This window comes from Haliotis rubra, unplaced genomic scaffold (genome assembly GCF_003918875.1).
Source record: "Haliotis rubra isolate DU_JTF1 unplaced genomic scaffold, ASM391887v1 Scf1565, whole genome shotgun sequence".
In the NCBI taxonomy this organism is placed as follows: Eukaryota; Metazoa; Mollusca; class Gastropoda; order Lepetellida; family Haliotidae; genus Haliotis; species Haliotis rubra.
Genome location: NW_025765520.1, coordinates 1 through 144,179, shown reverse-complemented (window position 1 = coordinate 144,179; position 144,179 = coordinate 1). Strand labels below are relative to the sequence as shown.

General features: G+C 39.5%; 5 protein-coding genes, 2 long non-coding RNA genes and 1 pseudogene across 7 annotated transcripts; 3 read left to right on the top strand and 5 right to left on the bottom strand.

Moving 5' to 3' along the window:
* Positions 1-6,017: 6,017 nt before the first annotated feature.
* Positions 6,018-8,295, bottom strand: LOC124270998 (bile acid-CoA:amino acid N-acyltransferase-like; the record flags this gene model as incomplete). Its single annotated transcript, XM_046706064.1, has 4 exons — positions 8,025-8,295; positions 7,001-7,264; positions 6,529-6,698; positions 6,018-6,131 (listed from the first exon to the last, which is right to left on the bottom strand). Coding segments are annotated over exons 1-4 (819 nt in total), but the record flags the coding sequence as incomplete, so codon positions are not given.
* Positions 8,296-13,150: 4,855 nt separating this feature from the next.
* On the bottom strand, positions 13,151-19,031 carry LOC124270997 (annotated as a pseudogene).
* Positions 19,032-25,571: 6,540 nt separating this feature from the next.
* LOC124270995 (bile acid-CoA:amino acid N-acyltransferase-like) lies at positions 25,572-30,794 on the top strand. The gene is made up of 6 exons (XM_046706062.1): positions 25,572-25,665; positions 26,245-26,456; positions 27,160-27,423; positions 28,505-28,674; positions 29,170-29,283; positions 30,671-30,794. Exons 2-6 carry the CDS (start codon positions 26,246-26,248, stop codon positions 30,677-30,679), a joined length of 768 nt encoding a protein of 255 aa, XP_046562018.1. The 5' UTR covers positions 25,572-25,665; position 26,245; the 3' UTR covers positions 30,680-30,794.
* A 1,726-nt stretch (positions 30,795-32,520) lies between these two features.
* LOC124270996 (acyl-coenzyme A amino acid N-acyltransferase 2-like) lies at positions 32,521-42,146 on the top strand. The gene is made up of 6 exons (XM_046706063.1): positions 32,521-34,403; positions 34,739-35,002; positions 35,773-35,942; positions 36,178-36,299; positions 41,206-41,408; positions 41,741-42,146. The coding sequence occupies exons 1-6, from the start codon at positions 34,112-34,114 to the stop codon at positions 41,896-41,898; spliced, it is 1,209 nt and encodes a 402-aa protein (XP_046562019.1). The 5' UTR covers positions 32,521-34,111; the 3' UTR covers positions 41,899-42,146.
* A 10,209-nt stretch (positions 42,147-52,355) lies between these two features.
* On the top strand, positions 52,356-54,027 carry LOC124270994 (acyl-coenzyme A amino acid N-acyltransferase 2-like). The gene is made up of 3 exons (XM_046706061.1): positions 52,356-52,662; positions 53,522-53,691; positions 53,905-54,027. The coding sequence occupies exons 1-3, from the start codon at positions 52,356-52,358 to the stop codon at positions 54,025-54,027; spliced, it is 600 nt and encodes a 199-aa protein (XP_046562017.1).
* Positions 54,028-56,545: 2,518 nt separating this feature from the next.
* On the bottom strand, positions 56,546-140,946 carry LOC124271000. Its single transcript, XM_046706065.1, has 5 exons — positions 140,802-140,946; positions 140,204-140,452; positions 139,895-140,009; positions 139,147-139,278; positions 56,546-56,634 (listed from the first exon to the last, which is right to left on the bottom strand). Exons 1-5 carry the CDS (start codon positions 140,886-140,888, stop codon positions 56,597-56,599), a joined length of 621 nt encoding a protein of 206 aa, XP_046562021.1. The 5' UTR covers positions 140,889-140,946; the 3' UTR covers positions 56,546-56,596.
* LOC124271002 lies at positions 64,803-79,826 on the bottom strand. Its single transcript, XR_006896921.1, has 4 exons — positions 79,815-79,826; positions 79,125-79,126; positions 74,580-74,592; positions 64,803-64,879 (listed from the first exon to the last, which is right to left on the bottom strand). It is a non-coding gene; the product is annotated as an uncharacterized LOC124271002 (long non-coding RNA).
* Positions 117,922-119,144, bottom strand: LOC124271001. Its single transcript, XR_006896920.1, has 3 exons — positions 119,104-119,144; positions 118,405-118,467; positions 117,922-117,960 (listed from the first exon to the last, which is right to left on the bottom strand). It is a non-coding gene; the product is annotated as an uncharacterized LOC124271001 (long non-coding RNA).
* Positions 140,947-144,179: the final 3,233 nt, after the last annotated feature.

The window sequence follows — 144,179 nt, the reverse complement described above, 5'->3', positions numbered from 1 at the left end:
ACTAGTTCATCGCAAGTTCATAGTTCAACTAAGAGAAGGGTTATCGTTCAGCAAAACATGCCGACGTCGCCTTCAATACGGCGGAGCAGTGTTTCTGGCGATATCACACCATTCGCTAACATCGTATGTAAGATTACGAAACATCATGACAGGCGAATATTAAAATCTTCCACTATTCTTCGCTTCAGTTGCGTTTATAATAGTCAAGCAAATCATAATGGATATTGAAGTATCATTGTTAATTTAAATAGTTAGTAAGAGTCAAGCCAGCCTTAACTTTTCTCAAATGAAAAGCCCAGCTTCAGTTATCGTGAAAGAAATACACAGAATGGTGAACGTCGATATTCGACGTGATGTTGAATATGAATTTAGTGCTGTGGTATCTCATATCAGCAAGCACAGCTCGCATAATCTTCAAAGAGTCTCCATCGCCCGTCTTATCTTCGGTCATTAGCGCATCAGCAGATGTAGCGAATAGTGGTGTTCAAAGCCATGCGTTGTTTTCAAGTTTATCAACAAGTATCGTGTCGATGGTAAAGCCGGTTATCGCAGCCGTAAACCCGGCGGCAAGTTATAACAGACCGGCCCGAAACGACAAGGCCTGCCCTTAATCGGGTCACTCCAGTCGACGACGTTAGTCGAATGCAATATTGCGTTCGGTGAAATAAATATCGAGATCCGAGTCTTCCGCCATAGTTTGACCAATTATCAGTACTGAAATCAACTGAGCCGTATTGCTCGGCACACCGTAAGTTTTAAACCACGGGAACATTCATTAAAACTCGACACCACATTTGCAGCCTGTAGATTTCACCATATGGTCGTCGTTTTTGTGCCGTTTCAATTACGTTTTTTCGAGCGACAGCATCGTTGCGTTTACATTTTTAAAGCCAGTCACCTAATTCTTCACAGGCACCTTCGTGAGCCTGAACTTGCTGTTGTTCAGCACCCGCATTCAGTGGCGGCTGCTGAAAACTGAATCCCTCAGCGTCAAATCAATCGGCTGATTTGCGCCTGGCGTTTGGGAAAGGAAACCGTTGCCGCGACTTCGAAAGCGAATATTTGTGCTCAATACATACGGTGATTTAAAGTTCAACAATCGATCAAGGGTTTCAACTTCATGTCATCATAGGCACAAAACATGAAACCTGGTCACGGGGTAGCGTTCTTTCAACAGATATGGTGCCTGGATGGTAGAATTTCCCCGTGCGCGAAGTTCGCGCACCCGATAACAAAGCGATCTGCCTCAGAAAGGTGCGACGCGACGACACCTCTTACCACCAGGTGAAGGACACACCAGAAGCTCGTCAGAAGTGCAGGTGCACGATGGCAGCCAGAGAAGGACCAAATGTGAGCTGTTCAGCAACTTTTCTTTCATGCCAGAAGGTGGGTACTGCGGGCCCGTCATACCATCAGATTTTAGCCGAACTCCGAATCTCAAACAACCTGCGTTTACCGGTCAGTGTTTGTCGTAAAAACGACAGACGCCAGCGACACCGGGAATGTCGATATTTCGACTACATTCGAACACCGGGTCATATTTCATGGAAGTAAAGTTCATCTGACCAGCCTCGTTCTTCGATTCAGCGCATCTGAAAATGCCGCTGACGAAATCGCTTTCAATGAAGTATCGATGGGACAGCTTGTTCACGAGGTCGACCCCGCGCCAAAGGCACCAGAATTTCCCATGCCTTCCTTCTTTTGATATGATCATCAACAGCTGCCGACTTTGACTTCGGACGCACGGGTGAGCAGCCAGTATCACCAAACCGGGGATGGTTGAAAGCGCCAGCCAGCCTGCTCATTGTCAGAGCGAGACGTACCCAACATTGTTTAACGACGGATTATTTATTCACCGGTGCTTGACCGACGAATACGATTCAACTGACAGCCAGACATTAAACATAAGGCCATCATTATTCTCGTGTCTGGCTTTGCTTCGTAGCGCTATAATGCCGTTTTGGGGATTTTAACCAGAACGAAGCGTTCAATGACAGGTGTTATCATCGGCAACAATAAAGACTTTGCGAAAGCACCGGAGGCTGGTGCTTCATCAGCGTGCCTGGTGGTCGGCGTGGTTGGTGACCAAAGTGGTTACGGTCATCGGTCAGTCGCTATCATCGCGCGAATACTGATTGCGACATAACTTTCAACGCAAAATGGATCACCATGTCTTCGCATTTTGAACATACGCATTGCGGCGGGATAATATAGCTTAAAAACATCGAAATGATCTTTGTTTAATGTTACGGTGGACGTTAAATAGTACTGCCTCAGCCGGAATCGGCATATTTTCTGGTGAGGTGATTATATTTTCCGTGAAGAATCGTCAAAAGAAGCGGGTTTCACTGGTCAATGTGTGAGTCCGTTTTCGAAAACACCGTCGCAGATATTGCCGGATATGAGTGAAAGGAGTTAAGATACGTTGATCGGCAATATCCTCAAAGCCATATCGCGACGAAAACGTAATTGATATGAAATCGGCACCCATCGTCGATGAAAACAATAAACGAAACGAAGCGACGGCCACCAGAATATCGCTGCCTTACCTGTACAGCCGTTATCGAAAAATAAATTTACAGATCATCGTCGGTCAATATAAACAGCGTCAACGACCGAAAAAGTAGATCGTCATTACCGAACATAAATTGCCAGTAGATACGTTCCGGCATGATTCCCACCACCGCAACTTAAAATCGTTCATCATTTCTTTCATCAACCTGGGCGTCAGCAGATGGCGATTCGGTGGTTCACGGTGCCTTCGGTGTTGGCGATTTCGAATAAAACATGCTTCGTACTTTCCATGTCGAAATTGACTTCAGACCGAAATTGGTGGTTACGGTCCGTTCAACGTTTTCGTCGCTGGCATAGATACATTGCGCATCTTATTTCTGGTTTCTTTGTGGTTGACTTAACAAAACATGCCTTATTATTTAAGCGTCAGCTTGATGTTCAGATCGCATTTTTCGCGGGAAGTTAGTCTCGATGGTATCTTCAGCGTTCTTCCTTCCACTTCAAAGTTGGTGAGCATTTTATCAGCAGTGGTGACATTGTACAGGCCTGTCATCGCGCGGGGATATTTATCTCAATTCGTTACCAGGCTATCACGAAAGAGATTGAAAAGTTAGCTCAAATGTAAAATGGGGTCGGTAGTTCCTTACTTTCGTGGTAAACAGTTTTCAGCCTTTTTAGATCTCGTACCGAAAAGGACTTTTTACATTACGCCTGGAGGTACAGCCACGGTCTCCGTCGCCGTCAATTTAAACTGAATATCCAGCGACAAAGAACGATATTGGAACAAAATTGGTCGGTTAAATCGGGTTTCTTTGGAAAAATCAATAATTCAACGAAAATGAGGTAAAAAGATGACCGCCGCCACATTGAAATATTCACGGGTAATGATGTTATTACGAAGTTATTAAATTGGCAGCAATAATAACAGGTAAAGATATATGATAGTAAAGACGACTTCCACCGTTTCCAGTGTAATACAGAGATTTGTGTTCAAGCGACGCTAACAGTGTTGATAATAGCGCAATGGTTGGCCGTGCGGTTATCGTGATAAAGCGGTCTGATAAGTATCACCATATTAGAAATCATTACAGCATTTTCAGCGACATGGAATGTCAGAATAACAAATTGAATACATAAGTTGCAATCTACATCACTGATCATATGTAAAACAACTGACATTTAAAATATATGTCATTGATCAATCAAAACGATTATAATTGGCACAAATATAGTATTCTGTTCACGGAAAGAATTGTACCCATAAGTTCCCCATGAAGACAATTTCATGTAAAATTTATTGCATGCAATATTTGCCTTATAATAACGACAAAACACAAAGGGCACGGAATTAAATATATTGGCTATTGTTGAAAGTTATAAAACATTAAAAATAATGTTACATTTATCTCATCATACATATTACACAGTCCGAATTAGACAAAATGGTTTAAAGTACTTTCTTCACCCCTTTCAATACACCTGTCCACTTCTTTTCAAATCACATATGGAATAGTAAGGAGGACCAGATATATTCACCAATGCCTTCACCTGTTAAGAAAACAACATGGTTTGTGAGGTTGTGAATAGAGGGCATCATTGGTTTTGAATCAACATTGACCCACTGTGCTCTGTCTCTGGTCTAAAAACATTGTTTGGCAAGGTGAAAATGTCACACAGTTGTGTCCTTCTTCCTTTGGTCCATGTCGGTAGCAAAAGTACTGTAAGTGGCCATGGTCCCTAGTATGGTGATGTACTATCAGTTGCTGGCGATCATTAGCCCTTTTTTATTGTATTGCGCTTTATTGTCATATATGTTACTGAGTTAACGTGCTAGTTTTAAATCTCTAACTGTGTTACTGCCCTTAGGGGTGGGGGTTGGGGTGTCACACTTTATCATATATCTTACCTGTTATTAACATATGAACCTATTAAGCCATGATATTGCTGACATATTGCCGATGTGTGTGAATTCTCCATCGTAAGGGATAGATATTTCAATGTGAAAACAGTTAAGAATCTTTTTACCTCTGTTACTTTTCATTTAATTATTGATTTTTTTAAAGAAATTGATTTAATTGATGAATTTTGATTAATATGTTCTGTAGATAGCTGTATTTTACTGATTCGTAGTTTAGATTGGTAACTCAGACGGTTAGTGGCTGTACCCTCAAAGGGGGTACAAAGTATCATAAAAAATTACTGTCGTCCTTCGAGGATACGTAAGTCCCAAAACTTTTAAAGTAAACTTTAAACTTACCACATTTTTTAAAGTAGAATTTCTGTTATTTTACATTTAGGCTAACTTTTCCCACAATCGCCAGCTGCTGAAGGGGTGGTGTAAATCCAACAAGAAGACAAAGTCATCAATATCCCACGCAATGGCAAAATACTCTTCATGAATATGTCTACGAGTTACTATGTCAAATGTTTTGGCGTGTATATAACTAAGTGGAAGGAGAGTACTGAAAGGTATCAAAGTTCTGCTACAGAAAGGAGCACTACCACCAATTTCAGTCTAAGTCAAATTTGTTGCCATGAAAATGCAAAACATGTTTTATTCAGAAATCCTAAACTACCAAAAGGCGCCAGTAGACCACCAGATGTATCTATGTGCCAAGTTTGGTAAAGAAACATTGAACGGTTTTAGAGTTATGCTCCGGAAAAGAATACTACCACCAATTTCAGTCTAAGTCAAATTTGTTGCTATGGAAATGCAAAACATGTTTTATTCAGAAATCCTTAACTACCAAAAGGCACCAGTAGACCACCAGATGTATCTATGTGCCAAGTTTGGTGAAGAAATAGTGAACGGTTTTAGAGTTGCGGTGGATAACTAGGGTCCATGCAGGTAGCAAATCTACTGTAAGTCCCCATGGTCCCTGGTATGGTGATCTACTTTCAGTTGTTGGCTTGTTTTTATATTGTATTGTTGTCTATAGGGATATATTTTTGTGATAGCGAACTAGTTTTAAATTAAGAGCTGTGATATTCTAGTAGTTTAACCGTCCTTCGATGACATGTTTCTATTTTTTCAATTTATTGTTTTTCATATTGATATAAATTGTTTTGTTTCATATAATTGTTTTCGTCACGATATGGCTGAGATATTGCCGATGTGACGTTAAATCTTAACTCACTCACTCACTCACTCCAGCAATATCACGGCGGGTGACACCAGAAATGGACTTCACACAATGTGGGGAATTGAACCCCGCTCTTTGGCGTGACGAGCGACCGATTTAACCACAAGGCTATATCCCACCGCCCCACCAGAATATATGCCATTTGAACAAAGTAATGGGGTAATTGTAACAACATCCACCGTAGCATTGGCAAAGGTCTTCAAATGTTTTTTTTTTTTTTAAATATATTGCTCCCATATAATGCGTATGATATAAAATGCAGGCATATTAACTTGTTGGTGTAGTGTCCATTTTTGCATTGAGAGTTTATATGGGGATTTCGCAGTATAATTATTCGCACGATGTGTAAAGCACATTTACCTTGTTAGTGGCCATGCCAAGCAGCAAGGCGAGTTCCCCTCCCTTTGAGATACCAACCACACCGATACCACCTTGACGTACACTTGGATGAGAGGCAAACCAGTCAACAGCATCCTGAATAAAACCAAACAAACTTAGTTTTGTAAGTTACACTCCGAGGTGCGCTTTCACGAAAGTCTTGTGACGCTACGACCACCTGAGCGACGTCTTACACAATGTCATAACTATTTAGACCGTTTCACAAGGCCATTTTAGTTTAAAATCCCCCAAAATCAGCAGCATTGCAAAGGCTCACTTGCAACAGAGCAAAGGCTAGAGGACACAAAAGTCATGGTAATTAACATGTTTAATTTCACAACAATTAAACAAGTTGGAATCCTTCAGCGAACCAAAACAGTTAAATAAATAATCATATGTTAAACAATGTTTAAAGATTACGTCACTCTATTGTGAATTAGGCTGTAGCAAAAGCACTTTCAAATACATCCCAGTTTAGTGTGCAAGAACATACCAGTACGTAGTCAAAGTCAAAGTCAGCCAATGACGGTGGGAGATCGTCATATCCAAAGAAAGGAAGAGCATAGGAGGTGAAACCTCTGGACGCCAACAGGGCTGCACGGGACTCCTTCAGCCCTCCAGTGGAACCAAACATGTCTATTATCCCGGGAAACGGACCTTCGCCTCACATTTAAGAAACATTTCATTAGCAGCATTTTCGTCACGAAAACATTTGAATGTTTTAACGTGGTTGAAGAACGAAACAAGTGGATGGTTACAATTTTACACAGCTTTGCACCTTTATACATAAATATGATAGCCAGTTAATTCAGATATGAAATCGAAATAATATTATTCCCAATTGTGTAACGTCCTGTGTTTTACGACTTCAGCCTTGGTGAAAGAAAACAATTTCAAACACAGGTTGACAAGTTCAGGTTCAGGTAAATCTAACACTGATGAACCTTGACAGGCCTGGTACTTACCTTCTGGCATGAAGAGAGTTCCCCTTTTGGAACCTTCTCTCACGACAGTCCTTCTCACAGCATAGTGCTTGTACCATCGTTCTACCTCCTCTGTTGCTAGAACTACTGGTGTGGCCAGCTGCAGGTCTTCAAGGGGAATGTGGTCATCAATTACAGACAGTCTGAAGACCAGAGGTGTCGTCACGTCACTCTTTCTAAGAAACAGATCCTTTGATATCCCTGGAACAGGCTTCATACTCCAGAAGAGTCCCATGCTATCATGACCTGTATCAAAACCCATATCCCACCGTGTTACAGAGAACCTTTACAGTGTTCAGTGTTAAGGTTTCATGACAATGCCTATGATGGCAACCAGTTCAGGACAAACTTATGATGATTGTTGGTTTGTCTGTGCATATGTAGGCACAAATATTCCTTTCAAGTGCCAACAACTTTTGGTTTCACACCTTTCCAAACATAAGATATAAATCCAATGATTGATTTGAAACACTGAGTTCGAAAGTTTTTTCAGCGAGACGTCCTTACTAAGATACAGATCTTAGTGTCCTGTAGTTCCAAATACAAAGGTGCCTGTATTTACTTAAAAAATTCATTGACAACAGAAATCGTCGCTCTTACAGGACCTGTGTCATGTGTCATGCAAATGAAAAAAACATAATTGAAAATCTGTTGGGCAGATACGTTTTCGTAGGCAACAAAAAACATTTGACCACCAAATAGTCAAAACGAAGAGGGAATCTACAAACGCAAATGGGATTGTGAATTGTGGAGTTTTTCTTTGTAGATGATTTCCAAAATGAACTAAAACACATCCCGAGGTAGGCTTGCCCGAAACAATACAATAGTTGGTTTCAGACACTGATAGATAATTCAAACTATATATGGAAGACTCGAGATATTCTCGATATTTATTTCTGAACCTGGGTAAATAACACATTCATTCTTTGTCAGTATTTAAGATGTTAATTAGGAGCAAAATTCCAAAAACCTATGTTTATGTTGGGTGAGTCTGTTATTCTCTCACCTTTGTATGTTCCCCCCGTTGAAGCATGCTCAGCTATATCGACAAGTCCTTGTTGGTCAGCTTGAAAATGACCGCATGAGCTGAACACTGCCTTTCCCTCTTCCACCCATGCCTGTACAGTCACTCGCTGTAGTGGCCGAAGATCGTTGACTTTGATGGAGACTCTTTCATCAAAAAGTGCCACAAGGGGATTAACACTGAAATATGCCTTACTTGAGTAAGGATGACCTCGGATGCTGATGTATCTCATAAGTGCCCTAGCATAATTCATTCCCCGTAATTCAAACATCACGTCCGAATAGTGTTGTTCTGAAGAAATTCTGTGTAACTGCTCACGAATGTATAAACTGGAGCTTTTTCATTTGAAAAAAAAGTTAAAATGCAAGCTGACTCTTATAATAACTATAATTAACAATATTTTTCAATGGCACTCCATTTATGATTTATGTTCTTGACAACATCTGTAATTATAAACACCATGTAATGGTCCTATAAAATAAAGCAGAAAAAGTGGAAACACAAGACGGGGTTTTGCCAATATTCATACAAAATGAATACCAATCATGAATGTTTCATGTCTGCATACATTGAAAGAAATATGTGCGGGTAGAATATAGTGTGGCCTAATATCACCCAAAATGTGGGGAAAACGCAAAAACTCCACCATGTGGGAGCGACGCGGCCAAACACGTCAGCATGACATGAACGTGCACCATATATAGTTAGACTATGAACACGATGGTTGTTCATTCGTCTGTCATCACAATTGTACAGCAAGAGGAAAAGGAAAACATGCCCCAAAGACAATAACTCACTGCAACAACGCCATCGGATGACTGCAGAGTGGAGACGCGGCTTCAACTTTCGAAATGATTTTCCGCGTATTGCTAAGCACCATTAGAAGACCGTTATCAGAAGCTTTGGTCAACACGGGACATGCCCAGATGCGGTCGACCACATGTCACAACTGCAGGGCAGGGCCCCGTTTCACAAAGCTCTCGTAAGCCTAAGATCTCGTAACTTTTCTCGTAGCAGTCGTACCTCCTATACAGTAGCATATGAGGTACGAATGCTACGAGAAAAGTTCTTAGACTTACGAGAGCTTTGTGAAACGAGGCCCTGAACAGGTACATACGGCCTCGTCACTTACGTGATAGACTCACCACTGCCACCTCTACAGCGACAGCAATACAAGCCGCAAGTACACGCCGTCCGAGATGACCAATTCGAGGCATCAGTCTGACCGATTAGCATCGTCAGTAACGTCAATGGTGTCCAGGACACAGAGTATGGCCTCAGCAGCGATGGAGACGTGTTTGTTTTATGGGATAATCACGATTTTTGCTACCCTGTATGTGTGTAAGTATGCGTGCCTGCGTGTACGTATATGTGTAACTTAAGATAGTTTTGTACATTTGCAGCGTTCGAAATACCTGCCTTCCTGGACGGGTTATTTTCAACACGGCCTGCCAGATTCTCAAATTCACCTGGCCGACGGTCGAGTTAAAATCTAGACATCTATAAAGATATTTTGTGAGCATGCAAGATTTGGTCAGGGCTGGCAAGTTTTACATCTACCCAGCCATGTGGTCTGGCTGAAATTACTGGGAGTTTCATACCCTGACATTTGTTACTCTTTTCCAGCAACATATTTACAACGGCATTATAAAGAAAAATTGAAGTGAAGATATAAGCCTAAGCGGAGTCGATATAACGTTAAATTTGCGGTTATACAACACCCGGTATACGTCCCCAATTCGTCAAACACAGTTCAGTTATCCCCATTGTGATTCAACACTTTTTATGCTGATTTTTCGTGAAAGAAATTCATTATTTAAACCAGGTCAAAGTTCCTCTAGGTCAAGATACGATGACATATGTCATATCACTCTGTTCCGTAAATCACAAATAAAACTCGTCTCTGCACACTTGGATTTATTGTTTTCTTCGGTACGGGTACATATATGACAGTTTCAAACCTACAAACTCCGATGAACCAATGGTTAACGTGAAATTGTGTGGCTTTCACGCTTCGAAGGAACACACAGACGGCCATAACATTACGCAACTGAACTGGTCTAAGGGAGTTACCTCATTACGCTACCTGTTTCACACTCCTTGAACTTACACCATCGCCAGAAAGTGTAGTTCCCTTTTCACACTTTAACACGTTTATTTTGTGCACACTGACTAAATCTGACAATGATGAATAAATCGTAATGTTATAGCTAAAATGGACGGAATTATCATGAAACCGCCTTCTAGTTATCAGAAATGAGCGGGCCGCAGCAATGATAATGGGCCAAAGACGGGCCATTAACGCAAATGACGTCCCAGCAGGTGACGTCACACTCCACTATGACGTCATAAATCTTGTTTCATGATCTAACAGTGATGGGTCAACAGCCCGTTGCGAGTTGTTTGAAGAAAAATTACAATTAAATTTATGATACTCTTTTTTCTTCTTAACACACATTCCATCCATTTTAGCGGGATAGGGGAGTTAATTGACCTGAAATACAATAGTGTAGGGATACATTCAAAGGTTTTGGTGAATCGGTTTTCAAATTGCGACCGTATATATGCTGATTATACGGTCGGAAATTCATACCATTGACCAATCAGAACTCGTGTTACATACTAAGTTTAATTAGATTTGTTATTTATGTCGGCAGGGCGTGGTTTGTTTCAGGTGGAGGTATGAGCGATTTTTACTGTGGCCATTTGCACACGTTTGTTTAAATGATGATTCTGTGTAAAAGTGCAGTTTAATTTTTGCTCATCGTTTTCATTATGTATTCGTTTCCGAAGCAAATATTTGATATTCAAACCGCGAACAGCTGCTATACTGCTGATGCGGCTTAAAGCTACATTTTCTCACTCACTTTAGTCATTCAATTGTCCTCCTGAGAGGGTACGTAAGTCCCAAAACTTTCAAAATGTCTTCACTTTCTATTGTATAAATTGTTTTCGTCACGATATGGCTGAGATCTTGCCGATGTGACGTTGAATATTAACTCACTCACTCACTTTACTCATTTACTTACTACTATCGAAAAGTGAGCAATGGTTCATGACGAAACCATTCCACATGTGTCATAGATGAGCCAAGGGTGTTGGGCAGAATCTAAATGGCAGTATTGATTTTGTTGATGGTTCTGAATTGCTGAGTGTCAACCAAACGAACTGTCAATCAAACAGAGTGAGAGAAAGTTTTGAATGAGAGACAAGTTATACTTCCGGATTAAACATTTCCCAGCGTTCTGGAACGTGAACAAGTTCTTCCAAACTGTTTATGTTTGGATTATAATATGTATCAGAATATTTATCCACCATGCACACAATATACCATTCGCTAAAATAACTTCGAGCCAAGTTCACTTGTATTAATTTTTCATTAACTTTCGGTTAGAATTTTGAAGTTGGTTAAATTGGGTTTTTCATGCCAATTCGTCGTTTAGTGCAGATCACATCTGCTAGCCTTGTCGAGTCTAGGCTCACCAATATAAGACTCCCAATTTCAAAGAGCTTACGGTTGTTATGAAAATATTACATTCATATGCAAACGACGACGCATTACGCACATTATGTATTTTTGTGTACTTATCAGTCAGGTATTCCGACTGTATGGTCGACCGCGAGCAGGACTGTGCCGCTCGGTGGAAACCACCAATATTATGTTTGTTTTGTAAGAGCTGGACAGCCGCTCACCTGTTTTTTGTACGAGCTGGAATCCCCGCTCACCTGTGTTTTGTGTACACCTGACCAATCTTGACAATTCGATTCATGTATTACCTTGACGTTCCTGTGTAACTAATCTAATGCAATTACGATCATTTGACTTATGATCAATGCCTTTACCAAATGTTTGTCAACACGTCAATGTCCAATGTATTTTACTGTATACTTGTACATCCAATATTGTCAACGCTTTTAAGGACAAAAGCTCCACGACGTTCAGGGGTGTTGTCATAGAGTAAACCATGTCAATAGGTTTCTGTAAAACTTCATATATTCAAACAACATAATTGTTTCAATAAATATCCAAAGTGCACCGAAATTCGAGGCAAGGCGAGGAGAAGGGCCCAGATCATCGACAGAAGCGGACGGATTGCGCGGCTGGTCGGGGCGTCGGCCAAGGCCGTCTCCTCACCATCGACTACATCGACGATGAAGAATCGCCGACCGACTTCTGAATGTGTGTGACAGTGACAGAGCGGGTCTCCATATCGGGAACATTGGCCACGAGGTCCCAATGTGCGTTCTGTCACGTGATTTCCATCTTATGTACCATTTCTACCATTATTCCCCAACCATAATAAACATGGCTGCTGCTGTCTTCAACACTACCGCTGACTTTTGTCTTCCATCTCTTGTCCACCATCCTGAACTACCATCCGAGAGTACCCCCAACGAACGCTCTTGGACACTGATAATAGATATACTGTACTAAACGACGTGTATATGCTGAAAGAAATGTTCTGAAGGGTTTTTCTTAAAAGGCACTTGAAAATCAATATGTCAAGGGCTTTAGCTTCCCAATGCCTTTGAACGATAAAGGTCACCTCGAAGGCGTCAGTAACACGGGTACAAGGAAGCCCTGGGCATCTGGCATTCAATCCATCGTACCCTGACGCGGAATATCGATGACGAAGAAAAACTGTATGGTGAAGTGGGATGTGTCATTTCATACTCCTAAAGAGGTTGTGGAGTTTATTAATGCCCACTACCTATGCACGTACACTTATACACGAGAATTGTTTTTATAATTTGGTTTACGGGTCAAAAGGAGTCATTTGGGTGTTTCTGTGTGAAGGCTACATACTGAAATAGAATGTGTAAACCATAGTGACCCTTTTCTGAAAAAGACTACCAAATACTATATATAGTCTGTATATTCTTTACAATTTTATTCAAGGAGGTGCTAAAATATTACAACGAATAACAGTGAGTAATGTCTTCTTTGAATGGATTTATCCGTAAGGCGTGCTGGAATAGACAGATACACAACCTAGATGTTTACACCACAGCGGAACCGAATTATTATCTTCCTGTTCTGGAGCTGGTTCTCCATCCCTCATGAGAGTAAACCAGTTATGTTGTGTTCGACAGTAGGGTGTGTGGAACTAATGTGGCAGATGTTTGTGGAGGAAGTGGATAATTCTTTTCCAAGCGTCCTCCTCGGCTGCAGCATGAGGTACAGGATGACCTCCCATCAGCAGTTTCAAGTCTATTTAGGGAAACACGTACTGGGTGAATTAGGGTACTGAGTCAAGAATGTGTCAACACAATTAGCTGAAATAATGTTTTCATCTTAGTATATTCATCTGACTGAAATCTTTCATACTGTTTGAAAGACATACCGACATGAAACGTTCACGCATATCATTGTATAAGTTATCAATACAGTTTCATGTCGTCATCTTAGTGTACACCAAACTGTAAAACATTGCCTTTATGTCATATGCTGTGTATTCATGTACGAAGTTAATACGATATGCCTGCACAAACTACTGTTGCTATTGGCGGCGGTCACTTAATCAACATTTTCATAACATCTCCCATTGATGAGTCTGTGCTTTCTGCATATTAGTCGCATATTAAAGATAGCGTCTCAATGTTTAAACGACCATTCTCTCATTATTAGATACGTTATATATGGATTAACACTATGATTTTATGGATGTATAGTGACGATAATCGATGAAACTTGTTTTCTCTTGATTGGGTGTTTAACACCGCACTCAGTGATATGTAAGCTATATTATAACGGACTAACAATACCAGACAGTCTGGACCATACCATCCATTGATTGACGTCATCATAATCGATCTGTTCAACTGGAATACAATGGCATGCACACCAGCACTGTCAGTATGTCCGACCATCTAATCAGTAACTCCCGTGAAGATCCGGGTTAGAATTGGTCTTCAGCAACCCGTGCTTGTCGTTAGAGCGACAAACGGATCGGATGATTAGACTCGCTGACATGGTTGACACACGTCATTGTATCCGATCTGTGTAGATCGATGCTCATAATGTTGATCTCTAGATTGTCTGGTCCAGTCTCGATTATTTACAGACCGCTGCCATAAAGCTGGAATATTGCTGAGTGCGGCGATAAACAACAAACCAACCAACCAATCACTAACACTGGTTCCTAAGACCAATTCTAACCTCTGTGTTTACCTTTACATCATGTTTGCCTGATTACTCACCAAACAGCGGGTGGTACAGTGTTTTGTACATAGGCATATATGGAGGATCGATGCGATGACCTGCTCCAGGATAGGAGAGAAGTTCAATGTTCTTTCTCTTCTCTTCAGGACAGGTCTCAATGAAACGTTTAGCTTCATCGGATGGCAACACTGCATCATCTTGAGCAAGAATGTATAAGATGTGGGCGTTATTCTTCCAAGCCTGAAGGGGAAACGTTAGGTTTCATTGTTCATTGTTATTTTGCTAAAATGTACTGGAAACCATTCATACGCCGGTACTGCGACATTACATTTCGACAACGATTTAGTTGTGTCCCGAGTATAACAGTGAGGCAGTTGGGAAATGAGTGAGTGAGTGAGCGAGTGAATATCTAACGTCGCATCAACACCCATATCGTGATGAAAACAATTTATACATTAAACATAAATAAATTTAGACCATAAAACTGTCATCAAAGGGCTGTAAAACTAACTAACAGAGAATCACTGAGTTGTTTACAAAGATATCATAGAGTATATCTCTATAGAAAACAATACACTAAAACGGGCTACAGATCGCCAGCAACTGAAGATAGATCACCATACCAGGGACCTGAACTCTAAAGAGGTCCTGCTCATGGAAGGGACAAAATCTTTTCCATTGGTGTCATTCAATAACATAACATAACATATCCTTTTTCTCCAAATCAGCATGGTTTGATAGCTGACTTATAGGGGACATAATAACCAGAGAATATGGACACGTGAAAACAAACTCACCGGAATGACTTCAGCGCCATAGCAGGCACCGCCTCTTGCAATGACACCTTCATCGGTGTTATTCATTTTACTGAAGTCCCACCTAACGAAAATGACATTGCAGTATTATATAGTCAATTTTTATCCGTTGGTTATTCGTAATAATTATGACCAGTGCGTTCAAACCCATTTATTGTCGTAGCATCGATTATCAAGACGTCTGATGCACAATTGTGCAGAATTAGATTGAGTGAGCCTGTTTAGTTTAACGCAAATCTAGCAATATTCCAGTAAGATCACGACACGGACACAAGAAATGGGCTTCGCACATTGTTCCCATGTGGTGAATCGAACCTTCCTCTGCGTGACGAGCGAACGCTTTAACCACTAGGCTACCCCACCCCCCTGTTGAATTAGAACACATAGCATTTGATGCATCTTTATTCATGAAAGAATTCTGTAATCGTGGTTATGTTTATGATCAGAGAGATAGTAGGATGCGTTTAAGCTGATGTTGGAATGTCCCCTACATTCAACTTACATAGTGTTGTTCATAGTGTTCAGAAATAGTCTTCAAAAGTGTGTTCTAGTGTTAAGAAATAGTTTTCAAAACTGTGATAGTCTGCCATCACACAAACCCAGTGAACATGGATTTGGTCAAACTGATCCATACCTACAAACATACGTCTTATCATGCAAGACAAATGAAAGACGTATTTTGGTGCGTGCGTGCGTGTGCGCGTGCGTGTGTGTGTATCAGTGTTCATACTCTAAATTGTCCACAATGAAGTATTCTATAACAAATCCAATACCACTGTCGAGACTGTTCTATGCAATAGAGTGTTGTGTGGCAATGTCATTTGCGGTACTTGTATTTCATTGTTTCTGCTAAGGGCAGGTTGTGCTGGTTTCAATTTTGACACTTTGAGACCAGTCTGGTCTGGATATTTCTAGGCCTGTTACGGAACATTCCAGTGTAGTCACCCAGAGTGTTAGGGAAGCTTTTGTTGCATAGAAGTGAGTGAGCTTTAATATTTAACGTCACGTCGTCATTTCATCCATATCGTGACGAGAACATTTTTGACGTTGGAATGGAATACGTGTATATTGTAAAACCTGCCGTCAAAGGACATGAAAACAACTAGATTATCACTTGAATTAAATCTAGCATGTTAAGTTAAAACTAAAAGCACAATTTGGACATTACATAATATAAAAAGCAGGCTATAGATCTCAAACCACTCAAGGTATATCACCATACTAGGGTCGTACTTTTGCTAAAGGGATCCCAGATTTACCTCATTCTTCGAAGTTTGCATCACACGTCACAAGAACGGCGGCAGGTGCGTGAAGATAATTTTTTTCCGCTGGCTACTTAGCACAGGCCTGTTTTGGAAGTTTGAATATCATCTTGTAATTGTACTGCCATTGAATTTATACTGCCACTGCAAATCCGTTGTATTAAATTGCATACATGTATAAACTTAGTTAATTTCGGAATATAGCTTCTTTATATCACATTTATTTTTTGGGTTTTGTGAGTTTCACACCAAATTCTTTTACGGTTTTGATTTCCAGTTAACCAGTTGGTTGAAGCTGGAAATCAACAAGTAAGTCTTGGCCCTACAGCTGTTACCGACTTACCGCAGGAGAAACACTCACCCCGTCCCTTTCCAATACACCTGTCCCGACTTCTTCAGATCATCAAGTGTGTAAAACGGGAGGCCACAGATATTCACCAGAGCCTTGACCTAATGACGTTATAAGACATTACCTTTCAGGTTTACAGATACTGAAGATAAACGTGCAAACATACAGTGAATGCTATGGTTACACAATGCCATTTAGAAATTGGTCAAATGTAACATATGGTATATTGAATGCTGAATACTGTTTGGATATTCAGGAAGAAAGAGACGACGTGCTACTCTTGAGAGAGCGAGGTTGAAAGGCTGAACCAGTTACAGAATCATGTGAAAATTAAACATTTTTCAACTGTGAATTGTATCGAAATATTATATTTGTCACTTTCATAATGCTTCCTGTGTTTAAACGATCAGGAATGTGTCCCCTTATTTATGACGTGTATGCACTTCCGAAAATTATTCACAGTTTGGTCACTTTTTAAACATTTATACAAAAAATTAAGTCTTTGTTAAGCCATGTTCACCTTATTTGTTGCCATGCCAAGCGAGAAGACTATTTCACCTCCCTTTGAGGATCCGACTACACCAATACCTCCACCCTTTACATAGGGATGAGAAGCAAACCAATCAACAGCCCCCTAAATATGTGTATAAACAAATATTACAGTTAGGTATTTCAAATCGTCTCTTATTGTCATAAACCATTATTACTGAATTCGTGTTCTGAAGTTATCGACAAAAGTATTGAAAATGTAACTTTTACTTTAGAAAACAGTAACTTGCATGACAAGCTCTGTTGTCAGTTCTGTCGTTCGAGCCTGGGTGCACTGTAAACAGAGTTAAGAGAATAAGCTTTACCAGTACTTGCAGTAACAGAAACAACTTCAGCCAAACCATCCTTCAGGCCAGCACACAGAGAAAGTAAATTCTAAATGTTAGCTGGTAGCTGTTGTAAATGTGAACAAACAGTACACTAGATTGGCTTATTGACTTGGAGAATATGATTATTTATGGTTGGAAAACTTACAACTATGTAGTCAAGGTCAAGGTCACCTATTGCGGTTGGGAGATCTTCATATCTAAAGTAACTGAGAGCAAAGCAAGCAAAGCCTTTAGATGCTAACAGGGCAGCACGGTATTCCACCAGTCCTCCAAGAGAACCAGACATATCAATCACTCCAGGAAAAGGTCCTTTATCTGTAAACAGTAGGTTTTGCTTAGATTGTAAAGTATCTAGAAGTCAGGGAAATGCTGTCACAAAACATAATGATCCGGGCAAGCTAATTGCTTGCATGCATACATTAATTGGTTACACCTCTGACTAGGGTTGTATGTAGTAGGTTGGGGAGTAGCTAGGACTTTGAGAGGTCTGTCCAATTTGCCCTTGCACACATGTTGAAGGTACAACAAAACAGATATTATAAGACCCGTGAACAACGTATTTATCTTACCGAACACCTCAATTGTAATTTTGAATTGTTTGAAGCACGGGTAACGGATCATAGTATGGAGTACAAGACGACAAGAAAAACAATTTTAGAGATATCTCCCGTCCATCGATTTGCATTCGCAAGACATCGGTAATTTCCCTACATCATGCTCGATTCAGTTGTTATTCGAGATAAAGAATTATTACTACGAAGTACCAAATGAGTTCGGCATTCCCAGCGGGGTACGTAGAAAAAGTTACTCGCTTGTAAGCGGGGTACATTGAAAATAATAGAAGAGTGCTCAGCCAATCAGAAAACGACACTAGGAAGGATATGTCTGTTTGTAGGTTTCTGCTTTGTTTGAGTAATATGGATGCATACCAGGAGGCAAAAAGAGTTCCTCTCAGGGGACCATCACGCACGACAATCCTTCGCACGGTAGGATGTTTGTACCAGCGTTCCAGTTCGCCTGTGGCCATCTTCACTGTCGTGGTCAGTTGGAGGTCATCAAAGGGAATGTGGTCATCTATGACGGACACTGTGAAGTCAAGAGGTCTCATCACATCTTTCTTCATAATACGTGTCTTCGTGGATTCCCCTGGAACTGGCTTCAGACTCCAGAATAGACCCATGTTTTCGACACCTAACAATAAATGAATATACGAATGAATACAATTAATATGAACGAAAGCAACAAATGCAAGCCTATCATCGATCATCTCAGTCTAAAATGAAATGTCATGAGGTGTTCACATTTACTCACCTGTATATGTCCCGCCAAATGAAACATGTTGTGAAACATCAACGCGTCCCTTCTGGTCTGCTAGAAAATGAGCATTCGATCGGAACTCAGTGTCTCCTTGCTTCAACAATGCCTGCACTGTCACTCTCTGTACTGGACGAAGACCAGTGACTGTGATGGAGACTATCTCGTCAACCAAAGCCTTTTTCGGGTTGATATTGAGGTTAATCATTCTGCAATAAGTATGTTCCGTCCTATATATACGTCTTGGCAAACCTATGACCATTCAAAACTGATGTGATATAACGGCTCGTACAGCATGTTCTCCTGTTTTTCTTGGTAAACAATTGATCTAAGTATAACAGTGGTGGCTATCTTTTGTGCATTTGTCAAGATCCACATGTAATGAAAACCACTTGTCTCATATACTTTCTAACATGATTCGAGTGAGTGAGTGAGTGAATTAAGTTTTACGCCGCACTCAGCAATATTCCAGCTATATGGCGGCGGTATGTAAATAATCGAGTCTGGACCAGACAATCCAGTGATCAACAGCATGAGCATCGATCTGCGTTATTGGGAACCGATGACATGTGTCACCCAAGTCAGCGAGCCTGACCACCCGATCCCGTCAGTCGCCCCGATGGCCGAAAGCAAGGAACACACACAACTGCTTTCAGAAAATGGACAAATGTGAAATGTGTCATATCTGGGATTACACTTTGTTATGTGAGCACAGAATCTAGCATTGTGAGAGAGTGGTTCAAATCACATGTGAGTTACTTTCATCAATGCGTTATCCTGTCCAGTGAATATTATAGCTTATGACGTTTAACTTACCTCACGAAAACCTTTTGTGTTGAAAGTGGCACCAGGAACTGCTTCCTCATTTTACATACTAAGGTTTGGATTCCAAACTGTTAAAAACAATGAGGATTGTATTCTATTGTGAAAACGGAATTTTCGAATACGTATGTTCCATAAAAATAGTATTATTATATGCAATGACTGTTAATCCAGAGTCTGTCAGGACCATGTGTCGTTACCTTTTCAGGTGATAATATAGTGCAGTTTATGGTATGTTTGGCTCAAAGAGTGGTGTACCACTGTGCCATGACCTGCATGTAGCAAAATGAACGTACGTCATCGCTGAATAAAGCCGCTTATTTACAACAGACCCTATATACAAGACGCAAAGGCACGTAGTCTGCTAAATAATGCATCCACAAGAATATAGACTCGTGAAGATCTGGGTTAGAATTGATCTTCAGCAACCCATGCTTGTCGTAAGAGGCGACTAACGGGATCGGGTGGTCAGGATCACTGACTTGGTTGACATATGTCATCGTATCTTGATCTAGAGGAACTTTGACCTGGTTTAAATAATGAATTTCTTTCACGAAAAACACAGCGTAAAAAGAGTTGAATTGGAATGGGGATAACTGTACTGTGTTTGACGAATTGGGGACGTATACCGGTGGTTATATAGCCTCAAATTTAACGTTATTTCGGCTTACACGTTAAATTTTGCGGCTAAATAACCACCGGTATACGTCCCCAATTCGTCAAACACAGTACAGTATCCCCTAAACATACATGTACAAAAATCGATTGATACGTCAGCAATATATATTTACTTAGTTGGAAAGATCATTTAATTTAATGAGTATCTGTTAGTTAAAAGTCGTTACTTAATGTAACATACCTTTATATTTTTAAAATATTTTTAAACATGTTATATTTTATATTGTTGTATTATATTACTAACTAAAATGTTTTTGTAACATTGGTTGGTTTACCCCCTTGATGGAAACTGAACATTGTCATCGGCTTGATAGGGTTATGTTATCTGTTTTGCTCTGAATATTCATGTAATCCTTATCAACGTCCAATTTGTTCTCGTCGCAATATGGCTGACATATTGACTCTAAGTAAGTATTTCACTGATGAAATAATGACTGCACAATTTTTCTTTTGACAATATCTCAAGTTGCATGTTCGTGTTGATCCGCCTCGTGAGCGATATACGTCAGTTAACAGGTTCTAAATTCGAGTATCAAGGAAGGAATTAAAGGAACAAATAATGAATGACGCAGAAACAATAGCATGTCACTAATTTTATATCAGATTTGACAACCAAAGTAGTAAAGGACACAGCATGACACAATATTACGATTTATACAATTGTTAAGGAACCTCTTACTGCTAGACGAGTGTTATTTCATCGTGAAACAAATATTTCCCTGAGGTTCATCGCCAAATGTATATTTCAGCCCGAAATCACTCAACAAAGGTCATCAGACAAGTAAAAAGTCAACATCTCAATTCTAATGCTGAAGCCAACAAGTCAGGTCCAAAGTCATTGTTTAAACATTCGTTCAGTATATTGGGTAAACACTCGGAATCGCCACTTCCGAAATCTGATGACAATGAAGCAGCAGCACAGACATTTTCGGATTATTTTTACATAATAATCCAATACAATCATGATAATGACAAGGTTTCGTCTTCTGTGGTTTCAGATGAAGTTGATGTCCCTCAAAAAATGTTGGATGACACTCCTCCTGAAAGGTCACCTTTCCCGCTATAACCTCTACGTGGTGTTCCAATCAGTCTACAGAGCAACCTGCGGAAGATCCTAAATGACCCGCGCTGTGGTTTTGACACAGGACAAGTAGCCATGCTCACATTACTAGACCTAAACAGTGCCTTCGACACGATCACCAGAGGCTCCTCAAAAGACTTGACATAGAACTTGGAATCAGGGATTCAGCTTTATCCTGGCTGGCATCTTATCTACATGACAGGACCCAGGTTTGAGGTGCGTCCAGTTCCTCAGGGATCCGTTCTTGGTCCGATCCCGTTCACCCTCTACACTGTCCATCTTGGCTCTGTTGTAGCAGATCACAACCTTGACCACTTTTAGGCAGGTGACACGCGGCTGTGGAGATATTTAAACGAAATTCAGAGTCAGCGGGAGCGTCTCTCCATCTAACATCAGAATACTTCCAGAAGATACCAAATGCCTTGAAAATAAATGAAGAGAAAACAGAATACATTCTATTGGGACAGACTGGAAAACGCAAGTAATGTGATATTTCGAGGGTGTCTGTCTGTGGAGCAACCATTCCATTTTCTTCCACTGCCAAGGAACTGGGTGTTGTCATCGATTAAGATATCAGTGTAACAGAACACGCTAAGTATGTTGCTAAAACTTGCTACTTCAATCTGAGTGAGTGAGTGAGTTAATATTTAACGTCACATCGGCAATATTTCAGCCATATCGTGACGTGAACATTTTACCTCAATCTGCGCAATATCAGCAAGGCCTGACTATTCCTTCCCAAAGATATCTCCAAAACGTTCTGCCTCAGTCTAGTCACATCTCTTATGGATTATTGTCTTTTGACCGGATCTCCATCCTGTGTCACTGATCAACTCCAACGCATACAGAACTTAAATGCTCGCATTACCGCCCAGAAAACAACACATCAACACCAACCCGTGACACACAGAATCTCCTCATACCAGTGCATGACCCAACATTGCTCCAGTCTACCTGTCAGATCTACTTTATGCTTTATCTATCAGCAAAAACAATGTCTGCTCATTTCTAACAGTGATACTGTAAAGAAGTGAGTTTTGATTAAATCAAGTGTATCATTTTTTTATTTCCCCAACGTACATGTTACATATCTAATTGTCAATAACATTATCAGTGCCAACGGTCGACAAAATTATGTTGTTTTAATAAGATGTCGTAAGGGACATTCACATTCAGATTTTACCTATTTTACTCCTTTATGTGTATTCCTTGTCGGTGCCAGTGTACCACGAAACTACATTGACACGTGAAATAATATTTTGCAGTACCGACACTCATCTGTGAACAGAACAGTACTCCATTGCCTGTATCGCCAGTTTTGGTGTTGTAGGGCAAACTGTAGACGTTCACGCCGATGACGAGGGGTGAGGATAGGTCCACGATAAGGTCTACGGCAATGGAGGTTCCCTCTGTTAAGACGTCGGCGTACTGTATCAGTACTGATTCATCTTCCGTGTGTTCCCACTGTCTGGCGCGCTGTTCCGGATGCCTGCATGAAGGGATTCTGTACATGTTGCGCACAACATGGCGGTGTTATCGTCTTGGTCTGCCAGTGCGGAGGCGATCATTTGTGGTGTTGGTGGCCCGGAAACGTTGCTGAAGCCGGTCGATGGTCCAAAGGTTGACCTGGAAGTGATTGGCAACGCCTTGTGCAGTGTGGCCAGCTTCAAGTCTTCCTAGCGCCAGGTTCCTCTGAGCTGTCGTGAGTCGCGGCATTCTGCTGACGTTGTAATGTAAATGTTTCAACCAGGTTTAGGGGTGCATTTTATATGGCTGGTCCTTGAGAACAGCACGTGCAGCATGAGTTGCATGAAAAACATGGAGAACACCGTACCATCACCGAGATCAGGTTGCGTTTTTTAGATCATTTCCTGGGTTCTATTCTGAGTTTGGGAAGGAATGTCTTTGCTCAGGTAAAGTTGGAGATGTTGTCAAAAATATACAAGCAAAACATTAAATGAGTTTACAGTTATCCGTTTCTGCGAAGGAAAATTCCAAACTGACGTTTCTTTTGCTGCTTAGTATATTTCAAATTGTTTTGAGATCTTCCATTAAAGAATTGTTCTTTATGTGCATATGTTGAAATTCATAGTTACTGTTCTCGCCGCGAATAGCTGGGAATTGCTGATTCATTCATATTTTTATTATGTTCATTGCTTAGTTTGTATTTCAAAGCAATTCATCATTGACAGGTGTTACCTCACTTGGCTGTGAAAGTGTTACCCTCAAGCTCATTACATTTGTAATGGGAGGTCATCCTGAAGCTCATGCTGCAACATAGGAGAAGGACAAGGCTTCTCCACTTCCTTCGCAAACAAATGGGTAGAAAGCTTCGACATCTGCCATTTTGGTATCAATAGTAACAATATCACAATCATCTCTTGCAATACAAAATCACATCTCGGAAATGACTTGTTGCATTAGTGATCACGATTGTCGAAGTATGGACAAAAATCGGGTTTTCTCCAACTAAAATGACACGATGGTTGGATTGATGGATACGTGTACATCAGTCATAAATAATAGGGTTTCTATGAATAGCAAAACATGTAGTATACTAAAACATCGCATTCACCGATAGGCTTGGCTTCATAGTCAATGGTGTTATGAGTATAAATATATTACTGTAGCCAGCCCTGCCACACATTTTCGGGATCACATATCAATGCCACAGATCCATCACAAAGGTGGAATATTCCTTAATGCCGCGATAACCGACAAACATTATAACAATATGATAACTACTGCTATCTATTTTTAGGAGCCAGATTGATGGCATAAAGCTGCAAATATCCACTTAGTCATGTTTTAAACATACACCATCTGTCACAATCTCAAATACGTTTCGATATAAAGCTATTATTCATCTCCGTTTATTGACCACACAACATATGCCAACAGGCAAGTGGACAAAAGCTGTAATTCGACTCGTCGTCTCTCTCTCTGCATGACCACTAAAAACAGGCATGACCCAATGTGAGTAATGAGCTTCTAATATTCCGTAGCCATCAGACCCTTACTATGTTGGTTAGTCTGAATAAACAAAGGAGACGAAGTTCCTTCCAATAAAGACATTTCTGCCTGTAGCTCAACTCATGCAGGATTCCAACATTGTGATTCCCTGTAAAATAGTGATGTTTACCAGGTGTTTCTCAAAATTTGATCGTATCCTGCCCCACCCATGGCTTTCATGACAAACACTTTGAAATGTCAAATGTTCACCTAAAAATACATGGGGATATATGCTCTGCAAAAAAAGACAAGAAACGCAAAAGTGATTTTTAAATAAATACTTCACATAAATTGTCAGCAAATCATAATTAATTGTATACATTTACCACCAATCAGTCGCTCTGACCGAGGATCATCATGAAACAATCGAATGTCAAGGTGAAGGTCATAAGTTCTCAGTATCTGTATGGCCACATCAGATTACGAATTATGGCCTGGGCAATGTTCACCCACTCTTCCTGCAGTGTTTGCCGCCAACTGTTGGAGGTTTTGTGGCTGTTGCTGACGTAATCGAAGACGTTGATCAAGAGCATAAAGTTCGATGGAGCCTAGGTCTGGAGACCTTGGGGCAATGGTAGTATTAAGATGTTGTGGTTCATTAAAAAGGCCGTTCTAAGTCTTGCCGTTTGAGGTTGGGCTTTGTCGTTTGTTCGTTCGTTCGTGAGTGAGTTAATATGTAGCGTCACATTGGTAATATTTCAGCCATTTTGTCGTGTTGGAAATGACCCCTCCAACTGGTCGTACCGGACGCCTTGAGGGTTTCCCATTGTCTGGGCTGAAATCCATTGCAATCCTAGTACTGCTACATATTGCTATAACTATAGAGGTAACTGTGGCGACAATTACTATGAATCTGTCCTACACGTGATGGACCGGATCTGGGTAGGTCACGTTTATCTGGGTAGATCTGCGTCTGATGACTATATGTCAGTAAAACTACATCAGATAGTCAAAATTGTTCTGCTTATTTTTTTTTGCGTCTCATTTTTCAGAGTATATGGATATCATTGATGTATTTAGAAGTGAGAACGTGGTTCAGGGACTACACATGTTACCCATTAAGTAGCGCAATTCAGCAACAGCTGATACCATTACAGTAGCTATTATGGAAATCGATGTGACACATTGACAGGTTTCTTCACAACACGGTGTCATGGAAGTGTGTCTGATATGAATTACCAGCACATATCAGTGGGACAGTGTTTGTTGAGATCCAGCTTCAGGTTCATCAGCTGCAAACATATCCAATGTATGTATTGTTTGTATGTTAGTGGTTCATTTACGTATTAGTTGTAAATGAAAAATAATATTATGTCTCTCCACTAATACCGTAAAGAGGACTTATTGGGAAAACTGTTAAGTGATGGAAGATTAGAGCCTTAGTTGTGGAAGGTGTATTTAGTATGTGATCTATCTACATGGTTAACTGAGATAATGAGATCTCCGTTTAAGTTCACTTATGATGCGGCACAATGAAATGAACATGAATGAGCAAGTTAAGTTAACCGAATTCAATCAGTGTAATATATTTCATGTTTCTGCTGGATACTGTAATACAAGTAACCATTGATCACGTAGCAGAGCATTGCTTTCCTTGAAAGCAACACCAATCCACCAAAGACTCGGTGAGGAGCATTCTCCTTGATACAGCCGCTTTAGCTATAACCATTGTACTGTCGTCGACATTCTGACGATTACAATCAGTTGAAGATTATTGACGTGTGAGTATAGCTAAGCACAAAAGGCTTAAAGGGTTCTTTAAATTTGAAATTAGTGACATTTTGTTGGACATATTACGGGACACATCACCTGCAACCTTATTTTCCAGCATGGTGTGTCTTAGCATCAGTCCAAAGGTGGCACTGGTTGACGAGAGGATCTCCATCACAGTCAGCAAGCTTCGTCCACTACAGCGAGTGACCATACAGGTATGGGTAGAAGAAGGAAAGGCAGTGTTCAGCTCCTGCGGCCATTTCCGTGCAGACCAACAAGGACAGGTTGATATTGATCAACATGCTTCTCTGGGGGGAACTTACAGAGGTAGGTAAGAGGCGACTAACGGGCTCAGGTGGTCAGACTCGCTGAATTGGTTGACCCATGTCATTGTATCCCAATTTCGTAGATAGCATGCAGTTGATCATTGGATTGTCTTGTCCAGACTCACAGACCGATGTCACATAGCTGGATATTGTGAAGTGCAGCGTTAAACAACAAACATGATCATGTTTCTTGTTCGTGCCCCGGTGATTGAATCAACGACTGTAAATAACTAAAAAAGTCCAGGTCTTTATCAAAACTGGATGTTTCACTTTCGCTTACAATTATCAGAAATAACTATTTATACAGAGTGCCACATATCCCAACCATACATATGAAATCCTTATTGTAAACCTGTAAAGCTAAGGATGTCTGGAATAGTACATAATTCAGTGACGTATACAAGGAGACAAAGAACATTCAGAGTGGTCACTCAAGATTCCAGCGTCTCTTGTGATTGGAAGGATGTTCAAATGCCATTATTTACAGGACACTGACGAAATTTGAAGGTATCTGACCAAACAACAAACTGGCATTGCTTCCACCAAAATCAAGCAAGAAGAACAAAATCACATCTTAGCTGAACTCTAACAATGTTGACAATGCGGTGGTTTGTCTTGCTCAGGCAATATCAGGTTATCAAAATGAAGCTGCAACATTTTAAAACTATGAAGTCATCTTTGTCCTTTTCCCTCTTTCCATACAGGTGTTGACGGCATGGGTCTTTTCTGGAGTCTAAAGCCTGTTCCAGGTATATCTAAAGATCCACTTCTCAGAAAGGTAGATGTTACAACACCTCTGGTTTTCAGACTGTCAGTCATAGATGGCCACATTCTTCGGAAAGACCTCCAGTTGCCCACGACAGTAGTGCTTGTAACAGACACTTTGCAACGCTGGTACAAACACAGTTCTGTAAGGAGGATTGAAGTGCGTGATGGCTCCATCAGAGGGACGTTCTTCTTGCCTGTTGGTAAGACCCATTCGTTCGAACAGTTACGGTATATTTTCGGTCAACAGAAAACTTTAATTGATATCTGACTGAAAGAAACTTCAATATAAACATTTTAGATACTTTGATACCAAGTGGATCAGTAAAAAATATTTTCTGAGATGATGCAAAGTAGTAAAGAAGAGTGAGTGAGTGAATATTGCTTACACAGCATCATCAGTTTGCAACTATTCGCGACGGGAACCAGTAACTATAAATTCCAACATGTGAACATAAAGCACAGTACTAAAATGATTGATCCTGAGGACAATTTAAAATATCAGTCATATTAGTGGGGCGGTTAAGGCCAGGATTTTGTCAAAATTGTGCCAAAAAGCACCAAACCTAGCACACTGATACATCGAACAATTCCAAACATTTCTGTATATATACCTCAGCAATGCCCCCTGGTGGCAGAAAATCCAAGATGGCCGCCAATTTGACTGTAATCTATCACAAATAAGCCAACAAAACTGACAATTGTGCTAAAAGCATATCAATTTAAAAAGACCAAATTCGTTAAAGAATGATAGTATCTTTTGGCTATGGACTTGTAAAAAGGTTCATTTTAGTTTTAAGTCACAGTGGATGTATTTCAGCCATATCGTAACTATGAAAGCTCTATACTCATAAAACTATACTTAAAGATATAAATATCTGTCATCAAAGGACAGTAAAACAACTACAATATAATAGATACAGATTTAGAAATAGCATGTAACTTTACAATAATATCACAATTGAAGACATTACAATTTAAAATAAAGATGAAGTTTGGCAACCATGGTCAATGACCATAGAAGGGACCATGGGCATTTACAGTACACACCACCCCTGTGCTGTCACCTGTACACAGATTAAACCTTCATTTCAAATAACAAATATATAGTAGATATAAACACCTTGAACGATATGGACCTACGTACTCTCTCAGGGTGGCAATACTTTTACGGTACCTCAACGCAGAGTTTGTCAATACACGAATATATAAATACATTCTGAGAACGTAAGTTAATTGCAACTGCTAGCACGGCACAAACTGCTTGTCATTAAATGTTTACAGGTGAAGGGCGATTCCCAGGAGTGCTTGACATGTTCGGTTCAGCGGGAGGTCTGACAGAGTTCCGTGCTGCCTTGTTGGCCTCCAAAGGCTTTGCTTGCTTTGCTCTTGCCTACTTAAGATATGATGACCTACCAAGTTCAATGGCTGACATTGATTTTGATTACTTTCTTGTAAGTTGTTTTACATTAACTATGCATAATAAATGTACCATGAAAGCCAACCCTACCGCCAAATGTCTTATTTATATAGTATGTTCATGGTTTTCAAAATTGTCTATTTCTAAACTCTTAAGGTTCTAAATTAACAAACTGAAACCCTGAAATGTTGAGCTTATTATCGTCGGTCATTAGTCTGAATGGCTTGCCAAATGTCGATTTTGATATCACACGTATATTTTTGCATATCCAGCGAAAAGATGTTGTTGCTTTATCCAGGAACATATTCTGTCTGTAATTTTCCACCAAGAAACTTGAATGATCGTCTGAGTAATTAAACACCATGACGGTTCGCTCGTCACGCCGAAACACGTTTTCGATTCTCTACATTCAGATACAGTATGTAAAGAACGTTTCCAGTGTCCCCATCCGGCGTAGACCACACTCACTGATTCATTAGACATATAAAGTGAAGGAAGATACATTGATGAAATAACATGTTGTGTTCAGGATGCTGTAGACTGGCTGGTGTCTCATCCCAGTGTCTTACCTGGAGGTATTGGAGTGGTCGGTACGTCCAAGGGAGGTGAACTGGCCTTCCTGCTTGGCATGTCAACTAATCAGGTGAGCGGGATTTTACAATCTACAAATGATTTATCAACTAACAGCGCATCGAGGTTTTAGGTAGGAAATATTTAAAGGGTATTTTCCATATTTATATACTAGGCGAGTTCTCTGACGGTTTCATGTGCGCATTCATGTCAATTATTCCAACTATAACAGGGGCATGGACAAACAATTAGTGTATCCAAACATTGTTAACTTACTGTCCATTCATGCAACTATGATTCTGCCTACCTCCAAAGTTGAGGGAGTTTTTGCAGTGATGGTTCATTCAAAATTGCAACAGACCTCTAATGGTTAGCATTAAAGCATATTCAGCTTCGGGTACTGACTTGTCAAAGTTGTTGAAGCTGTGTTTAGTGAAATTGTTAACAAATGTGATAACTTGTGTAAATCGCGGGTTAGGCGGCTGTCTTTTTGCGCTGGCGGCTTTGCCTGACTCTGAGAGTGTGGGTTCGAATTCCGGATGGGACTCCACCCAACAAAAGTACTACAATCTGTAATTTACTATGAAAGTGGTATCCCAAATATAACATATGTTATAAATGTGATACCAGATCAGTTTCTAAAAAACGTTGGGTTTTTTCAAATTATAATGTTAAATTAAAATGAGAGAAACATTATAAATGAACTTGAGAATTAAAACTAGACGACAGTGTTTGACTTCATGTATGTTTTGTTATTTTTGCATTTCCTTTTAGATTATGAAGTGTCCCTATTTACGAAATTACCCTGCCCTTTCTACTTGTAAATCCTAGGGGGAACACTAAGATTTCACCATGTTGGCAATAGGTGAAGGCTCTGGTGAATATTGGTGGTGCTCCGGCATATGGACTTGATGATCTCAAAAAGTGTGGACAACCATTTTGGAAAGGGTTCAAGTGAATATTTACATGTGCTGTTTTCTTATATTCAACGCTGCACTCGTCAAAAATTCGCCTACATTATATAATTGTGGAATTAGATAATCAAAGTCACTGAACCTAACCAACCAATCTGTTTAGTCGCCTCTTCGACGAGCATGCAGATGAGCTGTTTATTTCTCTACTCTATACATATATCTAAATTTATCAGAATACCCAGGTTTAAAGCTACATATTTTTGTACAGCCGCCAAATAATAAACTTGAGGTACATGTACCTCATTTTATATTTCATTACAGGGCAAGCACACATTAACCACGCTATGTTATTATCCTTAAATAACTGTCAGATTTTTCAGAAGCTCGAAATTAAAATATGCAGATTGTGCAGATTCATGTGACATGTACAAACGCCTTTCATTATGATCACTGAGTATTCGCTTCTTGAATTTCAATATGTTTGATGTATCTTGCAATGAACGCGTTAGTACAATTTACTGATTATCTGATTTCAATATTTTTCAGAATGAATGAAAGTAAACTTATACATACAGATGAAGGTGTTTATCTCAAAGACGCTGCTTGCTACGACACTGAAATCATTCCGGTTAGTAGATTTAGTTGCAGTAATTTACACGTTGTTGTGACATTTCCGGGATAGCACTTCAATTTGCGAAATGGCTCATGGTAGTGTTGCACTGAACATGTTGTAGTGTTGTCTATATGTAATCTGCAGGATCTGTATTGAAAACATGGATTGTGTTATTTTTGAATATCTTTTGTTCTGACTTTATCCTGACATCCTTTGCAAGACTCCGTGGGTTCAATAGTCTTTGGTGCCTGGCATCATGATTTCTTTCCATTGCCCCTTGCAGGCCTGGAAAAACAATGCCAAGATCTTATACTTGTGTGGCGAAGATGATGGCGTATGGAGAACTGACTTTGCTAACACGTTTATTGAGACATGTCCTGAAGAGAAGAGGAAGAACATTGAGCTCATCATATATCCTGGAACAGGACATCTCATCGAACCGCCATATATGCCCGTATCAAGGGCAATGTTCCATAAAGTGCTTGGTGAGCATTTACTTCAAGCCGTCTTAAATTATTCGACACGCCTATGTACACTTTATTTTAATGATTTACAATAAGGGAAGCATTCCTGTAGACTGGAAACTGGTTAGTGTATACCAGCAGCCAGAGTGAGTGAGTGAGTTAATATTTATGGCCACATCGGCAATATTTCAGCCATATCGTGACGGGACAATATATCATTATATTATACACCAATATAATTAAAAGTCTGTTCTCGAAGAAAGATAAAACCACTAGTATATACAAATATTAAATTAAAACTGGATGCTATCATAAAACAATATTATTGAATAGAACAATACAACATAAAAATAGGCTATAGGTTGCCAACAGCAGAAGGTAGATCGCCATGCCATGAACACATATGCTACTATTAAAATTCAGAGAAAGAAAAATACTTTCAATGAAAAGGGATTTAGGTACCATCTCAGGGGGACAAACAGCAGCCAGAAAACCGATGTTTTAAATAATGAAAAGAATGAGTCCATGGTATGTTTGCTATACGTATATACATATAGACGTGTACTGTGCGACAGTGTTATGTCAGACTGTTCGATTTACACTGAAACATCGGCCAGTTTCTGCTTATGTATCTCTAAGGGGGTTTCGTTGAAGTAGGTTTGCACACCTGACCACGTAGTTTATGAACTAGAGGAGGACAGAACATCCCGATTAACATACCAATACGCTGCTAAGATTGTTTCACTTCACCAGATGTGTGACCTGTGCGCTGTGAATTAGACCACGTGTCAAGACATAGCAATCCATTCACATTTCTGTTCCACTGTGGCACGACTGAATATCAGTAGCACTAGTTTTGTAGAGAGGTTATTGACTGATTAAAGTGTCATTACACATTTCCATGAGTTTCACTGGGATGTAAAAAAGAGACATAAACTGTTTAACCAGGAAAGAACTAAATCTAATGGCACAATTTGAAACCCTGACCGACATGACACAGATATCGCAATTACGAAATATTATTAGTGCAATGAAAATGCGTGTTAATGTCTCAGCAGTGCCCCATCGGTAAAACATACCAATACTAGTACTTAGTGTACAATCTAATTTTCAGTTTTAGTTTCTGGTAACATTTTTAATGTGTTCTTCATGGAGAAACTTGTACATGTTTGACTCAACAGGCGTGGCCCTTGTGATGGGAGGACAACCTGAAGCTCATGCAGCAGCCCAGGAGGATGCCTGGAAGAGACTTCTCCACTTCCTCCACACACATCTGCCAAAGGAGCATCACAGATTAAGTCGTTTATAGCTTAAATAAACTGCTCTTCAGTCTTAAATGTTTCAGTCCAGCCAGTTTCTCAATAAATGACATTATATAAATGACAATAATTATGAAATATTTACCAATCTGAATTAAGCATCCGCAACGTCAATGTGTAAAGATGAAATACTGTTATGTTGATGTTTTACATGCACTGACAAAATACCTTTTTGAGGTTTGAAAATTAAAACGAATGACGGAATCAAACCTAGACCTTTACAATGACGGATGAATGCTTTAAACCCAAGGTTACCAACAACACCCCATTTAAAGGCAAACACTTTTAAACAGATATCCCATGCTACACGTGAAAGAGCGTTTAACAACTATATCTGAACAGTGATTCAGCAAAAGACAAACAATTTACTGAATAGAACAATGAAACGTACTTAGCTGTTGATTTTGCTTTTCTGAAACCGAACTCGACAGCTCTATTTTTATATACCAGGTTATATTCATTCTACCATGACATAATTAGAACAGAAACACGAACTCTTGCGCAATTGGTTAGAGATATGTCTACAGTCACATATGATATTTTTCACAGCTTCTCAGGTACAATAAAACATAGTGTAATGGGGTCTAAAGGAGCGTCAAGCAGGTCTTTCTGCAACGATTTCCAGGGGTTATTTTAAGCTTACCATCGCACTCAGCAGTATTTATATGACTTCGATATGTAAATGATCCTGCCTTGACAAGACAATCCATAATTGACATTTTGATCGATCTATCGAACTGGGATATGATGGCATGGGTCAACAAATTCAGCAAACCTAACCACCCGATTTTGTTAGTCGCCTCCTACGACAAAAATGGGTCGCTGAATTCTAATCAGGATCTCTAACGGTCTTCAAACAAATAAAATAGAGACGTTAAGGTCAGGGATACAAGATTCAAGTGAAGCTTTTGATATGGTATGGTGTCGAGAATATCCCCAATTTTCACCTCTACCACTCGTGTTTGCGGACTATTTGTTCAGGTAAACATGTAACATACCTGTGTGTGTTTGTGACGGGTGCTGCCATGGAGAATGTTACGCTACGTTTCGTAAACACCTCGTATCATCAATTATTCATTATTATTCATGAACATTTGTTGGTGGTAGTGTTGGAATCCTATTATGGTATATGCTTTTGTGACACATGATAACAAAAGGGATTGAATGGAAGTTGCTATGTTGCATATTTGTTACGATTATGGCAATGTTTTTGTAACATATAATTCTACATGTTCCATAGTCTGGTTCCATGATGAGCAAAAGTAATAATACAAAATATTCGTTTTGAAAAAACAATTATCTCCTGCTTTACTTCTATGATATTTGTCATATTTCCGGGAATGGAATGCACATTGGTATATGATATATATATATTTTCACAATTACAGATGGTTGTCAAGAGCATAAATGGATTAATGGAATGTGATCATAAAACAAACCAGTTTTAATAAAAATGATTTAGGTTTATAGCCAGCTTGCATTTGATTTTTTGCGGATGTAAAATCTCCAGTTCATAAATTTATGAGCAATTTCATAGCCTTCCTACCGTACATAGTGAACGATCTTTGCATACTCTTAATTTGCCGACGTTATGTTTACATTGTTGGGAAGGTATCATACTAGGGCAGTTGTGCGTTTTATCAGCACACAGGGCCACCCATTTTCAACTAAGACATATTTCCGTATTAATCCCCGTGTGGCACTTGTTGATGAAAGAGTCTCCATCAAAGTCAATGATCTTCGTCCACTACAGCGAGTGACTGTACGGACATGCGTGGAAGAAGGAAAGGCTGTCTTCTGCTCATGTGGCCATTTTCAAGCTGACCAACAGGGACAAGTCGATATAGCTGAGCATGCTTCAACTGGGGGAACATACAAGGTAAGTGAAAAACAGATATACATGACTCGAGCTTTGCTGAGACACTTGTAATGGTTGGCCAGTGTCTCAAACCGACTGTTGTATTGTCATGTGAGAGTGTCTCATGATATTTTTCTGTTCATTTTAGTACTTGTCCTCAAAGAATTATTTTTATTTTAAGGTATCTTTACTTTTCTTTTTGTCATGTCACCAATTAGTTTGATACCTGGAAGAAAATGATTTGAGCCTATACATACCCAGCCAATTCGACAAACGCCATCAGTTTGCCATGTGCATCATGACAAAGCCTTAACACAATGAACGTACTCCGTAACGATGGTGCATGTGGGTTTTATACAGGCCATGATAGCATGGGACTCTTCTGGAGTATGAAGCCTGTTCCAGGGATTTCAAAGGATCTACTTCTTAGAAAGGGAGATGTGACGACACCTCTTGTCTTCAGACTGTCTGTAATTGATGGCCACATTCCCCTTGAAGACCCGCAGCTGGCCACACCAGTAGTTCTAGCAACAGAGGAGCTAGAACGATGGTACAAACACGAAGCTGTGAGAAGGACAGTCGTGCGAGAAGGTTCCCTAAGGGGAACTCTCTTCTTGCCTGAAGGTAACTACCATGCCTGCCCAGGTTCGGCAGTGTTAGATTTACCTCAACGTATCAAGAAACCCGTGTTTGAAGTTTCTGCTTGAGTTTAAAGGTGCAATATATCTTGCAGCAAGGCTGAAATTATTTCAAACACGATCTGTCAGCAGGGTTTTCGGCAGAATATACACATGGAGTAACAAGATAAAGTTTGGCTGAATGATAATTACATAAATAACTAATATTAAATGTGTGACTTCTATTTAAGAGAATCTAAACACAATTGGCTAATTTTCATCTCATATCACGTTCTGGTGTGTGGTCCTGTGCATAGAGCTCAGGTCACAAATCAATTGGGCGACGTTGGACGCGAAGAGTTCTTGGATGGGTGACCGTGTTTGGCAGATTGACTTTTGAGAGTTTCTAGGATTTCAGTCCTGACCCACAACGAAGCACATGTGATACATGTGGTCTCACCTTAGGCAAGAGAGCTTGTTCAAACTTGCCTCTGTTCACCCAGCAGAAAATGGTTACCCGGTGGTATAAGTCATGACACTATAGTGAGTGATTGAGGGAACTAAAATTTGAAGTCATATCAGCAGTTTTTAAGCCATATCGTGACTAAATGAGGTTATAAATCTATAGTAGTACAGCGCGGCATTTCGAAGATATCTTCGCGGTTCAAAGCAGCTTAACATTGAAAAATCCCACTTGTTTCATTCTTCAAAGACATTTAAACATTCAAATGTTTTCATGACGAAACTGCTCATAATGAATTGTTTCTTGAATATAAGGGGAAGGTCCGTTTCCCGGGATAATAGACATGTTTGGTTCCACTGGAGGGCTGACGGAGTTCCGTGCAGCTTTGTTGGCGTCCAGAGGTTTCGCTTCCTATGCTCTTCCTTTCTTTGGACATGACGATCTCCCACCGTCATTGGCTGACTTTGACTTTGACTACGTACTGGTATGTTCTTGCACTCTCAGCTAAGATGCATTTGAAAGTACCTGCAGCCTAAAAGCTTCATAGTGAGTGATTTTTATCTGTTTAATCTTTTGTTTCAACGTTTGATTACTACTTTAACGGTTATGATAACTGTTTCAATAATCATCTCATGGCTTTCAAACCCTCAATACAAGCGTGAAATATGCCGATGAGGGATTCCAGCTGTCACATTTGTGTTCATTTGTCTTTCATTCAGGGTGCTGTAGACTGGTTTGCCTGTCATCCAAGTGTACGGCAAGGAGGGATCGGTGTAGTTGGTACCTCTAAGGGAGGTGAACTCGCCTTGCTGCTTGGCATGGCCACAAATAAGGTGAATGTGTCAGGTCCAGACTCGATTATTTACAGCCCACCGTCATATTTCTAGAAGGTTGCTGAGTGCAACGTTACACAACACACAAACACACTTGCCTTTGTTAATCATTTAATAACACAATTGCGTCTTTGGATATTTCCAAAGATTCATACAATTTGACGAAACAACATTAAGAGTGGCAATCCAAAGCAAACTGTGAGTTCTTTATTTGCCACAAGGGACACAACAAATAGGTGAAATTACTTTGGGTAATTCTCCGAAACATATCTCTGACCATTAATATAAAAGGCAAAAGCATGATTAAATTGATCGAGTTTAACCATAATTACAAGCAGTTGTCACTAAGGTGACATAATCCCCCCGCCGCAAATTATCACACTAAAAGTAATGAAAGTGAAGGTCGTAGTTCAAGATAGTTTATGTTAAATTTCAACAAAAAACATAACCAGTCAACCTCTCTTGATATCTTGCTCTATACCTGTTCAAACACACACATATTTTCAAGACTCGCTTTGACCTCGACATGAATGTCATGGTGAAATATGCCGAAAATAGTAATAAAGAAATTGCTTATCAAAAAACATTCAAGAGAAGTCTTGAAAGTCAAAAAAGAAAATCCAGTGAACCGTTCTAGAGATATCTTGCTGAAAATCTCAACATGCTGAAATCTTCAAAATGTCGCACCTTGCCTATATGATGTCAAATATTATGAATATCGAGTGAACAGTTCTTGAGATATCTCGCTGGCAAGGGTAAAACGTTAAAGTCCCCTTGTGACCTTGAAATGAAGGTCAGGGACCTTTCTCATATTGTGATGAACCTAGGTACCAAGTATGATATTCCAATTCGTACGTACGTACGTATGTACATATGGACGGACGGAGCCTATGACTATATCCCCCGCTTCGCGCTAAACGCGCGGCGGGGGACAACAATCGAAGTGTACCATTCAACCAGTCTGAGCATCATATTTCTTGTGAGACCTTGAAGAGGAAATATTTGTTAGTTCACCTGACATTCAGCATCTCACGCGATAGGAATCTTGTCGAAGCATCGGTGCTAGCTTGCACGGTGCTATCTTGCTAGCTACGCACTTATCGGTCAACTTGTGAGGAAGCATCGGTAAAGTGAAAGATCTTCCAAGACCTGAACAACTGAGGAAGATCCGTAACCAAGATGACAGAGCCATCTGCTTTTTATGATCAGGGAGAAGTCAGATATGTGTAGTACTCTTTCTGAGATCAAATTGTGAAAGGGAGAGGCAACGATGTGACATTCACCTTGTCGTAGAGTGTTACCATATCTGCTTGACGTTGCAAACACTTCAGTGATTTATCCCAAAGCACCTGTTTAACCAGTCATTAACGCACTTAATTCAGAACATCCCATGTCATAGTGTTCCCTTAATAGGTGAAGGCTTTGGTGAACATAACTGGTCCTCCCTTCTGTTCATTTGTTGATCTGAAGAAAAGTGGACAGGTATATTGGAAAGGAGTGAAGTAAGTACTTGACACCATTTGTCAAATCCGGACTGTGTAATCTGTATGACAAGTATAGGTGTAATGATTACACAATGCCAGTGGTCAAGTGTAACACATGTTACAGATTCAAGTACTTTTGTTGGTATGAGTCCCACCCGGGATTCGAACGCACACCCTCAGAGTCAGGCACCTAATCACCTAACCCAAAAAATGTTATATATGTACTATTTTTTTATTCTTGCCTTAAAATTAATACTACGTCACATATGTTCTATTCCGTGCTTTTGAGTTTGTTTGTGTTTTATTGTTGTTGTTGTTATTGTTGTTGCTGTTGTTGTTAGTATAACGCATGTATTACATGCAACGGATGGGAAATGATACTGTTTGTATGGGAACTCATATATTACATATTTCCGTTCTTTCAATAAATCTAAAAACGCGTGTTCTTGGTCAATCGGACCACCGATGAATATTTTTGTAATTATATTGACTCATTGGTGACTTATATTATAAATATAAGTGTTGTTAAACAGGATCAGTGACAAACTCATTAAGCCCGAGAGCCACCTCACTACTCAACACCTGGAACCCCTCGCTGATTGCCCACTCGCTGTGCCGAGACTAATTAGTGCTAATCACACCTGATTTCCCTGGCAGGTTTCGGGGATGACAGGAAACTGTCTAGTCGTACAAACAAGTCCTGATTGTTTAATTGTGTCGTAAAGATATATGTTGAAAGAAAGCAGGTGTGAATACATATCGTGTATTGCAAAGTTTTATGTAATTTTATTGCAAGTTTCTCTTGTAGACCTTTGGCGGCTTGTACATTTATATTTTATCACAATATGCATGTATTCTTTGTATGTAAGAGATGAGACACACATAAACAAATTCTCTCTCTCATATCATTGTGTGAGGTTTAATTTTACAAAACATCTATGACAATGACATACTGTAAAGAAGAATTTACTTACATACTTTATAATCTTCGACGAAAATAGCGTTTTGCCGATACATTTCTAGTGTATACGAATTATTTTAATGAAAGTACTATTACGCTAGTCTGTGACTAACATAGAGCACATTCATAGCTTGGCACTTTGTTTCATCTAGATTTAATGCAGAAAACATACGTGACCATACAAACATACATATAAAAAATGTATACTACATATTCCTTGCATAGACATAAAACAAAGAGTCACGTGATAGGGCGTCATCAAATTTCCCGAATAGAACGTTCGGTATCTCAACTGTTCAATATAGTGGCTGGTCATATGTTATCTGTGACCAATCGTATCATGAGATACCTGTCACAGAGGAAAGGACAGGTGATGGGGCGTGGGCGAAATTTCTGAAGAGCACGTTTGGTCACTCAACAGCTTGGATAGAGATTGATTATTGGCTATATCGTTGACCAGTCGATATGCTGGGTTTCGGCTTTATCAACTCAAGCTATCATGTAACAGTTTGTGTATTGTAAACATACACACTGGTAACGATGTATGAAATATACACATAAGACAAATAGGAGTAGATAGACACTTTGGCGAGTTTATTTGTCCTCATTTTAGTGTTTTTCGATAAGTAAAACAAAGCGATTGAAATCCAACCATTGAGTAGAGATAGTATTTATTTTCATATACATTTTACGCACACAACTAGTACATAAAACATAATGGTTTGCTGTACATGTAAATATAATCTTCACCTTGATACGAATGAATATCCAAACTAAAGTACACGTATTACAGAATTCACGAAATGACACTATACTGAATTATTATAGTGTATAAACTTGCAGTTGAACCCCCCCCCCAATATTATTTATGAAGGTGGGCGTGCCTATATTTATACTGAATGCAAACGAGGTTCATAAGATTACAGATGTGCATGCATGCATAAACATTACAGAGAGGGGCGTGACTCCATAAAGCAAGTTGTCCAATGATATAACAGCGCATCTGTTTATTTTACACTTGTCACGGGACAAACCTTTCAACAAGGACGTAACTACATATGCATTCTACCGGAGGCTGTTATTTCAAGGTCGAAAGAGGTGTTCAATTATCTCATTACTGTAATCTGATTGAATGATTATACGCATGTGTATCGATACCGTAACTGATATACTATCCAGCTTTTATTGACGATGGATCAATAGAGACTGAGTTCATTGATACACGTGATAATTACACCGGATTTGATAATTACAGAGATCAAATACAAATGTTTTACACAATGCTCATGTAAATTGCATAGAAAACTGACAATTCAAATCAACATGAAACTTTCAACAGCTTGAACAAAAATGCTTGAAATACCTTTGTATGGTTTACATGTAATAACTTATGATATTACTTCTGTCTATGTGTGAGAATTTTTGAATTACCAACTTACTGTGTTTTGTAACAAACGTAGTAAAAGATTTCATTGTTGTAATAACACTGACATGTATATATATTCGATGCAAAGGCGCGACTTATCACTTTATATTCGATTAGGTAACATTATCAACTTTAGATTATGGAAAATAACTAGTTACAATTCAGTAAGCTTCAAATTAGTAAGTTAAATTATGTCTAATCTATTCGAGCTTGGATGTATAATTATTTGTGTTTATACATTATGTTTCATTATATGAAACATGACAACGTAATAATACCTAAAAAGTAAATTCAAACTATTCTATTGTGTTTGAATTCTTTGTATGTCCTTGAAATTTCGTATATTGTTTCCTATTTATTAGGAAGTTGAAGAAAATATAATCTTCAGTAACCTCTAAACCATTACATCTAATTCAATCAATGTGCATACGAAGTATTTTAGTATCCATTCCCAATGAAGAGTACCAGACACTTACCTCTGTAAAAACATCATAATCCCCTTTCTCGCCGACATGTGTTCATTTGCCAAACGCTGTACAAGCCTATGATAATGATTAGCAATTGCTATCAAAACACTTTAAATACTTCTTCTGATTGACACTAAAGGTAGCATCTCTCGTAAGAAAAGCTAATATTTGCTCAGTACTACTAAATTGGTTGAAATAATAGGTACAGTGCGATTTTTAAAAGTACAACACACATGTGCGTCTCTCGCTGAATAAGAGGTGCTTTCTGTTGACGAATATATGTGGCTCTCGCTGTGAGAAACTGCCAATTACCTGCCCCATAAACACGTCACTCGCTGTGAGGAGCTGATTAATTTGCCCCATATATGCGTCTCTCGGCCTTAATGGTAACAGTACCAAGAGCCACAGCATAAAGACGTTGGCCTTTAATGTAATCCCATGAGTGAAAATATCATGCACTTGTTATACTTGAATTATTTTTGTCAAAAGGAGATAAAGCTCTTCTGAGTTAAGCAAATCTGTTTGATGAACAAACTTTGCTGTCCTTAGCATCATGACCCAAATGTATCTTTTCAGGCATGGAAGAACAATGCCAAGATCCTGTATTTGTGTGGCGATGATGATGGCGTGTGGATGGATACATACGCTGAAAACGTTCATGGAGACCTGTCCTGAAGAGAAACGGAAGAACGTTGAACTTATCATCTATTCAGGAGCAGGTCACCTTATCGAACCACCATACATGCCCTTGTGTAGAGCAAGTTACCATAACAAGCTAGGTGAGCAATTGTAATATGAACTCATTGGACCAACTGTTACACATTTACCTTTGAATGTAATTCAGGGACTTTCGTGGGTTTTCTAACATCAATGCTCAGTTGTTATTTGTTGTTGTGGGATCCGTTACGCTTTCCATAACCATGATAATTCTCTCTTTGGAATTCCAAAAACAATATGATCACGTGTGTGTTTGTTCGTTTGTTTGCTTAACTCAGGAATCAGCAACATTATGACGTCAATGCTATTTTATAAAGAAGAAGTAGTGTTTTGGCTAAGTGTAGATAATTTGGACAGAGTTGGCTTACCCTGTGGCTGTATATGTCCCTGACAGGCATGACGTTGGTGATGGGAGGACAACTGGAAGGTCATGCTGTAGCCCAAAGAAGACGCCTGGAAGAGACTGCTCCAATTCTTCCAGAAACATCTGTAGTAGACACCAAGACAGATAAGCTACTGACATACAGGGATCATGCCTACTGCATGTTCTGAATTCGTTCTTATACAGTTAGCAGAACGATGTGCCATCTCCAAATATATATAGTACCAAATGTTGTGCTGATGAAAGGGGATAATTCTGCCATGCCTGGGCTCATCGGTTTAGTTTCTTCAAACAGCATACATGTACGTCATAGACACCTCAGATTGTTGTTCTGTATGTCGGGAATAACTTGTATCCTTCGTACAATATTATCGGACGAGTCCATACTTATACTAATGATTGTATGTCATTATGTCAATAAATATACCACAGTCTCATGGGCATTATGTTCAATATTCCTGTGGAAAATATGACATATCATATTGTTTTAAATATTTCACTGCCATGGCCGATGATGGATACATGGCACATGTGATGCTGCAAAAAGTAATTATTTACTATAAATGTCTAGAACTCTCATAGTCAGTTCCATTTTATGCACAATGAGCTTTATTTTGAATACGACGATTCATTGAAACCTTGAAATATAAATCTAAGAATAGAGGACGACTTTTTAACTTGTATTCAAATTATTTGGAAAACTTTTAAATGCCTACCCTAGACGAACCTCGAAGTTTTTAATGTGTTGTCAATTTCCAAATTCAAAAAATTACCCTTTAATCTCTAGATCTTTAAGTTAATATATATGTGCACGAATTCAGTATGAAACCAGCAAACAACGAAACTGTTATCATACAATCAACATTCGTATTATAGAATACGTTAGGTTTTCAAATTAATACAAATTACTGGACAGAAAAAAACAGTAGCTGTACATAATAGCGCGGAGGTTCAGTTTTCACTGGAGCACAATTACAATAGCAGTATTAAATGTAATAATACTGGTAACAGCAGTGACGTCTATGGTAATAATATTCACCAAGCTGAAAATCACATCACAGACATGCCTTATTGCATTGCCGATCCCCATTCTCAAAAGATGGTAGAATTTGTCCCATGCAAAAATGACATGATTTAGATGTAAAACGTATAAGCCAATCATACAGAATATTGCTGTGAGCATGATACTTATTGGCAAAATATGTGGTATAATGGAACGACATCGGATCCACCGATGCATCATCGACAATGTAGTCGTGGGTGAAATTAGAGTAGTTTTTCCACTATAATATATAATAATTAGATCACGGTTACAATAAACCCGCCCTACCATACTTGTTCAGTGTCACATACGAATGCAATAATTGTAAAACAGGTAAAATATTGCTTTACATACATCATATGTCACAACCTCAAACACGTATTAAACAAAAAGCTGTAGTTTACCTCCGTTTATTAAACATCCACCATATGCTACAACGTCAAACACATATTTAACAAAAAGCTATAGTTCACTGTCGTTTATTAAACATACACCACATGTCAACCAACTTCGCCTCGTCGTCTCAAATTAGCTGTACGCCATCTGGTCCTCTGTCTATCTGACAAAAGAAAACAGTCCTGCCGCAAGGTGAGTTGGTCATGAATCCCAAATATTCCGCAGCCAACCCCACATAACGATTGTTAATATGAATATACACAGAGGTGGAAATATTACGACGAGACATTTCTGCAAACAGAGTTCATTGTACGATTTCAACAATGTCATGAGCGTGTGTTTATGATTCACTATGGAATAACGATGTTACCCTGTATCACCCTTGATATATGTTACCCTTGATCCATGTTACTCTTGGGCATACCCTGCGCTTCCGTGATATCATTTGCATGAAGAGGCGTTCACGTGCTACAAATGCTGACCAAATACTGCTTTGTACTTTGAAATTAGAAAAATACGACTCAAACGAAACTTGGTTTTTAGTATGACGAGTGAACGCTTTAACCATTAGACTACCCCCCACCGTATCCCTGAAAAAACAAACATCTAAAACTGATATTTCTGCACATTTATGTAAAACGATTTGACATAAATAGAACTATACTGAAAGGCAAAAGAAACGTTATATTGGAGATGACATATAAGCATCAATGGAGTATTTGAACCTATGTTTTTTTTAAAACATACACAGGAAGTCAAGTTTGAGGAAACCATGAATCGTGCTCAGATAGCCTGTTTTGCGCAATAAAGTATAGTTTGAGATAGAGTTTAGAAATGGGTTTGTTTGTGGAAAGGGAAGAGTTCGCACAAAGACAACATTGAAATTGAGATGCACATGCATCATGCATGCATTAAGGCATAAATTGCCGGCTTAAATTGGCAATCGTTCACTTGTTTTCTGAACACAGCAGCTATGACTAGGTTAGAGAGAGGTGTTGATGAACAATATGACGGTCCTGACGACGTATTGTTAGACGGGGTCGACCACAACGTGGACGGCCATCAGTGCTGTTGGTGGCGTATCGCTGTCTAAGACGTTCTATCGTCCGTACGCTGCAGTTGAAGCCATTAGCAATTACTCGAGCACATTGACCAGCGTCTAGACGTCCAATGGCATATTGTCGTTGACTTCTCGCTACATTCACAACCAAGGTGATTCAAGCAGGCAACTGTTGTGATGTCTGAAAGTAATTGTACGTGCTTTCCAGTGATATCGTTCTGAAAGGATTCTATTTCCATACGGATAGTGAAAAATTCCCTGTTATTTGATAGTTCGTGTGTAACCTGGTTGTCCCAGAATCCTTCTACTCTTTTCTCTTGATACATTTGATGGAGCTGGGGGGACAGTGTATCAGTCCATATCTGAGCATCTACAAGATTCGGTAATACTGATCTGCAGTTCCACTCTCCGACCGAACTCTGACTTTGCTTCATCTTTTTGAACACTAAAGTGTCATCCCACGAGCGGCTCTTAGCTGGTAGTCTACATAAATTTACCTAGTATGACGGCTTTTGTTAAGGGTATACCCAATTGAGCTATTATCGCCACAATGTCACAGCAACAAGTGTAGAAGTGAGCACAGCTCACATACCCCCGCTTCCCACTTTGGGACAAGGAAATGACTTATATTGATATATATAATGAGACAAGGATCAGCAGCTCACAAGATTTCTCCTTGACTCTACTAAACTTTATATACATGTTAGATAATAGTTTTGCCATGTACTGATTGCAGTACTAATTTACGGAAACATTATTTTTTTTGTGTTTTCCGTGGAAACCTGAAATACAACTGAACTTGACTGTCTCATGTTGCACACAATAAAGTGGACGTTGGTGAAGATTGCTACTGACTCTCATGTTGCACACAATGAAGTTGACATAGATGAAGAATGCCACTGACTTATGTTGCACACAATAAAGTGGACGTTGGTGAAGTATGTTACTGACTCTCATGTTGCACACATTTAAAATTTAAAATAGCAAAAGGCACATCAATGGGTAATGATTAACATGTGTGTGAAGTTTGGTGAACCTCGTATGTAAATTTTAAGAGATATGCTCCGGATAAAACCATCAAATATAATTGGCACTAAGTCGTGTTTCCATGGAAACAGCAAAATAACAAACTTCTGAAAAAACTTTAAAATAGCAAAAGGCACATCAATGGGTAATGATTACCATGTGTGTGAAGTTTGGTGAACCTCGTATGTAAATTTTAAAAGATATGCTCCGGACAAAACCATCAAATACAATTGGCACTAAGTCGTGTTTCCATGGAAACAGCAAAAAAAACTTCTGAAAAAAATTAAAATAGCAAAAGGCACATCAATGGGTAATGATTAACATGTGTGTGAAGTTTGGTGAACCTAGCATGCAACGGTTAAGAGATATGCTCCGGACAAAACCATCAAACACATTTGGCACTAAGTCGTGTTTCCATGGAAACAGCAAAATAACAAACTTCTGAAAAAACTTTAAAATAGCCAAAGGCACATCAATGGGTAATGATTAACATGTGTGTGAAGTTTGGTGAACCTAGCATGTAAACTTTAAGAGATATGCTCCGGACAAAGTTGCGGGACGGACGGACAGAATGAACGCTATATACCCCCGTTACTTCGTGATGGGGGTATAATTATAGTGTCTTTATTAAAGACACTATTCAGGTTATGCCGTAGGCGACGTAGCTTTTATTGTGGGAAGACGTAGTACCGATGCTCCTTTTGGATCCCCCATAGATACTATGAAATCGTGCTAGACCTTTCTGCGACTAGGTGTGAGGGAGGACTTATCTATGTTCAACTGTCAACCTAATCTATGTAGAGTATGTATCACAATCTCGCGTCCTCACCAGGGGCTGCTAGTAAAATTTAATCTAACACCATGCTCAGTCACTGGTAGAATGACCCGTGAAGAATATTGATCTTCAGTAACGCATGCTTGTCGTAAGAGGCGACGAACGGGATCGCTGACTTGCATTGGTTGACACATATCACAGGTTGCCAATTGTGCAGATCGATGCTCATGCTGTTGATCACTGGATTGTCTGGTCCAGAATCGATTATTTACAGGCCGTCGCCATATAGCTGGCGTAAAACTAACCTCACTCACTCACTGATAGAACAAAGTCGCTGGTTTGAAACTCCTTCCATGCCTCTCGCCGAGCCGTCAATGAAGCGGCCTTAACATCCACACAACTGTGCAGACTGTAAACGTCATCCATGCTTCTGACATTATCTAGTCGGCTGATGCTGAATTACTTGTTGCTGAGAATTGTCTTTGCCAAAGGTCCCCCGGTAGCCAGTGAACCCCGAATTGTTTGCTCTGCCGCCTTGGGAACCGTGAACGCTACGTCCACGTAAACGCGTAAAGATACAGGTGATAACGTTACTGCAGTCTGCATGCTGTCTATAACTGATTGGTTGTATGATGTAGAGTTATCTTGCAATGAGCGAAATATTCTAGCAGTGTCATGGTCAAAATTGTTTTTAACGAAAACGTTTCCCTGTTCTTCTGTTTCCGCCTGTAATACAGCACTTAGTTCTCCTGATACTTCACTCCGGGAGGTGCTCTGGACGCCGTCAAATGACCACAGTACTTTCAAAGCAGTCTCACAATAACGTGCATATCTATTGATTAGAGAAACATTATGTTGTAGTTCAAGCCGATTTGTTTTAGTCTCAGGGACTATCGCAACCTGGCAACTTGTGTTTGCTGTAAGCGTCTCTGACTTGATGATATCTACCTTGTAGCTCGAAGCTGGTACCACAATCATTAGCCTCGGTGGTACTAGCTGTAAGACCGAGTGGAGCTCCCTGGCTCCTATCAGCTGCACTAGCTGTGTCTGCCACCTTGTGTGTCATTCGGTATATCAATGTCACTTAGTTTGCCTTCAATGTTGTCTTTAAACCAGGTAAAACAAACCGAAAGTCTCTTAAACTCTTCCAAGAGTAGCTGAGAATCTTCTGACATGTCCTGACTTTAGACATATGACTGAGTTTTCTTAAATCGGCTAGTTTTTCCTTAAGATTAAACGCTGTGTTCCGCCAGCGAGAGTACACCTGGCAAGGATGATAACTTTTGTAGTAACCGTTACTTCCAGTATTACAAACTGAGTTACTTCCCGTGATTGGAATTGTGACTACAGTTTATGATAGCATGCTAGTTTTACTTTAATATCCGTGATATACTAGTGACTTTACTGTTCTTCGCTAACGGACTTTTCATTTCTAATCGTTCCCGTCACGATATGGCTGAAATGTTGCCGATGTGACAATAAATATTAATTCGCTCATTCACTCTGATGTGTTGTATAGCACTTTACCTGTTGAACCTGTCCATCTGCGCTTGTTGTCGGACACATCACACACCAGCCAGTTGTTTTCGGATTGCCTCGCTCCGTGAGGCACACGGGTCCCTTTGTCCAGGCAGTAGGGACCCTGGTGTGGAATAGCAAGCTTCAATGACTCTCCGTTTTACTCAAATCCAGAAATACCTACAACTGGCTTTGCACAATTGATTGACTGTGGTTAAATGTTTCTTTTTATTGTTTTAACTTTTCCTACATTAAATATCCATTAGTTTACATGTTTCTTGACTATGTATTAAATTCTAATTCATGTATTATACCTTTACTGTCCTTCCCGGCCACCTTCAGCTTGGATACGAGTACTGTAAACACCACCACGCCCACACTGTCACCATAGTGATGCTGACCACAGTTGCCATGTGAACTGTTGATACAACGCTTTCTTGCCCTGGTTCTGTAGCCTGAAAGCCGACATTGGTGACGTAGTGATTCCATTTATATTAAGTATAACCAGTGTCTTCGGTGTACAAACTACTACCCCTAGTTCCACTGGTAGAGGGGAAGGTTGTGTCATTTGATTTAGATGGCATCGTAGTAATATTGCTATTTTAATTTAGAGCTAAATTTGCCTACAATTGCCAGCAGTTGTAGGGATGGTGTAAATCCAGTTAGGGTCCATGCAGGTATCGTCTTCTATAGTTAAGCTGTTTTAGATTGAATTATTAGTTTTAAATTTATATCTATGATAGTGTAGTTGTTTTACTGTCCTTAATTGTCAGGTGTTTATGATTCACTTTTAATTACTTCAAATCTATAATTTAATTTAGTCACGATATGGCTGAATATTAACGATGTGACTTAAAATCTTAACTCACCCACTCACTCCATACTTTTGGAATGTTAAGTAATAAACGACTGTAATCAAGTATAGTACCCTTTATATTGAAGGATATTTTTAGGTTTATGAATGGAATTAAGCTGTTTTCATCACATACATCTTGTCCATAAACAATACCTTTATTAAACCAGTTTTGATAATATAGTTTGGTCCTTAGGCCACTCTTGTCTTGAGGTGAGGAATTTGGAGTTACCACTTGCTGTTGATCTGTTGTGCTGCTTCCGTTAACGCATACCACTGTCAGGCGGTCTGTTTACCTGTCCATCGAATTATTTTACCAGTATGCAAACTTGTCACTATATCCTCTTCTTCATCAATGATTAACAAGTCAACATGTCTTAACTGCTTGATTACACTAAGTGCAGATGGGTGAGGTTCGGTACCGGACGTAGGGTCTCTAAAACTAGTCTATGTGTTGTATCGTGTAATATAACACTCACCTTGCTTGTTTTACTTGACCTATTACGGTAGTAGGCGCAAAGGCTCCAAGATGTCATCTTCAAACGATACATGTACACAGCTTGTATCGTTTAGAACAGTATGAAAGAAACTACCGCTTTTTTCATGACTTAACTTCATAACATTAATTACAGGGGCAGACACTATTGACAAAGAGGGTGTGCAATAAATAATGTAATGATTATGAAAAGTAATTTAAATATGCTAACGTTTTTAAAAAATATATATACTATCGCAAAACAGAAACGCATAGGCCAGAAATCTGTTGCGAAAATGTTGTATTTTCAAACATGTATAACTCGTCAACAAATAGATATTAGTGCATGAATTTTTACATCAGTTTACAAGAAGCCAATGTCTATACAACCAAGTGGATAATTTTAGATAATGGAGACGTTGAGCGCAATGGTGACAACGTAGCACGGTCCCGACGTCGGGTCTCTCTCAACCTGTTGCGTACAGTTTGACCGGATATGCTCCGAATTCCAGGCACCCTGGCTGCTGTGCTCTGACCCGTGGCAGTACGATCACGCTGATGTAACGATCTTGAGCTGTAGTGGTGACTCGAGGTCTGCCTGTACGGGGACGGCCATTTGTTATACCTGTTTGGTTGTAACGAGCTGCAAGCCGTGATATCGTGCTCAGACTAACATTCAGACGCCTGCCCACAGAAGATTGTTAATCTCCAGCGTGGATTCTTTCAATGGTGATGTTCCGTGTCGCTCCTTCAAAACAAACGCCGATTTCCGAAAGTAATCTGGATTTTTATAGCCAGACAGTGCATGCTCTTTGCTGCACAATTTCAACTGGAAGGTGATTTTTGTTGTGTTGTGGCGATGCGTTTTTAATCCTTGTAAGAAATCTCATCAAATAAACATTTTCAGGTAAAGGCGATTTTTTACTTGTGCAATTGTGTAAAATCATGTTATCAACACTTTTGTTACATATTTTGACGATTGTTTGAACACAATAGGTAATTAATAGATTTTTAAAAATACAAAACACCTATGCGTTTCCTTTTGGGGATAATAAACTTTGTGGTCTCGTAGATATAAGAGGGTTGGTTGATTGGTTAGTTGGTTGGGTGGGTAGTTGTTGTTTAACACCGCACTCAGCAGTATTCCAGCTGCATGGGGGCGGTCTGTAGATAATCGAATTTGGACCAGACAATCCAGTGATCAACAGCATGCGCATCGATCTACGCAGCTGGGATGCGATGGCATGTGTGGACACAACAAAGAAACCACCTCAGATGCTTGATGGGCATTTAGAAATCACCTTATTATAACAGAACAATATACCACATTTATGATAACACATATATAGTTTGCATTCGTTTCATTTTAGTCGTGAAGTGTTTATGATAAAATGCGTCTGTCAAATGTGTCCTGCCTCTTAAGGTAAATAATCGGCATGCTGGAAAACTCACATCAATAACTGAATAAAATGAAACCGTCTTTCGGTTGAAAATGACTGGCCCTGTTTTTGGAAGCCAGACTGCCTCTTTTGGCATGCCATGAACTTAAATGTATGTATGTGCGTGCGTGAACACAAGGTAAGCCCGGTGAATCCCATTTAGAACAATGGCCTATTGATTTCACTTTTTCGAAAGCGAACATGACACCTCAGAACCGCAATTTTGAATATACATGTATACCAGGTTATATTCATTCTACCTTGACATAATTACAACAGAAACGCGAACTTTCACGAAATGGTTAGAGATATGTCTACAGTCACATGTGATTTTATGGCAACTTCTGAGGTACAATAAAACATAGTGTATGTCGATCAAAAAGAGCATCGAATAAGTCTTTCTTCAACGATTTCCAACGATAAGGCCCGTCCGACCGCTCGAGACGGGATAGACTTCTGACGGACGGTCTAAAATAACAGCAAGCCAGCCCGATGGTCTGGTAAAACTTTTAGATAATCCATACATCTGAATAAATTCAACAGCTCTTGGTGTCTGGTCTGGTTTAATTCCATTTGGGCTGGTAACATTTTGAAGTTCCCAGCCCTGCTGGGTTTCTAGCTTATTTCATACACTGTCTTAAGACAAAAATGGGTTGCTGAGGATCAATATATGTTATGATTATGGCAAAGTTTTTTTTTGTAGCATATATCGCTGCGTGTTTAAACGTCTGGTTCCATGATGAGCAGAATGTAATAATACAAAATATTGATTTTGAAAACCGTTTATCTCCTGCTTTACTTCTATGGTAATTGTCATATTTAAAAGTTCCGGGCATGGAATGCAAATCGGTGTATGAAATATATATATTTTTTCACAAATCCAGATGGTTGTCAAGAGCACAAAAGCATAAATGGAATGTGATCGAAAAAAAGAAACAGTTCAATAAAAATAATTTAGGTTTAAAGCCAGCTTGCATTTGATATTTTTTTCGGATGTGAAAGTTCCAGTTCATAAATTTGTGTTCCTCGTGTACATAGTGGACGATCTTTGCATACTCTTAATTTGCCGACGTGATGTTTGGATTGTGTTTGGATTATACTAGGACAAATGTGCAATTTATCAGCACCCAGGGCCACCCAAATTCAACTAAGACTTATTTCAGTATTAATCCCCGTGTGGCACTTGTTGACGAAAGAGTCTCCCTCAAAGTCACTTATCTTCGTCCACTACAGCGAGTGACGGTGCAGGCATAGGTGGAGGAAGGAAAGGCCGTGTTCAGCTCATGTGGCCATTTTCAAGCTGAACAACAGGGACAAGTCGATATAGCTGAGCATGCTTCAACTGGGGGAACATGCAAGGGTAAGTGAAAAACAGATTTACATGACTCGAGCTTTGCTGAGACACTTGTGAGGTGAGGTGAGGTGAGGTGAGGTGAAATTGGGTAGAACGTCGTGCTTGAGAATATTTCGCTCATATGACGACGTGCATACGTGTGTATGTGTGTGTGCGGCTGCTTGTACTAGCCCAGACTGAAGCTGGTTTTATAGTGCTAGCCCACTGAGATACCATGCCGCAATGAAGCATGAATATCCCACTCAGACACATTATACTGACTCCGAGCCGACCAGTCCTTTGTACCCATTAATGCCGTGCGCCAGGCAGGGACCAACAAGTACCATATTTTAACGTCTTTTGGTATGACGCAGTCGGGGATCGAACCCGTGACCTTCCGCTCTCCGGACGGATGCTCTAACCACTACACCAAGGAGGCGGTCGCTGAGACACTTGTAATGATTGGCCCGTACGCGTGTCTCAAACTGACTGTTGTATTGTCATCCAAGAGTGTCTCTGGATATTTTTCAGTTCATTTTAGAATTTGTCCTCAAAGAATTATCTTTATTTAAATGTATCTTTAATTTCCATTTCGTCATGCCACCAATTAGTTTGATACCTGGAAGAAAATGATTTGAGCCTATACATACCCAGCCAATTCGACAAACGCCATCAGTTTGCCATGTGCATCATGACAAAGCCTTACCACAATGAACGTACTCCGTAACGATGGTGCATTTGGGTTTTATACAGGCCATGATAGCATGGGACTCTTCCGGAGTATGAAGCCTGTTCCAGGGATTTCAAAGGATCCACTTCTTAGAAAGGGAGATGTGACGACACCTCTTGTCTTCAGACTGTCTGTAATTGATGGCCACATTCCCCTTGAAGACCTGCAGCTGGCCACACCAGTAGTCTTAGCAACAGAGGAGCTAGAACGATGGTACAAAGACGAATCTGTGAGAAGGACTGTCGTGCGAGAAGGTTCCCTAAGGGGAACTCTCTTCTTGCCTGAAGGTAACTACCATGCCTGCCCAGGTTCAGCAGTATTACATTTACCTGCACGTGTCAAGAAACCAGTGTTTGAAGTTTCTGCTTGCGTTTAAAGGTGCAATATATCTTGCAGCAAGGCTGGAATTACTTCAAACACGATCTGTCAGCAGGGTTTTCGGCAGAATATACACATGAAGTAACACGTTAAAGATTGGCTGAATGATAATTACATAGATAACTAATATTGAACGTAAGGCTTCTATTGAAGAGCACCTAAATACAGAAGATCACAAAACTGGCTATTTTTTCTATTTCCATCTAATATCATGTTATTGTAAGAAATCGTTTGTACGTAAAATGCTCATCAATGCAAACTTGATCTCGTCATTATATGGCTGAAATAGTGCCGATGTGATGTGACGTTAATACAACTCAGCTAAACTTATGTTATGGTGTAGGGTCCTGTGCATAAAGCTGAGTTCACAAATCAGCTAAGCAACGAGTCCTGGGATGGGTGATCGTATTTAGCAGATTGACTCCTGAGAGTTTCTAGGACTTCAGTCCCGCCCCACAAAGAAGCGTATGTGATACATGTCGTCTCATCTTAGTCAGTTTGTTCACAACTGCCTATGCTCATCCAGCAAAAAATGGTTACCAAGTGGGATAACTCATGTGACTGTAGTGAGTGAGTGAGTGAGTTAAGATGTCAAGTCACATCAGCAATATTTGAGCCATATTGTGACTAAATGAAATTATAAATCTATAGTAGTGCATGTGACTATAACCTTCTAGTGCGCCATATGCAGCTTGGGTTATCCAGGGTAATAGTGAATTGTGACTTGTATGCGATTAAATCAATGTATAATTGTTTCTTGAACGTAAGGAGAAGGTCCGTTTCCCGGGATAATAGACATGTTTGGTTCCACTGGAGGGCTGACGGAGTTCCGTGCAGCTTTGTTAGCGTCCAGAGGTTTCATTTCCTATGCTCTTCCTTTCTTTGGGTATGACGATCTCCCACCGACATTGGCTGACTTTGACTTTGATTACATTCTGGTATGTTCTTGCACGCTCAACTGGGATGTATTTGAAAGTGCCTGCAGCCTAAATTCATGATGATCTTTGTTTCAAGGTTTGCTTACAATTTTAGAGGATATGATACCTGTTTCAATAAATCATCTCATGGCTTTCAAACCCTCAATACAAACCTGAAATATGCCGGTGCGGTATTTCAAATGACAAATTTGTGTTTCTTTGTCTTTCATTCAGGGTGCTGTAGACTGGTTTGCCTCTCATCCAAGTGTACGGCAAGGAGGGATCGGTGTAGTTGGTACCTCTCAGGGAGGTGACCTTTCAACCAGTCTGAACACCATACTTCTAATAAGACATTGAAGAGGGAATATTTCTTAGTTCCTCTGACATTCAGCATCTCACACGATAGGAATATCTCGTCAAATAATCTCCAGGGTACACGTTCCAATAAATCTCTACTGTACCCTGGATGCATCTACGGCTCGAGCCGATAATTTTATTACCTCCCTTGGTTGGGTTGAGCGTACCCATTCACAAGTCACTTTCGCTTAATAAATTATGTAACGATTAAACTTGGCAACACAATAATATATTGTTGCAGAGGTACTCTGAAAGAGGTAGAAGGAGTTCTTGCATATATTTTTTTTAAGACATCAGACCTGTCAATTTGTCTGTATGTCCCTTCCCCCAACCCAAACACACACACACACACACACACACACACACACACACACACACACTAATCTGAGTCGCACTGCGAACAAACAAGATATTGGAAACCGTGAAAACTTTCTATCACAAGTCAAACAACACATCAAAGATATCGACATGCAACAGTGGCGCACTAATATTGCTGAAAATTCAAGACTAAGTTCACACGTCATGTTCAAGTCATTATTAAATGTGGAATCTTTTCTCATCAATATACAGGAGAAAGTTTAATAGTAGAAGTAGGACGTAGAACTGGTATTGATATTGAATGTAGATTCTCTACTGTTCATGTCATGGAGGGGCGGTGGGGTAGCCTAGTGGTTAAAGCGTTGGCTCGTCACGCAGAAGACACGGGTTCGATTCCCCACATGGGCACAATGTGTTAAGCCCATTTCTGGTGTCTCCCGCCGTGATATTGCTGGAATATTGCTAAAAGCGGCGTAAAACCAAACTCAGTCAGTCATGTTATGGATTAGATTATAGTGAAAATGAAGTTCACCTTTTATTGGTAGGTACAGCATTTACTAATTTACAGAAAAGGTAAATCGAATGTACATCCACCACAGGAATCTTTTACGAACTTAATGAACACAAATTGTCAATCTCTGGTTTAAATCATGCAAATGTATTCATATTGTACATTAAACACACTAAACAGAAAGCGAAAGTTTCTCAAAGTACCCACAGTTAAGTTCAAAGAGCCTCGGATACAGACGTTGCCATATAAAGACGCTAAACATGTTCAGATCCCAAATACCATCCAGTCCTAAGCAAGCCTAGATTCTAACTATACTGGACAAATAAGTAAGGGGTATTAGTATTTTTATGATTGATATTTTATCGGTGTGTCAATGAGTAAATAGATCATTATTCATAATTTCAAAATGTAAAGATATCCCTAACTATTTTTGTCCAGTATATGATAGCGGATCGTTTTCCGGAACATTTGAATGAAGACTTCCTTGACCTTCTTCTTATGGTTTGACCCTCGAATAAGATTACAAATTCAAAATACAAGGTCCAGATAAGAGCACAATCGGTTTATTTGAAACTAGAAACAAATACGACAGAGTGCTGGTAACAGTACATATAAGCCATTGATTTGTAAAGTGTACATCAGTGAGAGGACGGATTTCAATACTGAGCGCAAGGTATATGTCACAAACAGGAGCGAACAGGTTATTATACTGGTGCATAATATTGGAGCATATGTCATTCTTCAATAAATATCTGACCTGCTACTGTCAATTCGATTGCTGAAAAGCACAATATTAAAGCTATTCTTCGCAGTGAGAATTAATGTCTTCATATTACAATAATTCGGCTCTTTGATATAATGGTACGTGCAATTTTAGCTGCAGTTGACATAGTCCTCACGGCGAGCCTAGTGGTTAAAGCGTTGGCTCGTCACGCCGAAGACCCGGGTTCGAATCCCCACATAGGTACATTGTGTGAAGCCCATTTCTGGTGTCCCCCGCCATGATGTTGCTGGAATATTGCTAAAAGCGGCGTAAAACCAATCTCAGTCAGTCAGTAAAAGAATCCCCAGTGTGGTGATGGTGTTACAAAGTTGATGTCCCAATTATTCTTTAGAAATGGTGTCAGTGAATAAAGTTCCGCGGGATTAGAGTCCATTTGGTGAAAAGGGCAAAACAGGTGTGAAAACTGATATGAAGTGGATCCTCAAAAAATCAGTGTTGACACCAGGTGTTTGCGAAAAGGCTAAGCATGTCCTGCCCTAAAACAAAACAAATGAAAGTACAACACAGCCAAAGATCTGCTACTTACATAATGTGTCAGGGGATGGTTTTAGAAAATGTTGTACTCAATTATTCAAAGGTGCTATGCGTCATTTTTACCCGACAAAGTGTTTGGAGAATATAGGACCTAAGAATACTTTCGTATTTCGTAGATATGAATAATGATGATATTTGTCTCTAAGCACATTGACAGAAGTTGCAAAATTTCACTGGTTTCAGTCCTGAATGAATTGCACACTGATTCGTATATTATAACAAGACCATTCCGCTTAACGTTAAGATTTAAAGGTATATCTTGAAAGGTTCTACTTCTGCTTAAGCATATTTGTTGACTATCCGTGAATTAATCTACGTTTTTTATATTTCTGATTTATTGATGCAGCCAAAGATATCCAACCAAGGAAAGACATTTCTACTTGGTAGTGTGCCGGCTGCAGAGCAGTATGATGTGGTCATTCCTATGTGAACACTTTCCGCATTTCATTGTTCTTCTTTCCTGTAACAGAAATGACATTTAACAAACATGTGTTATTTCAGCCGTCCCTGTCAGTACAATTTCATATTCACAAAGCAGGAATTTGGCACTGTAGCGCCTGATTATCTCATCAGATATACATGATTTTCTGCTTTAACGGTAAAAAGGGATGTGACGAAATACAAGTTGGGAAGGTCAGGATTCAAAAACGTCATGTGTTAAATTCACACACATATTACCTACATTACATTCACACGAACATCTGGTTTTTTTTGTTTTATTGTGTGTGTAAGAATTAGCATGGTGGTCATTTGACTGCAGACTGTGGTCGGAATCCTGTGAGTACATCAGAGTTTTGGTATCACCAAATTGGTTTCAGATTTATATCCCTAATAGTTTCAAATCTAAAACTTCACAACTGATGGCCCGAAATATAAAGGGAGCGACACGATCACATCAGCAGGCAACGTTACACTAGTGAGGAGTTCACAAGCCGAATATCCCACGTGAATGACTTTTGATATTTATTTGTTTATAATGAGTGAGTTATTATTTAACGTCACATCGGTAAGATTGCAGCCATATCGTGACAAGACCATATTTGACATTGAAATGGAATATATGTATATTATAAAAACCTGTCGACGAAGGACAGTAAAACAACTAGAATATCACAATTGCAATTAAAACTAGCGTGGAAAGTTAAAACTAATAGCACTATTGGGACAATACAATATAAAAACAGGCTATAGATCGCCAACAACAGAAGGTAGATCACCATACTAGGGACCATGGGGACTTACAGTACCTTTGCGACCTGCATGGACCCTAGCTGGATTTACACCATCCCTTCAGCTGCTGGCGATTGTAAGAAATGATAGCCAAAATTAAAATAACAAGAATACTACGTTTAAAAATAATGGTAAGTTTAAATTTTGGGTCTTACATTACCTCTCAGGAGGACAATAATTTTACAATACTTCAACCCCCCTTGAGGGTACAGCAACTAACAATCCGAGTTATGAATTTAAACTTCCAATCATACAATATTTATCTATTTACAAATCAGTTAACAAATCTAATTCTTTTAAAAATGCAATAATTAAATGAGAACATATATTACTAAAAAGATCCTTCATGGTTCGTGATTTGAAATAGATATCCCTTGTGACATTCTCTTCCCACGGAGGTTACTCCTGTCATATCCTACGTGACCTCTGTTCTAATACTGCCCTTTCATGGTGTGAGCGTTCAAGACTCGTGATTGGAGGCAATCAGATTTAGTTGTGCAATCAGCGACGTTGTTTCAAAAGTGATCATACGCAAGGCCTCGGTAATTTCCGTATGCTTCGAGAAAACTAAACCTCTTCCCCTGCGCGATGCGCAAACGTTTCTTCTAGACAGAACTCAGTCATGTTATGGCAGATCAGTGGCGTCTCCATCGCCCTCGTTGACAACTGACAAGCTAGCCATTAAATGTCTTGTGTGTAACATCAACACAAGTCCCCGGCAGATGGGGGAAATTTGTGGCCCCACATTTGTTTGTGTTAGTCAAGTTGAATCTAAGTCGATTTAACACGTGTTCAGATTGGATAGAAAGAAGGGAGATCATTCGTGTAGCGATCTTTTGCCGCTAGGGGATTTTACGAGAACGGGAAATATGGCCGTATTAGAACAGAGGTTCGTAGGAAGGTATGACAAGTAACCTTTGTGGGGAGAGAATGCCCTTGTGATGGAATATTCAACACAGTCAAGCAAGACATGCCTATTTGTTTATAAACAATGTCAACCTCTCAGTCAAGAAACACGAGAATCCATTTCAGTCGATCATGGCGTTCAATTACCCGCTCTTTTACTCCGTTTGCAAGCACAGAATGTCGCAAGCACGATGATGATGAGGAGGAGAGCGACACCCCCGACAGACGCCGCTACAGATATAAGATGAAGCCGTCTATTCTCACTCTGGCATCTCGACTCTGAAACATACATTGTTACACATTCTACGATGACAGTCACACACAGCCACTAAAGTCACACGTTGAACACGCACAATATTTTCTTTTGTCGGTTCAAACAACATAGGCAAATGCGGACTACAAACTACAACAATGCAGATCAAACATCTGACAAACACACACAAAACATAACACCAAACTTAAAAGTACCAACCTTAACAACAAGCATTAATAGCTTTTAAAACATTTTTAGGAACAGTCAACCATACCATAAAGAAAGCCAATCGACCATTTGTCAAGGATTATTTTTACATTCAAGTCATTTCGAAGGCTTTCAAAAGTTTTATGGAAGACACGTGAAGGCCATATCGACGCTTCAGTGATAAACTTCAGGTCCTATGCAAGTTCTCAACTACTAACATTGACTTTGTCGTGTTTTTCAGATGGTAAATTGGCTTACTTTTCAATGTGCTTTTGTGAGTGGACACTGATGAGGACATAATGTACCTGCCTTTTCAAGAACACCTGTATCACAGTCATTCAACAAATATTTACATCATAGACAATTCGTTTGATTATGGAAAGGGTATTTCTACTGTAATTATTATATCTGAAGATAATGTTTTATTTGATGGGTTTTATTTTGTTTTGTTTTGTTTATGGAATATGCCCTTCCAAAGGGATTTTGATATCGACCTTACATAAAGTGACTCAGTTTACATTTGATGTGTGGAACAGCTTTTTACCTGTTGAACTTGTCCATGTGCGCTGGTTGTCAGACACGTCACACACCAGGCAGTTGTTTCCAGATTGTTTCGCTCCGTGAGGCACACAGGTCCCTTTGTCCAGGCAGTAGGGACCCTAGTGTGGAACAGGAAGCTACATGACTCTCTAGTGTACTTAAATCCAGTAATAACTATATCATTCTTTGCACAACTGGAGTACAATGTTAACTTTAGTTAAATGGTGTTGTTTGTTTTGTTTGTTTGTTGTTGTTGTTGTTTTGTTTTGTTTTGATTTTGTTTTGTTTTGTTTTGTTTTTGGCGGGGTTATATTATAATTTCCCTATATTAAGGATCCAAGAAGTTGTTTGTTTGCCGACTCATCTATATTGATTTTTAAATAATGTTTATATACCTTCACTGTCCAGTTGAACTTTGCTTCCCGGCCGTCATCAGCTCGGATACACGTACTGTTAAATACAACCAGGCCCACACTGTTACCATAGTTATCGGCACTGTTCGCCATTGATACCCGGTAGGCACGCACATGGTCCATGTCCTCACTCCCGGTGCTGTCGCTGGTAACGATTTTGCACTGAGCATGGCTGATGCTGACCACGGTTGCCATGTGAACTGCTGATACAACATATTCTTGCCCTGATTCTGTGTCCTGAAAGCCGACATTGGTGGCAAAATGTTTCCATTTGTTTTAAGTGCTAAACACTGTTTTTGGGGTAAAAATTATGTACGGCTAACTTGCTTCAGTGGTAGAGAGGTTAGCTGTGTCATTTGATTTCGTTATGGTCACCGATCACGCAAGGGCGGGCTCATCATGCCATATATATTCACTAGGGATGCCTGTTTGGGAGTGATAAATGGCAGTTGCAAGCAAGGAATACAACATTATAATGTTGAAAATGAAAGTTTAAGGACGTTTTTCAAATAATAGGTTTAAAGAATTAAACATATTTCTTACCAAACTTTTCTCGCAATCGACGCTCTCGAAACACAGATTAAATAAAAGCAAAGATATTTTTTTCAATGTGAATGTTTATTAATATTAAGGACCAGTGTCTTCAGTGTACAAACCACTATCCCTAGTTTCAGTGGTAGAGAGGACGGTTGTGTGATTAGATTTAGACGGCATACAGACTATTGATGTCACAACGGTCACGCCATGCCATATTCGCTGCGGATGCCGGGGCCAATAAATAACAGTTGCAAGCACGAAATATAAACATGAACTTATATTTGCAGAATTGAAAACTAAGTTGAACGAGGTTTCAGAAGTAATAGAGCTATAAATTACAGAATGAAACATATTTCCAAAACCCTTACCGCGCAGGGGAATATGTTAACTGGAAATTACCGACCTCCAAACACAGATGAAATAAAAGCAAAGAGATATGTTTTAAAATAGGGGTGTATCGGCAGCTCTTGGAGCAGCCTAAAGAAGATAAAAAAACGTAAGCACATATTTACCCTCATCTGTTCAACCAAGCAAGTTGATACACCGTCGACAAACGTCTCGCCTCTCACGGACACAACGTCACATGCATCACGTGACACGTCACATGTGACAACAGTTTCTGCTTCAGATAGTAGCGGGGGTGTTGTAAGGTCAACAGAACAGTCCGAGCCGCCATAGTTGGATTGGCATACACATCCACCTGTTAAAATTGTAAGGGACGTAACATGACAGATGCTCAAACCCATGTATTTCAGAATAAGAATATGTCGTAGTAAACATGTTTCTCGGGAAGGGGATGGTTGTTTATGGTTTACTTTTGGGTATTAGTTTTGGTTTCTTAGATTTATTCATTTTCAAAATTGGTTAACTGATTGAATGATATCGTATTATCTCTGGTGTAAATCAAAGTATTTTTGCAATCTTTCAAAATGAATTATACATTTTCATATCAAAAGAGTGTTTTCTAGAGGTGGGGATATAATTGGATGTTCAATTATTGATTTTGTTAAGGCTACACCGTCGAATTCAAAACAATAGTCCAAACATTTCTTTATGTGGAAATCTGGAAGATAGATTTGTTTATCCCCCAAATATGTTGTTTACAATTCAAGGTGTATTACCATTTGAACATGTTCCTTTGCCGCTGCAGTCGTTCAGACAAGCCTCAGCCACAACAATATCATAGACTGACATGTTTGTTGTCCAATTTTTTACCTGGAGTTCAGGATCAACCAGCACCTCGTGCAGACACTTGTCTCTCACCGTGTCGACAGAGAAACGAAAAAAATCCGTGGTTCCTGTCAACTTCGAAATAAACTCAAACATGATATCACTGTTAATCTGTTAATATTTATATCTGGCGGTAATCACCCAAAATGCTTTCATATTCATACAAACAGATAATATGTTGATCTTCGTAAGTGTCAATGATTTGATTTATTCTAGAAGTACAGCAATGTCTACTGTTAGGTTCAATGCCTGAATGTGTATATGTACTGGCAATACACGAATGTCAACTTCTTTGTGCAATGGAAGAGTGTAAATATTTATGTCCTATACCTGAATGTCCAGGATGCAGTTGTCAACGCTTCCGCTTATCCCAACGCCAGTTACGTTCTTGCACACTTGTACTGTTCGCGATTCCTGGAACTGGTTCTCACAGAATGACCTAGCTTTTACCTCTGTCCATCCATTTGTCCACGCATTCACAGCTTGCTAGGTAAAAAATATAGTTGCACGATTTGGCAAAACAATCCAAAATTGGTTTCCGGTATCTTTTGGTCTTCCAATTTGCATCGTTTTATTTATCTTTTTAACCTCCAAGTGAAGTCAGTGTAACATTACAAACTGATCTATTTGCATATGATGTTCTTGCGAATAAAACTGTAACATGCAGCGTTGTACATAAGATGTTTCTGTTTGAGCAATAACAATAATGTGACATTATTCTCGAAAGTAAATGGGTGTTTAGCATAAGGTCTAGATCAGCAAACGCAGTCATACAAGGAAAACCAAAGATATCATGGCAACAAACGAATATGGCCTGCTATGACATCTTCGAAAATAGAGTGACCACTTCTTCAGGTATGGATTTCGTACCCGACGTAATCTCCTTGGTGATTCCGAACGGACACCTGCGGATCTTCTCCTTCGCCTTTCGGTAATTGTGCACGGAATCGGGAAGACGTCTGTGAAGCCCGGGAGGGTTTTGCACACCTTATGAATGGCTGCAGTGCAATTTACTGCCTCAGTGTGTGTTGTGGATGCAGGAACCGGGGAACAGGAACAATAGAAGTTTGTCCGGGGCCACGCTGGCAGTGACGCATGAATGTCCGGATCAAACAGGTCCCTATCAACCCTATAGGATAAAATGTACATGAACGTTGCAACAAATCTAAGCCCGATCAAATGAATACATCTGGTGAAATTTGTAGCCGTGTCATCACATTAATAAAAAAAACTCAAATGTGTATTACTGTTTGGTTAATTATTAATTACAATGTGTGCCATCGTCTCTTGACGGCGTTGTGTGATGCTCATGATGTTAACTTTTGTTTCTTCTTACAGGGGGCGGTGGGGTAGCCTAGTAGTTAAAGCGTTGGCTCGTCACGCCGAAGACCCGGGTCCGAATCCCCACATGGGTACAATGTGTGAAGCCCATTTCTGGTGTCCCCCCGCCGTGATGTTGCTGGAGTATTGCTAAATGCGGCGTAAAACCAAACTCAGTCAGTCAGTCAGTCTTCTTATAGATGCAGGGATTACAGTTGTAATAAACCCAACATACAAGTTTGATCTGATAAAAGACTAACCTCCATGAATTCGAAAATGTAAGAAGACTCTGCCCGTGGTTGTATGTAGTTTCGCAACCCCTCGTTGCCGTTTTATCTGTAGAGTAGGTACCATTCCTGAGGACAAAGTCGTCGCTGCAGTTTCCTGTCAGTGTCCCACACAGACCACGGCATTGATTCTCGTCCTGGACTGACGGGTAGATGTAAACATTGAGGAAGGTCATGTCGAAATTAATGTCAACCTTCCCTCCAGTCGGCAGATACACCTGTGGAAAAGTAAGTTAGTGGCGTCACCACAATTTCACGGTGATTTATATATGTATGCACGTTATATATGTATGCATGGTCCTAGGACCAGTCCTGTGCACATTGTACATAACAGAGCTCGGAAGCGTAATTGATGAGCACCGTATGAATCGTCATCACTATGCAGATAATGCACAGGTTTACAGATGCTTCACTCCTGACAAGGACCAAACAGATATTTCCTCGAGAGACATGTCCGAATGTTGTGTCAGTATCAAATTCTGGTTGCTAGTAAATAAACTATAATTGAATAGCAGCAAGACCGAATCTATTCTCCTGGGTCCAGTGAAACGGAGGGATCTGTGTAGTATTGATTCCTTCGAGGTCGACAACTCACATATTCCTTTCGCAGATCAAGTCAGAGATTTTGGTGTAATCCTAGACTCATATTTGTCACTAGACAATCATGTCTCTAATCCAGTTAAGACCTGCTTCATCTCACTCCGGAACATTGGCAATATCCGTCAATACCTGACAACTGAAACAGCAACAACTCTATCCCTTGTCATGAGCAGAATTGACTATTGCAACTGTCTATTGGCCAGTGCAACCAAGCCTCAGATACGAAAGCTACAAAGAGTCCAGAATGTAGCAGCCCGCATTGTGACAAGATCCAGGAAGAATGATCATATCACTCCTTTTCTATACTTTCTACACTGGTTGTTCTGTGGATTTCAGAATTGAGTTTAAAGTTCTCTGCTTTTGTCTTCCGCTGTCTGTCTGGCACTGCCCCTACACATGTATCCAGTCTTCCTTCTCTGTACAAGCCTTCTCGTTTGCTCCGTTCACAAGATAACAGTCTTCATATTGTCCCTAAAACTAGAACAGTGCAGTATGGAAACAGATCCTTTGCCTATGCAGCACCAGTGGCCTGGAACAAACTTCCACAGAATCTCAGGGTCTGTACTGACTTTGTCACTTTCAAATCCCGGTTAAAAAACACATTTGTTCAGGACAGCCTTTTCAACTATAACTGTGTAATTTGTTACATTCTATCTGCGCTTTGAGCATGGACTGCATGCATACCAGCGCATTACAAATGTGTAATGATGATGATAATGACGTTAACTTTAGGGTTTTATAGTTTTATTTTTGAGTTGACACATTCAGGTGGACGATTGAGACACCAACTGTCTCCGTGCCCCCATGCGGCAAATCACCTTTGGAAGAGTAAGATGTTTGTTAAAATATTCGGTTTTGGTTTGTTTTTTAAGTTGTTTTTTGCGGATATTGTTATAGTTGAATGTTTAATAGTTTCGTATTTCAAAACTACTACATATGAACTACTGGAACAGTTAAGATGCCTTAGTGACACTGACGGATACGTCGATTAATATTGATGAAAAGAAAATAATATTGCAACCGAAATGGCCTTCGACTGAGACTTTGTGACCTGAGGTGTAACATTGTAAGTATACAATAAATAAGAACACACATTACCACATAGCTTTTGTCCTGTTTCTTGACCTGAAGTACATCTCCGTTGTCTTCACACAGGGTGTATTCTATTGTCCAGATACTGGACTGTCCCGCGCACCTGTTTATCTCAAACACTGTCCTGCCAGCTCGTATAGCAACGCCACAATTACACCACGCATTGTTAATCCCGCAATCCGCTGTCTTTATTTGAACCTATAATGATACCATCAATACAGTCTAATGCGTACATCATTCCTTAAAATGAGGTTTCATGGGTAGGTACTATACAGAATAGACACTCTGCATAGCCATTAGCCATGTCTGCTTAAACATTTCAAATGGAAGAGAACAGATTATTATACGTATCATACACCTATCAATGACGTATGTAGGAGACATTGTGCATGCGCAGTAGGGCCAGCCAGTGACAATCATATTACAGGGAGTGGAAAAGACAGACTCGCCTGACACCCCCCGTTGGACTGATATGGCTTGTAAAGAGGACGATCCATATCAATTCGGTTGGTAAAACACTGGAGTCACGTCCCTTGACGTGTCGTCCGTTGGTCTGCTTGACTACCTTTCCCGAGACAACGTCTTTCATGCAGGGTGAAATCTATTTCATATTCTTGCAAATAAACGCACTTTAATATTGACTTTAAAAGATAATATGATAAATGTATATTTTGTGAAAATATATAAATAGCACAGTCACCAACAGCAGAAGTAATGGTATAAATCCAACTAGCGTCCATGCAGGTAGCAAACGTACTGTAAGACCCGATGGTCCTTATTATAGTGATCGACCTTCAGTTGTTGACGATTTGTAGCTTGTTCTATATCTTGTATTGTCCATGGTGTAAGATTTACATGCTGGTTTTATATCTGTATCTGTGAATTTCTGGGGGTTTTTTATGTAAGCCTTCGACATGTTTTTATATTCTCGATTTATGTGTCATGAATGTATAATTTGTTTTAATGATTATGTGGCTTAAATAATGCCGATGTTACTAGAAATCGTAGCTCACTAACTACCTCATATTTGCTATATTATTATTATAGGTTATTCATATAGCGCACATATCTAGGCAACTAGTGCATGATCAGGGAGCTGGTATTTTTTCCCCACGATCAATGGATGTCAATCTCAACGGCACATCGTATTATGAATCTCAACTCCCTGGTACACCTACTTGGGTTGTCAGTCCAGATTTGAAGAGGTCATCATACGACGATGTCGTATTGGCCACACAAGATATGCACATGAACATTTGATTAAAGGTGAAGATCCTCCGTTTTGCATCCCTTGTGATGAAAGAGTCACAGTCAAGCATGTCCTGCTTGACTGTGTTGTATATTCCATCACAAGGGATATCTATTTCAAATCACGAACCATGAAGGATCTTTTTAATAATAAAAGTTCTCATTTGATTATTGCATTTTTAAAGGAATTAGATTTGTTAACTGATTTGTAAATAGATATATAGTTTATGATTGGAGGTTTTAAATTAATAACTCAGATTGTTAGTGGCTGTATCCTCAAGGGGGGGTTAACGTACTGTAAAAATATTGTCCTCCTGATAGGGTACGTAAGTCCCAAAACATTCAAAGTAAATTTAAACATACCATTATTTATAACCGCAGAATATGTGTTATTTTAATTTATGGCTAAATTGTCTGAGCTTGCTAACGGCTGAGGGGGATGATATAAATCCCGCTAGGGCCCATGCAGGAAGCAAATGCACTGTAAGTCCCCATGGTCCCTAGTATGGTGATCTACCTTCAGTTGTTAGCGATCTATAGCCCATTTTTAGATTGTGTTGTCCCCTATGGTTAAAATGTTTTAGATTCAATTACTAGTTTTACATATATATATATCTGTGATACTCTAGTTGCTTTACTGTCCTTCGATGACAGGTTTTATAATATATACATATTCCATTACAATGTAAAATGTTCTCGTCACGATATGGCTGAAATATTGCCGATGTGACGTTAAATATTAACTCACTCACTCACCCTAGTTGTTGGCAGTCTGTCGCTTGTTTTTTATGTTGTATTATATATATAGTTAAAATATTTTAGATTTAAAAACTAGTTTTATGTTTATGTCTGTGATAATCTAGTTGTTTTACTGTCCTTCGCTGACAGGATTTTATAATTTACATTTAATTGTTAATATATCTTAACTTGATTTAGTCACGATATGGCTGAAATATTGCCGATGTGACTTAACATTTTAACTCACTCACTCACTCAACTCCCTGGGGCGTATACAACTCTTGTAGTCACTAGGCGCGCACAGTTATTGTGACTTTCTCATCACTGCTGGGTGGACTGGAACACATAGTCACAGTACTTTGTTCAAGTTCACTTCACGCTGCTGTACCTGCAACTATGTGTTTACACGTATTTATGTGGCCACCATCTGGTCATACACCCACGGATTCGTGGGCTCTGTTAAGTGCAAAGGGTTGTGTACTGTACACTAGGGGTTGTGACAACACTGAAAGAGTCTGCACACAAAGTTGACTCCAAGGCTTTACACCCGGTCACAGGTGGGATCGAATCCCGACACCTCAACCTCGGTGGATCACAAGCCTTGCGCCTTAGCCAGCTCACCGACCGCGCCTATATCAACCATCGACCCCGTTATCGGCGTGATATTGTAGTCTCGGGTTGATCTTGATATCGAATATGATACTAAACAGTGGCACATAATAACCGTTAAATACCACAAACATATCCCTTAATCTAATCACTTTTGTATGATATAAATCTTTGTCTGTTGCAGTACAAATGTTACATTCCTAAACCAAACGGCAGTGTTTTGGAAATTGTAAGATCAACAGAAAAAAAGCAATCTCATGACATCAACACGAAATTAGTTCTCATTCACTCTCATTCCTGCCTGATGTAAACATTATCTAAGATTTGAGTAGATGTGCACACAGGAAGGATGGCATTAACTTTCCAATCGCCGATTTGGAAATCCACCCCCTGGTGATTTAACAACTTTACAGGTTCAGTCGGGCATACTCTTCTTACATGTACCAAGAGGGCGTCACACGACATTAAAAGTTTATCAAGTTTACAACATTGAAGGTCTTTGCAAAGCTTTCAGAACATTTTTTGGCTGACATGTGGAGGAAGAATGATATGTCTCCTATCTCTCCTTGTCAGATATGTTACCGTGTTTTACATGTGAAACGCTGATTATCTTTTACATGTGCTTATGAACGGTGCTACCGTTATGGCGAGTTACACAGACCTGGTATCATCACTATTTGATAGTGATTGAAAGACACATGTTCAGGATATAGTAGAAACTATACAGTCAATCCTGATTTTGTCAGAGATTTTGTTTGGAAGCTGAAAGAGTTTTGCCGCTTTTATTTGCCTCTGTTACCTATAATAGAGGTAATAATACAGCAAACGTAATATTTCCTGGATAACTATCAGTGTCATTAATTACTTCTACATACCTCAATTGGAAAGGTCTCGTGTTTATACATGGTGAAGGTACCTTCGTATTGATGTTCGTATCTCCTGAAAAGTAACAGTAAGCAAGATGACAGTCAATTCTTCAAAGCTATGAGCCTAATGTCCAATATCAAATCAACATACCATCTTTGTTCGGTGTCTGCGCGATGTTCCCAAGATAGTTCAAATATAGTCGCTCCAATACCTCTATCACTTAAAGGATTCACAAATGGAAACATTGTTGTATATGGAAAAATCACACTGCCGATTCAAACAGATATATTTTAGTGAAATACGTTTATAAAGAAGACGTGTACAGTAAGCTGGTTTCTTCTCATACAATGATTCTTTCGATGAGGAAAACAGCTGTCTTCTATGTCTGTTAAGATTTTCACTCATAAAACCAAATTCAAGCAATGGCAGAGTCTGGGTCAGGGTCAGGGAACGCTGTCTCCACGGTATGATAGAAATTGAAATTGTGAATGAATTCGATGAAAGATCAGGTCGACACAATAAGATGTTACAAATGCTAGCAGTTTGCCTATGGTGCACTATCATGCAACAATCGCAAGATATGTCACCAGTGTGGCGATGATGATGACGGTACTGAGAACAAATGGACTAAAACTCCAACATTGTGAAAACTTACTCTAGGGAAGTCCTGTCAAAAAGTCAACAAACGGATTCCCCAATTATACTTGAAGGAACGATTACCTTCCTGGAAGCAAGGCGTATAGTCATTGCAAATACCACTCAAACAACAGCATTGTCGACAGCTGTGCCAAGCACACCTTAAAAAATTACTTGGGTGTGGGCAGATAACTATGTTCAGTTCATCTTCACAAGATGATCGTGCATTAATATCACCAAATGCATCAACGTCAACTTCATTAGTGGCTTCGACTTCCATCCCCTTTTGTGAAAAGGACCAACAAAAAAGTTCATTGAGCAAAATATTACAGTCGTATGCCAAAGGCTTATGTGATGCCATACAAATAATCTTCCTCATGTCCGCAACAAAAGTACGTCGCCACGAAATATTTCTTTTTCACAAAATCAATGGAATTGCAAAGGTCTCAGGACATCTTTACATTCCTCAAGCATTGTTTCTTCAGCAAGATAATCTTCAAGCCCTTTATGACCAGCTTCGAAGCCCTGAATTTTGTAAAGGTTAACTGGCCTTTATATGACATACTGTGTGCCGACAGAAAAAACTTTGTATTGATGTTCCTGATGATATAACAGGTCTATTTTCCTGATAAACTGAACAACATAGCTGACAAGTGTATCCCTAAGTCCTCTGCAATTACACACATTCCCAAACCATGGTCCAACAATGACTGCAAAGAAGCTAGGAAGGTGAGGGAAAAGGCTTTACACTATTTCCGCCGCCACCTTATGGTCCACAATTTGGATACATTCAAGATTTTAAATGCTAAATCATGGTGTACCTTTGAACAAAGCAAACGCGAATCGAATATATTATATATCCAAAATCAATTCACGAACGCCGATGCCAAAGGTATTGAATAAAAAAAAAGAACCCCTTTTATTCAACCCCTTGTTACATCTCACCTCTTAAACCTTTCATTTCTGCTGCTAATATTGAGCTGGAAATTATATATCCTTCATGCACGTTATCATCACCTTGGCAATTAGTAATACTACAGGTCAACCTAACATTGACCACTTTTAAGAATTCGGAAACAATCAGTTACCGTATAAAGAAAAAGAAATTATATAATGCATACAAATCTACAAATTAATTTATTTGTCCCATTGAGAGGTTATGTGGATCAAAACACTTTCAAAGTAAATTTAGGTCTACACAGCTTCGTGGTATATTTGCTATTTTAAGTATGAAGAAAGCAAATGTATTGTAAGTCTCCATGGCTCTCGGTAGGGTGTCCTGTAGTTGACGATCTATACTCCGTTTATGTATCGTATCTTTTTTAAGTTAAACGTTTGTTTTAAAGCTCCAAGAGTGATACTTTTTAATAGTTATTTTACCGTCATTCGTCGACAGGTTTCTATTATCCAACCTATTGTATCACGAATGTATGTCTTGTTTCAGTGGCGGTATGGCTGAAATTTTGCTAAAAATGTTCTGACTAACAATTATTACATACTCACTCCTGCTGTATAATTTAGTCGAAATGCATATAAAGAACGGTTATGACAAACTAAATTTAGTGAACCCTTTGAGCTCGTTATAGCTATAGTTTACTGTATGAGGTTACAGTAATTCCTGTGGGAAACTGGCTTTTATTGAGGGTCTCAACATCGATTGAATATAGATTCATTACAATATGCATATGTACATTTTCCGTGTAGTCGTGTGAGTACTTTTTTTTCACACTCGATTGGTATCTTTTCATTACTAATACTATTGACGTGACACACTGAACTATGAATAGACCCATTAGACAGATTTACCTTCCATCAAATGTCAGCATGTGTGGATCACTGGTAGCGTGACAGGACTTCCCATCAATCAGCTCTGTGTTCTTTATCAGCAGAACCTGAACATTTACACGTTGCAAAATGAAACGGATATACAATTATGTATAATATTGTTAGTATATTTTTACGAATCCTTAGACAGTGGAGCTGTCATAGCATGTTTGTGAAACCCAAATTTCAACGTTTGTTTTTAAGCTTAATTTTGTGTTAATTCCAAGTACTGTAGCTCTTCAAATGACAGCCTTTTGTATACTGTAACAGCTACTACTATAACTACGACAACAACCACTACTATTGCTACTGCTGCCGCCGCTAATACTACAACTATACACCGCAGCAAAATAAAACGTCAGTAAGAATTTAAACTTAGATAGGCACTGTAATCAAATCATTACAAAAATGGACATAATAAGCGGTTCAAAAAACATTTTTGTGTACAATATCTTGACACATCAATGAATAACTCAAGACATTACGTGAACGTTTGCATTTCATTTAGACTCTTGACTTCAGTATCTAGTGTAACCACCACTAGCGGCAATAACTGAGGTACAGCGTCTATGCATGGAGTGCACCAATCGATTGCTGAAGGCTATTGACACCTGGAGCCACACTCTGAGAAAGGCCTGGCGCAATAATTCGGCTGTGTTCGGCCTTGGTATGACATTATTCAGCCTAATCTGAATTTCATCCCAAAGATGTCCAATTGGGTTTGAATCAGGACTAAGGGCTGGCCACTGCATAATGTTGACACCGTTCTATTGCAAGAAGTCCCGTGTAGCTCTGGCAGTATGGGCCCGGGCGTTATCATGCTGGAAAATGTTGTTCCGGTGACGTGGAAATGTGGTATGACGTGGAGTCTAACAGCTTGGTCGATGCAGCGATAATGTGATAATTTACATCATACATGCGTTATATTTTACCGTTATGACGCCGATAGTGTAGTTCCTCCAAAACGTGTTGTCAGCTAGATCGTCAGGGATCACCAGCTTCAGTTTCATGACAGTATTTGATGATCCAATGATTTCAGAAACTTGACCAAACACCCTGATTGTGGCAGCTTCATCCCATTCAGTATCCTTAAAAACTGTTCCACAAGTAGAGCGTGCCAATCTAGCCTCTTGGCAATCAGCGGTGGTCTCTGAAATGTGGAAACTAAATTTATATATATCAACATAGAAATTTCTACAACTTATCTGACCCAAACATTACCATGAGCATCATCGATTCAGGTAATTGTGTTGCAATCTGCCAAGTCTGCCTTTGAGTTGCAAAAGGATTTACACTGCACCCTGGTTTTAATGTTCCTGGCTATAAAGGCACCCTGGATATAATGTCATGTTTTTACCTGAACCGATTTCCTGCCTACATAATACCCTGGATGTAATGCCATTTGCCAATGTTTTTTGGAACAAAAAGTCATAATGTCATAATGTCAATTACACTGGTTGCATGTAGTATACATACCTTAATTGGTTACCTGACATGACTCAAATTAATTGACGAAACTGATTGATGCTTTAAGTAGTCTTGTAAATAGCACACGTGACAATACACTTCCTCCCACCTACAAGAAGAAGTCACCTGCAGCCTCTAGACGCTTGGATTATAATGTTATAATTATAATGCCACCCTGGATATAATGCCATATTTTCTCCTGGACAAACGGTGGCATTATAACCAGGGTATACTGTACCTTCTTACCAGAAATCACCACGGCCTTTCATGGTTGATGCGTGGGCTATTGGACGTGAGTGAGTGAGTGAGTTACAATGCATCGTCACATCGGCAATATTACAGCCATATCGTGACGAGAACAATAAATTGTTATACATAGTAATTTATGGTAAATTATAAAAACCTGCCAATGAAGGACAGTAAAATAAATAGATTATCACAGATATGAATTTAAAACTAGTAACTAAATCTAAAAGAGTTTAACTATAGATGGCAATACAATATAAAAACAGGCTATAAGATTGCCAACACCTGAAGGAAGATCGCTATACTAAGGACTTTGGGGACTCACAGTATATTTGCTTCCTGCAATTGAGACAAATCTAGCCATTTATTAAAATCACACATATTCTACGATTTAAAAAGTGGAGGTTTTTAATATAATTTGAATGTTTTGGGACTTACGTACCCTCTCAGGAGGACAATAAGTTTACAGTACTTTTACCTCTTTTGAGGATACAGCCACTAAAAACCGTTACTTAATTACACTTCCAATCATAAAATATTTATCTATTTACAAATCATTCAACAAATCGATTTCTCTTTAAAATGTTAGAACTAAATAAGAAATGATATTATTAAAGTGATTGATTGAGTGAGTTTAGTTTGACGCCACACTCAGCACTATTCCAACTATATGGTGGTGGTTTGTAAATAATCGAGTCTTGATCAGACAATCCAGTGATCAACAGCATGAGCATCGATCGGCACAATTGGGAACCGATGACATGTGTCAACCAAGTCAGCGAGCCTGACCACCTGATTCCGTTAGTCGCCTCTTACGACAAGCATGGGTAACTGAAGGCACATTCTAACCCGGACCTTCACGGATCTGATATTATTAAAAGATCCTTCATAGTTCGTGATTTGAAATAGTTATCCCTTGTAATGTAATATTCAACGCAGTCAAGGAAGACATGCTTGACCGTAATTCTTTCATCACAAGGGATGAAAAACGGAGGATCGTCACCTTTCAATAGGTATTCATGAGTATAATTTGTGTGGCCAATACGACATCGTCGCATGATGACCACTTAAAATCTGGACTGACAACCCAAGTAGGTGTAACCAAAATAGAGTATTATTTCATGTACTTTATTGATACCTACTTGAGTGTCCCACTTCTGCATCAGATCACGGATATAAGATATACTGGTTACTTTATAATCAGAGTATTGAATAAGAAGTGGTGTCACAGATTTGTTGAGTGCTGCCTTGGCAGCAAGATCGGCTATTGTGTTACCAGAAATGCCACCGTGGCTGGGTAACGAACAGAGGACGATGTCGTATTGGTCAGTAGCAAGATCATTATATATTTTAACAATCTTAATCCCACTGGTTTCCATCGCCTTTATGTCCATAGGTACATACCGAGTTCAACTGACTCTATGTGGAGTTCACATCCAAGGGATCCAGCCCCACATCCAAATGGTACCGTCAACTTCAGGGTAATGTCAGCAAACTCTCCTTCTGAAAGCTTGAGTGTTCTGTTAGATATCTGCAGGCGACAGTAAACAAACATTTCAAATCTCAATGAAATTCCATTTCAGAAATGATTTGTAGCTCGATCTCACGGTTCAGTGAATATATGTAGAACGACGTAATGGACTGATGCTTGCCCAATGCAAAGAACTTTTTTTCAGAATTGAATTACAACACTAAATTCTCACCAAAGAAAAATACTGCCAGAACAGGAAAAGTGGCATAGAAAAGACAACAATGAAGTAAAGATTAAGACATTAATTATCAGTTGGCTTAAATATCACGAAAAGAAGGTAGAAGACATATTTATATGTCCGTTGATGCTGCATTGAAATACATTTGAGCTCGTGTATTATTATTATGCCAGAAAGACAGTTTCAAAGGATAATTTCAACGAGACTGTTGACCTTAATCCCAATGAACTTCGAGTCTGACAAGACTGGAAGACTGGCTGCTGAGTCTTTTCTTACGCTGGCTCTCACTGAACACCGCAGCTGAAGATTAAAAAAAGCCAAGAGATGTAAAAATGTAATGTAAAGGTGTGTATAATTCCCTTTCTGTGGACAAAACATGTAAGTTGCCTGTGTAGTTAATCTTAAAGGCAGACAATTCACAGTTAAATTAATGGCACAACTAGCACCTGTCCAAATCGGCTGTTTTTGAAGTGACAAAATCAGTTCAGCCTCTTTGCCTTACTTTCTTTTACTATTGAGGACTTCCGCCACTGAATCAGTTTTTAATGATAATGATGGCATTAAGACTAAAATGTATGTACCTCGAATCCAACATGAACTATGCTTTCATTGATCAGTTTAGCTTCTGTCAAAGTATGCGTTTCTATAACATTTCCACCGCCCCACTTCACGGGTTCTTCACTGAGGACAAGCTCTCCATTAACGACCCAGTTAGTTGTGTAGAAGACGTCATCTGTGTGTTTGCTGAACTCACACCGGAACTCCAACTTGCTTTTATCCGTATAATTACGGAGTGTGATAGTAACGTTTGGTTTCACGTTAAATGTTGGAGCTGTAACAATCAGAGTACATACATCCGTTACGTTGTGTAATGCATCCTCAATTTTGTTTTTGTATGGGTGTTTATCCTTGCCATAGATTCAAAGTCAGTCATATTGGCCTGGCAGGGTGCGTTGGCCCAAATATGTCTGGAACGTCCATTGCCAAAGACGCTTGGATAGATCCAGTATGACTGCCCGAGGACCACTAACAGGACCAGTATTACTCACTGTGGATAAATAACAGTAAAATGTGTCTGACTCGGGACAAATAACAACGCAAATAAGTATTAAAGGTCCCAAAGTTTGATCCACTCCACCCTCGTTCCTAATATGAAAAGATCATACAAGGAACGTGAGATTTATTATTTTGGAAAATATTTGAATTCAATACAATGTATATCAATACCAGTTATGCGTTCCTTTTGGAGGAGAATATATTTAATTGATAATTAGCTGTCATGAATGTCAGACGTAATTACTTACGACTGCCTGGTTTACCTGCAATGAACGGAACAACTGGTAAATAAATAATATTTTCACACTGCTCTAGTTTATAAAGTTTTAAACACAGCTTAGAGGTTACTAATTCTCTTTCAGCTAAACATCATCGTGTGTGTATCTCAAGTGGAAACTCATCACAAACGAATGATAAATATACTACTAAACAGCTGAGGATCATCCGCTTTCTTCATCTGCATTGCTATGGACTATTAACTATAATGATATGGAAGAAACGGATAATAGTGAACTTCTATTAGTTATATATCATCTAGGTTCGTAAGACAGACATAGACTGAATTGAATAGTTCTTAAGACAAAACACATTATTAATGCGTGGTGATACTTGGTTGTATTTAAATAATACCTTATTTTGAATGCTAATGAAAGGTTTTAGACAAAACAGTAACTGTCTATATTACTTCAAAGTTTGAAACCCTATGAATGCTCATTGAGAATGTAATCTTACCAAAACAATATGCACTTGAGGATATTGTTTTCATCAAATAGAATATTTCCTTCGTGCCACACATTTTGGTTTCTATGCTGAACTCTTTGTAACAGGTGTTGCTGTGAGACTGAATGCACATGGTGGATGTGTTACCGATCTTTTCTGAAATATGAACATAAATGGGTTGTCTAATTAAATGCACTGAAAAATGATCTCAAATAGAAAGCCTTTTCAAAAAGTGTTACAAAATGAGTATTGCAATTTCTTCACTGAGATAAACTGGTTTGTTGTATTTGTACTGTGATGTATGGCAGATACCAGATATGAACACCGTTCAGTTTTCATTAAGACTATCAAAAGGGACGAAGTTGAAATTAATTAAATAAATAAATTAATGGGTGGTCACTAGTGAAGAGAAATGAAAATATGTAGGTTCATGCATGCGTGGAAATTCACTGACTTAATTTTCTATCGCATATCTAGCAAAGCATTTACTTATCTAGAAAGGCCATCGTGTAAGGAGCTCGAGAATGTACCTCAGATATGAGCATTAAATGTGTGATTAAGATCATCTAATGGGGCGAAGTGAAAATTACGCTGCGGATATGATAAATTACATGGTCGCCTCCTGTGATAGATAAGACTTTCCAAGTTTGGACATTGTACTCAAGTATAAACTCTTTCTAGAATCATAAGGCAAATTACGATTATATGATAAGCATGCATTTCTGAATACTCATGTACCTACTTGACAACGATACAAGAATCTGTATTGAAATGCCGCATCACCAGAATAAAGAAGTTGTTCATCCATGTCGTTATCTGACAACTCTTTTGTCGCCAATATGTCAAATTTGGAAATTTCGTCCACATGTAATAAAGAAGATTTTAAGAGCCTTATAAAAGACCCAGCACGTTCAATCACCTCTTTGGCACTAGTCTAATCACGGTCTGTGAATCTTGGTTGAAAGAGCATCTTTGTTGTGACCCAAGGCGTTGTGAAATGCAAATACCAATGGCTGAATCTGTTGTAATAGTTTTGAAAGACAAAACTATTGTCTCAAGTTAATAGTGCTGAAACCTATGGTCATATGACGCTGGTCGTACGCGGTATGGTCCCGTGCCGAACAAGCGCGGTCATTTTCAAGATTTTAACATGCATTGGTCAAGAAATCACATACATACCGAACACAATATCAATATTTCGTTACATGCTTCAGACTATTCTGTACCGTCCTGTTGAACAAAGGACGATATGCAAAACTCTCAGTTTTTAACACGCCATTTGATGCAATCGGATGAAGTTTTGTGATAATGAGAGGGGCTGAAAGGTTTAACTTCTTAAAGTGTCTTAAGTCCATATTTTGTCTTAACATTTAATATTTAGACTTAAGACTAAATTGTGTCCTAGATCGGGATCATGAAGCTCGGTCTTTGAGAAAATCTAAAGTCTAAGACCAAATTTCATCTTAAGTCCTAAGACTGCCCCCAAGTTGACTTTAGATAAAATATTTGCATAGTGGTGGTACGGCCGCAATTCTGCTGAGAGGTTTATTTATGCTTAATTAAGCTCCCCTGAATTTTTTAAAAAGGGGGGTGTGGTTTGGCCGTGGAGCATCGGTGGTTAACAGAAAAATATTTATTATTATTTTGTATTTATGTATTTTATTTTTTTTTTAATTAATTAATTAGTAATGAGGAGGTTTGAACTGATCATCTAGAAAGTGGGTATAGCCACAGGAATCCTGCACCCTACCCCATCATACCGAGAAAGTCTTCTTCCACTGCTGTGGAAATCTTGTCACGTTGTCACGCTCACAAAATCTGAAAATGTCACACTTTGGAATGTCTGTCACGCTTTGGAATGCGGGTCGGCTAAAATTGAACTGGGTCATCAGCTCACCGGCTGTGACCTTTGATGGCGTCAAAATAGTTCTATTAAAAGGGTGAATAATACATCCATAGGGAGGGTCTAAACTATCTAGGTAACAAAGGTCTTCTTGGTTTGCGAGGTTCACATTCCATTATTGCGTATTTAGTGTTTTCAATACCGAAGCGACAGGCGTCTGTAATGCACTCACTGCAGACTTCACAGTGTGGTTCTGTGTGTTAGAGTTCGAATCACGCTGGCTGACAAAAGTTTAACAAAAATGTTTTAGTAATACGAATTGATATCGAGGAAACAATTCAATCTTAATCTTTTATGACGTCTTTGTTCTTGGAAAGGAAGGCTTGAATGAATTGTTGTTTCCCCATTTCCGTGCACTTTTTTTCTCTTCTTCGCTGATGCCCATGGCTTTACAAGTCTTGGTTCGAATCTCTTCTTTCATCTTGTGGTATTTGGGGACTTCCGACATCACCAAACGAAACTCTTCTTCGAAGATCTTGCTATCGGAGATTGCTGTCGAGATATGATCCTCGATCATATTCAATTTTCATTTGGCCAGAACGTGAATGCTATCGTGTTTCAACGCTTTATGTTGCAATCGGCGTGAAATAAATGTAAGTGTTATTCCCACTAATCCGAGCATGATCAGGGTGGTGGTGATCGTGGGCAATAAGCCAACCCCAGCCGCACCGAGCCCCATGCCGGCTGTTAAAAGAGCTGTGTCCACACCTTCGATAGAATTGACGGCTCTGTGGTATTTTTGGGCAATGCGATCCGCATATCCTGGGTTTTTTTCGAGATGTCTTTTGATCTCACTAATTTGATGCAAACCAAAACCGTCCTCAGTTTCTATGGTTTGTCAACTTTGCCCATGGCTGGATACAAACCCATCATGACTATAATATAGGTTAGGAGATAACCTTCAATTGGTTATCCGACAATCTTTGATCAACATATTTGAGGCTTATTAGGTTTAGATTGTCGTATAAATAGATATACCTTAGTGAAATGGTAGACTTTCCTTGTGGATTTGTACAGGTGTTTACACCTGGTTGTACATAAATACGTTGATGTTTATCATTATCACTCCAACGCACAGTTAACCATGCCTTTGGGACTTCATAATTATCATGATTATCCCCCGCAACGCGTTTTGCGGTGGTGTACTGATGCCTTTTGGTAGTGTTGGATTTCTGAATCAAATATCTTTGCATTTCCATGCCAACAAGTTTGACTTAGACTCAAACTGGTGGTAGTGCTCCTTTCTTTTAAAACCTTTCAATACTCTCCTTCCACTTTTCTATATACACACCAAAACATTTGACATAATCACAACTCGTAGACATATTCATGAAGAGTATTTTGCCATTGCGGGGGATATTGATGACTTTGTCTTCTTGGGGTTTTTTGAAAATGGAAAAAAATAATAACCATTTATATTTGTTTTCCAGACGGGTGATTAACTTATTGCTTGTTTGGTCTGGTAATGTCGTTACGTACGTCATCTTTTTATATAGGATTTAAAACCCCGAGTAGAGCCTCATTATTTCTGATTTCGGTTACCAAATCCTCATCATCCATGACAATATAAGGATAGGTAAAATAATATTGATTATCCAGTTCAATTTGAGTATCATTTCTTGTCGTTTGTACACATTATTTTGTAAGTGCAATATGTATGAGGCATTTTCCGTACCAGGTGGATTGAATACTTGTTTTCCCCAAGTTAATTGTGACCCCCTCGAGACTCACGAAAGCATTCACGTCTTTCTGTATGTAAATCGCGCAAAAAGGTGATGTTGATGTTTTCGAGGCCAACAGAGTTTTATCCCCATTATGATTTCAACATCTTGGTCTGGCGATGCCTCCCTAGTAAGACTTCGATATAAAGAGTCAAATTGATTGGAGTTGCTTATAAGACGTCTGACGCTATTTTGAATTCAAGCACCAATTGTAAACTCGTATTTGGGTTATCCAGTCGACTCACTAGCAAAAGATCTGCTTTTCTAGGGATGAGGCTCACGAGCACACTTCTTCTTTGAGATCGGACGTACGCCGCGATTAGAATTCCATTATAGAGGACTTTCATCAAATAATTATCCTTAGACCCTGCAAACACATAGGGGTAAACGACGGTGATATTTTGGGTGAGATCAATGCCCATTGGTTATCATCGGTAAGGTTGGACTGGTACAACGTGTTTTTTATGAGACCTCTGAACTTGACATTGTCTAAATCGACCAGACTGCCACCAAATGCTTGGACCACCACCCATTTATTATTGTTGTTGCGGACGAGATTGTACAGGATGATTTTTACGAGTCCTCCGGTCTCGACATCGTATAAATCTCCCAGGTTTCCACCACCACTGGTGGAGGTCACTTCTGCTCGTCTGTACACATTGTTTCTTAATTCTAAGGCGTATAATTTGCCTTTGACACCGGATTTGTTAAACCCTCGCGTGTCGCGAGATCGGAGATCGCTATGGTAGTGAATTTTCTTGGGCATTGAGTTCCGGGACCAGAAGCACTTGTCATTGTTTGATGTGCAGCGCTTAGATATCCTATATACACCAATTTATATTATATATCTAAAACGGATACTTTGAGTTTCTGGATCATGCCCCACGATAACTTTTTGTATTGTAAGAATGGAAACGATCCGTTGCACTTTTCGTATTTCACTGCCACAGCTCTTAACAGTGTCGGAGGGCGTTCACCTTGAATATTATCGGTCGTGCTGATCTGATCAAGAGGAATGAACAGCTCATGATAAGGAACGATGTCCGGTAATTTCGCCCCCACTGGTTAGGGGTCGTATTTTGCTCGACGTCAACCTGAGTGTTTTCACCAAGGGCTTACCGAATATTATGAGATCTTTCCCAGAGGTTAATATCAGTGTTCCATCTGTCTCGTTTAGTTTGAGACTGGCTCTGATGGCTATAAAAAATTCGTCGTTGAGCATACAAATTTTATAATAACCATCGGATATAGTGTGGCAGCTTCCACCGATGAATAGCCTTTTGTTGTTTGTATATTTACTGATATTCATCCATCATGGGTAATACATGATGTCACAGACAGCGGCTTGGAGTGCCCCCGATGTATTATTGAATGCATGAAGCAGTTGAACGAATTCACCATTCGTGATTCCCGAGAGCGTAACGAACATGTTGACTGTATAAAGTTCCTTCATTATATTTTCAATATGTACACACCGTGAGTACTTTATCCTAAAAGTAATAACGTAAGTGCTGCTGATCTCACACATATGAAAACTGCTGTGGATGCGGACGGCTCCCACTTTCGACCTCAGTTTATCGGTGTATTAAACATTATAAGTTTCCTGTAACAAATGTGAAAATGGTACATGCTTGGTTTCCAAACCCTATGTAATTCTGCCAAAATCAATCCAATTTTGACTGTGGAGCACGACAACTGGATCTGGGGTGACCTTGACCGACTCTCGTCACGATGAATTAAGTCACTTCATTTTTTCGTTTCACGTCTACTACCAGATCAGGCACATCATGAAAGAAATCAGCGCACCGCTTCCGCAGGACAAGGCATGGGACTCGACGAACAATCCATACGACCAGCGTGCTTTTGAACGTATTTGCGATTAATTTCAAATAAATCTGAACATGGATTGGCATTTGCGAGGTGTGAATCACGGTTTGGGTAGTCCAATCACATCACAATATGCCCATTGTAGAAGCGAGCAAACTACAGAAAGAAGGGTGTGGAAAGACATACGTAAAATCTTATGTTTGTGAAGACGTATTTGTCACGACGAATGAGTGGAGGGAAGTAGTATGATACTGGGGCTCCGGCCGCAATTGCCTTGGAAGGTTTATTAGATTGTAAGTCCAGCCCAGCAGCTTATCAAACAATTGGTGGATGCGTAGCCGTAATATTGAGCGACGATGTTATGGATGGGATCTGTCATAAATTCCTTGAAGTAGGCTAAGGAGTAGGTCGAGTCCGGGGCGGTGCGTTCTCAGGTCTCCAGGCTATAATTGACTAAAGTATCACTGACATGTTGTAGCCGTTCTGTACCCACCAGACCTAAACTATTGTACAGGGCGCTGAATTTCCCTCGACTTATTACTCGGCGTAGGGCTGAGTAAATATCGAGCCTATCGACGTCCACCCCGACACGCCTCGATCAATCTCCACATGATATATAGATATACGAAATATACAAATGTTTAATAAGGTGGTAATACCGTGTCTCGGGGAACAATTTTTAAATTTCTCTCAGAAGAATCCTCTCGGCGGTCCGTCTTTTTAAGAAGTACAAAGATGTCCACTCAGTCGATATAGTACATTTTTATAGACCATATGGGGTCTGTGCCACGTCTTGTGCTGCCTCCTCAAGTTCACCGGGCTGATACAAATGCCTCACGCTGATCCGACTTGATCGTGTTTTTCCAAGTTTATTACCCTTGAACGATGGTGGTGCAGCCAATTCAGCCGTGGCGGATTTCATTTTAATGACTTCAACGGGTCTCTTGTCGAGGAGTCTGGTAACTTCGTTGTTGATGGCCACCACCACTCGAGGCAAGTGTTCAACCCATTCCGTTGGAAGTACTGGTGACCGAACAAACGCTCGGCCACGGTGCGGTTGAACCTCTCGACGATGGCTTGGCTACGGTGAGCTCCAGCCACGCCTCGTCAAACTTGGACGTCGTGCTTGGCCAGCAGGTGTGACACGGCTCCCATAAGCTCGCGTCCGTGATTGTAATTCGGCAAGCCAGGTCAAGCGACTACGTTTTTAGGTCGTTCCAGTGCCTTGGCCACTTGGTTCGAATCTTTGGTCGTCAAGGGCTCGGCCTCCTTGTAGCGACTTGCGACATCGACGACGGTCAGAGCATACTTGTAGGTTTTGCATCTGCATCTCATCACACGCTGTCGTGTGGGAGAAACAGGAGGTCGGCTTGATGGATTCGATTGGGGTTTGAGACATCAAATTTTCGTCAGGGGATGAATTTGGGCTCTGGCAGGTAGATTTGCCAGAGAGCTTGTTTTTCAAGCCAAGCTTTGGCTTGTCTTCAGAGACTATCGGGGCTTTGGCGAGTTTCGGGATGGCGGCCGCACCTTTCCAGTACCCGCGAGGGCTGTAATAAAAAAAAATCCATGATTTTATGTACTTATTTTTTTTACCCTAATATTACAGTGCCTGTACACATAAGTCGTCACTCCATTACGAGCAATCCAGCGTTTCGTATGCAGGGGTGACAAGGATGTTTTATTCAGGGTGATCCCGTAGATTTTATGTTGGTGACTTCTGAGCATATTCATCTGGTGTTTGAACGTGTGTTTATGGCAGAAAGCCTGTTTAAAGAGGGTGTGTTGGACTTGCCGTTGCACGACGTAAATTTTCACCCCTTTAACCTTTCGGATTTCCCCATCATCAGCTTTCAGGATGGAATACATTTTAGGTCTTAACCCGACGTATTCCGCAATGGGTCTACCTGTGCATTCATCCTTCTTTTTGCCTAGGACTTTTTTATTGCATGTACTGTGTAGGGCGTTGTCTGATGGATAATCGCTCGTATCATACAAATCAATATTTTTTGCCATGTCCTCGTACACGTCCTGGGTACGAATTTTTAAGAGCAATGAGTCGGTGTCGTAATACAACAACGATCGCCATATTGCGTCTTAAGTTTATGATAATAAAAGTCATACATAAGGTACTTAGACCGATCGAGGATGCTCATCCCCACGTAGACTGGGCGATTGAGCCTGATGTGGCTTTTTCATATGTAGAGCCGCCAAGTTGTTATCAAATAGCTTGTTTCAGTTGAAGGCCAGGCTGGCTATGAGTTTTCCCAGTTTTTCTTCTTCATTGGATCGCACTAATTTCACATGGATGCGCTTTCTCAAGTTTTCCATCGTTTTGCTATACACCGAATTATTCATCAATTTATAGAGATTTTTCTCAAAGTCACTCATGGCTTGTTTTCTCAGCTCGGTATTCAATCGAATGTAGGGTTCCATCCACGGAGTTTGATAAAATTTGAGCACCCGGTGTATTTTTTTCAGCTTCATGCCCAGCGACACGTAAAGTTGCACATTCCTATAATGCACGATGTACTTGGTTTTATTCATCAAGTTGGGCATGAGTTTTTCTACCTGAGCTGGTTTCGTCGTGCGCAACAAGTGTCTTTTGTGGATCGATTTTGAGCTTTAGGTTGCACACGTTGTGAACGGCACCTTGGTACCGACCCGTGATGTGGCAATGATCTCTCACAGAATCCCTGTTCATAGGTTGGTTGCACACGTGGCGATGCGTCGACGTTTTGTGCCTGATTTTGTCGTCCTCCATCATACGCATGGGTATAATGTTGGCTAGCTTGTCCCTGATTTTTTTCTCGTCGTGTTGTGAGGACGTAAGAATCGTTTCAGCTGTGTTGGGACCTCGGTAGATCACGGGAGCCTCCGTTTGTCTGTCGCATTGGACGACCACATACCCAAACCCGCAAGCTTGGTGTTCCTGCATTTTGTATGTGAAACTTTGTTCGGTCGTGTCGGGCAAGACGTGTTCGATCTGTTTGGTGAGGGCTTTGAAGTCGGCGTACATCATGCAAGGCATGGGCATTTGTTTTTTTATAATGGTTAAATTGGATCGTCGATCCTGATCGCGGTCCATCCCACTCCTAGGCAGTCTTGCTTATGGGCTTCCAGCAGGTCAGCTCATGTCCAGCCATGCAGACAGTGTTTGTAGAAATTCAACAGTCAGCTTTTAATCGATGTGTAGTGATACTTGCCCTCTTTTTTGACGAGAAATAAATTGATCTTGGGTATGTTTTCTGGATTGGAGCTTAATCTGTGCACGATCGTACCCTTATCGTGTTCAAAGATGTTGATGGCTAAATGGCTTTGTTTTTCCACTTGAGCGATTTGGGGGATGGGTGTGGGTGCGTCTATACCTTCGAAGTTAAGCCCATCGTCTGTGGAATAGGTGGAAGGTCTATTCGCCACTTAGAATCAGCGGGGAATAAGGCGGATTTCAGCGCCCATCTTAAGCAGTTATCGTCATTGTGTTTAACATTGATGATGGCTTGTTTTTTCTTGTAATACGGAGGCAAATCTAGGTGCAATCCACCTTTACACGTCCTGTAGTTCGCGATATCCAGGTAGATGGTATCGATGGTGTCCACCACCCATCTGGAGCCTCTATGGGTAAATTTTTCCTACGATTCTTGTATTTGTTGCAATGAGGTATCGAGGGTCGAAGGGATCGAGTCAGATTGAAGTACGACTGCTGTTTGCTGAGCGACATTTTAAGGGTGAGCTGGTATTTGATACTTTTTAAATCGTCTAGCTCTTCGTTAATTTTGCTGGCGATCAGAGTGAGTGAGTGAGTTTAGTTTTACGCCGCACTCATCAATATTCCAGCAATATGGCGGTGGTCTGTAAATAATCCAGTCTGGACCAGACAATCCAGTGATCAACAGTATGACAATCGATCTGCCCAATTGGGAACTGATGACATGTGTCAACCAAGTCAGCGAGGCTGACCACCCGATCCTGTTACTCACCTCTGACGACAAGCATAGTCGCCTTTTGTGGCAAGCATGGGTTCCTGAAGACCTATTCTACCCTGCATCTTCACGGGTCGCTGGTGATCAGAGGTTTAATATCGTTGACATCGATATTAGACTGGACGGTCATTCACCACCCTCTTAAATATTTCCCCACCGCATGATCCGTCGGTTCAAATTGTAATTTGATCCGCTCGGTGTCTTCCAGGAGTTTGATCAGCTCGGCTTTCTTCAGTCTGGAATAACCTATCAACCCCCCTTCTTTAGCTCGGCTCTTTGACTGTGGGAGGTTTCTGAACATCGAGTAATTTCAATAGCTGGTTTTTCTTCAATCGGGAGTAACCGACCACGCCATGTTCTTTGGCCATCGCTTTCTATGCTCGAAGTGTAAACATTGTCACTATATCAATGTGTGAACAAAAATGAATAATTATATTCAGATGCGAAGTGAAATCTCTAATAGACCGACTTGCTATAACCACATGTGAAATCATATCTCTAATTGATTGAATTTGGGCAGATAACTCCGTCAGCCTTCTCTTTGACGAGTTTTAAAATGAAGAGCACATAAAATCCTTTTTTTAAGTTTTTTATTCTGAGTAGTCGGTTGTGTTCGTTGAGATAATCTCTTTTCGTCTGGCTTCGTATCTCACGTACAGTTTATCGATTTCTTCAGCAGGCATTTTTTTAATTTTGCAGGGAGTCCCCACCGAAGTATTGTTTGGCTTTGCCACCGACCGCCAGCGCCACCGGTCTCTCCCGCTTGTCGTCTTTTTTATTATTATCCATCATTTGCTCGAGCAATTCGTTGCACTCCATCTTATAATATAGCAAGCTATTTTTAAATCTAATAAAATAAAATCCAACGCACGCGAAACACAGCGATAGAAAAGTCAAGTGACACGCCACGAAAAGTTCACGCCACATTCTTAAGCTATGCTAAGGTATGCTAAAATTTTCTTTAATTTGCTTAAATTATCCTAGAATTTTGCTTAAGCTGGCAGATTTTATAAGCTAAGGGTTTTTTCACACGGTCGCGTACTTGTTTGCTCGGAATCAAATCGTTTTCCCGCAAGTATTCCTCTAACGAATCCATGTCCAGTGAAATAAGACGACCAATCGGGTTTGCTGCCTTAAGTCTTTGAGCAACGAGTTAATTTTTGCGTCAGTACCCAAACGCTGTGTTTCGTGTGCCGGCCCGAGAAGGCCAGGTACGATAGCATGTCTCGTTTTTTAACAATTTCCTTGTTGTTGCTGCAGTCGTCTGGGACGAACAGCATCGACTCCCCTTTAAATTTATCATGTACAACTCCAGTCCTGCAGACGCGTTCCTGGATCCACTTTGTGCACGTCCGGGTCCGTCATTACCCACACTCTCTCGCTGTACGTCTTGTTCACCTGCAAAGTCGGACAGAGAATGACGATGAGGTCGAACGCATCCTGATAGTATCCTTCCTGCACATCCCATCTGGCCGCACACGATGGCGCAATACGGATCACGAGGCAGGTCGATATCGATCTTAATAGATGGCTTGCACGAATCTTCCATTGTCTATATTCAGCTGCGCATCCATAATCACGTACAAATATAAATTTAATTTACCCGCTGTTTGAGTTTTTTTGCTGATTTGAATCATAACCCCCTCGCTGCCATTGTCGATGCGACATCTGCTCCCGTGCAGCCGATCGTCGTCCGTGGATCGCATGTCCAGTTACAGCGCGTACTTGGTCGTTAGGTATTGCCCTAGCGTCACATAGGTGAGACTGAGATCCTTCATGATCGCGGTTGATTTCCGGTGAGCGCTTGACCGCTGGTAATTTTTGAATTTCATCCCACTGTTGGTAGGCTTGCATGCCTTGGCTAAATAGTTGATTTGGCATGCCCTCGATGGTCACTTCTACTTTGATCATCTCGGGGTTCAAATATATTTCGTTAATTCTTTCAAACGGTGAAAATTCTTCCACCATCAGGATCAAAATGCCTTCATCGATCGAGCGGGTAAGTTCAGATTGATATTCCACAGCTTATCGCTTTTATTCGCGACAATCTTCCAATGCCGCAGTACGCGATTGTACAGGATGGCTACCATTCCCGAATACTAGTTGCGAATGTGTCGAGCCAATTCCGGATTCGTGACCTTGTCGAACTCCAGCGAAATATTGTGGTATAACTGCCCTCGCTGTTCTCTACAAAAACAACCTGTCTATAATCCTTAATCATCAGTTCGTATTCCAGCCTATCGCCCAGAGCGGCTAGATAAAAGGACATGTGACACATTTTGATAGCGTTCGATGGCACCCGGCGGACCGACCGTTCTGGCAATAGCATCCTCGATGTTGGCCATGAATTGTTTCTGCACGTTGTAAGCCGTCCCTTTACCCATGATGCTCGAACGGGTTTTCGCCTGTGCACCCAGCAGTGCCCACACGTACGTTCGAATCGAATCGTTTAGTCTGACAACACCAGGACGAGTAAACCCTTTTGACGTCCCCAACATATATAGTTTCCAATCGTCTACAGCGTATCGAGGCTGCTCCACCTTTTGAATGGTGAATGCAACACCGCCTTTAAAATTCAGTCAACCATCACTGACTTATTTCAAAGATCGTGCTCCACTGTACGGAATGCCCAAACCGTGGTTCGTAGCCGGTCTACGGCAACCCGTTTTCGGATTGAGTTCAAATTCACCACATATCCATTCGTACGCACGTCGATCGTATGGATTGTTTACTGCATTCCACGCCTTGTCCTGTGGAATCGGGGCACTCATTTATTTGAGGATGCGCCTGATTTGTTAGTACATGTGAAAAAGGATCACAGACTGACTCAGTGGACCGCGATGAGTGTTGTTCAAGGTCACGCCACACCCCGTCGTTGCACACCACATGGCGATATTGAATTGATTCTGCCAGAATTGCATCGGGTTGTTAAACCAAGCGTGTACTGTTTTCACATTTGTGACCGAAAGCCTATATTTTTCAAATACATCAATAAATCGAGCTCGAAAGTGGGAACAATCTGCATCCACCACAATACTCGACTGCGTGAGATCGGTTGCACTTAAATAATCGCTTTTAGAATAAATCACTCCTGGTGTATACTTATTAAATTATTAGACATATTAAATTATTATAATACATATACATATTTTTCAATATGTAAGTGACCCTCCCGGGAATCACGAATGCTGAATCTATTCAACTGCTGCACACGATCGATAATATGTCAGGACGACTCTAAGTCGCTCTCTGCGATCTCACCTATTACCCGCAATGGTCGAATATCACAAAAGATATAGGGAAAAACAGGCTATTCGTCGTTGGAAATTGCCATGATTTGTCTGACGGTTATTACAGCGTTTGTATGCTGAACGGTGAAATTTTCAAACCCATTGGAGCCCATCTCAAACTCAACGAGTCAAATGGCACGCTGACGTTGATGGCGGGGGAAAAACCCTTCCGACTTGGTAGGCCTTGGCGAGAACTCTCGTTTTTGACCTTGCAGCATAAAAGGTTAACGCAGGGCATAATCACGGAATTAAAAGTATCAGTTTTAGATATAAAATATAAGCCCGTACATATAGGATACCTCAGCGTCACGCTGCACGTAAAACAATGACTCAAGCTTCTGGAACAGCCATGTGACTGACAAAATGCACCAATATAGCGATCTCCGACCTCGGGGATACGCGCGGATTCGACGAGCCCGGAATCGACGGTAAACTGTAAACGGCAACTGAAAACAACATTTATAAACGAATCGAATTGCCGAATTGCCCAAACCGTGGTTAGTACCCGGTCTACGGCAATCCGTTTTTAGGATTGAGTTCGAATTCACCACAAATCCCTTCGTACGCACGTCGATCGTATGGATTGTTTACTGCATTCCACGCCTTGTCCTGCGGAATCGGGGGGACTGATTTCTTTGAGGATGCGCCTGATTTAGTAGTACATGTGAGAAAACAAAGACCACTATCTGACGAAACTCGTGAATAACGGAACGCTGCACGTGGCTTACGTCCCGACGCAAAGACACACCATGATCATCATCGCATTGTCGCGTAAAATAGCACTCATGCTATCGAGTAAACCCAGGACGCAAGACGTTAGTTTGCAGATGGTGTCGGAATTCGACGGTGTGGTCAACATGCTGGAAGATCTTGCGGCGAATTTCACGCTGGTCATCCAAGATTACCTCAGCGCGCAACGTCGAAATCGTAATGGCATCAAACGCCGGTGGACCTGACAACAACAATACCACGTTTGCTCCGTTTACATACATCTCATGGGTTTGAAGTGCACATATGAGAAATTATCCGAAAACCAATTAAAACTATTTAGTAACATATCTACCATGAACCACCAACCAAGTGTCACACTCAGCGAATTGCACACCACGTTCGTAATAGAAGTCTATCTCGCAGACGCTCGTAGGAGGTCAGAACGACAACTTTTGGATGGGTTGACAATACACTGGTCGGACAGACACAATAACTAACGTTGTCGTATCGTCATAAGACCGGAATCGGCACCCTTAGTAAGCGTTGATGGGGTGCGTGCTATAGAAAAAAATTCGATTAGTGTCTCGACAATTTAAGTGTACGATAATCTAAACCTGGACAACATTGGATAGCTATTTGCATGTAGCTATAACATAATGTTTGAGGGTTTGGGAAGAAAGCCTGAGTATTATCGAGGCACATTCCACACATTTCCACAAAGGAATGATGATTCTTTCCAACACAATCCACAGATACTTCAAAGTAAAAACAGTAAAACCTGTGGACTGTATGCTTTGTGTTCTGTGATGATGAAAGCCAGAGGATATTCACTGAAATTCTTAATCATTCTACTTTCAACCCAAGGTGAAACGATATGCTAGTGTATAGATATGTGTTTTCATTATGTGTCACTTATAGTTAACGTGGTCCTCTTCCTTAAGAGTTTCACTGGAAACAGTGTTATATCTGAATAAAATGCATATTATTGTTCAGCAAAGAAAGTGTCTTTGTTGTTTGTCAATCAGAGTTTCTACCATTTGAATTGGAAATGGTACTGGTAGAATCTCCGAAATGAGGTGTTTTGTTAAGTCAACAAAATGGCAGATTTGGGGACTATTTACCCTGTTATACAACAGCAAAGATTACCGCGTCTCTCTAACAGGTGGTTGTACCTCAGTCGCTCCTTGTCCAAACCCCCACCTAATGACAAGGGTTGTGTGAAAGAATGGGTGAAAAAACCTTTAAAATCCTTAGGGGATGCCCTCACGAAACTGGCCGGGAAAGGCCTGGTTGCCCTTCCTGGTATCCTCGTTAGCATCGTTTCCGGGTTGTTAGGAAAATGGTCATGTGGCGTTCTTCATTGCCGTGGCCAGTCTATTGTATGTTGCTGCTAAAGATTTTTAACCCTACAAGACACAATCCGCGATTCCACTGACCACGAGCACTGTTTTACGATCGATGTGACGCGGATTTTCAACCACCCAAACCGTACTTAGGGATATAATCCCCGGAAATTCTCCATCAGCCATGTTTCTGTTATATTAGATATATAAAACTATACTTTCAATATAAACGATGTCGTCGGCAAACGGACAAAAACTAAACCCTTTCCGAAGACTGAGGGAACCCTTGGGGGTCAAAGCCATTCGTCATTCCTTGATGATCACAAATAATCCGGGTATGATGGATGAAAACCAAACGCTGTTGGTTCAATTTCCTAATCTGATCGTGAATGACGTCGTCGTCCCCAGGCCACGCTCACCCGTGTGAGTGTGTGTGCGCTTGAGTATGAAAGGAAATGGAGATTACCTTGGGCCCAGCACCCGACAATTCTGCACAAGTACAGTAACAAGAATACGTGTCGAGTCGCCACGTCTGTATTAGTCTCTTCGGCAAAAATGACCTGTTAAAAAGACTGGATCGACTGTGCTTTGGATACAACAACTTAGAGCTTTAGATTTTCAGATCAGTTTGGATTCCCGAAGATGATAAATGAGAACTCGAGACGAACATCGTTCAAGCCATCATCAAGAAAACCACTATTAAAATCAGTGGGAACAAGGTTTTGACCATTGACGACAGTGATGTGTTTTTCAGTTACACAGACCACTCGAGAACCATGAGCGAACGGAAAAAGATGAAATATCAAGGCATTTGTCCAGGAAAAACTTGTGCAACAACAGGGTTGCGTGTGGGATATGCTTTTATGCAAGCCACTATACCGAAGGGGCATAAGGATATAGCCAATGCATTTGGGAGCCGATTTTGCATTCTGCTCGACTTCGAGTCACTCGAGGGTCACATGCCATTTTACCAAGCCACGCTGGGCGATAGGTTGGAATACGAACTAACTTTTAACGACTGTAGAAAAGTCATTTATTCGTCAGAAATCGGTAGCTATACCATCAACAACATTTTGTTTGAGTTTGACATGGTGACAGATACAACACTGGCCAGACAAATTTGCAACCAGTATTTGGATATCCATCTTGTACGATCAAGTTCTGCGCCATCGTAAAATTGTCAGGGATAAAAGCAATGCGTTTGAACATCAATCTGAACGTGCCAGCTCGATCAATCCTTCCGTTGGAAGAATTTATACCGTTTCAAAGAGAAAACGAAATGTACTGGAACCCTGAGATAACCAAAGTGGTAGTGATCATTGAGGGCGTGCCTCATACCTTCGCTGAAGGTATGAGGGCCTACCAACAGCGTGGCGCAAAAATAATTACCGGCGATAAAGCGCCCACCAGAAATCAATGTGGTTGTCAAAGATCTCGGTCTCACCGACCTGAAGGTAGAGGATTATTTGATGGACAAATGACTTCTGTGGTTGGATATGTGATCTACAGATGATGATCAACTTCACGGCAGTGGGCGGCGCATCGAAAACGTGAGAGCGGGGATTACGATCCAAATCGCCAAGAAGTCTCAAACCGACGATAATTTAAACTTCTATCTGTACGTGATTATGGATGCCCAACTAAATGTACAAGACGGACGATTCGTTCAAGCCATCTATTGAGCTCTCTCTGGAGCCGCATTGCACTATCATCTGCAGTCAAACGGGTTGCAGAAAAAATGTTTTTGTATTGGGTATTCTACAAGGGTATTATCAAGACGTTTTCGATCAAATCGTTATTCTTTGTCCTACGTTTCGCGTCGATAAAACGTACACGGAGAGATCCTAGGTGATGAACGACCCCGAGATACATAAAATCGATCCGGGAGTCCGTTTGTAGGACTGGTTAAAGGCCTTTCATGACAAGTTTATCCTAGACGATTGCAGCTCGAATAAAGACATCGTCAGAAAAAAAGAGAGAGTGAGTGATTGTGTGAGTTAATATTTACAGTCACATCGGCAATATTTCAGCCATATTGTGACGAGAACAGTTTATAATTATATTACAGATCAATAAAGTTAGAAATTAAAAGCCTGTTGATGAAGAAAAGTAAAACTACTAGTGTATCACAGATATCCGTTAAATGTAAAATATTTTGATCATAAATAACAATACAATATAAAAACGGGCTATAGATTGTCAACGACTAAAGGTAGATCGCCATACTAGGGACCATGGGAACTTACAGTACATTTACTTCCTGCATGGGCCCTAGCAGGATGTACATCATCTCTTCAGGTGATAGCAATTTAGACACATCTAGCCATAAATTAAAATACATATATTCTATGATTAAAAACGTGGAAAGTTTGATTTTACTTTGAACGTTTTGGGACTTACGTACCCTCTCAGGACGACAAAAATATATAGACATGTTATGGTATTTAGCCTTCTCGGGTCGTAACATGAAACCAGGCCTTTGGGTCCTCGAGGAGATAGATGATGTAAAGATTTACGCTGGTCGCTTCGTTGACCTTTTGAGCGTGCGATTAATGAACTTGCTGTATCCCCTTGGACGAACATAGAAGACGATCGTTACGTCGATTTATGGCTTCCGAGACACGATGGACAAAAATACATAAAAAGACAATAATTATTTTTTTTCCCACTCGGAGGAGCTTAATTAACAATAAATAACCCTCTCAGCGGAATTGCAGCCATACCACCACTATATAAATACTGATAATATCTGTAGCAGTAACGATGGCAGATGTGATTCGACTCTTTCGTCTGCTTTGTTCTAAGAGAAATAGATTACATATTCCGTGGACATTTAGGGACCGTTTCAACCCTATTGAAATGTACAGCGACAATCAATTATTCGAAAGATACAGATTTCGTACTTACGCGAAAGTATTTCACACCTTGTATTTGTTGATATTTAATTATTTATCGTGGGTTGACAGGTGCGTGTGTAGCGGCCATAAACTTTCCCGAGTCCCGTGCTGGGATTCAAACCACGGACCTTCTGATCAGAAGTCGGACGCCTTGTCAGTATGACCAAAGAGGTTAACCCCGTCAGCAAACTGACAAGGTTAGGATGTCATCTGTGGGATGACTCCACACCCTGCTACATACTCCCCCGTCACTAGAAGGCACGTCCCGGGCCGTATATCAGGGTACTGAAACTTTTTTTGCCTAAATTTCATATGAACGTACTCAGCCCCACGTTGGGCGCCAATGTAGCGGCCATAAAGTTTCCGAGTCCCGTGCTGGTATTCGAACCACAGACTTTCTTATCAGAAATTGGACACCTTGTCCACATGACCAAAGAAGTTAACCCCGTCAGCAAGCTGACAAGGTAAGGATGTCATCTGTGGGATGACTCCACGCCCTGCTACACGTGCAGGTGCCTGGTGGTATTTCATTAAAGAACTCCAAGACATGCTGATAGCATTCTGAGAAAAGCGTGCATTGCCATGGTGACAGACTTAAGTTTAGTCTCACTTTAGATTGTGTAAAACCGTTTCATGATTCAGTCTTAGTCCGAGTCTTAGCTTAGCAAGAACAACCAAAGTTAAGACTAATTTCTTGCTCAGCAATTTTCAGAGTTGAGACGCTTTCATTATCCCAGGGCCTGGTCGACCTGAATGCTGACGGTACCTAACGTTATTAGTTCGTTGATTAGTACTGGCCGGTAGGCTGACAGTCAAGGGATGGCAACCAACATCTTTTGCAATAGCCCTCAATGCCATGCCAACATTCCGCATACCAATATTTTGTCAGGTTTGAATAGCTGACAGTTGAGAAGGACCTATAATTGCTTACCAACAGCGGAATCCATTGATTTTCCAACCCAATCTCTAACAACAGTTTATTAAAACATGATATTTTCTTATTGGCGAGTACACGTGTAGCACATGCACATCTAAAATCAATGTATGGTGCGCTCGAAGGTTTAATAAAATCACACAACAAACATAATTATGATATGAACAAAACAGTTATATGGGGTGATGCTTTTGTTCACGTGTCTACTTACGTCGTCTCCATATTGGGTAACGAGTACCGCAGTGCTGGAACCCTGGTGGTGAGTCCAGTGGTACACTATCTCCGGCGTCATACCAGCCTTCTGTAAGCAGCCTGTCGTTGATGGCTCTCTCACCTGTTGCAATAACGTAAGCACGGTCTCGCTTCTGACGACTTGGAACTTCCATGGGATTTAAGCAAGGATCTGAAGCAGTAGCATGGTATGAAATCACATGTTACGATACAATTTCAGTTTAAATGAATCCAGCAATCTGTTTTTAATCAGTTTCCCCGAATACATTCTCTTGATAGAAAGATCTAGGGATGGGTACAATTGTGCACATCTGTGATCTTCAAACTGGCCGCCGCAACAACCTTATTGCTGTTCCCAATACATTATCTGATAATGAAGATTGTGTATACACATTAAAGTATCTACAAATATGTGCGTGTGTAAGTGTGAGTGACTGAATTTGTGTGTGTGAATGGCAATGGAGTGCATGAGTTAGAGCTTGCATGTGTGTGTGAATAGAGCCCGTGTGAGTGTGTTTGCGCGCGAATGTGAAATGAAATGGAGATTACCTTGGGCCCAGCACCCGACAATTCCGCACAAGTACAGTAACACGAATACGTGTCGAGTCGCCATGCCTGTATTAGTCTCTTCAGCAAACATGACCTGTTAAAAAGACTGGATCGACAGTGCTTTGGATACAACAACTTGGAGCTTTAGATTTAGAAATTATAAACATACAAACAATTGTATATGTACATATATTCTACATATATTCACACACACATTCTGCAAGTTAATTAAATTTATCGTGAATCCTTCCTGCATAACACTGGGAAGTGTAGATCCAACAAAGACAAAGTAAATACCACAATAAATTGGTTATTATGCTTAAATAACGGAAGACAATACGATAGCGTTTGAGCGTGAGTTCTGTTTAGCATCTCATTTAAAGTGGTCCCGGCATGTCAGCTTGCTGGGGGGAAAACGGTAATGAAGATTTCAGACGCTTAAAATTTAGGTGAAAGCAACGAATACGGTATGGTGGTCGGAAACCCAGACACACACTCGTAGCGAACTCACAATTACAAGTGTCTGGCGTGGAACGTTGCACAACTGAGCCAAAACGTTTGCCGTGATAATATCAACTATACCTGTTTTGTCTGCAAAGTGATCAAATAACACGCTTTGGTTCCTTCACCAAGGTGAAGGAGTTAGCAGAAACATTCATCTATCAGTAGCATTGGACGGGGCTGTATGGGTTCCTTGGGTCTTCTATAACCCAGGTCGAATATTAAGGGGACGCAAACGAATGTTCTATTTGTAAAAAATCACTCTGCTTGTGACACAATCAATTTACCATCACGCCTGCATTGTGTCAGGTTTAGGAATCTACGTATGGTAATTCAAAATGTAAACATGTAAGTAGGCATCATGTGGTCTGACTTTGATCCTTTTTGAATAAACAAACGCGCCTGTTCTGAAATCCGAGCTGACTAACATAATGGAAACCCTTTACAGCATGTTGCAGTTTGTTTGTTTAATACGAGTGATATCCCCTGCAATAACGCCAGAGGGGACTATATCTACATTTAACAGTACGCCGTGCATTAGGCTTCCATTTCGCACTTCGTGGATCCGCACAACTGATCTGGATGAGGGATAAATATGCAAAGGCAAAGAGTTTTTCATGTTAGTTTTACTTGTGAAACACAGTTGACAATGTCACGAAATTTCTAAATGTGTATTTTTTTACATTTAATTTCTAGAATGGACTGATAAGTTAAGATGATACAAATCACCACACTTTAAATGGTGCTGTACTACACAAATGCTGCGAGGGATCACGTTTTCAAAATCTATTTAAAGATTATTCAACAAATGGACTAGTTAATGATTGGTAACCCCTCAGGACAAGCTTACAGTCATGGCCACGAAATCACTCTCCTTGACGCCCTGCCTTTCCGGAAACACTACAAACTGAAGAGTGGAACAATCTTCCCATCCGAACTCTTATTGACTGTGGACAATGTTGTTATTTTTCGGTGTCCCCTGCCGTAATATTGCTGTAATATTGCTAAAAGCGGTGTAAAACGATACTCACGTACTCACTCCTAACTCATATGTGCTTCTTTTCAACTTAAATGGACTTATTTGTAAAAAACATAGCAAACATAGATAACAAACAAATAGAAACATAGAAAGGAGAACGATAGAAAGAAAAAGACGTAATTAGCCAGTTATAATTAGTGAGTAAGGATTTTTACTCACATCGGCAGTATTTCAGCCATATCTTGGTCTGCTATCTCATTTCCATGTAACTCAGCACTAGTTAGAATCCCCACAATAGCTCAAATAATATACTTTGGACTCATTCTTTTGTTCCTGGTTCACATCATAATAAAGGCCTGTTTTCAGAAGCAGCCAAGAAGCTGTACCTGTCTGGAGGTGCAGAAGAATAACCTGGATTTCAATGTAAAACTCCTTGCTAAGCAGCAAGTTGATGAATCCTCAAACCAGTTGCAAACCAGGTACTCAACACAATCATTACCAATATCATCAGGTGAACTATATAGTGAAAGCTATTAAAAACGCAATTGATATTTGTTGTCCTGGAATTTACAAAGTTCTGTTGAAGATTTTTTTCCTGCAATACAGATGATGTAGGGATAAAAGGTTGTTACTCTGGTACATTTCGAGTTTGAGTGCCCGAGCATTCCTCTCAAATGAACTTCGATGCTTAAAACTGAACCTTTGACAGTTCTCGTAAACACAACCACATTCATGGAACACGATGTGCACATGTATTACCTGCACCGGGCCACCGGAAGTGTGACATTGTCCGCGACCTGGTGCACCACCTGTGACGACAGCTCGACAGGACCGCAATATAGGAGTTTCACACTTGCGAAATCGGTTTCAAATAGCCGCTGATACGACAAGGAGGAAAACTGGGACAAGACAACGTCATGTCAGCGCCCAAACGGGCAAAAACGCCTTCCTGCCTTCAACATCCGGTGTCGTCGCCTGTCCCGTAGTCCAACCTTATTGCATCGCAACAGACTTGCCAGACAGCGATGGGCAGCTAATTGGGCAAATCTTGGCAACAGGCCATGACGAGATGTATTTTTTTCAGATGAATCCAGGTTTAACGTATCCTTTGCAGATGGACGTCAACGGATTTATCGACGTCGAGGAGGAGGACAAGCTGTGTCCTTCAACATGATCGTTTTGGAGGGGATGGTGTCATGATCTGGTGTGCTATCAATGCCGATCCCAGATGGTAGTGGTTAACGCCAATCTGAATGCTCAACGTTATGTGGACAATATCCTTCGTCCGGCTGTACTCACAATGGTTTGGTTTTTTTCATCTTTATTTCCACAGTGTGTTATATGTAGAATGCATTCACATCAATATACTAAATGTATATTTTGAGTGAAAGTAAAAATAAGATGTACTCACAATGATGGGTCAACATGGCGGTCGTACCTATTTTGTGTTTCAGCATGATAATGCACGTCCCCATGCAGATAAGGTAACAAGGGGACTTTTTGAATAATAGGAATGTTCGTGTGATGGACTTGCCTTCATTGTTCCCAGACATGATCCCAATCGAGCATCTGTGGGATGAACTTGGACGACGAGTTCGAAATCAACTTGCGCCACCAAGGATACTTGCTGAATTGACACAGGCCCTTCAACATCACTGGCAGACCATCTCACAGCTGTTCCTCAGAAATTTGTGTCTTTCAATGCCCTGGAGACTGCAAGCATGTCTTGCAGCGTTGAACTGCAGCGGTGGACACACACGACATTGCCTGCAAGTGACCCCACCTCTGTTTGATCTCTTTGTTGCGTCTCTGATGTTGTTGTTGATTGGGCATTTTCAGATGAAATTATCCATAGATGCTCACTTAAAACTTAACTGCCAGTTACATTTATAAATGTTGATATTTGTGTGAGTAAAGAATCTGTCCTGTTTGACTGTATTGATTTTTCCATCACAATGGATAATTATTTCAATGTCAAAACAGCCGAGGACCTTTTTTAAAATTGTTAATTCTCATTTAATATTGGTTTTTTTTAAAGAAATAGAATGAATTCATAATTTTGTTTAGGTATATAGTTAAATATGTTAAGAACTATAACTATATACACTCTTCAAAACAAGAAACGCATATGTGATTTTGAGAATATTGGACTCACCTACCTGCGGCCAAAACAATACAAATATACTACTTCTTTCCAAAACGACATCTTTGTCTGATTGTAAACAGTAAAACGCGGCAATTTTAACTTTTTCCATTGTTTTGGAAGCGTTTGAAGAAATATTCCCCCAAACGGCACCAAGAAAACATGCAAAGTAAACCCCACGTGCAAGTACGCGGAAAAGCATGCGGTATCGAAGCAAACGTTGTGTTTAATATTGTCATTCGTTTTTGCATGGTAAAGAGGAAATTAGTATGCCACGACTGAGTGCCCCCAATCGAAACATTGCCATAGGCCGCATTGAAGCTGGGGAGTCGACGTCTGCAGTAGCCCGACATTTCAACGTTCACCAGAGCACCATATCTCCACTGGAGAAAAAAGACCACGTTTACAAGCTTGTAAATGTCTTGTAAAGAGGATGTGTCCAAGACATTTACAAGTTTGGAAAGATGATGTTTCCAAGACATGTACACTTTTGGAAATACTAGTATGAGATTTCCAAAGATTTCCAATTTTGGAAATGTCCAGAAGGAGAGATGACTGGTGGGTGATGGTAAATTGTTCTTTGTACATCCCAAGACCTAATCCCTTGTTAATTGATAAGTGAGTCCAGTCAGTTAAGATTCACCAATTAACAGGGCCTACTGCCTTGTTAATTGCTGGGTGAGTCAAGTGAGTTAAGACAGCCTCTGGAAGTTCCAAATTTGTATGCCTCTCAAAGGAGCCTCTGGGAGTAAGTTAAATCTTTGAAGGGAATTTAGAAGTGAAATGCATAAGAAAAGCAAGATTTATGGATGTCAACTTTTAACATATGATGGGCGGCTTCTCTATTCTCGTTGAAGTTTTTAGTTAAGATATGATAACATATGTTTTGAGATAAAATGATACATGCTAATGGGTCATGCTATGGAAAAGGGCAATTTAAGCTTTTGGTCTTAGGAAAATTTTATTTGTATTTTCTGTATTTTTTATGCCTTCGTGTAGACTACTTTGTTTGTATGATTGGTATACTGCATCAGCAGAGAAGTTTGGACAAGAATTTTCCATCAAATTTATTGTGACGTTTCAACTTTAAATCAATGTGTCATTACTGCAAAGGCGGCAAAAATATTGATTTTGGAAAATCTAGTCATACATTTTGCTTAAAAACAGCTATGAAATAGACAGAGTTAGACGTCATATATGTAGTTGTTTATAAGTATATTTGTGCAATAAATGGTCATTCTTCTAAATTGCTTTTTTAGCTATTAGTATAAATGCAAGCATAATAACTGAGGCAACAATAGCTCTTATCTCAAACAATTATCAGAAAAGGATAAAGCATTCAATTGACTACCCCGCCCCCATACATTCAATTGACACCCCGACCCCACCCCCATAAGTTCAAATGCTTCAAAGAAGAAATTGGTTATATAATCATGAATAAATTCGTAAAAGGTGTTTGAGAACCTACGTGACGCAGCAGCGTGATTTGGTCTTTTCTCCACGAACAATTCAACTGGATTTCTAGATTGTACATATTTCACATTATTTACGGTAACATGGATTAGCCATTAGCGCATTGCCGGGAGAGCCACATTCACACGATCACTCAACCATGCCCATTCCCGGTTGAGCCACACCGTTTTCAACTCTGTTTTTCTTAAATGTGGCTTTCCCGGGCTATATTCTTATTCACGATAAAGACTTTGATATCCATAAATCCATAAATCTTCTTTTGGAAGCAAGTTATATAAATCTGCTGAGCTGTAGGTTTGTTCAACATGTCGCGATGTGATCATAGCTCTAATACACCTGCGAGATTCGTGAACAGTGTGGTATGCACACGGTGAAAGTTGTATTGTATTGAATTTGGTTGATTGTATATTGTTTTATGTTGAAATGTCAGTTAGTATGGTATGTGTGAATGAGGATGCATATTATGACATTGAAATCAGGCTGAACTTAACATTGTTCCATGGTCAATATCGCAATGTTGGTGAAATGGTAGTATACGGAAGTTTGTTTCACATTTCTGATAATCCCTTCTTTTATTATTAAAACATGAACGAATAATGCCAAGCTTCTCTGAGAGTGAGGGAAGATAATTTATATAGTGTTTCTTATTAAATTACTAGTAGATATTTCTTATATTCGTCCGAACAGAATTCACAAATTACGTATGTTTTGTGTAGGTGTGTGGGTGCACACGCTCATATATAACATCTAAATTGATAGGTATTAAAATCAGGCCGTTTCACCATAATGAATATATTGGTTTGGAGAACGAAAATAATAGTAACATTTTTTATGTTATCATATGAGCTTCAAAACATTGAAACGGATCAGAGAACACTGTAATGGCATAAATGACGCTTTAATGACACATGTAATGGTAAAAAATATATAATCACCACGTTAATTCACTCATGACCAGACACGTCAAACTAGTACTGGTAGATTTATATGTGATTTGTAAAAAATCATTATTTCTTAGTACCTGAAATAGGATTACACGACTTTGGAATGAGATGTTTTAATCTGAGATCAATTTGTTAGGTAGCAGTTTACTTAAGTAGAACTTAAGTCAACTTCAAAAGATTGGTCATTCGCAAATTGAGGCAGATCTCACTTATACTGCAGTAAACAGTATAGGGACACATAACGAAACACACCACTTAAGTGATAACAACTCCCTGTTTATTGCATAGAGCGGCATTTCGATGTCCATCGTTCAGGATAAACAAGCTGATTGAATGTTGATAGATTCCATCACTTGGACAATGGAGTGCATTTCGACCTTGTCATACTGAAGTTGATTTACAGATAGAATCTGTCAATTAGCTGTTTAATTAGCTTCCAATCAGCCTGTTTACAATTTGTTGATCCCACTCTCCTGCTGGCCTCATCCAACAATGTGCTAAATTACCTGTTGTTGTTAATTTGCTACTTGTACTATGCACATACACGACATGTATGCTTCTATTCACCTGGTGGTAGTAACTTTTATCTTGATAACGGTGTGAGAATAAACATTGAAACTCCCCTCTATGCATCAACATCTTTAAAGTTGTACTTTAAAGGGTCACTGATCCGGAGCGATTAATGTTACGAAACCAGGGGGAAGTTAAGAAGGGTGGATGCCCTTCACATGCCGTTATTTGAAAATATCTCTGGTATTTCTTGTTTCATCGTAATAAAGTATCCCAGCAGTGTACGCTTTTTCAGATTTTCTAATGCCTGGATTGTGTAGTGACTGATCCAATTTGATCCTATTTCTGTGATTTTTACTTTGATATTTAATCATGTCATGTAAACATATGATGTTTACAGCACGTAGCAATCCATTTGTTTCGTATAAGTCCGATAGATTGCAAAACTTTATATTTAGATAGTATTGAGGGTTGGCCCAACTTTCATAGCAAAAGTCATGTGTAAGCCCGGGCTGTTTTTATAACGGTAGCTACGCCCCTGGTCTATTTCCTTTGATAATGAAAACACACATTCGATTTTTTTTAATCCGTAAACGAATAACAACTACTAGTACTTTGCCACTGCTAGAAAAATCTGAACATTTTCTTAGGTTAAAAACTGATTATACATATTTACCTTAGTACAGATCAAATGCTTATATGTATTTTTTATGCAACAATGAAGTTCCGTTCGCATACTTAAAACAGTGTCAGCCCATAAGTGTGTTCAGGCTATTAAAATTGCATGCAATACAGCGTTTACTTCTCCCTTGCTGTAACCCGTGTTTGGTGGCATAAACCTACACATGTTATTTGTAATCATGCACTTGATGGTCAGTTAATGAATTTATAACAGGTATAATTAGTGGTAACACCACTCAGATTACCCGACAAAGGTTCCCATTTGGCATTTCTCCTGTCTGGAGTAAATACTCAACATTATAAATCAAGGTTTTATGTTGCAAATGTATTACATGTTCTGTGATATGTGCATCAAGAGGAATTATCAGCTGAGTTACAAAAACAACATCTATCAAGGATTTACCGATAACACGCTTATTGATTAATTACTTTATCTTCCACGACGGATTTGTCAAAAGGAGTGTCTATGTGTGTAGATTTACTCATCTATACTGAATATACCTTCTCCTAAAGTGCCAAAGTAAAAACAACATCCTTCCTTCAAAGGATTAACCGCCAATACGCTGACTGACTGATTGTTCATTATTGGCTAACTAAATTACTTAGAATGGCGGACACCATACAATTAGTTGCCAGGTGTGCTATATTGGGTGACCAATGAGACTATACACCAATGTGAAAAACGTGAAACGGTGAATGGCATATTATTCTATTATGTGGATATTGATGGATACATTCCTGAACAACTTAATAGCCAGCCATTGTTGCTATAACTTTAGTCCGTTTTAAATCTAATATTTGCATTTCGTTTTAATTAATTTGTTGTAGCATTCAGCAGAATCTGGCAGAATCTGTGTGACAGACAACATGCACTAGGTCGCGCATAGGGCGTGTATGAAATATGATTCATGTTTGAAATCTATACAATGTTTAGATATAAGAGTCATGTTATAAATTCATTAAAACTATAAGCAGATCGTGTGCTTTTTTATTACGTTTCAAAATGCATACAAATATGATAATATACTAATTAGGATTATAAGACAAAATATAAAGACGTACATTGACTTCGTCATTTTTCTGTCCTAACAGTTTTCACCACTGGCAGATGATCAAACTTCAGTGTTTTCATTTGTTTTCATAATAATGAAGTAAAAATGACTTCATCTTTGTTGATAAGTCTATACTTATACTATCAATTGCGCATGCGGCTGGCGCAGCAGAGGTCACGCACCAGTCACGAATTCTGGGATATCATCCGAGTACTCACGGTAGAAAACTATAACAAAACCAACAACCAGTCCATGGAAATTGCTCTGGATCAGTGCCCCTGAAAGCATGCCGATCAAACAAGCATTGGATTACGATTGGCGTTGTGTTCTCAATGAAGGTTTTAACATTTTCTATACACATAATAATTCCTTGGTCACCACAGAGACATATTTTATATAAATACATCACAAGCTGAACATGCAGATGTCGCTTCAAGCCTTTAAAGAATCGCATTAACCAGCAGGCGACTGCAGATTTGAAAACTCTTCTCAAACGGTTACGGCTCATGACATCGACCTTTGGTCCAGTCCTCACAGATGCGTGAAGAGTAAAGATCGACGTTCCAGACGTTCCGTCTGTTTCGATAATTTAGCAATAAACATTGGATTATAGAGACAATGATGGGCCTACGTATTGTTACAAGAGGAGAATCCGTTATTGTCTGTCCGTCTATAAATATCCAAAGGTCGGCTTCCTGAGCTGACACCTTCTCAAAATATTGTCATATAAGTGATAATAATTCCTTAGCATTAGAGATCAGATTGGCTTGCTTAGTTTGGAATTTAATGCTTTTCATAAACTAGAATCTCATAAACTATTTGTCTCCGGAATCATCTGTGACATGAACTTGTGTACTGATTTCTCTAGAAATTATTTAACGTGATCTAAAATGAATAATGCATTAAACCTTTAGTCAACTTGTCTTGTAAATGACCAAATTAATTAGACACACTATGATTTATCTAAGAAGGAATTCATTTGGGTTGTTTTTGCCTCAGTCCGCCCATGTGTGGACAACATGCCCAATTATCTATTAACAAGTTCATGATATTTCATGAATACACCAATTGCATAACACCGTGGCCAAACGGCGGATCCCTTGTGGCAGGTGTTAATTAGAGGGTACCAACCAAAGAATGGCATGGGTTCACTTTTATTACATGTAATAAACCCTGTCCAGTCAGTCAGTGGGTCTGGTAAACTTTTTTTAAATCCATGTAACGTAGGTCTATGTAATTTCTGTTTATGTAAACAGTGACAGGGGAAAAAAATATTTGCGCTTCTGTGGATAGCAAGTAAAACATACACTTAAAACGGTATTTGGGATCATGCTAGCCATACTAGGGGCAAATACAACAGCCAATATCAATTTTTGACACTTAGAACAAGAAGGATGCAGATGAGTGAAGTTTTGCTAATATATATATATACTAGGCACATAAAGAAACTGTGCATACAAAAATTTAAAATCTAAATTTATCAAACCTGTGTAGACACAGAAGGATTTAAACTCAGAGATTAGTGACATATATCCAACATGCATGCACGTGCCACGTTCCGTGACGTCAGTGGGTTCGTCCTTGAGACGTGCAATACGTTGTTGCACCTGCATTCCGGGAAAGAGAAACAGAGCAAATGAATTCCACTTTGGATAGCTCAACCCCTGCCCTTGCGATCGTTCAAACGGCTATTGAAACGCATAGCATGTCAAGGCTCACGTCTGCACAACGTCATGAGGCCATTGGGATGGTCCGTGGGGGAATGTCTCAACGACAAGCGGCTGCACATTTCCACTGCCACCGGAACACCATTTCTGCACTGGTGAGACGCTACCAGAACAGAAATGACGTCATCGATCGGCCACGTTCTGGACGTCCATGCGTAACAACGCCAAGACAGGACAGATGGATAAGTGTGACCCATCTGCGCCACAGGCTTCAGACTGCAGTGATGACTGCCCGAACCACCCCAGGACTTCGCCGTATCCACCCCAACACAGTTCCACAACGTTTACGTCATCACGGGATCAGACCACGACGTCCCGCCATACGGCCTATCCTGACACAACGTCATCGACAAGATCGCCGAATGTGGTGCCGAAATCATGTCCGCAGACCCTTGTTTTGGTGGGGCAATGTTGTTTTTACAGATGAGTCCTGGTTTAACATTTCCCATAGTGATGGACGTCAACGTGCCTATAGACGCGTGGGAGAACGTTATGCACAGGCCTGTGTCTTGGAGAGGAATCGCTTTGGTGGTGGTTCCGTGATGATTTGGGGTGAATAACAGCACGCCAAAGAACTCCTTTGGTGATTGTTCAGGGCAACTTAACTGGTGTGGGCTACAGGGATCAGATTCTTCGACCTGTGGCAATTCCTTTTCTGCAACGTCAGGGCCCTGGGTTAACATTCCAACAGGACAATGCCCGCCCTCATACGGCAAGGGTTGCTATGGATTTCTTTTGCAACACCACAACGTTGACTTACTGCCTTGGCCTGCAAATTCACCGGATCTCTCACCGATAGAGCATGTATGGGACGCGATGGATCGACGTCTACGCCGTCTTCCTCATCCGCCAGATAACGTCCTTGACCTTGCAACAGAAGTTGAGAAAATCTGGCGTGACATCCCACAAGCCTTCCTTACACATTTGATAGGCTCTATGCGTCGTCGATGCACTGCTGTTCTCAATGCTGATGGTGGACATACCCGTTATTGAGCTTGTGACATGGTCGTTTGACCCCTGTCCCGCTTGTGGACTCGTGACGTCATTGTGATTGACTTTCCAATTGCAATTCTCCCGACTTGTTATGGTCTCATGATCCCTCCATTAAAGTTTATATGTACCTTTGACATTGTTCTCGTACTTATCAACTGGATAATATTTTGACAATGCACAGTTTCTTTATGTGGCTAGTATAGAATTGGTTGAAGTTGGTGCATAGGACGGCGAATAGAAAACACTTACTTTAAACTTACTTTAAAAATAAATGTATCTCTTCACGCGTCAAATTCAGTTACATTATTATAAAGCACACAAATGGATAATATAAAATATGGCTTATTCCTGAAGTTTTCATGAATAAATATGTCACATGCAAGATGCATTATTTATGTCAACAATAGGAACTCTAACAGAACAAAAGATTCGTGAAATAGTCTAGTGTACACTCATGGGAATCCTTGGGAAAGGAGAAATTTAAAGAAGTAGTAGTGAAATCCTTCCTAAATTTCCAAACATTTACTAGCCTTGGAAATATCATCTTTACAATTTTGGAATTTTTTTGGAAATATGATATTTACAATTTGGAAATGTTTTGGAAATCACCATTTTTTCTTGTGTCGCCTTAGGGATCGTTTCCTGAAGACCAATTTCGCCCAAGATCGCCCGAGAAGCGTCCGTCCAAGAGTTACCACCCAAGTCCAGGACCCTACATCCGGGTTGCTCAATTGCATCGCTTCCGCCGTGAAGACTGCATAACGCATCCCCGGTTTGAGAAGAATTTCCGACCAAACTGTCAGGAATCGAGTGCGTGAAGTGGGGATTTAACCCACAAGGTCAGTTGTCGCCCTTTTTTCTGAGAGGCTGCCATCGGCGCAATCGCCTGCGGTGGCGTCGTAGAGTCCGAAACTGGAACGTTAGAAACTGGAGGCGAGTCTAGCCGAGTGATGAATCACGATTTCTTCTTCACCGGCGACATGGAAGACATTGTGTGAACTGAGAAATAAACGTTTTGATCCTAATTGCATTCGATATGTCGAGAGATTCGGCGGAGACACTGTCACGGTGTGGGGTGTGATACGCAGCACACAAAGGTCTGATTTAGTAGTGGTTCAAAGGGAATTTGACAGCACATCGGTACATCAACGAAGTCCTTACACGCAACATGCGTCCGATTATGGACCGACAGAGGGAGGCGTTCCAGCATGTAAACGCTACTTCACATACCACACGAGTCACCTACCGCTACCTTGCAAATTCTGACGTCAATGTGTTGCCATGACCTTCCCGATCACCAAATCTAAATCCGATAAATGGGATGAACTCGATCGACGTGTCCATCAACGCCCCATACACCTCCACAACGGGCCATCGCATTGCAGGAAGAGTGGGGGAGAATTCCGCAAGAGCAACTTCGTCGTCTGCGCTGAGACGGTGCCATATGGCGGTCAATAGATCCTGTCATTCAAGGCACTGGTATATATACCACCGTTTTTAATCACAATATAATGTGTAGATTTTGGAATAACGGCTAAACTTGCATATAGTCGCTAATAGCTGAAGGGATGGTTTCAATCCAGTTAAAGTCCTTGCAGGTTGCAAAAGCCTTGTAAGTCCCCATGGTCTCTAGTATGGTGGTCTATCTTCAGTTGCTGGCGATCTATAGCCCGTTTTATATTGTGTTGTTGTTCGAAATACTTTATTTTCATGGTTACGTACTAGTTTTGAATATAAATTCTCTGATATCTAGTGAATTTACTGTCTTTCATTGACACGTTTTATTTTATCTAAATTGCCTTTTATTTATAGATATCTTTGGAAATCACGATGTGGCACAAACTGGAGAAACTGACTCTGGGATAGTTGCAAAGGAACATGTGCATATTCGCAAAGGTTTTGACTGAATGAGGTCATATCTCTTCACAACATCATCCAATGTTAGACAATGGTCAAAATAATAAAATGTAGCTCTACATCTGAAGGAAATACGCTGATTTTAAATTTAATACCAGTTAACTGGTAGAGTTAGTGTTTATTATCTGATCCTATGCTGATATATCTAGACAGGCTCTTTTATGGCCTTGGACCATCATTTCTACCTACTATATTGACAATTGTTGACATAGTTAATAACAAGTGTATCGTTTAGGCTTTGCTTCTGTACAAGTTACATATCGGAGATTGTTTACTACATACGTTGCAGGCACAACTACCTGTACCCATAAATTGACCCAGGCGAACTAGAAACATTACTTTATAGACACAAGTATAATTTGTGTTGCATATCGTTCCTCGTACATGTAGGTATGGTGCCCTTTCATTATGTAATGGCATCCAATACAACAATACTGGGAGTGCGCCTGTGTAGTCCCTTAATATTGTTACAAGCTTGGCGTTGCACAACTTCAAGCATTCCACACTGTGCTGACTTAGTTCACCCCTAAGTTGTATCCATAGAGGCCACATGACAAGATTACTCTCTCCCATATACATGTACGTGCTGCAGATATAGGGTTAAGACCACCAAAATATCATGATTAGTGATACGACAAACCGACGGGTGAAGTTTAAATTCTTGTGTGATCACAAGAAGTTCTATTACGCATATCCCTTACCTGGTTGTAGACGCCTGCACACCCAGCACCACTGCTGAATCCAACATCGACGACTCGTTATATAGGGACAGTCGTGCCAGGTCACTAACAGATCAGCCACTAAAAGTGTATTGAGGCTGATTTCCATAGATCAACTTCCTGCTCAGGCATACAGGAGCTGGGTTCATTATTTATTTATTTATTTTTATTAGTCCCAGTTTAAAAAATGACAATGGTTTTGCACTTAACTTTATAAATATGAATACATGTATATATAAATAACGAATATTTGGTATCATTATGTTCACTAACCTGAATACGTATGAACAAAACTGCAGTTATAACCCTAGGGGTTAAATTTGACACATAACATAATGACTATGCAGGAAACAGGAGTACTGTAAGTCCCTTTGGTCCCTGGCATGGTGATCTACTTTCAGTTGTTGGCAATACAGCCTGTTTATATATTGTATTGTCATCTATAGTTAAAATGTTTTAGCGTAAATTACTAGCTTTAAATTGAAATATCTGATAAACTAGTTGTGTTACTGTCTTTCGCTGACAGGTTTTTATAATTTACCTTTATTTATTGTAACATTATGACATGTTTGTAGTCACGATATGGCTGAAATATTGCCAATGTGACTTAAAATCTTAACTCACTCACTGATAACATAATGAGGAGCATTCTATGCAATACATTTCACTGCGTAGTAGTTATCACATTAAAGAGACTAGATACAGCACTTCATGTGCCTTGTTTTCTGTTAGGTCTAAATCCTTAGCAAATTCGTTTGGGTATTTTTTGTGCGTGTTTTGGGTTGTTGTTGTTTTGTTTTTTTTATTGGAACAGAAATTAGATTAGAATAGAAAAGAAAAGATAAAGATGGGAAGGAAAGGAGAGATAAGGAAAGATGAAAGAGTGCAAAGTGCAGCATAGAGAAAAATGTCAATTTGTAGTTTAGTCATTTTGAAAGAGACGTAACCATTTTCTTTTGAAATCTGAAGATATATTTTTTATTTATTTTCATGGGTTTATTTTCAGTTCAAAAACATAGCTATGAAAACTTCCTTGTTGGGTGAACAGGAAGTCTGCCTGACTAGTTGTGACACAGGTCATCGTAAGGATTGACGAATATTCTGAGATGCATGGGTTGTGCATTACAGCATGATATATAGAGTTTATGAAAAACACTTCTCTAAGCGCACGTTTTTTTTCTTCAAATCGTGCAGAAACAAGACAATTTTAGATAAGCGTTTTAGTGGGGTTTCCTTTGTATTGTTAGTTTTGAATCAAATTACCTATTGTAAGCTTCAGTAAACACTTTTTTTCCAGCCCCAGTTTATTTGAGACGACATGTTTTACCCGTTAGGCTTTTGTGTTTTGTACACCAATAATCCCTGTCGTAGATACTGAAATCCTAAACACAAAAGCTACTTATCAGTGGGTGAAGCATGGACGGATTTTGTAGAAACGGTTTTATATGTTGTGGAAATGGGTTGGCATATTTTGGAAATCTTTTGACATGATGTTGTAGAAGTCCTTTGACGTGATACAGAAATGGGCTTACATACTAAGGAAATCGGTTAACATGCTAAATAAATGGGTGGATATGATGTGGAGATCGGTTGACATACTGTTGAAATTGGTTGACATGCTGTAGAAATAGGTTGTTATATTCTAGAATTGGGTAGTCATATTTTAGTAAGTTGAAATGTTGTCGAAAAGGTTTGACAAGATGTAGAAATGGCTTGGCATGCCGTGGAAAGGGAATGACATGCTATAGAAAGGGTTGACATGATGTAGAATTGGGATGGCATGCCGTAGAAAAAAGTTGACATGTTGTGGAAATGCTGACATTTACATTCATGTCCATTAGGGAAATAATGAAGAGAGAAAAGGGTTGCCGAAGGTTTTTGAATGTGCATGTTTAGTTATCTGTTGAATCCCAGGTAATCAAGAACGAGAGAATGCTCTTGACTGTTCAACACGACGTGTATTCGTGGTAGCTGCCATATACAGGACGTAAGGGGAGAGCACTCTAATTTACATTAGACGTTATATACTGGCCACATAAAGAAACTGTGCACACAGAAAATATAAAGATAGGCAGACAGCGTCTTTATGCATAAATAAAAGTGTGTACATAGCAAGTATTGGAGACAATCAAACGCTCATGCAGGTGCCAGGCGACGTGACGTCATTGATGGTGGCCTATGGACTTGCAATGTGTTACTGCACGTGCAGCCTGTGCAGCTGCACACAACATGTGAAATTCAGAAATTGCTGTCGAAAGCTTGATCTTTGGTCATTCAAACGTTCACAAATTTACATGAGAAGTCACATGCACATCATGCCAAGACAAACATGTGCTCAACGTCATGAAGCCATTGGAATGGTTCGAGCCAACAACAGGTGGCAGCACATTTCCAATGCCATCATAACACGATATCTGCATTGGTCAGGCGTTAGGGAAACAGTAATGACGTCGCCGACCACCCACGTTCTGGACGTCCCCGAGTCACGACGCCAAGACAGGACAGATGGATTAGGGTGACTCATATCTGACACAGGTTGCAGACGGCAGTGACCACGTCCCAAACCATTCCCCAGGCCTTCATTTGGAAAATTTGGTAGCCTCTATGCGTCGTCGATGTGACTTTGTGACTTCGACCGGACGTGTGACCCCCGACTCAATTTTGAACTTCTGACGTCATCGTTACGGATATTGTTCATGTTATTTTGACATGTTGTTGAGGCCCGATACTTCATCTTATAAAGTGTCTACATCATGTCGTCTTTTCTGTGTTGTATTCCAATTCCGAAGGAATTTCCTGTCTGCACAGTTTCTTTATGTGGCTAGTAAAGTTACCGCAGTGCTCTCAATAAACAACTATCGTAACATCTTTCCTTTTTTTAAGGAATTGAGAAGATGCAATATAAATCGGCATGCATTAAAATCAGTCACCACTTTGAGAGTCTTTGAATTTTGCACTGGAACAGTCTGTTCAAAGTATACTTCAGAACAATAAGATCACTAACACTATAAGAACTGAACTGATCACTTTAGAGTCATTTGATAACGCGAACTACTGAAAGAGAACACATTTACATTACACCGGTTTAGAGTTCAGTCATTTCACATATTCGTTCAGGTATGCTGGAGGTTTGCAGAATCTTCCACTTCTGGTTAACACAGGAGTAGTCACTGTTCGTTGCAAGACTGGCTTCACTGGTGACTGGACTGGAGTGTAAGTTGGTTTGGCTAGAGACATGGGTGAAGACAGGGGGTGTATCTCTCTAGCCATAGCTTTCACTGGAGATCTTGCCATTTCAGTTGGTACTGACTGATGTGAGTCAGAGCTGGTTGTTCTGACTGTCTTCTGTCTAGGAGAGTTGACTGGAAGTTCAGAGGTGACTTTCAGATGTCAGCGATTGCGTCTGAAGATTTGGCTTTGATCAGTTTCTACTTCGTAAGATCGAATGTTCAGCTGTTTCCTTACAGAGGCATTCTTCCACTCCTCTCCCGGGGATTGAGGGGCTGCATGCGAACCAGAGTACCTTCTTGTAGGGGTGGTAACTCATGGGGTGCTTTCTTCGTTTCTTTTCCAAACTGTTTGCGAGAGTGTTCGGTTTCAGGAGAGTGTTCTTCTTTGGAAGAAGAGTCTTTGTGCGCCTGCTGAAGAGACACTGAGCAGGTGATGTGTTGATTCTGTCAGGGTATTCCGATAATTGTTGTATACAGGGGGGTTGGGCAAGAAAGTCGGCCATTTTTGTGTGTGTGTGTTCTTTATGCCATTACACAAAGTCCTTACTATCTTCTTGAAGGCTGAAATCATCATAGGTTTATGCACCCCTAGAGAGAAGTCACAAAAAAGAGCGACCAAAAACATATCGGGTAAATACAAATCTACACCCCATTCCAGCCTATAAACAGACATGTACTGCCAATAGAGTACCAGGGACGACATTTATGTAGAACATGATTGACATTGTCCTATATAGAGCTAGGATCGGGAACTTTTTACACCCTTGGGGTACACGGCAGATAAGCCATGTTGACAGGTACACACAGTTTACAGCCAGCTCCGACATGCCCCTCAGATTACGTGTGTGTGTAGTGTTATTCTCCCTCCATCTCATCGCTTCATTCTCCCTCATTTAGTATGTGGAAAGTTGTGCAGTGCTTGACCATAATGTGAGGGTTTATAGACAGTCAGGTATGTATTGTTTACATTTGTGCGAACAGAGTGACGTCACAGACCACACACACAGTGTCAGGTTTAGTGAGCTGTATCTACCACCCTCTCTCCCGGTGAGTAGTTTCCTCTCTCCGACCCTACTCCTTTCTGGGGATGTTGAGTTGAATCCGGGACCAACTCCAGGTTTAGATAAGCTGAAGAAAGCTAATATTGCTCAGATAAAGGATTCGGAAGATAGATTGTCGAAAGACATATGTTCAATAAAAGTGGACATATAATCTATGAAAACTGATATCAATGAATTAAAGAAAGATGTAAGTTTTACTAAACAAAATCAAGAAGAAGTAATCAACATAGATATTGATGCTCTTAATCACAAGACTATAGAAAAGGAGAGAGAGTTAGAAGACTTAGCAGCACGTGTTGAGGACCAGGAGCAGCGTAGTAGACGCAACAATCTGATGGTGGTGGTGGTGGAATTGGGTTTAACGTCGTGCTTGAGAATATTTCGCTCATATGACGACGTGCATGCGTGTGTATGTGTAGGTGCGGCTGCTTGTACTAGCCCAGACTGAAGCTGGTTTTATAGTGCTAGCTCACTGAGATACCATGCCGCAGTGAAGCATGAATACCCCACTCAGACACATTATACTGACTCCGAGCCGACCAGTCCTTGTTGTACCCATTAATGCCGAGCGCCAGGCAGGGACCAACAAGTACCATATTTTAACGTCTTTTGGTATGACGCGGTCGGGTATCGAACCTGCGACCTTCCGCACTCCGGCGGACGCTCTAACCACTACACCACGGAGGCGGTCCCGCAACAATCTGGCGTTGTATGGTGTACCAGAGAGTGGGGATAAGGAGACAGACACTGAAAGTCAACAGAAAGTGTTAGGCGTACTTAGCAAAGCACGAGTAATGAGAGATCTCCCACCCATCGTCCCTGCGACATAGTACGAGCCCACAGGATAGCCACCAAACGAAACGACAAGACAAGACCCATAATAGCCCGCATGTGTCATTGAGTGGGGATTGCCAATGACCTAACTTGTCATCAACGTCAAGAGCTGCATCGACTCCGCAGTGAGAACCCCCACACTCGATACCACAGGGGTTCGAATCACTGTTTGGACAATAATTTTAAAAAATAAAAATCTAGATTTTTGCAACCGTATATTGTTTGTATATGTTATGCGTAACTAATATTTCATATTTGAACGAAATCGGTGAAGAAATGGATTTTTTAGAAAATTCTCCCGCTACACTCATTACATAAAATACACAAGGGATGACACTCGCCATGCTCAGAGCCTGATCGAAAACCGCACGGCGCGACTATTTTAACGTGCGTTCGATCAAACCTGACGTTTTTCACAAAACAACGTGTTGAGCTTGTAGATTATTCTTTTGGCCTTCTGCTCATCGTATTTAGTTCGTCTAACTGCATTTCATATTTGACCACTGACCCTTGCATTACCACTACCCTCCGTTTTGAACAAACGTCTGGCCGCCCTTCGGTAAACATGGCGTTATTGACTACATAATTTATTCATCAACAATATTCGACTATATTCTAGATTTTAGCATACAAACGAGAATTGAATCTGATCATCTTCCCATTACAATAAAACTAAAAACAGTACAACTTGAGAAATCTAACACATCTACCAAATGTAGGAATAAGTCGTTTAAGTTTTTTTTGGGATAAATAAGAACAGTTTAGAGAAAATATTTTGTCAGATAACGTACAAGAATTATTAGATAAATCGATTGATTGTGTCATCGCTAATATTGATGATAGTATAAGCTATATGATCGAGGCACTTTGTTTGGCCACTCCAAATTCTTGCATGAAGAAAACAGTTAGCCCTCCCTCAACAACTAATAAATGGTTTGACTCTGAATGTGAAAGATTAACATCAGACCGATATAGAGCTCTGGATAAGTTTAGGAAAGATAAAGAATCATACGATCAATATTGCGCTTTAAGAAATAAATTTAACTCAATTTGTAAGAAAAAACGCCTCAATTATTATAAAGAGAAACAGAGAGGAGTAGAAAACAGTACATGTATATCTGATTAAAAAACATTCTGGTATGAACTCCAAGATCTGAGTACTAGACGTGAAGCTCAAAACAATATCGTAATGAATGACTGGCTAGAACACTTTCGGACACTCTTTAACTCTTTACACAATGAAAATGACGATGTAACATATGATAATTTGGAGAATGAAAACCCATCAGATCCGAATTCAGAACTTACCGAGGTAATACTTGATTACCCAATTAAAATCTTAGATAGCATTAACCAATTGAAATGTAATAAATCACCAGGGATTGATAAAACAATATCTGAATTTTTGGAATACTCAGCAGATCTCATCATTCCATACTTAGACTTGCTCTTTAATTTGATATTAGAAAATGGTATGCATAAACAAGGTAACATAAATAATCCAAATAAACAGAGGCGTAACACTACTGAACATATTTAGTAAAACTTTCACTTCTATAATAAATAAACTGGGAAGACTCACTGGATAAGATCAGCGAAGCGCAAGCTGGCTTCAGACAGGGGATATACGACAGTAGATAATATGTTTATACTACAAAGTATTCACAGCAAAAATAACTTGGTTTCCGCAATGCGGAAACCTGGTGGAAAGTGAACTGAAACTTAAGTTCCACCTAGAATCCAGTGAGTTTCCGTTCTTTTACATTGAGTTTCCGCAATAACGGAAACTTACAATTACCCACTTTCTAAGGGTTTCCGCAAGGTTTCCGTTACCCACACTCCAACAGGTTTCCGCAAGGTATCCGTTACCCACACTCCAAGAAGTTTCCGTTGAGTTTCAGTTAACTTTGAATCCATCAGGTTTCCGCAAGGTTTCAGTTATTAAGACTCCAACAGGTTTCCGCAGAGTTTCAGTTACCAACAATCCGACATAGTTTCCGCATAGTTTCAGTTACCAACAATCCGACATAGTTTCCGCATAGTTTCAGTTACCAACAATCCGACATAGTTTCCGCATAGTTTCAGTTACCGGTTTCAATTTCAGGTTCACAGGTTTTCACATGCGTTTCAAAGAGCTAAATGTAAACATTCTTCTTTATTCATATCATAAACTCGTGTTAAAAACAATATAAGTAATTTGTTATTATCATGACATTTACTTAAAGAAAAACAGAATATATAATAAGATTCATTGTTTTATTTTCTCAACATGAATATGAATTAGCATTTAAGGCAAATAAAGATCATACATATAACTAGTAATATAGCACTAAAGAACAGGGCAAAACATTTTGGCATTACTCACTCCAGTTTAAGAAATCATATATCATTTATAACAAAGTAGTAATGTTTCATCAGTTAAACTTTCATTCACTTATTATCTTGAAATAGCATGTTAGATATGAAAGTTATTTCTAAAATCATGCTAATGGTGAAAAATAACAATAACATACAACTTAACACAGTAATAAAACATAGCTGCATCGGACATTTATTTGCACGCCTTGGCATTCAGCCACACACTCTATGTCACAACTATCGCCAAACATCCACTATGATATACATCATACAATAACACAACATACAGCTTACAATACAAAATTAAAATAAAATAAAAATTACATTATGAAATTGAAAATAAATTCAATTAAATTGCAAGAGTTGGTCAGTTAGCCCAATAAGGGGCATCCCTGGGCGGACATCCCTCTGTTACTTTGGTTGGATGCCTCATCCTCGTCCTCATGTTGGCCTTGACGAGAGCAGTGGAGGTGTAGATTCTTTCCAAGTCCAGTGTCGTCGTGTATACCCTAAGCTTGCTGGACTCCCAGACAAAGGGGACGGAATGCAACTAATTGACGTCATCTTCGTCACTCACGACTGGTGACGTCATGTCTATGGTGAGTGTTGTCGCTACCTTTTTCTTTCGTCTATCTGGCCAATCGATAGATGCAAGTCTGTTTAGGCGTTGTGCAAGTTTCTGAAAATGGCAGGTAATAACGAATTACTATGTTATTTTGATTAAATTACACAAACATCAATCAACAAGAAACTGACAATGCCAAGGATGATTTAAAATGAGTAATCCAAAAGGAAGTTTGAATAAAAGAGAACTAAATTGACAATCACACTTTGCAGTAGTTTTCTCAAAACTCAAATTATGCAATTCATCACCCTTCATAGACCGAATGAAATATCTTATTTTCTAAAGAGGACACACAATCTATACAAAATTTGTTCTGGAGTTACATGCTTCCCAGACCAGAGGTAGTAATACGTTATATATATTACATATCTGAAGATTTATTGCATTTTCTATATAGTAATAATGGTTCTAGTAATAGATTTTCATCAAATTGCTATATTCAATTTCTTACAGATCGTATTGTTGAGCCCATTTCTGGTGTCCCCGCCGTGATGTTGCTGGAATATTGCTAAAAGCGGCGTTAAACCAAACTCAGTCAGTCGTATTGTTGAAGGCACAAGTATATTCACCCAGTAGTGACTGTATGTTTACACCATTAAGTCTTTGAGGTGTATTTAGAAGTGAATAATACAAGACATGAATGTTTACGGATGTCAACGTCTTTATTATGTCAAAACACAATGTTTCAGAGTGAATGCTTACACCTGACGAAGGGGTAAGCATTCACTCTGAAACATGTTTCCACATAATAAAGGAGTTGACATCCATAAACTACTGTCTCTACACTATTAATTGGAAATTATTTACTATTTATAATGAAAGTCACTACAGATAGGTCAAAATTACCTTCACATGTTCCTGCTGACCATCCTTGGTCATTCATTATACAGATCTCCAGACTCATCATCGGCTTTGCTGAAAAAAAAATAAACAATAACACGTTACTTTTCTTTGCATTTCCCCATTCATTCATTCGAGTTTTAAAAAAAACCCAAACAATTGCAGCGACATTTATACCAACAAGCAAACTACAGATTTATCACTTTAGGTTATGCAATCAGTAAGTGAACGGCCTGACATGAACATCCTGATGAATGAAGCTTAGTTATCTCATGTGACATAACCTTGGAGTAATTACGGTATTGTAAAATCAAGGGGTCACTTTGACTGCAATTTCACACAGGTGTGAAGTTAAGATTTATTTGGTCCAATTTGAAATCATGATTAAGTTACCGGTTATTCAAATCCATTTGAAAATGTAACTTTAGTTCATTTTGTGAAAATGTATCTAGGGGAGCATAATAATAAAATTTTCAAAGTGAAATTATGTCTATGTTTCGTAGTACCATAAACACATACCTTCAGTAAGAGAGGGGGATCTTTTCCTCCAGTAGTAGTCGTGACACGTTTCCTCACAACAGCCTAAATGAAGAAAACAAATCCATCAATATATAATCTATTTGCTATATTTTTCAAAATTGTAGTATATTTTTAGATAGACACTTATTTTACTTCACCAACCTTTGAAAATAGTTCGAGCAAAACTGTTTATATGTCAGTCGGCAAAATTCTCATAGACTTGCATGCTATTTTAGTGTAGCTGTGTAATTTTCATTAATTCAGTTTTCCATATTTGGTTGCCAAATTTTGCAGGTCGTTAGGAAATCATCTTGGTCGCAGATACATAATTTTCCTCATTGTAGTTACATTAGCAACATATATACAACATTGCGTATTCTTTCCCCATAGACCACCATGTTAAAAATTGCCATAACCATGACACGCACTGAATTGAAAATAAAACGGAAATTATGTCTTTGTAGCTGAGATGATTCATGACCCACGTGCAAAATATGAACAATATCAAACGGATATTAAATAAATTCAAGACATATTTCTAGCTGCCGAATTTAACATGTAAGTCGAATAATGCATAGTGACGAATACCTGGCCAGTGGCTGTAATTCGATCGATTAGCTTGTTTACCAATCCGGATTTCTGTACGTAAAGTGAATAATTCATAAAACGTTATTTGACAACAAAATAAATTGGACTTACCTGACAGGATCGTGGTACTGCGAGTTTTTCGCAGCCTTTTCCATCTTTCTTTTCCAGGTAGCGAATTCTCTCGTCCAGTGCTTTGAGGGTAACTGAGTCGGCTATGAAAATGGCGTCTCGCAAAGACTTACGGGAAAAACACTTTGTTGTTGTTTTTTTAATCTAAATCTAACATTACAGTTTGACAATATCTTTCCGCGTTATACAACAAAATAAACATACACTATACACATAAAATGTCAGCTGTGTGTTTTTATAATGATTTAGGTAGTCTCGCGTGGACGTGATCCGGTCGCCATTGTTTTATTTGTTTACATTGCCGACATCAAAGGGGACCGTGAAAGGTGGAAATGAGCAGATTGAATGTGAGTACCCAAAGTGACAACAGTGGGCTGTTATGGGCTTAAGGGTCTTTTCATCTCATTATGGGCACTAATTGCTCCTCCTCAGTGTCAAGCATCAACATGTAGGCCTAGAGATAATTAACAGTGAATAAATCTGAAAACATATTCACGTTACTCTAAAAGTCCTGATCGAGCTTCATGAGTCCTACTCATGAGAACTTGTGTTAGTGGCAAATAGGTGATTTTTTCAAAACCCTGTCAGGAGTAGGCAATTTACGAAAATATTCCTGCTGGACGTAAAACTTCATCATGTAAGTAAGTTACCTATTGAGCTCAAAACATGCAAGTGTATTAGACATGATTATATCATGTTCATTCTTTTCAGTTCTACACCTAGATCTACGTATACTATTCCCAAGTATTATACGTTTACTTATCTAATTTTGCAGTATATATTACTAGTTTATATGTAATGTCAGCTCAATATATCTAAGTGAGTGAGTTTAGTATTACGCCGCACTCAGCAATATTCCAGCTATATGGCAGTATTTATCCAATTATACCAGTTCATCTTTTTTTTATCATTTCATAACCATTAAAACAATTATTACATATGCTTTACACTCATAGCTTTGTGTAATAATTTGTGTAATCAATTATTAAACCTCTTAGCCTTACAATGCATTGACACAAGTCACGTATAACATTTCTAAAAGAATCATTGTTTCAATTATTTGATTTACAGATACGTATTGTGGATCCAGTGACTTGTTGGAGATTGACAAGAGGCTTGGCTTGGTAATCATTTATAGTTATGCCATGCTCCTAATTTCATTAAAGGAAATCTTAAAACAATATTCATCAGCATTTAGTCAAAAACAAGTAAACACTAAATAGATACATATAATAAATTTCTTTTATCTTTGTGAAAATATAATCACCTCAAAATGTAACAGTGCGTGGATTCCAGTGTAATCATATAAGTTGATGTGTTTTTCAGTTCCAAGAAAAAGACCCAGTTTTCTGTCCGCACTGCCAGTCGTTTGTTTCAAGAAACAAGGAATCCGTCTGGAATGGACGGCAGTTTCTCATCAGGTTAGTCGTCAAAGATACTTCACAGGTTTCACTTAACGATTTCAGTTTGATCTGTCCCTTTGCTATCAATCATATATCAATAATGAATATATTTAATTATTGTATATCAGATATGTAACTGTAACTGAAAGTGAATAAGTTGTGTTACACATTTTACAGTTTTTAAATTAAAGTAAATGTCACATTAAAAAATAATATTTTATGTTATTATATTGCTGTGAATGTTTCCTTAGAGGGTTGATAAAACTAAGAAATACCCACGATTTTTCATTCATGGGAAATGTTAGGTTTTGTATACTTTTCTCAGTTGAGTTGGTCATTTCAATTTGAATAAGATCACATATATGATCAGGTGTTACATTCAGTGTTTAAACATGATTCGTATCTATTTAAAATATGTATGTGCCGTTTTACCTATGCTTAGATTTCAATTGGCGATTTGGTAGTAGATGTTACCTCGAATATGAGTACAGTAACAGTAATAAATATTACCACAATTTGCTTCAGAATACTGGGTTGGCTACTATTTTCTGGTACCAATCAATCAAATAAGTGGCATGTTCAATGGAAGATACAATATACATGTATACTACAGATCTTTCCTTTGTGATTGTGAAACAAATCTTTTGGTTACATCTACAAATTAGTCGTTCAAATTTTATAATTTCATTGTGATCAGATGTACCACTGTGCATGTTTTCTTTGAATATGCATACATGTGTTACTTTGGCTTTTTGTAGTTTTTACTTAAGCATTGTATGTATTGTATTTGCAGGATGATGCAACGATGTTGTGCCAGACATCAACCAGGACTCGTCATATTCACCCACAGATCTTAAGTAGAGCATACATCATCTGTTTGCGGTTGTGGACTGGTTCAAGCCTTGTTGTAATCAACTTGGTTATATTTCCCCTTTCTCTGCGTGGCAAAACAAATGTCTCAACTCAGGCTCTGCTTCATATGTGTACCAGATCGAGGATTGCTGTCTGCTCAGTACCATGGAGTGCAACAAGAAGCTTCATGATTGTCAGCAAGTTGCCAAGTCTTTACTATGTGAGATTGTTAGTGTGTATATGTTAAGATACATTGAGGCAGCTTCAAATGTACACTTCATGTATATGTATATGGGCCCATGACCTTTCATACAATAAACATTTGAATTTGAAATCTTTTTAATAAATACCACAGCAAATATGTTATGCCTGCACTAGTAGACCTCATTTCAACATATGCATAAAATGTTGTAGGGTTTTGACATATTTGTATTTGCATATTCATACAGAAGTTGTGTTCTCCAATGCTGAAGATTCCCTCTTGATGTGACTTCATTACATACATACATACATACATACATACATTGTTGAGTTCTGATGAAAATAATGAAACAGATGAATCATAACAGTGACTGTGTTACTGTGTTTGTTGTGTTACTGTGTTTGTTGTTTTTCGTGTAAAATATAATAAATGGTACATTCACAAGTTATGCAGAATGGTAGTGAGTGAGTTACAAAGTCACATCGGCAGCCATATCGTGACTATGAAAGTCGTAACTCTAAATTTGTAAATGTGTACATGAAATAAAAACAAACTTATATACCTACCTGTCTTCGAAGGACATTAAAATAACTAATCTGTCACAAATGTACACTAAAAACTGGCATGTAACCATAAACACTTTAACGGTACAGTATAAAAATGGGCTATAGATTGCCAACACCTGAGGGTTGATGAACATACTAGGGACTACGGCACGTACAGTACTTTTGCTTCCTGCATGGACCCTAGCTGGATTCTGTATATAGAAATTATCTTGCAAATGGAACAGTAAGTAAATATAGTTCCCCAATGGAACAGCACAAAGCTAAGTTTGCCATTTCATCTAAGCTGAAACCAACAGAAACCTAGCGGAAACCTACATTACCCAGTATCCAATAGGTTTCCGCAATAGCGGAAACTAAGTCATTTTGCTATGAATGTTTCAGCGAACTGAAACTAAATGGAAACGCATAGTAATAGTTTCAGTTGTAGAAACTTGACGGAAACCTAGATTTGTTAGTTTCAGTTTTGTAAACTATGCGGAAACTCGCATTGTCTGTTTCCGGATACTGAAACCTAGCGGAAACCTACATTACCCAGTATCCATTAGGTTTCCGCAAGAACGGAAACTAAGTTATTTTTGCTGTGATTATTTAAAGGTATTTAAACTCAAAATGGGGAAAATTCTATGCATGATTTGTACATTTTTCAAAAGCTTTTGATTCAGTACAGCGAAACAAACTTTGGCTTCTATTTTAATACCCACGGCCTCAGTGTTAAAATGAGTAAACTTTTATGCAATATGTATTGAAAATGTATTAAAAGGCCTGTATTAAAAGTAATCATATTTGCTCAGAAACATTTGACTTGCAACTTGGTGTAAGACAAGGCTGTATACTAAGCCAATTTCTATTTTCTTTTTTCATAAATGAGTTAGCACGACAAGTCGAAACTAATTGTGTACACGGGATTCAACTCCACCCTGATATAGTTAATATTTTCCTATTGTTATTTGCAGATGACATTATTTTGTTCTCAAGCACGATTAATGGCTTACAGAATCAAATTAATGAACTTGAAGGTTACTGCGATAAATGGAAATTAACTGTAATTAATAGTGAAAAAACGGAAATTATTGTATTCAAAAAGGGAAGCAAGCTGGTTATATAAACGTATGAAGCTGGAGTGTATTGGCTTTTATAAATATTTGAAATTTTATTTCACCAGTGGCCTGTCATGGACGATGCATGTTAAATATGCAGCGTTACAGGGACAAAAAGCATTAATTGGAATTATGAAACACCTGGGTGTACTTGGTAATATTAACTACTCTTCATTCCTTAAAATATTTTATGCCAAACTTAGTCCAATTCTATACTCAGCAGCAAAAAAGCGTCAGTACGAAATCAAATCATTACAGAAATGGACATAATAAGCGGATCAAAAACATGTTTTTGTGTACAATATCCTGGCACATCAATGAATAACTCAGCACAATTCCAAGACATTACACGAACGTTTGCAGTCCATTCAGACTCTTGACTTCAGTATCTAGTGTGACCACCACAAGCGGCAATAACTGCAGCACAGCGTCTATGCATGGAGTGCACCAATCGATTAATAAAGGCCATTGGCACCTGGAACCACACTCTGAGAAAGGCCTGGCGCAATAAATCGGCTGTGTTCGGCCTTGGTATGACATTATTCAGTCTCCTCTGAATTTCATCCCAAAGATGTTCAATTGGGTTTAAATCAGGACTAAGGGCTGGCCACTGCATAATGTTGACAGCGTTTTGCTGTAGGAAGTCCCGTGCAGCTCTGGCAGTATGGGCCCGGGAGTTATCATGCTGGAAAATGTTGTTCCGGTGACGTGCGAAATGTGGTAAGACGTCTGACGTCTGAGAGCTTGGTCGATGTAGTGCACCGCTGTGATGCCGCCTCCTCTCCCTGGACCAAGGTTCTGGAACACCACAGGACCCAATGTCTGGTTCAGGCCTATTCCACCCCATACCATGATGCTTGCACCTCCCCATGATTCTCTTTCCATAACCTATTGGTCTGAGTAACGATGGCCACGTCGTCGCCATATTCTTGTTCTGACATCTGCAGTTGATACGCAGTACCGACTCTCATCTGTGAACAGAACAGTTCTCCATTGCCTGTATCGCCAGTTTTGATGTTGTAGGGCAAACTGATGACGAGGGGTGGGGATAGGTCCACGGTAAGGTCTACGGCAATGGAGGTTCCAACTGTGAAGACGTCGGCGTACTGTATCAGTACTGATTGGTCTTCCGTCTGTTCCCACTGTCTGGCGTGCTGTTTCGGATGCCTGCATGAAGGGATTCTGTGGTCACCCTTGGTCTGCCAGTACGGGGGCGATTATTTGTGGTGTTGGTGGCCCCGGAACGTTGCTGCAGCCTGTAGATGGTCCGAACGTTGACCTGAAAGTGATTGGTAACGGTTTGTGCAGTGTGGCCAGCTTCAAGTCTTCCGAGCGCCTGGTTCCTCTGAGCTGTCGTGAGTCGCGGCATCCTGCTGACGTTGTAATGTGGATGCTTCAACCAGGTTTAGGGGTGCATTTTATAGGGCTGGTCCTTGTGAACAGCTCCACGTGGAGCATGAGTTGCATGAAAAACATGGAGAACACCGTACCATCTCCGAGATCAGGTTGCGTTTTTGAGACCATTTGCTGGGTTTCATTCTGAGTTTGGAAAGGACTGTCTTTGCTCAGGTAAAGTTGGAGATGTTGTCAAAAATATACAATCAAAACATTAAATGAGTTTACAGTTATCCGTTTCTGCAAAGAAAAATTCCAAACTAACGTTTCTTTTGCTGCTTAGTATATCATATGGAGCCGAAATTTGGGGAATAACAAAATTTCACGAAGTTGAACAAATCCATTTGTATGCATGCACAAAATTTCTCGGAGTTAAGATTAACACTATTAACGCAGTGATTAATGATGATTTTAGGTATCCAATGCACATTCTTACAAGCATTAAAGTTTTTAAATACTGGCTAAAACTGTTGATTATGCCTTCAAATCGCTTACCCAAGTAGTGTTATAATATGATGTTGTTACATGATAAAAGTGGACAAATAAACTGGGCAACTAATGTAAAAAACGTTCTATATTCTATTGGTTTTGGAATTACATGGGATGCACAATATGTCGAATCACCTACATTATTCATACAATCCTTAACGACAAGACTAAAAGATATGTATATTCAGACAACTTGTGTAAGGATATCCTTATCAAATAAACGCTTGTATTATACTTTGTTTTAAAATGCCATAGTCATCTATCCTGTGTTAATGTAAAAATGTTTAGAATAGCACTGGCACGATTCAGATATTCTTCTCATGATTTGTTGATTGAAAGAGGCAGATATATGAATGTAAAAAGAGAAACTAGATTATGTACACTTTGTAATTTAAACGAAACGAAATAGAAGATGAATTGCATTTCCTCCTAATATATCATTTTCATGACCGGTTGCGAAGCAAATATATTAAAAGATATTGCTATGTCCATCCAAGTCTGATAAAATTCTCCTCACTGTTAAGTAGTAAAAATCCAGTTCTTCTCCAAATATTTCAATGTTCATTTACTAGCTATAGGCTCTGATTACCCGATCTAAATTCCTCTCAAATGTAACATAACTTTATGTGCTATAGGTATGTGGCCTTTTCTGTGCAAATAAAGATTATTATTATTATCATCGAAAATTCTCTATCCTCCTTTGACAGTGTTAAAGAACTGTTGTCCATCTTACCCTGGCGGAGGCCCCAAGCTTACTCTCTCTTCTGCGAAGCTTTGGTGGAATGTGGGGAGACAGAAGCCATGAAATTGTTGGGTCTTGACATTCCTACTGACAAGATAGAGTTACAGGATCCCCGTTGTCATCTGGGCTTGGGAGCTAATGTGTATGGACACCAAGACCTGTGTATGATAACATGGAAACGTCCTGAATCTCAACAATCACTGGACTGAAATGTATTTTGTCAGAAGGCTGAGTCTGTGAGATGGTACCTAATACATGATGCTGTACTGATACCATACCCAGCAGTTGAGAAAGATGCGGGGTTAAACATAGAATTTCAAGCGAGAATAGCATCGTGTAGGATTACTGTGACCTTGACCATGACGCTTTACATGGTTCGGTGGATCAGCACATGCGTTCTCAAACATGATAAAATCACTATTCAAGTGAAGATATATTCTTTTTATATATAGCCGTCATGTTCTCTCAAACAATAGCATTGTTGCCATGGAAACGCCACAAAATGACATATTGCTTGACACTTTCAAATCTGGTAACACTGGTTTTGAAAACTAGAGATTCTAAGCTTATAACGGTACCAAACACATCTTGCTATAGCTCCGGTAGACGTGTTTCCATTTTTTACATCAAAAGCCATTGCTCTATTGTCTACAGACTACTATACACGTCTACAAACAACACAACAGTGGAAAGTCTCCCTTTCATGCACAACAGACTTCAAAATAAAGATCACAGATATTTTTATTATACGAAAACATACACAAAACAAGAGTACATCAGGTGTGTTGCACATAAGACGTATGTTTTTTTTGTTTTTTTTATTTCGCTTTGTTCAGGTATACATACAAGTTCACGTATATTATGTAAAAGTATAAGTTCAATGCAAACATGTAGGGTCTCTAATACTTTAGTATAATTGTAAAGTGTCAACATTGTTACATATACATCGAAATAATTTACCTACTCAACGGTTCTAAATAGCATGTGTAGGCTGGACCATAGTTTTAGGAAGTAGGCTTCCTGGTCACGATTAATGTGTACATATTTTGTGGTATTATAATATTTTATGTTTTCCTTTAATCCCAAACAGTAACTGGGTATTTGTAAAACTCAATTTTACGTCTGCAGTTCTGAGCCATAATTTCATTTCACGACATATGTTTTTTACCTTGTCATACTCCCAGAAGATATGATAAATTGTTTCGTCATAATCGTTGCCAAAGGTACATTTAGGGCTATCCACATAGTTTATTTTGTAGAGGAAATGTCTGATTGGCAATATTCTGTGAATGATTCTGTACTGCAACCATCTTAATTCGGTACTTGGAGTACATGTATTTGCGATCGAGTTGAAACATTTCCAGTCAAAGTCCACTTATCATAACAAGGGAGATTAACAAACCGTGAATCAGCTAACATATCATATAATTTCTGATGTCCCAGGCGATTGTTTGTACATTTCATTATAAACGGATAGAAAGGATTACATAATTTACGTCCTGATAAAGTAATACCTATTGAATTTGGATAGCATACAACTGCTCGTCTGTATCTAGGGTGTATAAGGCACAAAATTCTTCCTTAGAATAAAATCTGCCGTTTTCATTCAAAAAATCATGTACGAATATTATACCTGTTTTTCCCTGCTTCTGTAACAGATTATCTTATTTGCATCATTATTCCAAATACTTTGGGAGAGAAGGTCACACTCAGTTTTTACATGTCCTTTGTATCTACTAACAATATTAGACCAATCTTTAAAGACTTTCTATACAAAGAGGGTTTGAAATGGCAAGAATTATTCTTACTGTGTAATCTATGCATTAATAATGACTTCCAATTTGAGTGTGTGCTTTGTAGTCTCTCTACCAATTTCAATTTTTGCGAAGATATAACATTTTTTAATTATTTTTTTTATAACATTTTTAATCATTGGAATTTTAAGCCCCCCATGTTCCGGATTTAGAACAACAGTATCTCTTTTAACTTTATCTGGCTTGTTTCGACATATAAATCTAAAACATTGTTTTTGGAAATTGTCTATAACAGATTCAGGTGGACTGTGAAGAGCAGAAAACAGGTGGTTTACTTGGCAGGAGGAGGGATTTTAAAACTGTGATTCTTCCATAAGGTGTAAGATTTCTTGCTAACCGGATGTTCATTAAGTGTTTTATTTGTAGGAACTTTTCTTCATAATTCAATTGGCTTATTTTATCCATATCAATATCGAAATTTATTCCTAACAGTTTGAAATCTGTCTGAGACCAGTCAAATTTCCACTCCTTACATAGTTTCATACGAGATCGTTTCTTGGATCCTATCCATATTAATCTTGTTTCCTCTATATTAACCTTTAGACCAGAAAAGCGTGCGAAAATTGCAGGGTTTTAAAGACAGCGTATAAACATTGTTCAGATCCATCAAGTGTCATTGACGTATCATCAGCAAACTGATACTCTATATTTCCTACGTTTAACCCCTTTATCTCTAATGAGAATACCTAAGATCTCCACAGAGAGGATAAATAGGTAAGGCGCTACCGGATCGCCTTGGCGACAACCTCTTTCAATTTTGAAGGGGGATGAAGGGAATCCATTTACCAAGACTCTTGATTCAATGTCGTTATAGAAGGTAGTAATCCAATTTATGATGCTTGGGCCAAAATTGAAAATAGTTAGAACGCTACAAAGATAGTTTCTATCGATAGAGTCAAATGCTTTTTCAAAATCAATTAGTAATAGTAATCCCGGAATTTGGAAAGTTTCAGTATGGTCCATAATATCATAAACTAATCTGGTTATTTCCACTATGTATCTGTCTTTTACAAAACCTTTTTGATCTTCATGAATTACAAACGGAAGAGTGTTTTTAATTCGGCTTGCAATAGTCGCTGCTCCGATTTTGTAAGATGAATTTAGAAGTGAAATAGGGCGCCAATTCTTTAAATATTTTTTGGGTTTGTTTCCCTTAGGAATACAAGTTATTAAACCTTGCTTTTGTGAAACTAAAGTGTTCCCTTTTCGTAGTCATCATTTAGTGAATTAAGCAGAAATATACCTATGTCTTTCCAAAAGAACTTGTAGAATTCCGTTGTAAAGCCATCAGGACAAGGACTCTTTTCGTTTTTCATTTCTTTAAACGCTTTTGTTAGTTTGGCTAGGGTCAATTCCTTCTAATGTTTGTTTTTGATTTTCATATAATTTAGGTACATTGTAGCTTTGGCAAATTTCGTTTAAATGAATTGGGAGAACATCTTCGGTTTGGTAAAGATTTATATAGTAATTTCTAGTTTCATTTATTATACTTTCATTATCTGTAAGCCTAGATTCGTCTGGTTTTTCGATTTCTGTAAAAGATTTATTTAGGAAGTTCCTCGATTCTAGTTTCAAGAAGTATTTTGTGGGGTTTTCTCTTTTTTCAACCCACTTTGCTTTTGATCTTGTAAGCATTCCTTGTATTTTACTATTTTTAATTTCATCTAACCTTAATTTAATATCATTAATACTAGTAGTATCCAATAAACTAGTCTTATTATTTATGTTGTCTTATTTATCTAACAAACAGTAATTGATCATCTACTGAATATGAAATATTGCCATTTTCGTTGATTTCATATTGTTTTAGTGTAGATTTTATGGTCTCCTTAATCATATCCACATATTTTTTGTCGTACAATAATGAATTATTGAATTTCCAAAACCCTCTACCACGTGGTAGTTCATAAGATTTTAACATCAACTCCACAACAGAATGGCCGGAATCAATGCTAGGTGTTATTTCACATTTATCCACGGATAAAAATAAATTGTGTGACAAGAGGAAGAAATCAAGGTGGGCTTGTTTTAATGGTGTAGGTTGTCGCCAAGTATATCTTGTAGAATCGGGATTGTTTTCTCTCCACGCGTCTTTTAGATCAAAATAGTTAATCATTTCTAAAACCTTTTCTCTAGCTTTGGGGTTGTTAACTTTTTTGTAATTAAATGTATCTTTTTGTGGGTTCATAACAATGTCGAAATCACCACACAGACATATTTCATCACTATCATGTTGGTACAGCGTTTGGTTTCGGGTCATCAGAATAAGAATCAGAATCTGAGCTAGTTCTCCGTCTTTGACACATGAGAGTTCTTTCAAAGTTGAGACATGAACGTTTACATACTAGAGATAACTGAACTAATAGATCATAGCCTTAGAAATCCCGGAATCATTGAATCGTTTACATCAGTCATTTTGGTGGATTTGTTAACGTTTATTTTGGCCTCGTTTACTAATAATGATGTTAATAGGCCATTACCATGGAACAAGGGTCCGTTTCCTGGTCATTCGTTCAATCACTAGCCTGTCCCTCCGTGAGAAAACCTTCAATTTTATTATATACTCTTGCCGATGGAAAAAGAGACTAAATAATTGCAATCTCTAAACTCAGTACATACACTCGAAACTTCAACAATTATGCCCGATGGGAGACATTTGTTCATATGTAATATGCCAAGCATGTAAACACAACATGTAACTTAATCATCTACAGCTAAATACATGTGTTTGGTTATCTCGGTATTACTGTTATCAGTGAGTGATTATGGATTTTCGCAGCTTTTAGCAATATCACAGCAATGTCACAGAGTGCTAGTCCAGAAATGGGTTTTACACATTGTACCAATGTGGGGAATCAAACTCAGATCTTTGACCACTTTGACAAGTGAACGATCTATAGCCATTAGTCCACTCCACCCATATTATCGTTATGTACTTGGGTACTTCACGGTATTGGGTTCTTCTCAGTACTGTCGGTAAATACTGTCACAGTAGTGCCTCTACATATTTGGGGTTCTTCATAGCTTTTTCGTTCAGTGATATAGCTGGGACTTTCCGCACTACAGTTCTTAACAGTTTTATTTCCTGCCTCAGCCACAGCAGCAGTTTCAGAATAAAAACTATGTTTCAAAGCTGTCTCTAGTTTGATATACAAGCGGTTCGATCAGACGCTAAATAAGATACCTCAATAAATCTATTGTACCTTAAATATCGTTTAAAACGACTCTTTCTCGACGTTACAATTTCAAGAGGCCTTTGGAGGAAGGTATACGGGTGTGTCCAGATTGAAGGACCAAAAGACGATCATATCGCAAACATGATCAGTTCCTAAACACACCGAGATCCTAAATATGTTAACGAGCCGTTTTTGAAAAGATTTGAATGGAGACTTCTTTGAACCCTTGAAGAGCAACCTCTTCGTGGTGGGTGCTGGGTAACGCCAATGGCTCTTCGCCCCCTTGTGTCCACAGCGCCCCATTGCTGGTTGTAAGAGGCGACCAATTTGGGCAACCCGTTTGCCGTGGGTTGCGTCCCTGTGTCGGCAGAGGAAGGGAGTCTGGTGGTTGAGGATGACGGAACTGGCAATAGTGTTCAAACATCCAACACACCACTTCGACCCTAACTTTGCCTAGACGGGTGGTAGAATAGGCCTGATTCTACCAATCGGCTGGTCACGCCTTGTCCTGTGCATGGAATGTTTATACAAAATTTGGTATTACATAACACCTTTGGCCATGTTCAAATTGTTAACTGATATTCTGCCAAAACAAATTAACCCTGCAGACCCATGCACAGAAGGCGGTGGCTCATGAGCCAATCTGGTGATGCTGACCTCCGATTTCTGTACGTCTCGAATTGATTGTCATGGACCGAACCATCCTGAACTTTAATCTGGTAGACAGCTACAGCATTTCATGTCAAATTCGCTGGAGTATAACACCAAACCACATTCCTTACGACATGGCTTCCCAATACCCCGGTTCAAAACGAAGACATATGGACTCTGACAATTCCTCGTCTGATGAGAGTACGCCCATTCGACCCGATTACTGGCCACGTTTTTTTTTATCATCGAAGCTTGTGACAAGCAACCTTTGCAATTGAACCCATTTGCAGTCTCCAAGGGTATAGTTGGTATCTGCGGAGAGGTTGCCAATGTCACAAAGCTCCGGTCCGGTTCTCTACTAGTAGAATGTGCTCGGAGACAGCAATCCTTGAATCTACTGAAATTACAATAGTTTGTCAATGTAAAGGTTGCTGTCTCAGCGCACAAAACACTGAACACGTGTAGAGGCATTGTACGGGACAGAGCTCGGTGCCTGTCTGACATGACTGAGGGACAAATTGTCCAGGAACTTTCCCAGCAGTCTGTCACAGCTGTGAAGAGATTCACTATCAAGAAGGACGGTGTGGTTCAACCCACAAACACCTACCTCTTTACGTTCGCCCGATCGAAGATTCCCGAAACTATTAGAGTCGGTTATTGTAGCATTGGTGTGGAGGTGTATGTACCTAATCCACTCCGGTGCTACAACCGCCAAAAGTTTGGACATGGATCCAAGTCCTGTCGTTCTTATGCTGTTTCTTACCGTTGTGGTGACAAGCATGAGAGCAATGACTGTACTAAGGAAGTGAAGTGTCCAAACTGCGGTGGTAACCATATGGCTTCCTACAAATCTTGTCCCGTGTGGCAACGCGAATCAGAGATCATAAAGATCAAGCACAAAGAAAATGTCTCTTTTCATGAAGCTAAGAAGAGGGTTGCAAGTTTAACTGTAGCCCTTTCAACCATCACCTACTCTTCTGCTGTCTCCCGCCCTTCTATCATTACTGCAACTATCTCTTGCCAGACCGATCTGACATGGGTCATGTCTTCTCAGCCAACTCAACTCAACTCAACTCAGTGCATCTCAGCCACTCCATCTCCAAGGCCAAAAGTCAAACCTTCTGAAACACAAACACCAGAACAAATGCCCAAACCAGAAACAGAAACTGCGCGCGACAAAAGGGAGAGACAGAAGCTGCAGAGACTGAAGCAGCTTGAGCAACTGCCAAACACAAAACCAAAGGCCGCCTCGCCTTCAGAGGTCCCCGTCGAGGTCCATAGCTCCTTTGACCCTCTGGATATGAGGTCACTCCATCTCCACCTGACACCAATAGGAGTTCATCAAACCCTTTCTCAAGTTCACGTGACATGTCACCAGTGGAAGCACCATGAATCAACAAAACATGATTCAATGGAATTGCAGAGGACTTAAGAATAATTATAACGAATTACAGTTATTGATTCAAGACTTCAAACCTTGTCTTGTCTCCAAGAAACCTACCTAAAAAGGACTGATAAATTTGACATCCGTCGGTACTGTTCCTACCATTCCTTTTCTCCTCCTGGTGTAAAAGCTACAGGAGGCACTTCTGTCATGGTGAGGCAGGGCATCCTCCATAGCCCTGTTCCACTTAACACCAACATACAAACTGTTGCTGTCCGCATGACTCTGAACATAGGGTTCACACTATGTTCACTCTATCTTCCGCCCTCCTCACCTGTCCACCTATCAGATCTTCAGAACTTGTATGATCTACTCCCAAAGCCCTGCATAATCATGGGCGACGTGAACGGCCATAACCCTCTATGGGGGAGTACTGATACAAATAATAAGGGAAAGGTCCTTGAAGATTTTCTCTCCCAATCATGATCTATGCATCTTCAACGATGGGTCAAACACTTATCTCCATCCTGCCACTGGAACATACCCTGCACTTGATCTATCACTTACGGATTCTAATCTCTTAAACGAGTTTGAATGGTCGGTCCACGATGACCTTTGTGGAAGTGACCACTTCCCAACTACTCTTATTCCTATCAATCCCGCGGATGAACCACCTTCAACAAGATAACTAGCCATTATTCCAAACTCTCTGCTCTGAAAACTTATACCGGACAGGAATGTTCCTGATCCCATGGAACTATTTTCTGATATATTAAATACTATTGGAGACGAAACGATTCCTAAGTCCTCTGCAAACTCGCACATACGCAAACCATGGTTTGATACAAACTGCAAACAAGCTAGGAAAAATAGGAAGAAGGCGAAAAATACTTCCGACAACTATACTTCCTTCCAAGGTGTGGAACATGATTTAAAACATTAAGGGCAAAGGATCCAAATCTGGTGTTTGCCATCTCAGAGATGGTGACTCCCTTTTAACCAATACAGTTGAAATTGCAAACAAACTTAGAGAAACTTTGGCAAACCACTCCTCCTCGTCAAACTATAACCCCAAGTTCCAGAAATACCAAACCCAACAAGAAAAGAAATTTGTCAATTTTAACTCTGATAATAGTGAGGATTACAATGACACGTTTTCTCTCCATGAACTACGTACTGCCCTGGGGCAGGCTCACGACACTGCATCAGGCGCTGATGATATTCATTATCAGCTTCTGAAACACCTCCCTGATTCAAGTTTGGAAACTCAACTCCATATATTTGATGACATTTGGACAACTGGCAACTTTCCTCCTTCGTGGCACAACGCCATTATCATCCCTATACCAAAACCTGGCCGGGATCATACTGATCCCTCAAACTACCGTCCTATATCACTAACTACCTGTGTTTGTACAACCATGGAACGCATAGTGAACACTCGATGAATCTGGTACTTGGAGACCAATAACCTCCTTAGTGACCTCCAATGTGGTTTCCGAAAAAAACGAAGTACTATTGACCATCTGGTGCGTCTGGAATCTTTCATAAAAAATTCCATCGTCAACAAACAACATACTGTATCTATCTTTTTCGATTTAGAAAAAGCATACGATACAACGTGGAAAGATCAGGGCGTCCCTCATGGCAGCATCCTGTCTGTCACCCTTTTTAGCATCAAAATTAACAGCCTCACTAACGTCTTCAACAGTTGTGTTGATGGGTCCCTTTTCGTGGACGATTTCAGTATTTCATGTCGTGGTAAGAACATGCACGCAATAGAAAGGCAGCTACAAATCTGCCTTAACAAACTCCAAAACTGGGCCAATGAAAATGGCTTTAAGTTTTCAAAATCCAAAACAAATTGTATTAACTTTTGTCGTAAATACAAACCACACAAGGATCCAGACCTATCTTTAGATGGTACTCCCATCAAGGTAGTAGAAGAGGCCAAATTCCTGGGACTCATATTCGACCGTCACCTGACATTCTTACCACACATAAAATATTTGAAAACCAAGTGCTTGAAGGCTCTGGACTTACTAAAAGTCGTTTCAAATACAGAGTGGGGAGGGGATCAGACTACCCTCCTTCACTTGTACAGATCTTTGGTTCGCTCTAAACTAGACTACGGCTCCATTGTTTATGGTGGAGCCTGCAACAGTAATTTAGAAAAGTTAGATTCTATATGCACAGGCTAACGAACCTTCTTTTGAACAACAGCGGATTTAACTTTCACTTCAATATATAACTAAACTACCTTCAAATCAGTCCAATCCAGCATACAATTGAGTTTTCAACCCTCTCTATGAAAACCTGTTTCCTAAACAACCAAGCCTGATTCCACCACTTGGAATCAGAATTCAACCACACATATCTGCAGCTAAAATTGATCTCAATATCATAGCACCTTACCGACTGGCAGATGGTGAAACCACAGGTCGATCTTACCCTCACTAAACTCAAAAAGTCCGAAAAAAATCCTTTAGTGTTCCAGCAGGAAGACAACCAGTTACGTTCCAAGTATGACACCCATAGATCCATTTTAGCAGACGGACCCAAGCATGAAGGGCCAAGTTGCCAGTGCTACAGTCATTGGATCGAAAAACTGTCTCCTCTAGGATTCCCGAGAACAGTTCCATTTCACTGCCGATGCCAAAGCTATCCTCTCAGCTTTGACCTACATTAAACAGCAGAACCATTCCAAAAACTTCATTGTTTTCACAGATTCATTATCTTGCCTTGAAGCACTTCAAAATGTTACTTCAAGTCACCCAATCATCCTGGACATTTTAGAACTTTACAACGACCTCTCTACTGGCCAATGTGACATCGTCCTCTGCTGGTTGCCGGGTCACGTCGGCATAGCAGGTAACACAAAAGCCGATGCTGCAGCAAAAGCAGCTCTTGACAAGCACTTATCTCGACTGCTGATCCCGTACAGTGATTTCAAACCCACTATCAAAAGCTATACTCGGGACCTCATGCAAAAAAGGTGGGACACTCAAGTAGGAAGAAATACACTGTATGAATTGAAGCCAACAATTGGTTATACCTACTATGGTTGTCAGTCAAGACGTGATGAGGTAATTTTAACGAACAACGGATATAGCGAACTAAATTTCTTGGTCCCTTGGAGTTCGTTATATCCGTGTTCTACTGTATGTCGTATTGGCCACAGTCGGTTTACTCATGACTATCTGCTGAAAACGGATGGGGATGGAACCCCCATGTGTGTCTCTTGCAATAAGATTTTCACCATCAAGCATATTCTGCTTGACTGCGTGGACTTATCGTCTGCAAGGGACTCACGTTATGATGCAACAAATCTGAAAGATCTGTTCTCCCGCGTGAGCGCTCATTTGATAGTGAACTACCTGAGGGAAGTTGATCTGTATGATAAATTGTAACTGTGTAATGTGACTAACAAATTGCCTGCCTTTAAATTTGGTGCTGTGACTTTTGCTGTTTATAAATGACAATGTAGTGAATATATGTTAATTAAACAGCTGTACAGTGCTTTTTCAAGCACAGTCGTCCATTATGGAGAATTGTCGGAAGATTTCCAGGTAACAAAAGGAGTTACACAAGGTTGCTTGCTATCACCTCTACTATTCTTGGTGGTGCTTGACTGGGTTACAAGGAAGCCTATGACACTGGGAAAGGTATACAATGGACTCTTACCAGTAGACTCGAGGACCTAGACTTTGCAGATGACCTAGCGCTCCTAGCACACAGACTCCAGAACATGCAAGACAAGCTGGATGCACTGGGATCTGCCTCAAGCCGAGTCGGCCTAAGATAAACAGAGATAAGAAGAAAATTCTGTGGACCCAAAACAAACAAGATCCATTACAGATCAACGGACAAGTGATTGAAGACGTCACCGGGCACAGATGCGGATATTAAGGCTAGGATCAGAGAAGCCCAATATGCTTAAGAACAATCTGGAAAAGGACTGTCCTATCCCTGAAAACCAAGATCTGGATGTTCAGCTCAAATGTTCGTTCTGTGCTGCTTTATGGATCGGAAACGTGGAGAGTAATCAAGACAAGCTCCATCAAAATACAGACTTTCCTCAACAAGTGTCGCCGACAGATCCTCCGCATCCAATGGTTCGATAAAGTCTCTGACCTTGACTTGTGGGAAGCAGCGAATCAAGACCCAGTTTCTGCTCAGACCAAGTGATATCACCAGACAAGCCATTGACTGGAACCCACAAGGCAAGATGAAAAGAGGACGTCTAAAACATACCTGGAGACGAAGCCTGGAAAAGGAACTGAGGGAAACCGGTTTAACCTGGGAGGCTACCAAGAGCATAGCCACTGACAGGCAAGCGTGGAGGACCACTGTTGAGGCCCTATGCTCCTCACGGAGTAAAGAGGACTAAATCATAAATAAATACAAAAGATTTAATTTGAAAAGCATACATCAGTGAGAAGATGAACCTCAGTACATAGCGCAATGTAAATATCACAAATACAAGATAAAAGGTTATGATTTTACTAGAGCATAATATTGGAGCATATATCATTCTTCCACGAATATCTGATTCTCGGTATCAAAGCATAAGTTTTGTGGCGGTTAATATAGTCCTGGTTAAAACTATGCATGACAATACAATATGATTAGACGGAAAACGATAGGTATTGTAAATCAATAATTGACCTGACATTAAAGACATGGTGTAGATTATAACTGATAGTTGGGATATTTCACTTTTTCAATCAATGCAAGCGATCGAATTATCTTTGCCAGAAGCAAAATTTATTTTACGGATTCTAATTTTCGATTTTACGACTACATCATCTGGTGGTCACGAATCACTTGTCTGTGTCACAACTATTGATGGTCATACGTGAAGACATGCTTTTGATTTACAAGAAGTAGGACTCTATTCGAGAAGAGCTTTTATTTGATCAGAGAAATGTTTTTATCGTGCTTTGTTTAATGACATTATCTAAATTGATCATTTAGAGATTCTATATGGGAGCTACAAACCCCTTTCCATTATTAAAACACTGAAAACTGCTAGAAGTCCTCTGAGTAGGTTAATAAATGTTTTCCCTTTGCTGTTTCGACAGACAAAAGTCGACAAACACCCTACTACTGGCAAAGCGCACTTTCCAGCCTTATAGATTACTTGATTACAATCTTGATGTTTCATTGTACTGACGGCTTCCGGCCTATATACAATATAAAATGTGAGTGCAAGAGAATCCCCAATTTTGACTCCCAGTCAATTTGGTATAAAGGGCAAAATAGGTGTGAAAAATCATATCACTTTACCACGAAAAATCAGTGATGACATCCGTGTTCCCGAAGAGGGTAAACATGTCCTGCTCTAAAACAGAACATCACAACAGCTGCATACAACATGTGTCCGGTGATGGTGTTACAAAGTTATGCAATTATTGATAAGAAAAGACGTTACGATGCTGTACGATTTTGCCCAGACAGAGTTCATTTGACGGAAGCATTTTCTATTCCGTTTACACAAAGTTGGTAAACGCCGGTATCTCGGAAAATAATATGCCTCCCTCAAAACAGTGTAAACATGAAATATATAAAATATATTCTCTAAACTATTTCGACAGGAATAACACAACCTCACTGGTTTCAGTACTGAACGCTGTCGACCAGTATAAACCATGAATTCAGACAATCCAAAACAAAATCTTCAATATTAGGCGCAAACTGCTTGTTATGACATTTAAAAACTTTTCCGATTTCAAATATCTCCAAGGTACATATTGAAAGGCTTCCAAGTGTAATCCTCCAATCCTGCCCTAACATAATTTTTTACTTTCCGTGAAATAATTCATGTTTTTATTTATGATTGATTTTATTTATGATACAATCAAACATCACCCAAACGAGTAAAGGCATTTTTATTGGTAGTGTGCAGGCTGCAGAGCAGTGTGATGTGGTCATTCCTACGTGAGCACTTTCCTCATGGCATTGTTCTTCTCCCCTGTGACAGAAAGAAATCGGAATATCTGAGAAAGGTTCACAAGCCGAATATCCCACACGGTTGACTTTTGATGTCATTTTATTGATAAAAATCTCAAACTCTGAGGATTACCGTGTCAAGAAACAGGAAAATGCATTTCAATTGATCATTTATCTATTTTGTAACGTGGTTAGACAGTATGTAGTTTATGGCGTGTCCACATATCGTGAGGGCAAAAGTTAAATTTTAAACTTTCTTCATCTTGATCCACTACATCTAGTTTTATGGTACGGTCAATTACCTGCTCTTTTACTCCGTTTGCAAGCACAGACTAACGCAAGAACGACGATGATTATGAGGAGGACGACACCCCCGACAGATGCAGCTACAGATATAAGAAGAAGCTGTCCATTCTCACTCTGGCATCTCGACTCTGAAACATACATTGTTGCACTTGTTCTCTTGCCATCAATAGCTTAAAATACATAACTTTTGAGGTACAATCGAGCATATTATTCACGGAGATTTAAAAGAGCGTCAAACGGATATTCGTCGAAAGTTATTCGATAATAGTTTTTACGTTCAAGACATTTCGAACGCTTTCAAAAGATTTATGGAAGACACGCGAAGGCCATTCCCACAATCGACGCTTCAGTGACAAACATAATGTCTGATGCAATTCATTAGGTACTAACTTTGACTGTTTCATGTTTTCCAGATGGCCTTTCCATATGTTTTTGAAAATAATTTTGACAATGGTGAGGACAGAGTGTGCCTATCTTTTCACGAAGACCTGTGTCAATGCTCTTTGAAAGTGGCTCATAAACAAAAGTTAATGACATAGCAAAATACGTATAATTATGATAAAGGGTGTGGTGGTGAATGAGTAAATATTTAAAGCCTTATTGAAGGGATTCGTTACTGTTATTATCATATATATAGATGGGGGTTTATTCGGGTGTTGTTTTCATATGATTAATCCTTTCAAAGGGAGGACGGTATCCAATTTATATAAAATGACACATCTGATGGGAAATAAAGCACTTTACCAGATCCATTTTTCCATCTGTGATGGTTGTTGGACACGTCACACACCAGACAGTTGTTTCCAGACTGTCTCTCTCCGTGAGGCACACAGGTCCCTTTGTCCAGGCAGTAGGGGCCCTAGTGTGGCATAGGAAGCTTCATGACTCTCTAGTGTACTCAAATTCAGTAACAACTTAATCAGGCTTTGCACAACTGGAGTACAAGGTTAACTGTGGTTAAAGGAGTGCTTTTGTTTCTTTTACGTTTCTAATATTAACGATTAAAGGTTGTTACTTAGTTACTGACTTATATATTAAATTTAGTTTATATACCTTCACTGTCCAGTTGAACTTTCCTTCCCGACCACCTTCAGCTTGGATACACGTACTGTTAAACACGATCAGGCCCACACTGTCACTATAGTTACCAGCACTGTTGGCAATGGATATCCGGTAGAGACGCACATACTCCTCACTTCCGGTGCTGTCACTGGTAACGATTTTGCACTGGGCATGGCTGAGGCTGACAACTGTTGCCACATATACTTCTGATACAATGATTTCTTGTCCTGATTTTCTAGCCTGAAAAGATGACATCACAAGGGTATTATCATGCCATTATCTGTGGACGCCGGGTCGTGGCTGTTAAATGATAAATGCAAGCAAGGACTGCACCATCACTATGTGCTTATAATCACGGAGTTGAAAGGTTTAACAAGTAATGAATGTATATAGTTACAGAATTAAACATACTTCTCAAAAGACTTTTCTAGGATGGTATGCTGTGTTATGTTTACTGGTAATCTCCCCTCTTGAAACACAAATCAAATATAAGCAATGACATATTTTGCAAGTAACATTGTCAACCCTTGGAGAACCTTCCAGTTGATAAAAATATGAATGCCTAGCGTTAATATAACTATATATTTACCCTGATCTGTTCAACCAAGCAAGTTGATACCCCGTCTACAAACGTCTCGCCTCTAAGGGACACAACGTCACATGCATCACGTGACATGTCACATGTGACAAAAGCTTCTGTTTCAGAGAGCCGTGGGGGGTGTTGTAAGGTCAACAGAGCAGTCCGAGCCGCCATAGTTGGATTGGCATACACATCCACCTGTTAAAATTGTAAGGGACGTAACATGACAGATGCTCAAACCCATGTATTTCAGAATAAGAATATAAGAGCCACCATAGTTGGTTTGACATACACAGTCTCCTGTTAACATTGTATAAGACGTCACATGACATTCTCTCGCAGTATCCAGAAATCAAAACGAAGGGGGGTTGCTTTTGGTTTACTTTTGGTCTTGTTTTCTCTTTCTTAAATGTTTTCATTTTTAAAATCGACTAACCGGTTGAATGACGTCGTATGATCTCTGTTGTAAAACTAATGGAAGTATGTTTGCAAACTGACAAAACGAGTTATTCAATTTCATCAGCATTTATGTTTTTTTCAAATTTGTGGATATTATCAAATATTATATTACTGAAATTGTTAACACTACACCGTCCTATCCAAAAGACTATTTCGGACCCAAATATTCTCTTACATGGAAATCTAAAAGAAATAATCTGTATCACCCAAATATATATTTTTACAAAGCTAGGTGTCTTAATTACCATTTGTACATGTTCCTTTGCCATTGCAGTCGTTCAGACAAGCCTCGGCCACAACATTATCATAGACAGACATGTTCTTCGTCCCATTCTTTACCTGGAGTTCAGGATCAACCAACACCTCGTGCAGACACTTATCTCTCACCGTGTCGACAGAGAAACGATAAAAATCCGAGGTGCCTGTCAACTTCGAACGAAAATCAAATATGATATCACTGTTAATCTCTTCTCAAACGTTACATATTTAATCTGTTCACTAAAAATATATATAAATGAAAATGTTTTCACATTCACACAAACAGAAATTACTTATTCTCCCATACTTTGAGCTATAATTAAAGTGCAACAATAATATAATGTCTACTTCTATGTTACATACATGGATGTCTACTTCTATGTTACATACATGGATGTCTACTTCTATGTTACATACATGATGTCTACTTCTATGTTACATACATGGATGTCTACTTCTATGTTAAATACATGGATGTCTGCTTCTATGTTACATACATGGATGTCTACTTCTATGTTACATACATGGATGTCTACTTCTATGTTACATACATGATGTCTACTTCTATGTTAAATACATGAATGTCTACTTCTATGTTACATACATGAATGTCTACTTCTATGTTGTATACATGGATGTCTACTTCTATGTTACTTACATGATGATGATGTTCTACTTCTATGTTACATACATGGATGTCTCACTTCTATGTTACATACATGGATGTCTACTTCTATGTTACATACATGATGTCTGCTTCTATGTTACATACATGAATGTTAACTTCTATTTTACACACATGTCTGTCTTTGTTACTATGTCTGCTTCTATACATACATGGATGTCTACTTCTATGTTACATACATGATGTCTACTTCTATGTTACATACATGATGTCTACTTCTATGTTACATACATGGATGTCTGCTTCCGATATGTTATTACATGGATGTCTACTTCTATGTTACATACATGGATGTCTACTTCTATGTTACATACATGGATGTCTACTTCTATGTTACATACATGGATGTCTACTTCTATGTTACATACATGGATGTCTACTTCTATGTTACATACATGGATGTCTACTTCTATGTTGTATACATGGATGTCTACTTCTATGTTACTTACATGATGTCTACTTCTATGTTGCATACATGGATGTCTACTTCTATGTTACATACATGATGTCTACTTCTATGTTACATACATGGATGTCTACTTCTATGTTACATACATGGATGTCTACTTCTATGTTACATACATGATGTCTGCTTCTATGTTACATACATGAATGTTAACTTCTATTTTACACACATGAATGTCTTTTTCTATGTTTTATACTTGGATGTCTACTTCTATGTTACATACATGATGTCTACTTCTATGTTACATACATGATGTCTACTTCTATGTTACATACATGGATGTCTACTTCTATGTTACATACATGGATGTCTGCTTCTATATTACATACATGGATGTCTACTTCTATGTTACATACATGGATGTCTACTTCTACGTTACATACATGATGTCTGCTTCTATGTTACATACATGAATGTTAACTTCTATTTTACACACATGAATGTCTTTTTCTATGTTATATACTTGGATGTCTACTTCTATGTTACATACATGATGTCTACTTCTATGTTACATACATGATGTCTACTTCTATGTTAAATACATGAATGTCTACTTCTATGTTACTTACATGATGTCTACTTCTATGTTACATACATGATGTCTACTTTTATGTTACATACATGATGTCTACTTCTATGTTACATACATGGATGTCTACTTCTGTGTTACATAAATGGATGTCTACTTCTATGTTACATACATGGATGTCTACTTCTATGTTACATACATGAATGTTAACTTCTATGTTACATACATGAATGTCTAATTCTATGTTACATACTTGGATGTCTACTTCTATGTTACATACTTAGATGTCCACTTCTATGTTACATACATGAATGTCTTCTTCTATGTTACATACATGGATGTCTACTTCTATGTTACATACATGGATGTCTACTCCTATGTTACATACATGATGTCTACTTCTATGTTACATACATGAATGTTTACTTCTATGTTACATACATGAATGTCTACTTCTATGTTACATACATGGATGTCTCCTTATATGTTACATACTTAGATGTCTACTTCTATGTTACATACATTAATGTCTACTTCTATGTTACATACATGGATGTCTACTTCTATGTTGCATACATTGATGTCAACTTCTATGTTATATACATGGATGTCTACTTCTATGTTACATACATGGGTGTCTGCTTCTATGTTACATACATGGATGTCTACTTCTATGTTACATACATGGATGTCTACTTCTATGTTACATACATGGATGTCTACTTCTATGTTACATACATGATGTCTTCTTCTATGTTACATACATGAATGTTAACTTCTATGTTACATACATGAATGTCTACTTCTATGTTACATAGATAAATGTTTACTTCTATGTTACATACATGGATGTCTACTTCTATGTTACATACATGGATGTCTACTTCTAAGTTACATACATGAATGTTTACTGCTATGTTACATACATGAATGTCTAATTCTATGTTACATACTTAGATGTCTACTTCTATGTTACATACTTAGATGTCT

Coding starts and splice junctions, on each gene's coding strand:
- LOC124270996 (XM_046706063.1), top strand. CDS start 34,112: ATGTTTACATTGTTGGGAAGGTATCATACTAGGGCAGTTGTGCGTTTT. Junction 35,943..36,177: donor TTGACTTTGACTACGTACTG/GTATGTTCTTGC, acceptor TCTTTCATTCAG/GGTGCTGTAGACTGGTTTGC. Junction 36,300..41,205: donor GCCACAAATAAGGTGAATGT/GTCAGGTCCAGA, acceptor GTATCTTTTCAG/GCATGGAAGAACAATGCCAA.
- LOC124270994 (XM_046706061.1), top strand. CDS start 52,356: ATGAACGTACTCCGTAACGATGGTGCATTTGGGTTTTATACAGGCCAT. Junction 52,663..53,521: donor AACTCTCTTCTTGCCTGAAG/GTAACTACCATG, acceptor CTTGAACGTAAG/GAGAAGGTCCGTTTCCCGGG. Junction 53,692..53,904: donor TTGACTTTGATTACATTCTG/GTATGTTCTTGC, acceptor TCTTTCATTCAG/GGTGCTGTAGACTGGTTTGC.
- LOC124270995 (XM_046706062.1), top strand. CDS start 26,246: ATGGTGTGTCTTAGCATCAGTCCAAAGGTGGCACTGGTTGACGAGAGG. Junction 26,457..27,159: donor TCTGGGGGGAACTTACAGAG/GTAGGTAAGAGG, acceptor CTTTCCATACAG/GTGTTGACGGCATGGGTCTT. Junction 27,424..28,504: donor GACGTTCTTCTTGCCTGTTG/GTAAGACCCATT, acceptor AAATGTTTACAG/GTGAAGGGCGATTCCCAGGA.
- LOC124271000 (XM_046706065.1), bottom strand. CDS start 140,888: ATGTCACGTGATGCATGTGACGTTGTGTCCCTTAGAGGCGAGACGTTT. Junction 140,453..140,801: donor GCTTGGTTGAACAGATCAGG/GTAAATATATAG, acceptor TCATCTTTTCAG/GCTAGAAAATCAGGACAAGA. Junction 139,279..139,894: donor CAGATGGAAAAATGGATCTG/GTAAAGTGCTTT, acceptor TGTATGTTTCAG/AGTCGAGATGCCAGAGTGAG.